The sequence below is a fragment of the Sus scrofa genome, chromosome 7, assembly GCF_000003025.6.
Source record: "Sus scrofa isolate TJ Tabasco breed Duroc chromosome 7, Sscrofa11.1, whole genome shotgun sequence".
Taxonomy (NCBI): Eukaryota; Metazoa; Chordata; class Mammalia; order Artiodactyla; family Suidae; genus Sus; species Sus scrofa.
The window spans coordinates 92,696,999-92,841,177 of NC_010449.5; the positions used below are offsets into that span (position 1 = coordinate 92,696,999).

Below are 144,179 nucleotides of genomic sequence, written 5' to 3' on the forward strand. Positions count from 1 at the left end.
GCCTTCTTCACCACTTTACATCTGCAGAGAAAAGATTCCAGTTTCACTGAAGAATGTCCTTGATGAAGCAGTAAGTGTTATTAATCTAACTGAATCTCTCTGAGTACATGCCTTTTTACTATTCTCTGTGACAAAATGGGAAGTACACAGAAGCACTTCTACTGCCTTCCAAGCACAATGATTGTCTCGGAAAAGTACTGTGTAATTGAGTTGCGAGTTAGGTTAACTACATTTTTCTTTTTCGTTCTTTCTTTGTTTTTTCGTTTGTTTGTTTTTTTAGGGCCGCACCTGTGGCATATGGAGGCTCCTAGGTTAGGGATCCAATTGGAGCTGTAGCCACCGGCCTACACCACAGCCACAGCAACTTGGATCTGAGCCGCATCTACTCTACAGCTCACCGCAGCACCGGATCCCCGACCCACTGAGCATGGCTAGGGATTGAACCCGCATCCTCATGGATAGTAGTGGGATTCATTTCCACTGCACCACAACGGGAACGCCAAGAAATTGAATTTATGGTTTATAACCTTCCTACAAAATTGTAAGACTTGGGAGTTCTCTGATGGCCTAGTGGGTTGAGGCTCCTGCGTTCTCACTGCTGTGGCTCTGGTTGCTGCTGTGCAGCGTAGGTTCAATCCCTGGCCCAGGAATTCCCACACACTGCCTGTGTGGCAAAAAAGAAAAAAAAAAAATACAAAAAAACCCAAGAGAGAACCTGAAATAAATGTTTCAACTCTCATTAAAAAAAAAAAAAGTGTAAGACTTGTATATTGAAAACCTCAAAATACCATTGAAAGAAGTTAAAGAGACCTGAATAAATGGAAAGGTATCCCATGTTCATTGATTAGAAGTTATTATTGTGAATATAGCAATACTCCTCAAATATACAATTCCTATTAAAAATTCCATTGGCCTTGTTTGCAGAAATGAACAAACTGACTCTAAAATTTATATAGAAGAACAATAAACCCAGAATAGCCAAAGCAATTTTGAAAAGGAAGAATGAAGTTGGAAGACTAACGCTTTATGATTTTGAAACATATTATAATGCTTCCATAGCAAATCAATGTGGTACTGACAAAGGATAGACATATAGATCAATGAGAGTTCCCTGGTGGCTCAGCTGGTTAAGGATCCAGCATTGTTGTTACCGTGGCCCTGGTTACTGCGGTGGCACAGGTTGGATCCCTGACTCAGGAATTTTTTCATGCTGCAGGCATAGCCAAAAAAAAAAAAAAAAAAAAAGACACATAATCAATGGAACAGAGAATCCAGAAATAAGCTCATACATGTATGGACAGTTGATTGTCTATAATGTTGTCAAACCACTCAATGGGGGAAAGAACAGTCTTTAGAACAAATGATGCTGGGACAACTGGATTCCACATGTGAAAGAATAAAGTTGGGGGAGATCCTGTTGTGGCTCAGTGGAATCGAACCTGACTAGCATCCATGAGGATGCAGGTTTGATCCCTAGCCTCCCTCAGTGGGTAAGGATCCAGTGTTGCCGTGAGCTGTGGTGTGGGTCACAGACGCAGCTCAGATCCTGCACTGCTGTGGCTGTGTAGGCCAGCAGCTGTAACTCCAATTCGACCCCTACCCTGGGAACTTCCATATGCTGCGGGTGCAGCCCTTTAAAAAAAGCAAAAAGCAAAAAAAAAAAAGAATAAAGTTGGATCCCTACCTCACACTATATTAATAAATTGACTCAAAATGAATTAAATATCTAAATATAGGATAAACCCATAAAACTCTTGGATATAAATATTTGTGACCTTGAATTATATAACGGTCTCTCTTTCTCTCTTTTTTTTAGGGCTGCACTCACAGCATATGGAAGTTCCCAGGCTAGGGGTCGAATTGGAGCCATAGCTCCTGGCTTATACCACAGCCATAGCAACGCAGGATCTAGCCACATCTTCGAACTACACCACAGCTCATGGCAACACTGGATTCTTAACCCACTGAGCAAGGCCAGGGATCAAACCCGCATCCTCATGGATACTAGGAGGATTTGCTACTGCTGAGCCATGACAGGAACTCCTATAACACTTTTTTTTTTTTTTTTTTGTCTTTTTGCCATTTCTAGGGCCACTCCCTCGGCATATGGAGGTTCCCAGGCTAGGGTTCGAATCAGAGCTGTAACTGCCAGCCTACGCCACGGCCACAGCAACTCTGGATCCGAGCTGTGTCTGCGACCTACACCACAGCTCACGGTAACGCCAGATCCCTAACCCGTTGCACAGTGCCAGGGGTTGAGCCCACAACCTCATGGTTCCTAGTTGGATTCGTTAACGACTGAGCCATGACAGGAACTCCCAACACTTTATTTATTTTTTTTTTTAGAAAGAAAGAAAATGGTGAATGAAGAGTATTGATAAGAATATGAAAAATTCAGAATCTTCATACATTGGTGGTGGGAATGCAAAATGGTCCATGTGGCCACTTTGGAAAACAGTCTGGCAACTCCTCGATAAGTTAAACATAGATTTACCGTATGAGGAGTTCCCGTCATGATTCAATGGTTAATGAACCTGACTAGTATCCATGACGACTCAGTTCCATCCCTGGCCTCGCTCAGTGGGTTAAGGATCTGGCATTGCCGTGAGCTGTGGTGTAGGTCGCAGATGCGGCCCAGATCCCTTGTTGCTGTGGCTGTGGTGTAGGCTGGCAGCTACAGCTCCAATTCAACCCCTAGCCTGGAAACCTCCATATGCTGCAGATGTGGGCCCTAAAAAGACAAAAGACAAAAAAAAAAATTTACCATATGATGTAGCAATTCCACAAGAGAATTGTAAACATATGTTCATACAAAACTTGTACATGAATTTCATAGTGGAATTATTTGTAGTAGCCAAAAAGTGGAAATAATTAAAGTTTCCATCAACTGGTGAATGGATAAACAAAATGTGGTATATCCATACCATGTAATATTCCTCTGCAATAAAAATGTATGAAGTACTGATACATTATATACCCAGATGAAGATGGAAAACACTATGCTAAGTGAAAGAAACCAGACATAAAATACCACATATCATAGTGTTCAGTTAATATGAAATGTTCAAAATAGGCTGATCCATACAAATAAAATGTCTATTAGTGGTTAACAGGGGATGGAGGAAAGAGGGAATTGAGAGGTGTGTTTTTTTTAGTGTGATGGAAATATTTTGGAGTTAGTGGTGAGAATGATTGACAAGACTGTGAGTATAGTAAAAACCCAATGAATTATACACTTTAAAATGGTTTAAATGGTGAATTTTATGTTATGTGGAATTTATCTCAATGTGAACTTTTTATTTTAAAAATTAAAAAAGTTATTTTGGCCACAGCATGCAGTGGCTTGATGTGGGATCTCAGTTCCTAGACCAGAGATTGAACCCAGGCCACAGTGGTGAAAGCACTGAGTCCTAACCACTAGATCACACCGGGGAACACCCAAACATTTTTTAAAAGTAAATCAATTAAAAAAAAAATCTTCCCATAAAGAAAATTCCAGTCCAGATGGCTTCAGTAGTAAGTCCTACCTAACGTTTAAGGAAGAAATAGGATCAATTCTACACAAACTCTCAGAAAAAGGAGGGAAAAAAGGACATTTCCCTGCTCATATTTTGAGGCTAGCACTACCCTGATACCCAAATCAGAAAAAAGATTTGATTGTAAGATTGCAAGAAAAGAACTGAATCCCTAATGAGCATAGACCCTTAACAAAATTTTAGCAAATCAAATCTAGCAATAGATAGAAAGGGAAATGAGACTTGACCAAATCAGGTTTATCCCAGGAATAAAAGGTTTGTTTACCACTTGAAAAGTAATCAATGTAATCCACCAGACTAGCACAATTGAAAAAAAAACTATATGATCATCTCATTAGACAAAATTCAAAAGTCACTTGGTAAACAAGAAATAGACCGGAACTTTCTGAACTTGATAAGGAATATCTATGAATAATCCGTAGCGAACATAATACAAAGACTGAATGCTCTCCTGCAAAGGTTGGGTGGGCAAAAATGACCACCTCATCACTTCTTTTCTACATTTACTGGAGGTCCTAGACAGTGCAATAAGAAAAGTAAAGCACAGAAAAGCTATCCAGACTGAAAAGGAAATTATCTTTATTCAAAGACAAAACGATTGTCTATTTTGGAAGTCATAAAGTACCCACAAAAAGCTATCAAAACTAATAAATAGGAGTTCCCTGTGGTGCTGTGGGTTAAGATCCTGTGTTGTCAACCCAGTGGCTTGGGTTCAGTCTCTGACCTGGGAACTTCCACATGCTGCAGGCATGGTGAAAAAAACAAGAATAAATAAATTTGGTAAGATCACATGATTAAAAAGTCAATATACAAAATCAAATATATTTCTATATATTAGCAATAATGTTAGAAATAAAAGTATAAAAGTATCACTAATAATAACACAAAAACTTAATTTTGGATAAATTTAGCAAAATATGTGAGAATTTTATACAGGAAACTATAAAATATTCCTACAAAAATTTTAAGAAGACCTAACTAAATGAACATTAAATGGATAGATATACAATGTTTATGGATTGAAAGACTCAATATTGTTGAGATATCAATTCTCCTCAAATTAAGCTATTTTTCAGAGTTCCCATCATGGCTCAGCAGAAATAAATCTGACTAGCATCCATGAGGATGTAGGTTCCATCCCTGGCCTTGCTCAGGGGATTAAGGATCCAGCATTGCAGTGGCTGTGGCATAAACCAGCAGTGACAGCTCCAATTCGACCCTAGCCTGGGAACCTCCATATGCCTCGGGTGTGGTCCTAAAAAGACAAAAAAAAAAAAAAAAAAAAAAAAAATTAAGCTATTTTTCCAAAGCAAATTGTTCAAAGCAATACCAATAAGATGCCAGTTGGCTTTTTTTTTTTTTCTTTCACAGAAATCAACATCCGACTCTAAAATTTGTGTAGAAATTTACAAACTACTATATAGAAATAGATAAAGGAGATCCTTCTGTATAGCACAGGGAACTATCTATATTCAATATCCTGTTATAAACCATATGAAAAAGAAAAAAGAAATATATAAGAATATATATATTTTTTTCATATTCTTTTATCACCTTGCTCTACACCAGAAACACAACATTGTAAACCAACTATACTTCAATAAAAAAACTTTTTTTTTTTTTTTTGTCTTTTTGATATTTCTTTGGGCCACTCCCGCGGCATATGGAGGTTCCCAGGCTAGGGGTCGAATCAGAGCTGTAGCCACTGGCCTACGCCAGAGCCACAGCAACGTGGGATCTGAGCCGCGTCTGCAACCTACACCACAGCTCACGGCAATGCCGGATCGTTAACCCACTGAGCAAGGGCAGGGATCGAACCTGCAACCTCATGGTTCCTAGTCGGATTTGTTAACCACTGCGCCACGACGGGAATTCCAATAAAAAAACTTTTAAATAAGAATAAAATATAAGAGGTATGTGGAAATAAAAAGTACCTAGAATAAGCAAAACAATTTTACAAAAGAAGAACAAGGTTGGAAGATTTAACCTTACCTAATTTTAGGACTTATTACAAAGCTACATAATCAAGACAATGCGGTATTGCCATAAAGGTAGACAATATAGATCAAAGGAACATTAAAGAGTCCAGAAATAGATCAATACAGACACAGTCAGTCAACTTTTTTACAAAAGTGCCAAGGTTATTTTATGGAGAAACAAAAATTATGTTTCTCCATAAAGCATGGAGCTGGAACAACTTGATATCTACATGAAAACAACTTTCAACCCTTATCTTACACTCTATACAAATTTAACTCAAAATGAATCCTACAAATACAATTGATCTCTGTATATTGAGTTTGTATCATGTCATCTTACAAAACTCACTTGTTAGTTTTGGCTAAAGAGATGGGCGTCAGGATGGGAGAAAGTGGAGTCGGGGGGTCATATGTGAGGCTGGCTAATTTAGATCCGGAGGTCAGGGAAGACATCCTGGGAGATATGACATGGAAGAACTGAAAGAGGTGAAAGCATGGAGCTCTCTGAGAGGAAGTCAGTGTCTCCCAGGGCTTCTCAGAATTTGCACTCACAACAATGTTGGCAGCAGAAGCAGGGGTCTGAGCCCAGGTCCACCCTGAGGAAACAGCCTGAAAGAAGAGGCTTTTTGGGGTGGCTGCAATGCAGGCTGCAACTATGGGCACCAAGGCTGATTCAGGTAGCAGGATGACTGCCTGGGAAGCAGGTGCCTATTATCTGGATGCAGTGATGCATGGCAAGTCATTTGTCACTTTCCTAGGGTGGTAGTGACACCAGCACCCTAATAGGGAGCCCAGTAGCCTCCCTAGTGTCTACTGGGACACAGCTTGTGTCACATACATGATTCTTTACATATTTATTCACTTGTCATCTGTGTCATGAAAACATGATCCCCACAAGGATAGGGACCCTCAAAGAACAAGCAGGTGACCCAGTTTCCATGTGATGAGCAATCTGGTAAGGCTTCCATATGCCTCCAACCCTGTGAGTAACCTGGGATTTCTGGACATGAAGTCAAAGTGGAGGGCTGGATGGCCAAGCATGGAGGTGATTCAGGCTCTGGGAAAATACTTGAGCCAGGAGTGATTCATAATTCCCCTCTCACGCAGACTAAATGCACATCCTTTATTTCATTTAATTCTCACAAATAACCTATAAGACAGATTATACCTTCACCATTCCCAGATGAGACGCCCCAGCTCTGCATTTAGGTAACTTGCTCAAGGTCACGTAGCTGATGAATGAATAGCAAGGCTGCTTCTCTCCAGGGCCCAGGGTTTGTCTTTCTACGCTGCTGCATATGCTCTGTGATGCAGGAGGAGGAGCTTTAGAATGGGGTTTGAGGGGAGTTCCCATTGTGGCTCAGCAGGTTACGAACCTGACTAGAATCCATGAGGATGCAGGTTCGATCCCTGGACTCACTCAGTGGGTTAAGGATCTGACACTGCTGTGAGTTGTGGTGTAGGCTGCAGACGTGGCTCAGATCTGGCATTGCTGTGGCCATGACACAGGCCAGCAGCCACAGCTCTGATTCAACCCCTAGCCTGGAAACTTCCATATGCAGAATGTGTGGCCTTAAAAAAGAAAAAAAAAAGAAAAAAAAAAAAAAAAGAATGGGATTTGAAGCCAGGGATGGTTGTTATAGCGATGGGGTGGGATGGTGAAGGTGAGTTCCACTGGGTGTCCTGAGTGGCTGCTGGCACCTGTTAGATATCAGGGGAGGAGACTCAAATCATATCCTGCTTCACTTAAGAAGTCCTCTTGCCTAGAAACCCGAGGATCACACAGATCCTCAGATCTGGCCAAAGATCCCAGGCTCAAAAGCAAATTCTTGCAGATGGAGGGAGAATCCTGTGACAAGGGGGACCATTACCCAAGGGCCTAGCTTGGAGTACCTGTTAATTCACAAGGGTAACAGCACACCCAGTGAGTCATCAGATATAAAGCACCTGGTACTCTGCCTACCACATAGTAGGGGTTCAATCTCTGGTTTCTATTATTACGATAACGCGGAAATTAAATTGGAAGCTAAATTTCCTTCTGGGCTAAGAGTTGAAGAGCTCTCCAGGGCCAGGGCTGTGGGAACGAGATGAAATTTGTTCCTAATGGGGGTTCTGTGGAAGCTCAGCAAGTAGTTCTATCAAATTAGCAGGCCCAACGGACACAAGGGAACAGATTTCTTCCTGAGCCTGGGCCCTGCCCTCCCTTGTCCCTTGGAAATCAGATTATGAGGAGGGCAGGGCCAGAAAGGAAACTGAGCTAACACAATTACCAGCCCTGGCTTGTCCATCTCAGCCTGGGAACAGGGCAGGGAGGAGGGGAAGGCACAGGGGAGTCAGAGCCTCTTGTAGGAAGTTAGGAATCTGCGGAGAAAGTGAACAGGATGAGCACCCCCTGCTCTGGGGCCCCTTTTCCACCATCCCTTCCTGGGATTGGTTGTCTCATCCCCATGCTGTGCCCCCAGAGCACCAATAACAGCAGCCTCTGTCGAACCTTGGAGATGAGTGCTGATTCCTTTCACAGCTATGGCTCCATCCAGCCTTGGCTTGAGTCACCCTCATGATGGGGGCTGGTTACCCATCAAGGTCTTCTATTCCATTAGGGATTCAAACACAGCCAACCGAAGGCAAAACCACTGATATCCGGTCTTAGATTTGCCACAAATGATGCATAGAACCTTGAGTGGTCCCAGTTTCCTCACCTGTAAGTGAGATTTGTGGCTCTGGAGTAGGCAGTGTGTTCCTGCTCTCGGGATCCTCCCACAATCTCCCGCTGTGAGGTGAGATGTGACTTTCCAGGTGGACTCTGATTCATCAAAGCCCATCAGCCCATCGGGGTCTCAGGAGTCAGCCTGGGCGTTGCCCTGGCTGTGGTGGTCCAGGCACAAGCATCTCTTCAGACTTTCCCTCAGCGACTGCAAGAAGCTGCTCTTGCTTTATCTCAGGGTGGTGCTCTGAGAGATGATGATGGTCACCTCACTGCCATGGAAGAAGCCAGCCTGAGGCAACACAGACACACATGGAGGGCGGAGCTGAGAGAACCACGGAGACAGAGCCCTGATTGACCTCAGGGCCACTCTATCCCAGAAGTTTTCAGTTATGTGGGGAGCCAATAAGCCACCATTGTTGTCCCAAGCAGCTTGAGCTGCGTTTTCTGTCACTTGCCACCACCTGTCTCCCAGTGGGCAGGGACTTCTTTCAGGCTTCAGAGTGTTGGGATTCCTGATAGGAAATCACCTTCTCTGCATGTCCACCCAGTGGCTGTGGTTTTGCCACAAGAATACCCACTGTTTCCACAGGAAGGGAGACTGGGAATCTGGGAAAGATTCTCTCCTCTCGCACCACCTAGTTCAGGAGGCTAAGGGGATAGGAAGTTTTCTTGGCCACACAGCAGAGCCTGTCCATAGAAAATGATGCAGAAGACCAGAAGGAGGAAGAGAGGAATCCCAAAGACACAACTCAGCTCCTTACTGAGCCACTGCATTTCCTTTTTCTGGTGCTGCCAGTTTGAGTTTCTGTCACTTGGACCCAAAGATACCTGACCCTCCCAAACCATTCCACACATCTCAGTTTCCCGGCACCTGACACTGTCTGGCACATACCAGACTCTCACTAAGATCATGACTTTACTTCCCATGATCTGGAGGCGTCTACCAACTTTGCCAGATTCAAGACTGTATACATGATTGTTTTTTTGGAGGAGCAGATTAGATTTTGGGAAGGCAGCTTCAGTGAACATCTCCCAAGTACCACGTATGTGTTAGATCCAGTGCTAGATGTTTCCATGTACATTGCTTCCTTTATTATCCCAAGTTGCTCTAGTTAATTTTATGCCTATTTCTCAGGGAGAGAAATGGAGGCCCAGAGAAGATAAGTAGCATTTTAAAGTCACCCAGCTAATATTGACAAAGCCAGGAAGGAAAGATATGTCTTCTTGGAGTTACACTGTTGACTGATAATAAATTTAAGGTTAGTTAATAGAACACGAAAGGCCCTGAATGTCCTTTCCAATGTCCATTGTGAGAAAACCACCCACCACAGGCTGGCAGCGAGCTCTTCAGGCAGTTGAGGAAGTGGTCTGCATGGAGCTAGTCAGTCTTGCCCTTAGGTCAGCTTTGAGTCAGTTCCAGGGAGCCTTTGGCTAGCGCTAGGTTTTTGAGACAGAAGGGCCAGAAGCCAATGTGCACATTTGAGGGCAAAGGCCCGTGGACAGGGTTAAGGTAGGTGAACCTCATCCAGTTCCCTATGAAACCAGAAGCACAAAGAGGAAGGACCCCTGGCAACCACTTGAGCATTACCCCCTCCTCTGGTTTTTCTTTTTATTTATTTATTTATTTATTTATCTATCTTTTGCCCTTCTCTTGAGCCGCTCCCACGACATATGGAGGTTCCCAGGCTAGGGGTCGAATCAGAGCTGTAGCCACCGGCCTACGCCACAGCCACAGCAATGCAGGATCTGAGCCGCGTCTGTGACCCACACCACAGCTCACAGCAACGCTGGATCCCTAACCCACTGAGCAAGGCCAGGGATTGAACCCACAACCCCATGGCTCCCAATCGGATTCGCCAACCACTGTGCCATGACAGGAACTCCCGGTTTTTCTTTTTAAATGTCTTTATTGAGATATAACTCACATATAAAACTCACCCATTTAGGAGTTCCCATTGTGGCTCAGCAGGTTAAAGACTCGACATTACCTCTGTGAGGACACAGGTTTGATCCCTGGCCTCCCTCAGTGGGCTAAGGATCTGGCGTTGCTGTGGCTGTGGTGTAGGACTCAGCTGGCGGCTCTGATTCAACCTCTGGCTTGGGAATTCCATAAAAAAAAACAAACAAAAAACCCCCAAAATAACCCTTACCCATTTAAAGTGTACAACAATCATTTTCAATATACAGGCTGAGTTGTATAACCATCAATACAATTTAAGCCTAAAACATTTTCATCACCCCAGAAAGAAACCTTATACCCATTAGCAGTCACTCCCCATTTTCCCTCAATTCCTCCTGCCACCCCCCCAACCCCAGTGCCAGGCAACCATTTTATTTTTTTTCTTTTTGGGGCCACACCTGCAGCATATGTAACATATGCAAGTTCACAGGCTAGGAGTTGAATCGGAGCTTCAGTTGCCAGCCTACACCACAGCCACAGACATGCCAGCATCTGTGACCTACACTGCAGCTTAACCCACTGACAAGGCCAGGAACTGAACCCACATCCTCCCAGACACTATGTCGGTTCTTAACCCACTGAGCCATAAAGAGAACTCCCACTAGATTTGTGTATTCTGAAAAAATAAACTAAAAATGGACTGAAGACCTACATGTAAGACCAGATACTATAAAATTCTTAGAGGAAGACATAGGCAGAACTCTCTGTGACAGAAATCGCAGCTATATCTTTGGGGATCCATCTCCTAGAGCAATGAAAATAAAAACAAAAAATAAACAAATGGGACCAAATTAAACGCTCTTGCACAGCAAAGGAAACCATGAAGAAAACGAAAACATTTGTGAATTCTGGACATTTCATAAAAATGGAATCACCCAATAAGAATGATAATCTTTTGGGGCTGGCTTCTTTAACTCGGCATAATGCTTTCAAAGGTCATTCATGTTGTAGCATGAATCAGTACTTCTTTCCTGTTTAAGACCAAATAATACCCCATCATAGGACTGTGCCACATTTTATCACATTTCATCAGTTCATGGACATTTGGGATGTTTCCACTTCCTGGGTATTAGGAATCATTCTGCTCTGAATATTCATGTACCAATTTTTGTGTCCTGGTTTATTTAGGTATTCATCTCTTTTCACTCTTATGTTTCTTCTCACATAGGTAATGGGTCCAGTTTATGTAATGTGTATCTTTCATTTATATGTGTATGATACAAGTGTATTCCTTTGTGTGGATGCTTTTTTTTTTTTGGTCTTTTTGCCATTTCTTGGGCCGCTCCCTCGGCGTATGGAGGTTCCCAGGCTAAGGGTCAAATCGGAGCTGTAGCCACCGGCCTACACCAGAGCCACAACAACGCGGGATCCGAGCCGCGTCTGCAACCTACACCACAGCTCACGGCAACGCCGGACCCTTAACCCACTGAGCAAGGGCAGGGACCGAACCCTCAACCTCATGGTTCCTAGTCGGAATTGTTAACCACTGCGCCACGACAGGAACTCCTGGATGCATTTTTAATTTAAACACATGACAATATTATGTTACAGTCCTTATCCTGTACTTGCTTTACTCGGTGCTGTGGTTCTAGGATCCATCTATGTTGCCATTAATAGTACATGTTTTTAGTGCATTAACAGTGCATGTCCATGATTTTCTTTTCTGTGGAAAGGGTCATTTGTGCCATATATTAGATTCCAGATATAAATGATATCATATGGTACATGTCTTTCTCTTTCTTTTTCTTTTTTTTTCCTTTTGTCTTTTTGCTATTTCTTGGGCCACCCCTGCGGCATATGGAGGTTCCCAGGCGAGGGGTCTAATAGGAGCTGTAGCTGCCAGCCTCCACAACAGCCACAGCAACGCAGAATCCGAGCAGTGTCTGCAACCTACACCACAGCTCACGGCAATGCCGGATCCTTAACCCACTGAGCAAGGGCAGGGACCGAACCCGCAATCTCATGGTTCCTAGTCGGATTTGTTAACCACTGCGCCACGACGGGAACTCCTCTCTTTCTGACTTACTTCACTTAGTATGAGAGTCTCTAGTTCCATCCGTGTTGCCGCAAATGGCATTAATTTGTTAATGGAGCATGATAATGTGAGAAAAAAGAAATGTATACATCTATGTGTAACTGGGTCCCCGGCTGTACAGTAGAAAATTGACAGAACACTGTAAACCAGCTATAATGGGAAAAAAAAATAAAATTCATTACAAACGAAAAACAAAAAGTACATCTGGTAACTTATACCATCTGCTACGGGCACTCAGGGGTGGGCTGCCACCACATTTTGTACCTCCATTTTCACAGGGATTTTATTGCCCTCTTTCCTGGCACCACACACAAACCCACAGTGGATATCTGGTACATGTCCCCTTCAGGACCTGGGTGAGCATGTCTGGAACATATGTCCAAGCAAGGACTGTTGGGACAAAGAATATGTGTGTACTTACTTTGAGTAGTGCAGGACTCTGAGAGGTGGCCTCTGCTGGAGGGCAGTGAGACTGGGGCAGCAAGGAGGAGTCGGCAGGCATTGTTCTTGTCATCCATTTTCCCCACACAGAAATAATAGCTAAAACAGACAGTCGCCATTCGATTTGCGAAGCCTCAGGACACAAGTGCTGAGGTGCACCCTGTCTACCGAAGGATAGAGAGAGACATATCTTTTTGTTTCTTGTCTCACATCACTTTGCTAAGTTTCTAGGACACTGACTTCATTTAAAGATTCTTTTGTCTTTTTTTTTTTTTTTCTTTTAGGGCTGCACCTGCAGCATAAAGAGGTTCCCAGGCTAGGGGTCTAATTGGAGCTGTTGTTGCTGGCCTACACCAGAGCCACAGCAACGCCAGGTCCAAGCTGTGTCTGTGACCTACACCACAGTTCACGGTAACGCCAGATCCTTAACCCACTGAACGAGGCCAGGGATGGAACCCGCAATCTCATGGTTCCTGGTCGGATTCATTTCCTCTGCGCCACTATGGGAACTCCCTCATTTAAACATTCTGGTCTCATAAAGTGAGGTCGTTCTGTATCCCTTGTGGATAAAAAAATCTCAAGGGAAATCTGCTGCTCCAAAAATTTTCTTTTGTGCTTGAGTTGCACAGATCTTTGACCCTATAATGACCATCTTCATGTTTTGTAATCGGGAGGGAGGTGTTGGCAGGGAACTGGCTTCTAAAACCCTCCCCAGCAGTAGGAGCACCGAGGAAGTAGGAAGAGAAGGGAAGGAATCAACTGACCAGGCTGGGATTCTCCTTCTGATTTCTGGCGACTTCCTAAAGAGAGGGAAGGATTAAAAACCCTATGGGTAGTGGAACCTGTGAAATTTCTTCCCTGGGGGAACTTCCTACATTTGGGATCAGCCATCCAGGCAAAGTTTGGGGTTAATACATCACTGTAGGGTCTCCTAGGGGGAGGGGTTTCTTTTTAAGGGAGTCACTCTAAAAAGGGAGTTTCTTTTTAAGGGAGCTTGTGCTACAATCCTACACCCCAGGGTGCCTCTTTTCACACAGAAGGGCATTATCTGAATTCTTTTGCAAAGAATCCATTTATATGTAATGAGAATCCCTTTGTCCTCATTTTGGTTTCCTAAGTTTGGGTTTCTCATAACTGGCTTTTCTTAAAGTGAAAGCCATACTTCTACAGGACAGACCAAAGCTCCGTTGGACAATCGCAGGAAGTCACTGGGAGGGCTGGTTGGGCACTGGGGAGGGGTCACAGTGGCTGTGGGGGTTTAGTGCTCCCTCTGCCTGTGGCCACTTCTTTCCCCTCACTGTCTTCTGGTTTTCAAATCCCAGCTCTGTGGAGCAGCTTCTGGGGCTGGCTTCATTTGGAAGTATTTAGACAAAGAGAGAACCCAGCATTTCTTAATGCTGAGCTTCACTTCCATGTTGCTTTCTCAGAAGTACTGAGAGGGACTAGATTAAGAAGAGGAGATGGCATCTTTGGAGAAGTCACCAGGACTTCCTACTCCCATTTGTCCTCAATGACTTTTCACTTAGTATCGGTATCATGGATGTGGGGCCAAAGGTCAGCAGGTCTTTGGAACTGAAGACAGGATTATGACGATAATAGCAGCTCTCTATCCAGTGTCTACATCATGATGGATGTTGTGCCAGGTGATATATATGTGTGTGTGTATACATATATATATATATATATATATATGATTTTATATCATATACATATGATTTTTTCCCCACTAATCTAGACAATAACATTGCAAGTAAGGTTCATCTCAACTTTGTGCACGAAAAAATCTAGGTTCAGAAGCTTTAAGTGACCTGGCCCATGCCACAAAGCAGAGTTTACCCAAGATTCTCTGGCTTTACAGGTCACATTCTTTTTTTTTTTTTTTTTTTTTTTTTTTTTTATGCCATTTCTTGGGCCGCTCCCGTGGCATATGGAGGTTCCCAGGCTGCGGGTTGAATTGGAGCTGTAGCCACTGGCCTAGGCCACAGCAACACGGGATTCGAGCCGCGTCTGCAACCTACACCACAGCTCACGGCAATGCCGGATCCTTACCCCACTGAGCAAGGGCATGGACCGAACCCCCAACCTCATGGTTCCTAGTCGGATTCGTTAACCACTGCGCCACGACGGGAACTCCTACAGGCCACATTCTTCCTGCTACCCCAGGCTACACTGGACCTCCACTCTCCACCACATTAAAACTCTGACTCACTCTTTTGCTATTCTAAGGTGACTGAGCTCTGACTCAGAGCATGGGGGAAGGAGGTTTCTAGGCTCCGGGAAGGGGCGCAGGGCTCAGGAGACAGCTGAGACTGGAACATGATTGTTAGTTCCCTCTCTGCTGGGACTGAGGGAAGCAGTAGCAGGAGAGAAATGTCCAGAAGTGGGCAGAAAGGGGCAAAGGAGGATCTGGTCTCAAGAAGGCAAGGAAGGTGCAGAAGTTGCATTCTTCCCAGCCAAGAAGCTTCTCAATCTCATCCTCTGATCTCACCACACTGCCCCTCACAGAGCAGGACCCATAATGTGTCCATAGCGGAGGACTGAAGAGCAGAAGCAGCCTGGGACACTGGGCAGCTGAACCTCTCCTAAGCTTGAAGTCACTCTGAGGACTGAGAAGAAAATCCCTGTGGCTGTGGGCTCAGCAGGTGTCATGGACATGTGCTGACTTTGCAATGTTTTCTCTCCACGCCTGCCTCTGCAACGACCTCAAATCAGAAGAGGGAAAAGGAAGAGGACTGGGGAGGGGATGCTCTGGGGAGGGAGCCCACAGCACACTTGGTGTGGGGACGAGGAGAGAATGAAGGAGGGGAGCCCTGGGGCTCACATACCTCCTTTTCTGGACTGGGAGCTCCACTAGATGCAGCTGGTAGAAGACCACGGTGTGCAGCTGAGCAGGCCATTCCTCCACCCTGCTGGGAGGTCCCGGTCATGTCCACAGCATGAATGGCAGGCCCTGGGATTATGCGCTCCACCGGCTGCAGAGCAGAAGAGTGTTTCTGCCCTCTGTGCCTGCAGATCATCTTAAAGAGGCTTCCCCTTATTCTAGATTTTAACAATGGGAACCCTGGGGCTTGAGCACCATCCGGGAGTTGAAGAGACCGTCATTAGCCCTAAGGTCAAGTGTTACTGGCAAAGCCCTGCCCAGAGATCTCCTTCCGGACTGTCAAGGCCTTATCCCTGGCCCCACAGGCACGCAGGGCTGAAATGACAGAGCCCTTGATCATTCCCCGCATCAGCAATTGTAAGAGCTAGTCCCAATTAAAAGAGAAAGTCTAAGTAATCTTGGACCAAAATGAGTCAGTCCTCTTGAATGAAGACAGAGCTTTGCCTCTCAGATCTGCTGCTCCAACAGTTCTTGTCCATCGCCTACATTTGACTTTCCAAAAGAGAACCCGGACTCGTGCTCCTCATTGGTCCTCTGCCTTTTCAGGTTCCTATACCTCCTCCTGGTTCCCCATCGGTCCTTTTGTCCAGGGTACCACCATTAGGATCAACCCAGCCTACCTCCTCTCCCCTCCCTTCTGAGTGGAATCCAAGAACTTGCTTTTTCCAGAATACTTCACTTCACACATTTTAACCTGAAGGATGAAGAGGTAAAAACAGTGTAGATGTTTAGTGGGCAGAGGGTCCAAACTCCCACCCCTCAGGGATACCTCAAGTATACCACTGTCTTAGGGGAGAAGTGAGGTTGCTGACTGGATCCCAAATTAGGGGAGGAGAGAGAGGAAGTCAGGGGGTCAGATGTAGCTGCTGACTGAACTCAACTGGCCTTACAAGGAAGACCCAGAGTGCCCTGATTCAGCAGGAGCCCAAGGCTAGGACATCCTCACTGCAGGAGGACAAGCTGGGGGAGTTGTCAGATTTGCATGCTGGCCTGAGCAGAAGAGCGAACTTGGCTTTGTGTCAATTCTTGCCCCCAGTCAGCCAGACCTGGAATGAGGCAGAGTTTCTGCCAGCTTTTTCAGCTGTGGGGGATGACCAGCCTTCACTAGCGAGCCTAAACTAGGTGGCACCTGCCCATGGAATTCCAACCCAGGCAGGTGCTTGAGGAACAAAATGCTAGGGTTTCCTTTGAGCAGACCGAACAGACAAGTAGAGCACAGGGCTCTGAACTGAACTTTTTGGTTTACAACTGAGTAGATTCCACTTAAAATTTGCCCCTTCTTTTTCTGGTCCTTGGGTGTTTACAATTTGCAAGGTCTTTTCCCATTTTTTCTTTTTTTTTTTTTTTTTTAGTCACTTCTCCCATTCTTGAGCCCTGGCACATACCTCAAGCCTAATGACCTCAGCTCCCACCCTCTGGTCCCTTTGATCTCTTCTGGTCTCCAAGAGAGATTTGGATTCATCCAAGAGATTTGTTGACATGTCTGGGTGCTGAAATATCAGGACGGCATGACATTCAGCAACCTGGGAGTGATCAGAGTTGCTGAGAGGGGCAGGGACAAGCCACATTAGTTGGAGTGCAAGGGCTCTGGTGTGGATTTTCTGGGGTGACTGAGGATGGTCCAAGCTCACTTGACTCCGGTTTTCCTTTGCACAAGGCTCTTGCTTCCTCCTTACCCCATTTCCGATGCCTTGCTACTGCTGCATATTGTAATCAGAGCCCCCGATAGAGGCACAGTGGTTGAGGGTGGGGAGATCAAGGTAAGCACTTTCCCGCGACCAAAGAACCACCTCTAGAAACAGCAAGATATGAGGAGAGTACCAGCTTCAGAAGCCAGGCAAAGTCACTAACTGGCCTTGGGCTCTGCATCTCAAAAATGAGAGGGCTGGACCGGATGTAGCTAACCACCCCCACCTCCTTCAGGATCAGGTCAAAAATGCTAATTGAGGCCTGAATTCTTCCATGCCCTCCCAGTCTTCCCTACCCTTGGTCTAGCTTCTCATCTGGCAGATGTGTTTTATTTGAAAAGCTTTTTCCCCAGGGTATAATTCCACTGCCTCTTTTCCATCAGCAGTTCAAACCTCTCATCTCTCATATTTCTCTGCCTGCCCTCTCCAAGTGCCACACATATGATCCTACATCTCTATCCCAGATCTGTCCCAAGGGTTTAGTGGGCCAGGACTGAACTCTGACCCTTGTTCCCCTTGGCCTAGTCAGACTTCTGTTGGTTTTTTTATGGTTTAGCTTCTTCTTGAATTAGATGTTACAAAATATTTAACACACATAACACATGTGAAACAATCCCTGTATGGAAAACTTTTCTTTGGCACAAACACAGAACATTTCCATGGCTTGCCCTGATTTTCTAGGGCTGGCCCAGGGCCACATGGGGGAATTTTAGCTCTGAAGGCCAGAGTGAAGTTCGCTGTCCCAGCTCCTGAGGTCTGGGTCATCTCCCGTACACCATATTAAGGCTGTAGTTTAATGCAATCTGCCAGTCCCCCTACCCCCTGCAGACTTGCTGTTGGAAGCAAGGATCCGTGAGGCCTGTCAGCCAAGCCTGGCTTTTTTGGAACTCTCAGATAGAGCCTTTAGACAGTTTGTTCCCCAAGTTGGAGGTCGTGTCCGAGGCCCCAAACTTAGCTTCAGACAGAACCACTCTAATGGGGATAATTTACACTTTCCTGTGGTTTCAGATTAAGGTTTGCTAATAAACAGTAAATTCTTTCCCTGAAGGAGAATGTACTTTCTATATTCCTTGGCAGGCCCAATTCATAAAAGCTGTCTTTGTGGTGTGCACGTTGCTATCAACAAGCGATGAGAGCAGAAAAGAGACGCTATGCTAATGAGAGCAAACACTTTAGTGCTTTCTATACATCAGACTCTGCTCTAAACCACACACATACATATGCACACACACATGTGCGAGCATCTGATCCTCTAACAATGTGCTGAGACAGGCATTCTTTCCCCATTTTACAAATTAGGAACTTGAGGCTCTGAGCAGTTGTACATTTGACAAAGGTCTTGGCTCACCGACTGGTTCTGGTGGGCACTACAGGGATGTCTCAGGAATGACAGCTCATCTGGATGGGATGCAGACAGTCCATGGAGTGGAAAGAATGAGATTTTTAGAGTTGGGAGGGACCTCCATTGCACAGTTCCCAAGAGTCTGATCTGCCCAAGGTTCATGTGGCTACTCCATTGAAGAACCAGTACAGAATCCACTTCTTTTGCTAGTTCAATGCCATTTCCATCCCACTCACAGGTCTCTCTTAGGAGGAAGAGAAAAGAACACAAGTTAGCCTTTAGCAATTTAAGGTGGGGGCTTGGAGAGACTAGAGATACAAAGAAATAAGCTGAAAAAGGTGGTGGGGGAGGCCCCAAATGGTGTCACTAACCAGGTTAGAAATAGTCCAACAGGGAGATGTTTGTTACCCTCTGAAAGCCTGTCAGTCACCAGCAACCACACGCTCACCTGTTTCAGGTACGTGGTTAAGTTTGCTGGTGTTCAAGTCAGCATATGGGATTATTTCACAGAATTTATGCATTCCAGGAAAGGGAATTTTTTTCTCCCAAACCAATTCTGCATTTTTATTGACTTCCATTATAAATTTGGGATTTTACTTGGAGATTTTAAAGAATCTTGATGACCCAGTGTTTTAGAGGCCAATCCATGGCATATTAAATGGCTCTGGAAAGTGGCTTGAACCCACGTGACATTTCTTCTATGGCTGAGTCTTCCTAATCCTCTTCCCCCCAGTTTCCCTAGGCCACAGGAGAGTCTCTCACACTAAGGGTCTAGGTTGGCACTCAGATACCTTAGCATTTTATTGCCTTTCTCCAGCCTTGGTGGGAGTACTAGCGAAGTCAGAGAGACTGGAAAGCTAGCATTCTGTATTTCTGCTGGAATATTCCATTAGCTCATGGCGTTGGCCTCCAGAAAGGAGTCATTTCCCAACTTTAGTAATTGGAAATACTAGATAACTCCATTTCCTTACAATGTGACTGTCTTATAGATAAGACCCTTCTGCACAGTGCAAGCAGAGTGAGCAGAATTGAGCAACTCCTCCTGCTTGGCCCTGGCCCTGTCAGTGCCGGCCCCAGTGAAGCTTAAGCCTCCGCTCTGAGAAGCATCTTAACCACCCTTGTATTAACAGTGAAACACAATTAGGGTGCAGATGGCTTAGATTTTCTTTTCATATACATTTTTCTTCTGTTGCATGTGGGAAGCACTGTTCTTTGAAGAAATTCAAAATTACTTCCAAGCCACTTAAATTAATGTTATTTTTACTCCCGTATGAGTGTTCAAGGACAAATGAGCACTTAGACTGAAATATCCCACCTGAGAGAACCACACAGCTTGTCCAAAGCCCTTATTCTGCTGCTGTGGGCAAGTCTGGACTCACGGAGCCTGACTTGACTTCAGCATTTCAACCCTGGCACATTGCCTTGCTTCGGTCATAGAGGAAGGAAAGCCCACCTTTTGAAGCACAGATTTTCCTCACAAGAGTCTTGGTTGGCAAGAATTAAGTGAAGGCGGCAGCTTCACAGGCAGGACATATAAACTTTTTTTTTTTTTTTTTTTTTTTTCCTTAAAAAGTTTACAGTGCATGCTTGAGACAGAGAAGAAAAGGCAATTTGATATTTCAAAAACATAATTCCTTGGGGCTATCCGTAATGTCAGTTAACTGCATCACTCCCTCAGTTCCAACTATGAAGAGTCGATTCTAAGATCTCACTATCCTGAGTCTAAGTCCAGTAAAGGAGACCAAGCAGACACCTCCTTCTCCCCAAAGTTTTGTGATCCCAATATGACCTTTGTCCCAATACCTAGAAGTGACGAAGACCATTGGCATGAATGTGGTGTGCCAGTTTTTCTTCTAGTCTTCAGTGTGGCTTGGAAGCAAGTTTCCAATTAGGCAAGAATTAAAACAGGAAAGAAATGAAGGAGGACGGGGTGTCTAAGCAACCGAGTCTTCCCTGGAAGAGAAGAGGAAGCCGTGAGAAGTGAATAATAGGTTTATTTGCATATACACAAGAGAAGAGCTAGCATTGCTGGGAGAGAGGCAGGGCTTGTGAGGAGGTAAGGCTTCAGCAGAGGAAGGCACCTTGACAAACAAGGGACTCCGGGCTTAAGAAATCAAGCACAGTTGCAACTGTCTTTGCCCCAAGCCCACCAGTCATTTAACTCGTTTACCTGTTGTCCTAGAGACACGGGAATCACTTACAAAAACCAGGTGGAAAATCAAGTGGAGGGAAAAAGGTTTTATATGTCTGGACCAGCCACTTAAAATTGTATGTACAGGATGCAGAAAAAAAAAAACATAAGAGGCACTTCCGCATAGTGATTAACCTAAACAGTGCCATCTGCCCTGTTAATAAAAATAACCTATCATGGAGGAATCTGGGAATGTGCCTCCAAAGTTGGGGCCTCAACTCTACATATTTGGGCAAAGGGACCCTGGAAGTGGTGGTTCTTGCTAGGTCTCCAGGACCATGATCACAGACAGAAGATTTCAAGAAATGAAAGTGGAATGGCTACAGAGACAAGCATTTCTGAGCCTGCCTCTGTGAGTATGCTGCAGGGCCTGTCTCCTGGAAGCTGAACCTGGGGTGTCTCCTAAGGATGGAAGGCATCCTTGCTGCAAACATCTTTCTTGGATACTCAGGTTGAGCCAGAATGAACTTCAACTTCTCTTTTGGGGTCCCAAATGAGAGTAAGGCTTTTACCATGAAAAGACCAAGTTCTGCATTTGGGAACAGTAATCACCAAGGGAAATTTATTTCTTTTTTCTCCAGGAAGGTATGTGGATTGTCCTTAGAGAAGTCAGAAGAGGCTAGCTACTGATTAGATTAAATAATATAAAACAAAAAGATTGGGTATGCTGACTAGGAAGGGGAAGAGAAACACACACTGAGTGATTATATCTTTTTTTTTTTTTGTATATAAAGGATTAAAAAAATTCCAATTTAATAAATTTTGGAAAAGCAAATGTAAAATGACTTGGGCTTACAAAACCAGACTTTACAATAATCTGTGTATAGCCAAAGACAAATCATAGAACCGTTTTGATTACAAATCAAAGTAATTCTAATGGTTACAGAATCACTTTCCCACTCCCCAGTGAGATTACAGTTGTTAAATTGTAAGCATCCCCAGTGCTACTCACACTCCTTCATCTCCTTCTCCTAAGACAATGTTTTCTTACACCCGAATCACATCACACATACCAGGCACATCTTTTCTTTCACAAAGCTTCGCAAGACAATTTCTTCTTTTGGCTTAGATCAACAACCTTCCTTTTATAAATAACCCCCTTTCTCCTGGTGACTAAATTCATCCAAGTATTCATCCTGTACAGGCTGTCTCCCCTAGGTCCCAGTTCCGGTAGGACAGGTCCTCCCCTAAAAAGAATGCTGGGTCATGGAGGCCACACCAGTCACACACTAAGCCTCTCTAGGCCAGTGCCGCTGGGCTCCTAGTTGCCTAGCACCTTTGTGCCCAAGAAAAGTTGTAGTGTTCTCTCTTTCTCATTTGTTCCCAGTATTCTCCTGCCTTTTCATGACATCCATGCCAACCAGATATCTGTCTTCCCTAGGTCCTCCTGTCTTGTACAAGATCCTTCACTAATAACCGAGTGACTGTAACCACCACAGCTACACTGGAAAGTTCCTGGTCTTTTCTCCTCTCAGTATTTATCTACCTTAACACAACAGTCTCTTCGAGGAGCCAGGACTCCTCTCTCCATGTACTCCCTGCCTCCTAACAGACCTACTCATTAAGAATCTGTGACTTCGAGATGAGATGCCTACTGCTCGGCGAGAGCCAGTCAGAACACCACTGTGGATTGCAAGCCTCAGGGGAGATGCCAGTCCCACCAATTCTGACCAATCGCTTTGGGTTGAATTAAATGAATGTAGTACCACACTCCGCTCTTTCCTACAAGTCTTCATTAACACACCTACACCATTCACTTTAGTAGTCCGAGCACAAAGCTCTGGAGAGCTGTCTTTCCCCTTTCAATATGCCTAGACGGCACCGGATGGGGCCAAGGAAGCGCCTGCTGGCCTTCTGAGCGCTTCTTAGGAACTAGCACCTAACTTGTTAAAGTGTTACCCACAACTAGTTACAGTTTACGGCCTCCCTACAGTATGTGCTGCACCATCGCTCAATTTGCAATCAGTGAAATCTATCAGGGATCTATATTCTCTTGAATCTGATCTTAAGTGCTAACCTCTCAGTAGCATTAAAAATGCTCCACTTTTAGTATGTCTACATCAAATGCTCCATGAAGAAGTGCTACTGAGAAAACATGGGTGATTTCTTTAGAAAAGGAACCACACTTTCCTTCCCAGCACAGCCAGTGGGCTGAAGGCCTGTTTCCATTCCCCTCTCCATTCTTTTGGCATAAATCCACTACTCACTGGCAGCACAACCTGATTCAGTACACTCATCCTTAAGACCAGAACACCTATGGCATGTAAACAAGGTGAGATGGCAAAAAATACAGATCCACAGATCCATTTTGATGGCAAATGGAAAGAAAAGTCTGAGACGGTGAGCTCACGCGTGCCAGTGCACACACACAAGAACAAGTCAAACATCTCAACAAGGATTTACTTTTACAGAATCTGCACAGATACACTATGCTCAAGTCTTACTAGAAAGGAGTCACTTGGATTTTTTTTTTCCCTTTCTTAACACAGCACGGCCAACGGCCAGCTAGACATCAGACCCATTGTTGAACAGAAGGGAGCAGCATCAGACACAAAATTTCAGGCCCTGGTTTTTATGTGCCTTTAATACTATTTTTCCTTTCCTCTGTGTTCACTAAACAGGATTTAAAAATTTATGTAAAGCTACTTTTCATAGCTTTTTGTTTTCCCTTTGTATTTATCATGTTTTTAATTTCTTCTCTGAGGAGGAATTCTCCGAATCTGTATCTTCTAATTCAATTCGGTGCCTTTTGAGGCCACTATGGCCATGAACAGCCCTGCTGCTGTCTGTGTCTGGGGGGTCAGTGGGGTCCTCTCTCGTGGCAGCACTGGGGGTCTCACAGGCTATTTCGGACCCACAACAATCTTTGTGTAGGAGTATCCCTGTCAGGGACAAATTATCATGGTCAGTGTCCGAACAGCCTGGGGAAGAGCAGGCCACCGCCTCCAGCTCCCCGAAGTTCTGCCCATTGCTGTGGGGGTGAGGGGGACGGGGGTGTAAGCGTCCATTGTTGTGGTTGGCACAGATGGTTTCAAGGCTCCTCTCCTCACTGTCATCAGACTGGGTCCTGAGACAGTTGCCAGACCCGCTGTTGAGAGTGGAGCCTGATGCCTTGGGGACAGGAGGGGAGGCTGGCTCCTCGGCCCGGCTGCTCAGGGCCTTGCTTAGAGCCTTTCCATTGAGCTTCTTGGTTTCAAAAGAGTGTTCTACAGAGCCACCATTGTTAGTGTCCTGAGAGGTGTCTTCTGGTGTTTCTGCCCAAGGGTGGCTGCTGTGCTCATGGCCTGGGCCATTGCTGGGATTTATAGCAGAAGTCCCTTCTTTAAAAGTGTCCTTGCTGCGGCCTTCGGGGGGTAGGTCCTGGTTCCTCTGGGCCATGGCCGTGTTTAGACAGGCTTCCTTACTGGAGGAAGGGGCTGGGTTGTCCTTGTGGCTGGTTCCCGCTCTCCCTTCATCTGCCTCCCCAGACACGAGCGAGCTCTCTCCATCTTTGTTATTTGAGTAGGAGATATAGGAGTAGCGGAGCCACTTGTAAGCTTTATAAATCTTTCGCTCAACGGACTCTATGTCGGAAGTTGGTGATGCCCGGCTTGGCTGAATCTCCAGAGTGGATGTGCTCCGCTCAGGGGAGGAGGCAGGGGAGGAAGAGAGGTCATCGACTTTGATCTGGGGATAATCATAGTTGTCTTCTCCAATATAGGTGTCAGGGGGCTTGGCTGGGGCGCTGGGCCTCTCTTCTCGGGGTGTCTTCTGCCGGCGCCGCATGGCGTTCCGCTGTCTAGTGGACGCTCGCCGTTCATTCAGTTCCTCCTCGTCCTCAGAGCTGCTGGAGCTGCTGGAGCTGCTGGACTCGTCTTCAGGGCTGGGAGACCGTGGCCGGGGGAAGAGATCTGTGTCCAGTTCAACCTCACAGGCGTTTTCTTCAGAATCAGACTCGTTGGAAAGGGCCAGGAGGCGTTTGTCCTGATAGCGCCGCAGGGCAGATAGGCGCTGCTGGCGAGAGGTGGCATCCTCGCACGTGGGTGGTGGTGGAGTTGATGCCACTGTGCTTGTGGCAGTGACCCGCAGAGGCCCCAGGTGGAAGGCGCTATCAGCAGACTCATCCACTGTGGGCGGAGGAGAGCGGGGCAGTGAGGCCGAGGACTCCGAGTCAGTGTATCCTGAGCGCTCGCTGACCCCTGCGTGCAGCTGGAGGATCGTGCTCTCGCTAAGATCACTGTCAGAGTCAGAGCTCCAGCCCTCAATCTCCCGACGCACGAGTGAGTCAAAGAATGCCATCATCCGGGGGTCTTCCTGCACAGATTGGTTGGCGTAGTCATGGGAAAGGCCACTCCCACTGTTCAGCACAAGGCTGATGTACTCTTCGTGGGTATAGAGACAGCGAGAATCATCCTCAATCCGACCGTCCAGATCCCCAGTACATCCTGGCTGCTTGTACGGACTCCAGATCTGCACAGAAGGCAAAAACAAAACCAATGAGAGCTGATTGGAACATATTCTAAAGCTGGTGGCCATAAAAAACACTAAGGCAGAGCTTCCCCAGACCCTCCCTGTCACTCAGGTAAGACCTGCTAACCAAGTTTTAAAATTCGTTCTTTATGAGACTGGATTATGTGGGCCACATATGAAAACGAAGGCTTTCAGTTGGATGTGGGACAAAGCATGGCCTAGGACAAAGCGTTAGCCTAGTGTCAGGGGACCTAAGACCTGTCTCTAGGCCCAGGATAAGCCCACACCATCTCCCTCCTCTTTAGCTTCCCCTATTAGTAGCTTGGAAATGACGACAATCCCCTTCATACTCTCAGACGATAGATGATGACTTAAAGATTGGCCAATGTCTTAGAAACTCTCAGAAGACTGAAGAGGTACTACTTTTCCAATAGTCAGTCTCCTGTGACAGTTAATATTTCAGCCTATAATGCCACTTCTCCCTAACTGCAACATTTCTATTTTTAACTAATGGGAATTGCTTACTGGAGCTTGATAAGAATAGCCAACTGCCTACACTGCAGTTCCCTCTTGGACATGCAGGCATCAGTTACCCAGGAAACTGGGTTCTCTTAACCAGGGTGCTGCTGGCTTGCTCCCCAATGTTACGGTTAGCTGCAGGAATAGGTAGGACACATCCCCCAAGACCAGAGATCCATCTCTTAACACCTCTCCACTCCACAGTCAGAGATATAGGCTCATGGCCAAAAGGTGGCAGAATTAGGATTCAAATTCAGGTCTGTCTAAATGCAAAAGCCCACCTTTACAAGTTGAATAAGTTATGTAAAAATCAAGTTCAGGGTAATTAAGCTGTCACTGCAAATGAGAACAATTAACTTCACCTGACTGTGAGACTGGTCCAAAGCAGCACAGAGAAGCTCAGTTACATCAGCTGGTAGCTAGGCAACTCAGATGAAATTCCAGGTGATTTTCCTCTCTTGACAGGCTGGTGTCTATCTTTAGATGGCACCCAACCCAGAAAACAGTGGCTCTCATTCCCTATCCTCTATTAAGACAATGACTTTATTTCCCCATAGCTATCTAAGGACAAACTAGCCTTTTTTTTTTTTTTTTTTTTGGCTGAGCCCACAGCATGTGAAGTTCCTGGGCCAGGGATTAAAACCGACCCACAGGAGTTCCCGTCGTGGCGCAGTGGTTAACGAATCCGCCTAGGAACCATGAGGTTGCGGGTTCGGTCTCTGCCCTTGCTCAGTGGGTTAACGATCCGGCGTTGCCATGAGCTGTGGTGTAGGTTGCAGACGCGGCTCGGATCCCGAGTTGCTGTGACTCTGGCGTAGGCCAGTGGCTACAGCTCCCACTGGACCCCTAGCCTGGGAACCTCCACATGCTGTGGGAGCGGCCCAAGAAATAGCAAAAAAAAAAAAAAAAAAAAAAAAAAAAAAAAAAAACAAACCCGACCCACAGAAGTGACAATACTAAATCCTTAACTGCTAGGCCACCAGAGAACTCCCAAGTTAGCCTTCTTCTGAGCACTTTCCTGAGGCCTGCTCTCTCTAGATCTTACTTGGATCCCCTGGGAGTCTCTCTTTGGAGGATCCCCAGTTCAAGAGGGCTTGGAGAAACCTAGGCTACCTCTCTTTACCAATTCCCAACTCAAATTCAGTCTTTTAACTTTGTTTCCTGCCCACAACTCCTCAGGTGTTCTCCCATCTCCAGTTTCATAACCTCACCCAGGGGAGTTTTAAGGCAGTGGTTCTCAAACTTTGGTGTGCATGTGAATTACCTGAAGAGTAATTACAGTGCTGACTCCTGAGCATCACCCTTAGAGATTCTGATTCAGGAAGGGACCGGGGCTCTGCATTCTAATAAGCACTCAAGGGGTGAGAAAGTAGGGGGACCAACTTGTAAGAAACACTGGAATACAGTTAGCATAAAATAAGTAGCAGAAAATAAAAGATTTGTTTGAAGAGGTTCTCAAATTCTTGGTGAGACTCAGTGTTCAGGAAACATTTAGACCTGACCTTCAGCAACAGGCTTAACATATAAGTGACTATCTCTGCAAACATTTGTCTCTGTTTATTTCTAAACATTTGTTGGCTTAGGAAAAAAATGAGGGGCTCAGAAGGCAAAGCCCCTTAGGATGTTTTCAGGTCTTAGTCTAAATTCTGGGTCAAATCTCTCACTTCCTCAGTCTAAAAACGTAAAATGTCACTAACCACATTGTATAATATGAAGATAAATCTATATGTACTTCCCAGAAACTCAGAATTCAACAGAATTACAAAATATTAATGGTGAGATGCTGGTCCAACTATCCAAAAAGCATAGGTTCTAATCTAATACCCAGCCCCCTATATCTTCACTTCAGGAATGAAAATCATAATACGGAAAGTCAGCTTTTATATGGGCTCTGGAATGTATTAAGCTGAGGTAGACTCTCATTCCTGAAGCTTAGAGTAATGGAACAAAATGCTGGATCCAGAGGCAGGAGGCTTGAGTGTGGGTTCCCACACAGTTCTAGTTCGCTGGGTGAAGCTCGGCGTCCTCATCTAAACAGTGAATTAGATGGGTCTCATCCAACCCTAAGATTCAGAGCTAAATAAAACCCCAATGCCAGACATCCAATCTTTAGTCCTCAAGAGACTCAGAGCACAGAGCTGCGGGAGCAGGCAGAACAGTAGGAACCCGAGCCCCACCACTCCACATGGCCCTGGGCAAATGACTTCACCCTTGAAACCTTTCTCGTCTGCAGAAACGAGAATGATGAAATGATAAACTCATACCAAACCACCAATAAATGTGATGCTGTCCTTTTCATTTGGCAACTGAATACCTCAGCCAGGAGGTTTTAGATCCATTCTCAAAGAGATTTTGAACACCAGAGACACTGACCATCCTGATGATGTTAGTTCTCACTCTTAAAATATCAATTTCAAACATCTGTAAATTAATTTTTTTTTTTTTTTTACACTGAAAGCCAACAACTCAGAAGTGACGCAATGAAAACACAACTTCCTGTTGCAAGTTAAATGTGGCTAGATAATCCTCTTCTTGGGGCAAGGTTCATGAGGAAAGGAGGAGGGATAAGTAGCTTTCTCACCAAGCCCAATGAAAAGATTAGCTCAAAAGGCTTCTAAAGGAGTTCCCGTCATGGCTCAGTGGTTCACGAACCCTACTAGCATCCGAGGTTGTGGGTTCCATCCCTGGCCTTGCTCAGTGGGTTAAGGATCTGGCATTGCCATGAGCTGTGGCTCTGGCATAGGCCAGCACCTACAGCTCTGATTGGACCCCAGCCTGGGAACCTCCATATGCTGCCAGGGCAGCCCTAAAAAGACAAAACAACAATAACAAAAAAAAAAAGGCTTCTAAGGAAAAGGACACTGTTCAATTCTTATTCAGACATCATCGAAATGGAAAGCAATTTAAGTAACAAGTGTTCTGATCTACACAGGTGACCATGACACGCTTGATGTTGCATCTCTAAGCCCTTTTCTCTCTCTGTGCTATTACACTAAATTTAGACATTTTCCCATCTACCAAGGAAAAAACCCCACACAAAAAGGGACTTACATTGTTATTGAGGGGTGCTAGACACTCTCTAACCTGGCTTACCTTCTCACTCAGCCTTATTCTTAGCCCTCTCTTTATGCTCTTCATTTTGGCTATACATGGTCATTTTCTAAATAGGTCCAAAGGCTGCTGCTTCTGATCATTTACTCAAAAGCACAATGCCTGGAACACAGTAGGTGATCAACAAATATTTACTGATTCAGTGAAATAATATCCATTCTCTCACCTTACAATGGTTCCTATCTTTTTTTTTGCTTTTTAGGGCCACAGCAACCTACAGCTCATGGCAACACCGGATCCTTAATGCACTGAATGAGGCCAGGGATCGAACCTGCGTCCTCATGGATACTAGTTGGGTTCATTACCACTGAACCATGATGGGAACTCTATGGTCTTCCTATCTTATGCCTCTCTCTTCTTTTATAGCCTTTTTCCTTCAAAATCTCGTTCAAGTTTTATGCCAAGATTACCCCAGACTGGGGGGGGAAGAATCTCTCCTCTTCACACAGCAGTGTTTCTATCTCTTGTACACCTACTGCATTTTTTTATTACCTTTATTTCTTGTCTCTCCTACTGGGTCATCAATTCCTATGGGGACTTGCATTACCTTTCTTTGTGTTCCTCACAGGGCCTAGAACAAATTGCACACAGTAGGCACAGATCACAAATATAGGGTTAATAAACGAATCTTTATCTTTGAGGGGAAAATGCCAACATTTGCTTCACCTTCTTCTCTCATGTTTAACTATAAAGCGAACCCCATTTTTTGCTAACTGTGGGCATTTAAGGGGATAGAAGACCTGTGATGGGTAAGAAGAGGCTGAGGATAACAACAGAGACTCTTCTCCTCCAGGCAGAAAGGACAAGTCAGGGAGAAGGTGGAGTCAGTGGAGAGAAAAGTGGAGAGAGAAAAGCAGGCTGGACTAGAATGTGGTAGACTACAACATAATACTCTTTAAGCCACTGATCCTCTCAGAAACAACAAAGTGCCATTAATTAAAATAGTCACAAATTGTCAGGCACAGGTAAATCATAAGCTGCTCCTAGACATCAAAAACATCGCTGGCATCCTCACATGGCGGACGGAAGAGACTCAAAGAGCTGCACTAATAGCACCGACCTAAGGCTTCATGTGGCTGGATGTGGCTCCTGGAGGTGCAGGGTTCAGACCCCACTGGAATCCACAGTTCAGTCTGGATAACCTCACAGAGAGAATATTTCATTCTCCTTCTCCTCTGAGAACCTGGCTAGTTTCCAACCTATGACCTTCCAGGTGCAGACTCCAGTAGACTAAACAGTAACTGGGGAGAGAGCACAGGAGCATCCCAGAGTGCACAGCCAAGCAGGACTCTCCCTTCTAAAGAAGGTGCTCAAGCAGAGCTTTCTGAGAAAGAGGATGATGTCGACAGGCCCAGAGAAGATATGCTACTGTGCCAACACAAGCGCCACATAAAGGAGAAGGGAAGGGCCAAGGCAACGACCGGCCAAGCAAAGGACTACTGAAATGATCGAATCCAGCATCAGGGGCATCAGGCACTAGCGTGGCAAGTGCAGCAGTACGCTGGGAAGAACAAAGAACAGGCTCTATCTTGGCTTTACCACTAAATTAGCAGTGTAATTAACCCCAGGCAGTAAGTTTATAATTTAAGCCCCATCATCTGTAAGCAGAAAAGTCAGTAAAATGATCTAAAAGTCCTGTTCTTGCCCTGTGGGTACACAAGTGTGCGCAGTCATGAAAGTCAGCCCTGATCCCCATGCTCGACAAAACCCAAAGAAAATTGGAGTGAGGACAAATACAAATATTGACCCACACTCCAACATGACATGACATGTCTGATAGCCTCCTCTGCCTCAGATACAACCTGGTTTAACTCTGGATATATACATACACATATAAAGAACAAAAGACAAGGAAAAGTATCAATTCATTGAAAATAAAATTTTACTTTTCCCCTGAAAACTCCCTCAGGTTTTCAATGTCACTTTGGGGGAAAAAAACGAGACTTTCAATTTTTGCTGGGGGTGGCAACGAAGCACGGGGGTAGGGGTGGGGGTGGGGATGGACTATCTGGCCTTACTTAAAAATCAAGTTATCACAGGGTCCTCAGGAATTTAACATTTGCTCCGAACCCTCATTTTCTCAGATGTGGAAAAGGCTTTCTGGTGACTGGAATGGGAGTGATCAGCACTGGGCCATCCTTGGACACATCTATGGACACAGGCCAGGCTGGGTCTCTCAGTCGCAAGCTCTAAAAATATTCCTTGGCAGGGTTAAGTTCATTCAGTCAATATGCAATTGATGCAAGCATTCAGCCTCAATCTCAACCACATGCAGCAGTTTTTGAGAGGTCCTGAGACAAGTTAGCTATGGTTCTGGCAGTCAGCTATATCTGTGCCATATGAGGACAGCAATGAATGCAAAGTACACACTGAGTAACTTAAGGGATGGTGGTTTCTTAGCCTCCAGATGGGGTTTGGAAAGTAGAACTCATCATTCTCCAGATCAAAGGCCACTGGAAACATAGCAACATACAGATAGTGCCTAGTTTCTAAGACTAGAAAATTTTTTTTTTTTTTTTTTTTTTGCTTTTTAGGGCAGCACCCACAGCACATGGAGGTTCCCAGGCTAGGGGTTGAATCAGAGCTGCAGCTGCCAGCCTACACCACAGCCATAGCAACACAGGATCCAGCTGTATCTTTCACCTGCAGCAGAGCTCATGGCAACGCCGGATCCTTAACCCACTGAGTGAGGCCAGGGATAAAACCCGAATTCTCATGGATACTAGTTGGGTTTGTTACTGCTGAGCCACAACAGCAACTCCCTAGTGACTATTTTGATACAATTTTAATATGTTGAGATATGAGGTCCTACATAGGTTGCTTTAGTTTCTTCCATTTATAATTGCAATAATTTCTCTAAAAGGACAAAAGAAGAAGGTGCCTCACCTTGATAATCTTTTCTACGCCAGAAGAGCAGATCATGTAGGTGTGGGGGTTAAATCGGACCTGGTTGACAATTGACCGATGTCCTTTCAGCACCATGAAGGCTCCATTGACCACCCTACCAATGCCACCTGGGAAGACAGAAGGAAACAAAAAGCAAAATGAAATGGATGAAAGCAATTATGTTCCAGTAATGGCAAACAACCAGTTCTTAACCAGAGCTGAGAGTTCTTTATTAACTGTACCACCAGCAGAATGCTTAATCGTATAGATAAAGTTGCTATGGAAAGAAAGAAGATGAAATATCTCTCAGCATATGTGCTCTTACCAAGAGCCTTTATTTAGCCTTTAAGCATTGCCCACGCCCACCCACTGCAATTCCACTGTCAATGAAGCCACAACCGCTTAAACATTTCTCAGATTTTTGATCCCCAAGATAGAATCCAAGTGCTACCTTAGAAAAGGACAGTTGTGAGCAAAATGAGACTGAACTGCTTGGGTTTTTTTTTTTACTTTTATTAGGGCCGCACCTGCGGCATATGGAAGTGGCCAGGGGTCAAATCAGAGCTGCAGCTGCCGGCCTACACCACAGCCACAGCAATGTGATATCCGAGCCGCGTCTGCAGCCTACACCACAGCTCACGGCAATGCCGGATAGACTGAATTGCCTGGGAACAGTTAGGCAGCTGAGCCAGGGACATGCAAAACCAGAAACATATAATTACTTAAATGCACAAAAAAAATCTCTGATTCAGTTGCCCTCAATTTCTATGATGAAAACATCAAACAAAACAAACATACAAAAACCATTGGGGAAATAATAGAGAAAATCCTTTCTTCACCGATAGCAGAGACAACTAAGGAAAAAGAAAGGGTCACTTTAATAGTAAGCAGAGCCCAAGTACTGAGAATTAGAGATTGTGGGCCTTAAAGACACCATGTATAGAGGCCACTGCTAGAAAGCTGTATCTTAACAACCACCCTGTAGGCTTTCTTCTTCAATGACTGAGAAAAACGCCAGAGGTCTAGAGCTTTTATCACAAATGAAAGTGTCATCAACTTGGGGTAATCTCAAAGGTTCAGCTTCACTAGTAAGGGCACAGTTCTGAATAAGGTCATTTCTGAGCAGCCACCAATAGCTCAGTAAGAACAGACGAACCTGCACCCCTGGCCAATTGGCAAATGTGATACATTCAGACACAAGCAAATGAGTATTCATTTATTTAAGCAATGAGCGTCTTCTTAGACTCTACCAGGAGCACGACACCATTAGGGCACAAAGTACCATCAGGCACCATCTCAGCTCTACATGCCTCCATCCTAAGTCCTTTGCACCAACATTCATCCTAAACAGTTCTCATCTCAGTATCTGGAGGGAAAATGGCTAGAACATTATCCCCTCTCCCTAAATAATCTGGTTCTGCAGTAGATCGCTTCTACTTTTGGCCTCCTGACACAACTCCTCTTTCATCTCTTTTGCCTCATGAAAGACATCTCTCTTTATTGCCACGTACATATCTTTTTTAAGACAGCAAGAGGCTTCAGACTGTACTGATTTGCTCCCTGGTGGTGCCAACTTGGCTAGCACCAGCTGTTTACCTGGTGAGTGACAAGAATGTCCTTTGCCTAAATTTCTCCCCATATTTGATATTGTTAATATTTGAATTATCCAGGAATGGATAACACATTTACAGCTATTCATATTTCAGTCCAACATCATCACATTTGCTAATAAACCATAAAGGAGAAGAGAGCAGCTAGGACAAAGATGTGTTTTCATGGAGACAAAGGATCAGGAAAGGCTAAGCACCCAGGCAGCCTGAGGGCACTAGGTTCCTAGGGTGGAGGGAGAGGAGGGAAGGTAATTTGCACCTAGTCAAAATGAACTTGAGAGGGATCCTTGGGAATCTAAAACAGCTGTCTCAATACAGTGACCGCACCAACTCAAAGAGTTCCTCTGGATCGGGTTGATTCAACAGGGAGCAGTCCTGTTCATGTTCTGAATGCTAGCTGCCAACATCCTACTCCTATCTATACCCCCACTGGGGTTGTCATTAGCAAAAAACTTAGGGTTTAGGAGTTCCCGTCGTGGCGCAGTGGTTAACAAATCCGACTAGGAACCATGAGGTTGCAGGTTCGGTCCCTGCCCTTGCTCAGTGGGTTAACGATCCGGCGTTGCCGTGAGCTGTGGTGTAGGTTGCAGACGCGGCTCGGGTCCCGCGTTGCTGTGGCTCTGGCGTAGGCCGGTGGCTACAGCTCTGATTCAACCCCTAGCCTGGGAACCTCCATATGCCGCGGGAGCGGCCCAAGAAATAGCAACAACAACAACAACAACAACAACAAAAAGACAAAAGACAAAAAAAACACAAAAACTTAGGGTTTAACCTAGTACCAATCTCTTGCTTAATCCTTCTGCCTCTAAGAAAAGAAATTTAAGTGACTTCTTCCAAATAGCTAGTATTTGGCAGAGCCAGAATTTGAATCAGTCTTTTTGATTATAATCCTTTCTATCATGTCATGGCCTTTAAGAAAGGGTGAGGTTTGAATAGGGATGGAATCAGGTCACAACTGATTTTTCTTTTTAAGTCCTTTATTTATTAATTTAATTAATTAATTAATCTGTCTTTTTGCCTTTTCTGGTTCCCAGGCTAGGGGTCTAATCGGAGCTATAGCTGCCGGCCTATGTCAGAGCCACAGAAATGTGGGATCCGAGCCATGTCTGCAACCTACACCACAGCTCACAGCAACACCAGATCCTTAACCCACTGAGAGAGACCAGGGATCGAACCCACAACCTCATGGTTCCTAGTTGGATTCATTAACCACTGAGCCACGACGGGAACTCCTAAGTGCTCAATTTAAAAGGAGGGAAGGAGAAGACTATGCAAATGGTATCCTGAGTGCAGGCTCTGTAATATCAGCCCAGGACATCGCCTCAAGTTGCCAATACCGAACAGTTTGTGAAGGTAGAAAAAGACCTCTTGTATACCTAGAACCCAGGGGGTAATGCCTGAACTAAAGCAGGTATCCCTTGTTGAATGGACAGTGTTTCAGGAGAGGGCAATTCTAGAATAAGCACCACCAAGGAGGATAGATAGAAAGTCTCACATCTTGAAGAATCAGCTACCATAGAACTAAAGTCTATCAACCCACTAGGGGCCTAGTGAGGATCAAATCTGTCAATGATTACTTGGAATACAATTATAATAATTTTCAGATCTAAGGAATAATTAAAGGGTATCAATGCTTTAAAATTCAGACCATGTACAAACTGTTTCTACTGCTCTTAAATGCACTGTGACCTCATTTGGTTTCTCTTCTTGGCAGCAAATTTTTTTTTTTTTTTTTTTTTTTTTTTGCCACGACCACAGCATGTAGAAGCTCCCAGACCGGAATTGAACCTGCGGCATAGCAGCTACCCAAGCCACTTCAGTGACGATGTCAGACCCTTAACCCTCGGGGCCACAAGAGAACTCCTTGGCAGTAATTTTAATACGAGATAATCTCTCCTTCCTATCCAAATGTGTATCCAGGAAATCTGAAAAAGTGGAAGTCAATAGAACCAAGAGACTAAAGGTGAACACAGGTATGGGAAGAATTATTACTGCCATCCGTATAAGGCAGCCAAGGCTGCATACACAGAATCATAGCAATGAACAGGCTTCATAGAGGCTCTTTATAGTCCCTCTCCTGGTTTCTCAGTTTTAATTGACTGAATACAGCTCTCCATACAGTTTACAATGATTTTTACAGAATACATTTTAATCAGTCTTGGAGATCTGCATAAATCAGATTTCTCTAGTCTGAAATGGCCAATGTCAAGATGCCAATACCAGTAAGAACTTGGGGGTCTCCTCTTCTCCATTATCTAACTGAAACCTGTCCATCAATGGCAGAAGCAAATTGGAAGAAGTTAGGCAAGGAATATTTTTTTTCTTTTTCTTTTTTTTTGCCACCAGCCTATAGCTACACCAGATCTGAACTAGGTCCCCGGCTCATGGCAACGCTGGATCCCCGACTCACTGAGCGAGGCCAGGGATCAAACCTGTATCCTCATGGATACCAGTCAGATTCTTTTCCACTGCACCACCATGGAACTCCTTTTTTTTTTTTTTTTTTTTTGCTTTTGGCTGCACCTGCAGCATATGGAGGCTCCCAGGCTAGGGGTTCAATCGGAGCTACAGCTGCTGGCCTACACCACAGCCACAGCAACGCAGGATCTGAGAGCCGCGTCCAAGACCACATCACAGCTTGACGGCAACGCCAGATCCTTAACCCACTTATCGAGGCCAGGGATTGAACCCGCAACGTCATGGTTCCTAGTCGGATTCGTTTCCTCTGTGCCACGACGGGAACTCCAGGAACATTTTTTCCCAAGAACTGTATAACTTACAGAGTCTCCCTTGAGGGTCGTCCTTCATCCATGGGTGAGAGGCCTAGTGAGGATCAACCTCACCCATGGTTACTGAACTGAGTCACAACCTAATCACTAATAAAGGTACCAATGAATAAAACAGCACATACCCAGGAAAAAGGATCTTACCTATCCTTGAGCTGTCATTTGTTTATACAGTTCTGTACAAACCAATGGTCATTTCTCTGAATCATCTGCTCCGGCCAGCTCAGCCAAACATGTTTACATCACTTTGTAGGTTTTTTTTTTTATAGTTGAGGTCAAAATTCCCATATCCGCATCTTTCCTTTGATTCAGAAGGGATGCTAGGGAAGTAGGGATGTATATCTTACTTATCCTACTGTAAGAGCTCAGAAAAGAAAATGAGTGCATCATCTCCTAAGATTCCAGCATCAGTGACTCACTCACTGTCTTGGTATCCCAGGATCCCAGAAAACACAAGGGAATCAGAGAAGACATCTTGCTCAGAACCCTGATAAAGACCTTTGTAAAATGCCACAGCCAAATGTTTCCCCAGAGAAGACAAGGGGCTAAGCCTACAGGCCCTCATTTTCCTCTTTTCTTATCTATGCTCCTCTTTTCATAACATTTAGCCAGAGATTTATCCCCTCAAGCCTTTCAAGAGGGTCAGGACACCACTCCCATGTCTTACCAACTGCAGTTACTTCTGTTTCTTGTCAATTTCATTCACTCTAACAAAGTCCTACAAGAATGACTATGCTTTCAACTCAAAAGCTAAAAGCAACCTGGTCAGGATTTCTAGATGTCTTGGTCTAATAGCAACTTATCAATCATGCTGGAAAGTGGTCCTTAAAGGCACTTGGGACTACAGAACAGGACACTTAAATATTTTGTTCTAAAATAAACCCCAAATCAACCTGGATAAAAGTGGAAGTATAATTTTCTTGTCAGAGTCTGAATTTCCACCCCATCCTAGTGACCTGTTCATTAATGGGTAGGAGTTCTCAAACACCTGTTTGCAAACAGGAAGGAAAAACCTAGAGCACTGCTTAGGGGTTCCCATCTCAGATAACACTGAGATTAAGGAGGGGGAAGTGTGAAAGCAGTAGTGAGGAAACAGCAACAGGGACTAGATGACTGGAAGGGGCTGCTACAAGATAAGAAATTAAGACAAAAGGAGATATATTTGTGTTTCAAAGAAACATAGCACTGGCCCTCATGAAGAAGGTAAATATCCTAATCTTCCCAGATTTATACGTTGACACATCCAAGATAAAAAGAAAGGAGTTAGGCATAAAAATAGGCATAAAAAGACTTAACAAGTGATTGTTAAATTGAAATTAGTGGAGAACACTGTATGAGTGTGAGTGTTTTTTTTTTTTTTTTTGGTTTTGTTTTGTTTTTTTATTATTTTATTTTATTTTTCTTGTCTTTTTTTTTTTTTTAAACACCTCAATACTCAGGTAAAAAATGGTATAGGAAATGCTTTTAGCATTTCATGGGAGAGCTTCACCTGGCAGTTCTAGATTGGGGAAATAAACAAAATCCTGCATAACACACTGATAGGGCAAGATGGTAAGTTGCAAAGATATATAAAGGAGCAGTACTACTTTGTAGGGAGAGAAGCTGAAAAATCAGGTAACAGATGCAATGGACATCAAACTCTGTGATTGTCTATTCCTTCCTTAAGCAATAAGATCTGAGTTTGGAAAAATCCAATGGTTAATTCAGTCCTCATCCTACTCATCTTATTTGACTTATTAGCAAGATTCAACAGAGTTGCCTCCCCTTTGACACACTCTTTTCGCTGCCTTCCTAGGATCATCTTTTTTTTTTTTTTTTTGGTCTGTCTTTTTGCTATTTCTTGGGCCGCTCCCACGGCATATGGAGGTTCCCAGGCTAGGGGTCAAATCGGAGCTGTAGCGCCAGCCTACGCCAGAGCCACAGCAAGGTGGGATCCGAGCCGTGTCTGCAACCTACACCACAGCTCACGGCAACGCGGATCGTAACCCACTGAGCAAGGCCAGGGATTGAACCCGCAACCTCATGGTTCCTAGTCTGATTCGCTAACCACTGCGCCATGACAGGAACTCCCTAGGATCATCTTCTTTTGGTTTTCCTGCTACCTCACTGGTCAATCCTTCTTGATTTCATTTTTGGCTCTTTTCCCTGGCTTCTTAACAGGAGGATGTCTCAGTCTTTGGTCTCCTTCTCTTGACTGGCTAAGCTCATTTACTCACTGGTGATCTCAATCAATGGTGAGCTCATCCAGTCTTGTGGCTTTACATACTTCCTACAGGACACCAAAACTCAGAAAGTCCAGACCTCTGTACCTCTATATCCATCCAAATTATTCAACACTCTTTCTTGATGTTTAAGAGATATCTCAAACTCTGCCTGCTCTCCCTCCCCCCAGTCTCATCTAGCATGAAATTCTGATGGCTTTACTTTCAAAATAGATCTAGACTCCAATTCCTATTATTTGGTTCAAGCTACCATCACCACTCACTTACATTATGAGAGATTCCTACTAGTTCTCATTTCTACCCTTGGCAACCCCACTCCTACCATCTACCCTCAACTTAGTAGTCAGGGTGATGTTGTTAAAGTTAGATCAGGAGTTCCTGCTGTGGATCAGTGGGTTATGAACCCGGCTAGTATCCATGAGGATGCAGGTTCAATCCCTGGCCTCGCTCAGTGGGTTAAGGATCTGGTGTTGCCGTGAGCTGCAGTGTAGGTCGCAGATGTGGCTTGGATCCTGCGTTGCTATGGCTGTGGTGTAGCCTGTAGCTTGACCCCTAGCCTGGGAACTTTCATGTGCCATACATGCAGTGCTAAAAGAAAAAAAAAAAAAAAAAAAAAAAAAAGGCAGATCAAGTCCTCTGCTCCAAACTCCCTAACAGCTTCTACTTCGCTCACGGAAAGGGCCTGCATGATTGCACACCCTGATACCCCACTTACCTCTGTGACTAACCCCTACTGTTCTATTCTCCCTGCTCTCACTCTGCTTCAGCACATTGATTTCCTTGCTGTTTCTCAAACACTCCAGGCACATTCTCACTTCAAATCCTTCACTGTGGCTCTACTTGAAATGCTCTTACCCTAGATTTCCATAAGGCTTCCTCACCACTTTGAGGTTTTGTTCAAATGTGACCTTCCCAATGAGGACTACACTGAATATTCCATCTAAAATTACATTTCCTTGACCCCTCCCCATTTCACTTCCTATCTGCCTTATTCTGCTCTACTTTTTTTACAAAGCACTTTAACCTTTTAAACATACTGTGTAATTTATTGTATCTATTGTTCATCGTCTATTTTCCCCACTAGAATGCAAGCCCAGGGATGGCGGGGCTCTTTTGCTCTTCTGCTGTATCCTAAGCTTCTAGAAGAGTGCCTAGCGTGTGGTAGGTTTTCAACAAATATTTGATAAATGAATGAAAAGGGACAAGCGTATTAGACTGTGGAATATAAGCATGCATGGAAAAACCCAATCTCCTTTAGGGGGCTTCATCATCCAACGTGGATCCAAGTATCTCTCTCCATCTTCCCACCATCAATTTTGGATGTTTCTTTTATAACGCTTTGACTACAGTAAGAGCAGAGAAATAAAGGGGCTAAGATCCTACCAATCCTTCAAGGTCCTCTGAAATGCAATTCTGTAAAAAACGGACCCCCCAAATCTCTTCAAGCCCTCCTTAATAATCTTTTTAATAGGCAGTGGGACACTGGGACACCCCCCCACCCCCCCCCCCCCCCGTTTTTGTTTGTTTTCCTTTTTTGGCTGCCCCAGGGCATATGGAGTTCCTGAGCTAGGGATCAGATCCAAGCTACAGCTACTGCAATACCAGATCCTTAACCCACTGTGCCAGGCCAGGGATCAAACCCACATCCTAGTGCTCCTAAGATGCCATTGATCCTGTGGCATGACAGCAGGAACTCCAGAAACCCATTTTTAAATTTAGTGTGCACACAAATAGCCTTTTCTCATCCCTCTTAGATTGGAAGTTCCTAGAGGGCAAGAAAGTATTTATCTTTCAATCACCCATAAGATGGGCATAACGTCTTATCTAAGGATACTCAACTAAGTGAACACATTAAAGTAAATCTCATTATTTTCTCTGGAACAAGGCTTGAGGGAGAAAGCTACTATCTACCAAAATGAGGTTTGGTAAGTACCTGTTCAGACAATTAGCTATTTCATTTCTGAGACAGTGGTAGAATTAAGAGGTACTGTGAGGGGCAAAGGACTAGTTCTTTCCCTCCATAGATATAAAAAAGTTGTCCAAACAACCTCTTAGTAATCCCAAAAGGCCCAAGTAAACAATATTTCCAGGGCTCCAAGTTTCAAACCATAAAGAAAAATACAGTTAGGGTACTGACAATACAGAGAGAGCAGTGGCTACCTCCTGGGGATCATGTAATCATTTAAGAGTTAAGAAAAGCCAGATGGGGACAGCCAGTGCTGTCAGTAAAGCTCAAAGAGCTCCAGACAGCAACACTTAATTGCACAAAAAAGACAATTATCCTCAGTTCTTCTTTCATCATCTGTACTTCATATGTGTCTGCAACCAACTACTTGTGACCAATTAAAAACAGTTGTTCTTCCAGTTACATGGGAGGAAAAAGCAGATGCTCAGGCCTAACTCACTGAGAATAAATGAATGTCTAGAAAATGGAGGAGAAACAGAGAGCGCACACATATGCAGGCCCACGGAAGTGCATTCGCAGCTGTTTCCAGCCTACTTCGTGAGCCCACTGGCAGTGGGGGTGGCTGCAGTGACTTGGCAGTGAAGCTGCATGTTTTTCCCCTCCATTCAGGGAAAAATTTGTCATGTAACTTCCCCGCTCTTAAACTACTGATTAGTCAAGGCAGCCTTCATGCAAGAAAAACTCAACTGACCATTCAGGAGGGCACCAGATGAGGACCATGTCCTGTCTCTAAGGAGTTTTTCAGACGAAAGTTACACGGGAGAAAGCTTTTTTATTTTTTGTCTTTTTTTTAGGGCCACACCGTGGCATAAAAAAGGAGGTTCCCGGGCTAGGGGTCAAATCAGAGCTACAGCTGCCAGCCTTAGCACAGCCATAGCAACTGGGATCCGAGCTGCATTTGTGACCCACACCACAGCTCATGGCAACACTGGATCCTTAACCCACTAAGTGAGGCCAGGGATCAAACCTGCATCCTCATGGATACTAGTCAGACTCGTTACTCTTGAGCCACAACGGGAACTCCAAGAAAACTTTTTTAATGAGTTACAGCAACATTTAGTAGCTACTGAGTACCCTTGCAATATCCCTAAGAAGGTAGATATTGTTTCACTGTTGGTGTTGCTTGTATTGTTAATATTATTATTTTACAGATGAAGAAATGAAAGTCTGGCAAGGTTAAACAATTTTTCCAGAGCCTCCAACCAGAAGACAAATGCATCAGGAATGCATCAGGCCTACTAATTCTATTATATTATACTTCTTTCCATAAAACTAAGGTGTTAGTGTAGAGAGCAACCTCAGAGAAAACAACTGTCAGTGAAAACCCTAACACCTTCCCCAAGAATTAGGGAAAAGGGAAGGAGAAAGCACTATGAATATTTTCAGGAGACATTCATCTCTGCCACCTGTTGTCAAATCCATTACTCTTATTACCCGAGTTACTAGGAAGCAAACGCTTTGGAAATTACAAATCTATGAGCATTGATCTTACAGATAGCAATGTCTTACATTTGACAGCACATAGTTTTTAGAAAGCATCCAAGACTGTTAAATCATTCCATGATATGAGGTGGTAGGGCAGGGGATGGGAGTGGCAATTCTATAGAAGAAACTGAGGCTCAGACAACTGATGTTACATAACCTGCCTAGAATCACTCAATCAGTTAGTTACTGGCATCACAGGACTTGAATACAGGTATGATTTTAAGCCTGATGCTCTTCCAATATACCACAGTGGCTCCATATATAACTGCCAATCTGTTTATTTTATCTTCAGAATTATCACATAAAAACAGATGCTCTTCCTACATACTTCAGAGGTGTAAAACATATTCTGATGGGCTTTTTCTTTGGTGTAGCAAAATTCCCAGTTCTATTTCTTCCTCTGATTTTTAAAGAGGCTTTTAGAAATGAGTTGTTACTGGACATTAACTAAGAAGTTGAGCCTAATCTTCCAGATAGCAAAATTTACTGTGGATATTAGGTCTTACATTTAGAAATGATTTCCTCCGCCCACTAGGAAGCCATATGAGAATTACTTAATTAGCATACTGGCTAATTCTGTACTGTTTATATAATAAATAAATTTCTTCCCTTTGGAATTCGTGTAGCAAAAAACTTTCCGCAGTGATGGTCTATCTTTCTGAACAGGAGAGTAGAGAAGAAACAGATGCCCTTGCTTTTGGCTCACACTCAGGACTGTTCTCCATTTAGTTTTCTCAGCATTTGGCATGCACTGAGAAGCACACAACAGGCATTCAATAAATGCTGATTGCTTGTCATCTGATTATGCCATTAAGGCATGTAATAGCAAGCTAGCTTCCCCATATTAGCCAGCCTCAGTATCTTAATTTCAACTGGGATGAACAGACAGTAAGCTCAGCCTTATTTCAGATTTAAGTCAGAGGCAGAGGATTAGTAGGAATTTCCAGATAGACTTTTTGTCATCTAAGCATTCAAAGCTAGAACCCAAAAAGGCATCTAGCCCTTTTTTTGGGGGGAGGGGTGCAACTTCTATTTATTTAGTTATTTTTTTATGATTATCTTTTATTTTTTATTTATTTTTGTCTTTTAGGGCCACTCCTGTAGCATACGGAGGTTCCCAGGCTAGGAGTCCAACTGGAGCTACAGCTGCCGGCCTATGCCCCAGATACAGCAACGCCAGATTTGAGCCGTGTCTGCAACCTACACCACAGCTCATGGCAATGTTGGATCCTTACCCACTGATCGAGGCCAGGGATCAAACCCTTGTCCTATGGATACTAGTCGGGTTTGTTAACCACTGAGCCACGATGGGAACTCTGCATCTAGCCCTTCTTACGTTATTGTTTAACTTGCTGAACCTTACTAAATATTTTAAAAATATTTATTGCCAACATCTAAAAATAGAGAGATTACATATAAAAATTAGAGGTGCTATAGACACAGAGAATAGATTTGGGTTGCCAAGGGGGAGGGGGAAGGAATGGGATGGATTGGGAGTTTGGGGTTAGTAGATGCAAATTGTTATATTTAGAATGGATAAGCAATGCGGCATAGCTCAGGGAACTATATCCAATAACTTGTGATAGAACATGATTGAATATGAGAAAAAGAATGTAGGGAGTTCCTGACTAGCATCCATGTGGATGCAAGTTCAACTTCTGGCCTTGCTCAGTGAGTTAAGGATCTGGTGTTGGCACGAGCTGTGATTGTAGGTAGCAGACTCAGCTTGGATCCGGCATTGCTGTGGCTGTGGCAATTTGACCCCAGCTCAGGAACTTCCATATGCTGCAGGTGTGGCCCTAAAAAGAAAAAAAAAATGTATATATATATATATGTATAACTGGGTCACTTTGCTGTACAGCAGAAATTGTCAAAACACTGTATATCATCTATTATTAAAAAAAAACCAAAAAAAAAAAAAATAGAGGGGCTAAATATCTCTGACGGACAGACAGGGCTGAAAAGAGGATGAGCTGAAAGGCTGTATAAAGAGCAATGCACCATCACACTCTTCCCCAAAGCACGCATGGCCAGGAAACCGCCCCATCCCCACACAAACAGAGGCCTGGGGGTGCCAACTGGAGTTAAATTTTTCTTTACTGTGACCAGAAGGCTCTAAGTGTCAAATTTTTTGTCTTGGATTTGAGTTACTGTTACAATTATTACTGGAACACAATTAATCAAAACAAATATACTTTTGGGGAGGGAGATAAATTAGGAGTTTGGGATTAACATATACACACTACTACATATAAAGAAGGACCTACTGTGTAACATAGGGAACTATACTCAATATCTTGTAATAACCTGTAATGGAAAAAATCTGAAAAAGAATATATACACACACACAGAGATTTATAACTGAATCACTTTTCTATACACTTGAAACTAACACATTGCAAATTATACTTCAATATTAAAAAACATACTTTTAATGTTTTATAAAAACCAATTACTATAAAAAGAAGCAATTTATTATAAGTGCCTAAGAAGAAAAGGGAGAAAATAAGGGGGGGTTAGGTTATAGCCATTATGATTAAAGGATATTTCTGTTTGGGGCACCGTGGAGGTGTTTTTAATACCTTAAGAGCAATGCACCATGCCAAGGTTCAAACGGTTAGAAATTTGTGGGTTATTTTTGATTTTCTGGTGTTTTTTGTTTGTTTGTTTTTTGTAAAGTGGGAGAAGGACAAAGGGAAAGGGGGAGGTGGGAAAGGAGAACGAGTAACTTCTTAGGAATATGTCAAAGAATACATATGGAATTTGAGAATCTGGAAAGGGATTCCTTTCAACCAGTTGTGTCTATACAATCCTTGGAAAGTCCAGGCACCAATTTCCCGGGTTTTGCTTTTTTTTTTTTTTTTTTTTTTTGTCTTTTGTCTTTTTTTAGGGCTGAACCCACGGCACATGGAGGTTCCCAGGCTAAGGGTCTGATAGGGGCTGTTGCTGCCAGCCTACGCCACTGCCACAGCAACGCCAGATCCGAGCCACGTCTGTGACCTACACCACAGCTCACGGCAACGCTTGATCCTTAACACACTGAGCGAGGCCAGGGATCGAACCTACAACCTCATGGTGATTTGTTTCCACTGAGCCACGACGGGAACTCCCAATTTCCCAATTTTAATACTGGAATCCCAAATCAACTACTAGGGTCCCTGCCAAACCAGAGATTGCATAACCATCTGCTTATAAAGTAGCCCAACAAAGTCCTACACCCTCAAGCCAGTACAGAAACGAGCAGAGGAGTGAAAAAAAATATCCAATACTACTGCTAATTCTTTCCCCTTCTCTCTTTAGGCAATCATGAAAAAGATTCCAGAGAACAGTCCTGGGGAAGAGAGATAATCCATTTTCTATTTTAAAAGTCACACTGATTAAAAGCTTTTTAATGTAAAATACACTATTAAGCCCAAATATTATTTCTCAGCTAATCAATCTAGGATCTATGGGTACGGGAGACTTAAGACAGAACTGTCTCTCGTGCTAGAACGTGACTTTTTGTTCAGATAGACTGCGGCTGTCCTGTCTGGTTGTGCTTCAAAGATAAGATGCTTCACTCATGTTTTCCAAATCCCAGAAGGGGAAAAAAGCCTTTTGCAACTTGTTTAGTAACCAGACCACAACAACAGAATAGTTTCCAAAAGTAAGCCTTACATTTTGAAAGGCAGATATTTGGTAACAATATTGTTAAGTCATCAATAGGCAAGCCAGCAGCTTCTCTAAACTCTGAGCACTAGGTACCCTTTGTGTAATATCACTGACACAGTCCTCTATTACTTTCCTCATGGCCATTTTCCAGTTTGATGCCATGTATCACCTGGAGCAGATGGCTGTATTGAGCTGTCCTAAGAATAAAAAATAGACATTTTTCTACCAGTAGGAAGCAACTAATGTAATACTCATCTGAGCATGTGAGGACACTACTATCAAGAATGAAGAATGATACATGCTGTTTGAAAGCTCAAGTGGCCTAGATCCAAATATATGGAAAGCTGAAGACTTTTTTTTTCCAGAGTACATCTAGGAAAGTGCAGAAATATTTCTTCCTAATTTCTCTGACTCCCTGGGGCCACCCAAACCACAGGGAGTAAATCTGACCATCAAAAAAAAAAAAAAAAAAAAAAAAAAAAGTTTCCCCTTAATTAACACCACCAGAGAGAGCCAAGGAAAGGCAGAAGCCCTACCAACTGTTTTTAGAGTATCAGGCAGGAATGTGCACGTGGATAGTAAAGGTAAAGCATATAAAAGGCAAGGTAAAAAATATTCCAAGTGTGAAGTAGGAGAGAGGAAGATGGACATAAAGAAGACCTATGAAGCCTATAGAAAAGTTCTTAGACGGAAAAAAACCTGAGTACCATTATGTCAGATAAGATTATGCATGAAGGTTATAGTTAAATCTGGCTAATTTTTACTTTAAAATTTTCTTTGGTCATTTTCCCAATAAACTTTTTATATTAAAAGAGAAATATTTCGCTCTATTGCTACAGATCTGTCCTTTCACAGCATGCCAAAGGTTATTAGCAAAGCCAACATTAGCAGCAGGTTCACATAGAGATGTACTCACCTGCTTCTGGATCTGCAGGAATTCTCCACATGTACAGGTTGAAGTCATCAGAGCCTGAAAGGATGTACTGTTGAGACCAAAAAAAAAAAAAAATCTATTTATTACTTATGTACTGATTGATTACATATCTATATCTCTCCACCTATTTATCTATACAGAGAAAGTTTTATTTTGTTTTGTTTTCTTTTCTGGCTGCTCTGCAGCATATGGAGTTCCTGGGCCAGGAACCTATGCCACAGCTTCGGCAACATGGGATCCTCAACCCACTGCACTGGGCCAGGGATGGAACCTGCATCCCAGCGCTCCAGTGATGACACCTATCCTGTTGTGCCAGAGCAGGAACTCAGGGAAAGATTTCTTTAAAAAAAAAAAAAAAAAGATGAATGAACATATATCCATAAGGTACCACATAGCAAATACTCTCTTAAAAGTATCTGTAAATCAGCAGTTCCCTGGTGGCCTAGCGGGTTAAAGATTGACCTAGTGTTGTCACTCCTATGGCGTGGGTTTGATCCCTGGCCCAGGAACCTCCTCCACATGCTGCACGTGTCCCCCCCCCCCAAAAAAAAAGTATTTGCAAAGCAAAAGCCTCTTTGACTAAAACTCAACAAACAATTTGATGGTAATTGGCAAATGATACAAATGGCCAACGACATGAAAAGATGCTTAACATCACATTAGGAAACATTAGGGAAATGAAAATGAAAACCATAATGAGATACCACTTCACACCCATTAGGATAGCAATTCCCAAAAGCAAAGAAACAGAAGACAAGTGTTTGGACTTCTCGATATGGCTCAGTGGAGACAAACACGACTAGTATCCATGAGGATGAGGGTTTGATCCCTGGCCTCACTCATTGGGTTAAGGATCTGGCATTGCCACGAGCTGCGGTGTAGGTTGCAGACGTGGTTCAGATCTCACACTGATGTGACTGTGGTGTAGGCCAGCAGCTGTAGCTTCGATTTGGCCCTTAGCCTGGGAACTTCCATATGCCTTGCGTGTGGTCCTAAAAAGATCAACAACAACAACAACAAAAAGATATTTTGGAGTTACCTTGTCTTAAAGTGTTAAAAACAAACAAACAAAAAAAGTGTTGATGAGAATGTGGAGAAACTACTGGCACTCTCGTGCATTGCCAGTGGAACTACATAATGGCACAGCCACTGGGGAACACGGTAAAAAGTTAAACAACCACACAACCCAGAATGACCACACAACCCAGAAATTCCACTCCTAGGTATGTATAAAAGAATTGAAAGCATGGACTTGAGATATCTACACACCAATGTTTATAGATGAATGCTCACCATAGCCAGAAAGTGGAAACGACCTGAATATCCATAAAAAGATGAATGGATAAACAAAATGTGATATATCCATACAATGGAATATCATTCAGCTTTTAAAAAGGAAGTTCTAATACATGCTACAACATGGATGAATCTTGAAGACATGCTAAGTGAAACAAGCCAGGTACAAAAAGAAAATATTGTGTGATTCGACATACATGGGGAACGAAGAGTGGTCAAATTCATGGAGACAGAATGCAGAATGGTAGGTGCCAAACACTTAAGGAAGGGAGAAATGGGGAGCCACTGTTTAACAGACAGAGTTTCAGTTTGGGAAGATGAAAAAGTTCTGGAAATGGACAGTTGTGATGGTTACACAACATTTTAAATGTACTTAATGCCACGAAATTGTACACTTAAAAATGGTTATAATGGTAGTTCCCTTGTGGTCAGTGGGTTAAGAATCTGGTGTTGTCACTGCAGTGGCTTGGGTTCAATCCCTGGCCCAGAAACTTCTACATGCTGTGGGCATGGCAGGAAAAAAAAAAAAAAAAGGTACGTTTTATGTTATATATATTTTACTACAATTTTCGGGGGGGGGGCACACCCAAGACACAAGGAAGTTCATGGGCCAGGGACTGAACCTGCACCACAGCTGCAGCCTGAACCACAGCTCAGCAACATTGGGTCCTTAACGCATTGGGCCACAAGGATACTTCCACCACAATTAAAAAAAAAATGTTTAATGTGGGGGGAAAAAATTCAGGAGCTTCCCAGAGATCTTTTACTCAAGCCCGAGCATCCTGAACTCCCCTGCTGCCATCTGACGTCTTAGAGCAGAAAGCCACTGCCAACCCAGCCATGAGTTAGTGCCAAAGCCATAAGCAATCCCCCTTTAGGTGGTAGCTTCAAACTGCTTCAAAAAGATAAGACACCAAACCAAATCTATTCTAATTAGGACTCATAAAAACATTGTCGAACATTGTCTAACAGCAACCAGTGAGCAATTCTGAGAGATTGTTTATTTCCAAAGATTTAACAAAAGTACTCTAAGTTTAGGTCAGCATTTCTTCCAGCCTTTTGGCCCAATCTGCTTATTTCCCTTGAAAAATAAAGGCCTGCAGTTTTCTACAGAAAATTTCTAACTTGAAAATGACACTGCAAACAATTCCAAAAAGTGTTAAGTCCAACATATACATAATCTCATGCCTAGTGTAAATATTTTACTAAATACTCTATAATCATTACAAATCAATTTACCAGGTTTTTTTGGCTGTGCCCACGGCATGCAGAAGTTCCCAAGCGACCCAAGCCACTATAGTAACAGTGCTGGATTCTTAACCCACCGCACCACAAGAGAACTCCATTTACCAGTCTTTAAAATGACTGTAGGAACATGTTCAAAGATGAAGAAAATGCTATTCACAGGGACTGGAAGATTTGGCCCAGGGCCTAGTGGACAAGTAGTGATAGAGTGTCCTCATCTGTTGGCTCTTGCTATGCTATGGTCTGAATGTTTGTGGATCCCCCCCCCACCCCCCCCACCCCCAACTAATTCCCATGTTCAAATCCAAATGCCCAGTGTGATGCTATTAGGTGGTGGGACCTTTGGGAGGTGACTGGGTCTTCCTAATGGTGCAGCCCTCATAAATGGGTCAGCACTCTTATAAAAGATCAGACTCTTATAAAAGAGCTCCCTAGCTCGCCTCTACCATATAGGGAAAACCGTGAGAATTCAGCAGTCTGCAACTGGGAAAAGGGCCTTCACTGGAACCCAACCAGTGCAGTCTTGATCTTGGACTTCCAGCCTCCAGAACTGTGAGAAAGAAATTACTGCTGCTTATAAACCACCTATCTGTGGTATTTTGTTATGGCAGCCAGAACAGACTAAAACACCCTCTGAGGCACATTTAATTCTAAGATTCTATGATTACTCTGTGAAAGAATGGTGGAGGCCACCAGATCAGAGCTGAAAGTCCCTAAGCTGCTGGCCCATGGTTACTTGACAAGTCACTACATAAGTATGCTCAAAACAAGGAAACTGAAAAGACTAATCATGTTACACTTCAATTAAAAAGTTTCCTCAACAATAAAAAAACAAAGAAAAAATGGGCAAAGTACTTGAACAGACATTCTTCAAAGAGGAAATACATAATGGCTAGATACAAATAATCAATAAGCACATGAAAAGATGTTCAACATCACTAATCATTAGAGAAATACATATTAAAACCATAATGAGATGCTACCTCCAAGTCATTTGGATGGCCACTATCAAAAAAATCAGAGACTAGTGCCTCGAAAGATTAAAAATAAAATCATTATATGATTCACCAATTTCACCTCTGGGTATATATCTGAAAGAACCGAATGCAAGGTCTCTAAGAGATATTTATAAAACAATGTTCATAGCAGCATCATTCACAACAGCCAAAGAGGGAAGCAACCCAAGTGTCCATCAGTAGACGAATGTATAAACAAAATGCAGTGTATACACACAATGGAATGTTATTCAGATTTAAAAAGGAAGGAAATTCTGACACAAGCTACAACATGGATGACTCTTGAACACTATGCAAAGTAAAAGAAGCAAATTATAAACAGACAAATACTGTATGATTCCACTTAGGCAGTTCCTAGAGTTAAGTGGGTAGTCAAATTTACAAGGACAGAAAGTAGAACGGTGGTTGCCAAGAGCTAGGGGCAGGGAAGGGAGGGGAGTCAGTGTTTAATGGGTACAAGAGTTTCAGTTTTGCAAGACGAAAAACTTTTGAGATAGATGGTAGTGATGGTTACACAACAATGTCAATGTGCTTAATATTATAATACTAGCAGTTCCCACTATGGCTCAGTAGATTACGAACCTGACTAGTATCCATGAGGATGTGGGTTCGATCCCTGAGTTCACTCAGTAGGTTAAGGATCCGGCATCACTGGGAGCTGTAGAGGTCACAGATGTGGCCCAGATCCCACATTGCTGCTGCTGTGGCTGTGGTGTAGGCTGGCAGCTGCAGCTCCAATTCGTGCCCTAGCCTGGGAACTTCCATATGCCACAGGTGTGACCCTGAAAAGCAAAAAAACAAAAATAAACAAACAAACAAAAAACTATACACTTAAAGAAAAAGATGAATTCTCATTCTCTGGTTTAGAATCCGTCCAGTAACTCCCCATAATTTTAGGATACTATCTTGGTTAAAGTTAGGGAGCTGGAATTTAGGAATCCAAAGACTTTTCTCTCACAGCCAGTTTGGCAAAACTAGCTACTAGTTGGGGGGGGGAATTCATTAATCACACGCAAACCAAGTACTTGTGTGCCAGACACTCTGGTGCCTACAAAGATAAACAAGGTAATAAGCTAGGTCCCCAAGGAACTTAGATCAAGTAGAAAGTATACATGTAGGCACACAACCACCATGCCATTAAGCAAAGATCACCAAGTACCATTATGAGAAACAAGGTGGTTGGTGATTCACAAAAGTCAAGGCAAGACAGATCTGAGCCCTGAGTCACCCCCAGATAAAGATGAGGCAGAAAAGGCAAAAGAGCAAAGAGAAAGCTATAGACCTTCTGTAGTCTACTGTTTTAACAGAAACAGGAAGCATGGGTAACTCACTCCTTGATACGCAGCTCACGTCCCTCAGGCCTTACTGCTTAATATACCTGACCTCCAACTGCCAGTATCTTTATGTCTTTGCCTAAGGGTTTCTCCAAAGCCCGGGAGGCTGCAAGCTACTCTAGGAAACAACATTCCTAGGGAGCAAGCTCAAGCAATGACTCAAGGGAGTTGGCACATCAATATCCCAGCTGCCTTGTCCCACTGAAGTGTGTGTTCCATACCCTTTCCCCTCAGGATCAAACCCCGATTGCCCACAGCTGTAGTAGCTTGCTAAATCCTTCCTTTCCCCATCTCACTTTTCTACTCCTTTGATATTTCCTAATAAGCTACATGAACCCAAATTAAGACAATGGGGGAGGGGAGACAGAATACAAAAGAACTGGGCACTAATAATTTATATATAAAATATACTTATCACTCAATATCTCGTCATTTCATGCTCTACATTTAAAATGAGACACTATTAAATTTTCTTTTTTTTTAGTGGTCGCACCTGCAGCATATGGAAGTTCTTGGGTCAGGGGCTAAATCTGAGCCGCAGCTGTGGCAACACTGGATCCTTAATGCACTGCACCAGGCTGGGGAACAAAAACATGCCCCACAGACACCCAAGCCGCTATTGTTGGATTCTTAACCTATTGCACCAGCAGCAGGAATTCCTATTAAAATTTTTTTAGGGAATTCCCGTCATGGTGCAGCAGAAACGAATCCAACTAGGAACCATGAGGTTTCGGGTTCTATGGCCTTGCTCAGTGAGTTAAGGATCTGGCGTTGCTGTGAGCTGCGGTATAGGTCGCAGACACGGCTTGGATCTGGCATTGTTGTGGCTGTGGTGTAGGCTGGCAGCTACACCTCCAATTGGACCCCTAGCCTGGGAACCTCCATATGCCGTGGGTGCAGCCCTAAAAAGACATAAGACAAAGAAAAAAAAATTTTTTAATAAAAAATAAGAGAGGCTATAAAACAATAAAATTCCTGTTACCCTTTCCCCACCTTATACCTTCCCCCAACTAAACGAACAATGTTTAAAAAGAGCTGAAGCTGGGCTTATCAGAGGTTTTACTCTTTCACTGTGAAGGATTAGAGTTTTCCTATTTGTTCAACTATTCATGAGGGAAAGCCATGAAAAGGTAAAAGGGAACTCCCAGAGAGAACGCTGACTCAGAAGACTGCCTTAGAAGGAAAAAAACTCCAACAGAGTTAAGGCCTCTTGGATTTAATATGACAGCTCCAGAAATACGTAGAAAATGAATACAATGTACAGGCTTCCTTTCAGGGATAAGGTCAACTTCTGACCCTTTCTTCCTCTTGGAACCACCACGAGGGAACAGCTCAGGATGATTTCCAAGGAGGGGGTCTGGACCCACTGCCGTCTAGTCAGATGGTTTAAGTGTTCACACACACTGGAATCACAAAACTGCCCTGAGGAATTCATTTACGGCATTTCATGATTGTCTGCTGGGACTTTTCCAACATTAAAAGTTGGCTGCCTAGGATACTGCTGACTGTAGGAGAGTGAAATAAAAATGAGTTCATCCATTTATTCATTAAACAAACATTTGCTGAATGTCTACTATGTGTTGGGCATTGTCCTAGGGAAAGGAGCATAGCATTGATCAAAAAGACCATGTCCCTACCCTCATGTGACTTACCATTAGGAAAAGGATTTTATCCATATATAATGTGAGCAAAGAACGGGCTAGGAGAAGAATGTTTGAGAGAGTCCATAATCTAGGCAATAGAAGCCCCACTTCCTCTGTCAACCCATTAACCTTTAGAGAAAACAGTGACTGGGGTACTAATACTCTGGCAAACTGCTCTAATGTCCAGTGGCCCCTCCAAAAACTTCAGCCCCTTTCTTTACCTCTTAGCATTCTTAAATTGAGCATGTTCTCAAGAAAGACTTTTTTGCATGTGCAAAGGCATCTTGCTAGCTGAGCACCCCATGATAATGCCACGCCTCTAAATATAAAGACCATCTTTGTAGAGTGACCTAAGTCACAAGAAATTTTTAATAACTTGACGGTTCAAAGAAGGATCCAAATGTGACCTGCCACAGCAAAAGTGCATACTAAATCGAAGGTTACTGGGGAAAAAAATTATTAGCTACCTTCAAGCAAAGCAATGGTTTCTCCTTTCCTATTTATTTAAAACTAGACGGTTAAACAAACCAAAAAAGGGACAAATTTGGAATACAGATAACTCCCTACTAATTATATTCTAAAGCCTCAATGGGTTTAGAAATATGAATATAAACCAAAAGAATACCCCTTTCCTACCCACTCAAAATCCACATTAAAACGAGGACAAAGCTCTAGAAGGCAAGAGGAACAGGTCACCCGATATACCCCCAGAATATGTCTTAGGTTCTTTGTTAACAGAGAATCTCTCTCTCTCTTTTTATTTTTTATTTTTTTGGCTTTTCAGGGCCACACCCGCAGCACACGGAGATTCCTAGGCTAGGGGTCTAATTGGAGCTACAGCTGCTGGCCTACACCACAGCCACAGCAATGCCAGATTGGAGCCACATCTGCGACCTAAACCACATCTCACAGCAATGCCGGATCCTTAACCCACTGAGTGAGGCCAGGGATTGAACCCACAACCTCATGATTTCTAGTTGGATTTGTTTCTGCTGCTCCATGACAGGAACTCCCAGAGAATCTCTTTCTGCTCAATCTCTCTGCCCCTACTTCTGTAAGTACATGTATGAGTATGTGTAAGTGTAAAGTGAGTGTTTGCATATCTGATATTCCCAATATCCGTTGACTGAGAAAGAGACATATCACTTAGTTACTGTTCACTGAGTGCTGATCAATTTACACAGTTTCTTCTAAGGTTCCTTCCATAGTAATTGATTAATTATTCTCCAATAAATGGCATGCCTGTCTAATTAACTGTATTGACTAGGACAGCAAAACCAGATGGCTTTCTAGCCTTGATCAGCAACAGCAGAGAACTGCTATTTAACATTTAAATCAAACACAGCTCTTATTTCTCCTTGACTTTTGATAGAAGGGAAAAAAATGTGATTGAACAATTTTGTGATGTGCTCACTGCAAGACTATTCTCAGAAAAAGATTTGCCAATGGTATATAAAATAACTTTGATCATATCATTTATAACCAGTGCCTGCCACAAATACTATCCAAAGCAAACAGGAAATTTTTACTTTGGAAATGGCCAAAGCCATAGGTTTATTTATTTAATTTGTGGTAGGAGAAAAGAGAATTTCATTGGCGTCCAATAAAAGCATATGCATACCCATAAGATTAACACTATTTTACGGAGTTTCTATCATGGCTCAGTGGTTAACGAATCCGACTAGGAACGATGAGGTTGCAGGTTCGATCCCTGGCCTTGCTCAGTGGGCTAAGGATCCGGCGTTGCTGTGAGCTGTGGTGTAGGTTGCAGACAGGGCTCAGATCTGGCGTTGCTGTGGCTCTGGTGTAGGCCGGCGGCTACAGGTCCAATTAGATCCCTTGCCTGGGAACCTCCATATGCCTTGGGGGTGGCCTTAGAAAAGGCAAAAAGACCAAAAAAAAAAAAAAAAAAAGAACAACACACTATTTTACATGTGAAGTTACATGATTTTTGCTTCTTTGAATCATTTGCCATTTCAGTTTCGCTAGGTTCCTGGAATTCTTTGGTTTATTAAAATAACTACCCTTTATAAGTTCTGAGTAGGAAAAAATCTATTAATAAAGAAACATTCCAAAGAAAAGAAAAGAGACTGAAAAAAAAGAAGAACGTTCCATAAAGACACCCAATAATTGTCAAATAATCATTAGGGAAGAAAAATATTTTAAATGCTCTAAATCTCCAACAGCTGCTTGTAACAAAGCAGTCTGGATTACTTAAAGATCAATCTTTGGCAAAATTCTTTTGGAAGTCTAGGTAAGATGAGTGGTCATCAACAAATGGCCTTCAGCAGCCAGTATCTCCTCTACGGGCCTTAGTTTTTGTATGTGGGACTAGGAAGTGGAAAGATGGCATCACTCATTTCAGTCTGCAAATGAGTATTTATATTCTTCATTCAAGCAAAGGTCTCCAATCTTTCACAGAAGGGAATATTACTTCCCTTTACTCTCTCTCTTTTCTTTTTTTGTGGCTATGCCCCCAGTGTGTGGAAGTTCCTGTGCCATGGATCAAACTTGCACCACAGCACAATCTGATCCACTGCACTGTCAATGCCAGGTCCTGAACTTACTGCACCACATGGGAACTCCTCCTCTTCTCTCTTTTTTTAAAGACACCTCCCCAGAAAGAGGTACAGCTACTTAAAGTAAATTCTATAAGGAGAATGGGGCAGGTAGGGTAGGTTATACTGTTCCCATCATTAGTATCTACCATTTCCTAGGGCAGCCCAGCCTCCCAGTCAGGAATTATACATTAAAGGAGAACTGCCACACCATGTCACCAGATCACATCAATTCCATCTGCTCCTAAACCAGCCATTATCTAGCAGGTCTGCATATACTCCAAAACCTCTTAAGCTTTCTAAGTTCTTTATCAGTAAATGAACCAGAATATGGTTTAATCCATGAGTAAAATCTTAACACAGGATTGCTAATACCTGAAACTCCTAGTTTTTAGGAATTCCACAAATGCCTTAATATTACATGCAAAACTATGTACATATGTACATTTTTCTTAAATGAATATTCAAAGATTTTATACTTTCAAAGAGGTTCAGGATTCAAAGAGTTACAAATAAACAAGTTATCTTCATGCTACCTTCGCTTTATAAAAGTCTACTAAAATATTCACCTAAAAAATACATACAACAAGGAATTCCTCTGCCACAGCATTCTGTGTTCCGCTCTCCCTCACTAGCCCGTGGAAAAGACTATCATCACTTTATCTCTATAACACAAGTGGCAGCACACCTACAGGAAAAGGTAGGTACAATCATAGACAAGGGAGTAAGTCTAGTTCTGGTTCTGCTACTGATTAGATCTGCTGTTTCAAACTACTCTAGACCTTAGTTTCACATGGGGATGAAACCTGTCCAACTACACCCAAAGGTTGCTAGGAAGATTAATATGATATGAAACTGCTTTAAAAGCTAAAGGGCTAAATATACATGATATAAAAGACAGACAAGGAGAAGAAGAAAAAGTTAGCCTAAAGACACAGAGCAAGTCAAAGGATGGAACCCAAGAGTTGAATCTCCCTCTATTAAAAGTAGGCCTTTACTTAAGCTGAAGGGGAACATATGGCACGCTAGGCTCCCAAGAGTTTAATCAGGGCTGCATGGAGTTTTTGCTTTTTTTTTTTTTTTTTAAAGCAAAGTTATAACTTTCTAGGGTGCCTCACTGGCCTGGAGCACACTTCCCAGCAAATTCCTGCACCTCTGTTATATTCGTATAATGTCAACACAGAAAGGTTGAGTGGTGATGTAATGTCTGAGGCCAGGCCATGTATTCAAGCCATTCTGTTGCATTCCCAGGGAAGAAGTCAGCTCTTTTCTCCACGGGATGAGATACTATGACTTAATGATCATGACGTTAGGGGCCTTGCCATCTATCAAGTTCAAAAGAAAGGCATGTATAAGTGACCCCAATGTTCAGACACTCCAGGGATCAATCCTTTCAAGAAAACTTTATTATACTTTCTCCTTCCTTCCCCACCCCAGTTTCAGCAAGATACAGGGATTACTAAGCCAGGTATTAGATGAGACTAAAGCAAGAGAAGATTTAAAAATTACCACCTGACCATTTCCAGGCCATACACATACCCATTAGCCTGAAAGACTTACTTCCCAGAAGCCTGAGCTGCTGCTCTGCTGGACTCTCACAATCTAGGGCAAGAGCCATTTAAGGAATTGTGAAAGAAAGGGAACAAAAGCCGGGTGCTGTCTTACAAATGTGTGCCAGAAAAGCTAGCAGGTGGAAAACTGGCCTTCCCTTTTAACCCTGTGAAGAGATTGGCTCACTGAGTAGAGAGCTGAGTATGAAGCTTGGGAGATAGAATGCATCCAGTCAGGCTTCAGGGAGAAAACGAAAAGCAAACAAAAAATCCAAATATGGGAGTTCCCGTCATGGCGCAATAAGCAAACCATGTATTTTTAGCCAAAAGTAGGGAAGACAAGAGACTATACAGGGCTTTGAATGAAAATCTCAAAGAGGGTCTGCCTGGCAGTCATATGAATGTGTCTACCACAGCATCAGGCACACTGTAGATGCTCAGTAATTATCTGCTTTCTTATTTTATAAGACTGGGGGCAGGGATGGAGGGTAAGAGCAGGAACTCAGGAAAGGTTCAGTAGAAAACAGGAAAAAAGAACAGGTCTCCATTCACCTATGAGTTGGTGAAAGACCAAGAAATTAAACATGACAAAAAAACATCCTGATGAAGCACAGAGGTTTGAATCTGGTGGTGCTAGAACAGAATAGGTGTTGTGGTACATAGGTTTCTTTGATCCATACTATGAAGTATGAATTTGCTGTAATATTTAAAATCAGGAAACTTCACATTAAAAAAAAAATCTTTATCTCTGGCTTCCCTTGAAAAAACCCAAAGGCCTTCTTGGCAACAGTGGGCTGAAGCTGAGTCAAAGCTTTACTTTATGGCATTGATTTGGATTTAGAATGGGGTGGCCGCTCCAGCTGGCCACAGGCCCCACTACTCCCTACTTTTTACTTCTAGCACAAAACACCCATTTCTCTGCTTGCCTTGCTTCTGTTGGCATTAGGTTGTGACCTCTTGTAGAATTAAAGGAGTCTCTACTGAAAGCTCAAAACTCTGTATTATAGTCCCACTCAGCTACAAATCTGTATTTGTCTTAACTGTGTACCTAACCTCTCTAAGCCTGTTTTCTCATCTGTAAAAGGAAGGACTGCACAAAAGAATCTCTAATAACTCTATAGTTAGAATTGATTTTCAATAGTGGCAGTGAGCATGGGGAAGTCACGAAGTAGGTTCAGCTGGTTTTATACTTTATCCCAAGCCCAAGTTCTTGAAATTGTAGTTGTATTTGGGGAGCTAATGAATTACCTAGTGAACCTAGGATAATCTGATAAGAAGTATAGGCTCTCTGGCATAATATCTGGTTTGATTTATGTGGACTGAGTAATCTTACTGAAATTACAAGCCAGAAGACCGTCTCAGATAGGTAAGTCACTTACTGCCTTTCTTGACCGTGTTCATTCCTATTATGGAAATTCTCAGATTCTTCTCTACAAAGGTTACTTACCCAGCCTATGACTAAATGAAGAGTTCCAGAGCACAGAGCCCCAAGCTGTGGGCATTCTCAAAGTATACAAGAATAAGCTCAAATATAAAGACCAATATAAGGAAAGGGTAGGCTTTGGAATTTGAAAGCAGATAGAAAGATCCTGTCTGAACCAGTCAAAGAATATACACATCAGTTCAGTTTTGTAGATCATACTGTAATCGTAGCAGCTGCTACTTTAGCCCTGAGTGTGGAAAGTCAGAGTTCATAAATCACCTGGGAGACATGTTCAGGAATGAGACAGTAAGTTTGGCCTCCTGTGTCACACTTAAAAAGGATAAGCTCAGTAGATTAGTTTCACTGAAAACCCATTATTTAATTCATCCTCCTAAAGCTCCCGAGAGTTGAGCAGGAAAAATGGTACTTAACACTCCTGACTTACAGTTAGACATGCCTTGGGCCTGGAAAGCTAAAAACCACAGTGACCAAAATACTCAAGATTCACTTCAACAAATATTTATCATCCTCTCAGTGTGCCAGGTGTTGGAGACAAAACAACAATGAATTAGCTACATTTCTTAGTCCCCAAGGAGTGAAGATAACAGCTAAGCATAAATCCTTATAGTTCCTTTTCCCTAGGTTATATACTTCTGATAATCTCTAAGGGGAATATAAACAGACTTTAAGGACTTTAACTCTGCAACAGATTTTCCAAGTTAGACTCAATGACTTTGCATCCTCCTCTCTCCATGGTAAACCACTCACCCCAAACAAAAAGCAGTCTAGTTTGGGAATTCCCATCATGGCCTGGTGGTTAACGAATCCAACTAGGAACTATGAGGTTGCGGGTTCGATCCCTGGCTTTGCTCAGTGGGTTAAGGATCTGACATTGCCATGAGCTGTGGTGTAGGTTGCAGACGCAGCTCGGATCCGGCGTTGCTGTGGCTCTGGCGTAGGCCGGCGGCTACAGCTCTGATTGGACCCCTAGGCTAGGAACCTCCACATGCTGCGGGAGGGGCCCTAGAAAAGGCAAAAAGACCAAAAAAAAAAAAAAGCAGTCTAGTTTGTCAGAGGGGGTATGTTACCCATAAATTCTTCCCACAGGACAAGAGTCATAAACAACAGTCAAATCTGAACAGAGAAAATCAAAAGCCCTTCAATGTCTCTATCATTGTATACAGCCTAAAGGCAGAAACCACCACATGATATCAATGTACACAACCAGGACCACCACAAAACACTTTGTGTGGCTCCGCCTATGGCAATACCTGTACCTATCCCCATGTAGGTGGGTGACTGTAACCTAGGTCAAAAGTTCTCAACCAGGGGCAATTCCCTGCCAGGGGACCTTTGGCAGTGTCTGGAGACACTCTTGGCTGTTTGGGGGATGACTGAGGGAGATAATACAGGCCTCTAGTGGGGAGAGGCCAGGGATGCTACTAACCCTCCTAGAGCACACAGGACAAGCCCACACAACAAAGGAATATCTGACCAAGATGTCGACAGTGTCAAGGTTGAAAATCATGGTCTGGGTCCTTTTACATACTGGACTTTGTTCTAGGTCTTTTAAAAGTCCCATGCAGACAGGCTCTCGCTGCTAGTAAAAAAGAAAACATAACATATATTCTCCTTCACTTCTTTCTCCTTTTCCTCAGGTCCTGTGTTTCTGGTAATAAAACCTAATAAACTATTACATTTAGTGCCAAATCTTTATTGTTCAAGGAAATAAAAATCACACACATAACAGGTTGACGGAAGATGGAAAATCAATAAAAACAAGGAAGATAGGTAAGAGAGAAAGGGAGGGGCTTGGTTATCATTTCCACAGCTAAATGAAACTAAATCAACCATTCTACAGAACAGAAAATTATCTCTTCTATTGTGAGTCAGATCATCCCTAGAAACTGCTTCTTTCCAAGCAAGAAACAAATCACCTATAAAAACTAAGTTATTCAATCACTGTGGCCTCTCCAAGGAGTTATCACTTATATAACTGAGGCCACCTAGTGGTGTTAAGTGTAGATCTCAACTAAGTAGGCCCTAGGCCTCTGAATTGAACATAAATTCTCAATTTGGATATGTATTCTCTATTTTCAAAAGGAGAAATCCCCAGCCTGGACAGCTTAAAAGATATTCTCAGCTTTTTTTCTTTTTGTCTTTTTAGAGCTGCACCCATGGCATATGGAAGTTCCCAGGCTAGGGGTCAAATCAGAGCTGTAGCCGCCAGCCGCATCTGCAACCTACACCACAGCTGATGGCAACACCAGATCTTTAACCCACTGAGCGAGGCCAGGGATTGAACCTTCGTCCTCATGGATGCTAGTCATATTCGTTTCTGCTGAGCCACAGTGGGAACTCCCTTTTTTTGCTTTTTAGGGCTACATCCGCAGCATATGGAGGTTTCCAGGCTAGGAGTCCAATCTGAGCTACAGCTGCCAGCCTATACCACAGCCACAGCAATGCCAGATTCGAGCCGCGTCTGCTATCTACACCACAGCTCACGGCAGTGCCATATCCTTAACCCACTGAGCAAAGCTGGGGATCGAATCCGCAACCTCATGGTTCCTAGTCAGTGTTTCCCCTGCACCACAATGGGAACTCCCATTCTCAGCTTTTTTTTTTTTTTTTTGTCTTTTTTGTCTTTTTGTTGTTGTTGTTGTTATTGTTGCTATTTCTTGGGCCGCTCCCGCGGCATATGGAGGTTCCCAGGCTAGGGGTTGAATCGGAGCTGTAGCCACCGGCCTACGCCAGAGCCACAGCAACGCGGGATCGTTAACCCACTGAGCAAGGGCAGGGACCGAACCCGCAACCTCATGGTTCCCAGTTGGATTCACCAACCACTGCGCCACGACGGGAACTCCTTTTCTCAGCTTTTTTAAGGTGAAACTCAAATTAAGTATTTATTGTGCTCCTACTACATATGCTAATCTTTAAGCTATGATGTTGGAGAGCCTCTAGCAACCTCAGCTAGGGAGAAAAATCCTAGCTACTGCCTTCAAAAAGCAGGGTCTTCATAGGTTCTCAAATAACTGTTTCTTTTATGCCTCTTGACCACAAATAACTTCAAAGAAATAGAATACAGCATGTGAGAATTATAGGTCAAAATTTGACACAGTTGATGGATTCAAAGAGAACACTAAGAGTTAGCAAGAGACTAAAGTTTCTCCTTTCCCAATTCAGATGTGAAACAGCAATATGATTGGTTATGGCTGAGAAGAAAAAAAAAATCTATTAGTTTATTTGATCAATCTTTTTTATATTTGTCTTTACTCAGCTTGATTACTGAGACCAATCCAACTGGTCCACTCACCGACACCCACTTCAGAACTTCTATACCCAAGACAGAAGGTGCAAGAATGCCAAATATGTTTTTAAACTGGCAGCTTAGGTCAACATCAGTATCTCAATTCCCAGTAAGACTGTGGAAAGGCTGGTAATGCACAGCTTGGGTTCTCCTTCTCAGTTTTGATGCTGGCAATAAAAAGGAAAAGAGTCAGCATCTGGCTTCCTCTCAAACAAAGTTGCTCAGCCCATTTGATCCAAGAAAAAGATGCCATCCAAAGGGGCTACTCAGGATATGTCTTTTGGATGGTACTTGGGATGTTTCATTCATCATTGTGTTTTATTGATTAAAAAAACTCTCTTTCTCTGGCAGGCTAAGTTACCATGGACTTCCTCCTTCTTTTGAAATGAAATATAATCTTAGAATCTTGAAATCTGATTCACAAACTTGGCAGAGCTAGGTTGCTCAGAACCATATTGTGGTTTATGGTGTGTGCTTCATATTATTCAAAATCAGCTCTGATGAAAAAACTATTAAGCCAGAACATCTCCAGACACTTACTGTTTCCCCTCAATTGTTTTTACCTGAGTGGATAAAGAGAAGTAAAGACCAGTACAGAAAGAACAATCTGAGAGGAAAGCAGGAGTCTGGAATGCAGGAGGCAGAAGGCACTTACCTGGTCACGATCTCCTGCAAAACAGCAGCTTTTCATGGTACAAGAGTTGAAGTAACCCTGATTGTCAAACTGGAAGACAGGCAGGCGGGAGTGGATGTCATAGAGCACAGGGGGCAGGCGACGCCTCAGGGCCAGGAGCTGGGTCCCATTGCTGTTGAATCGCACACTCATGGCACTTTGGAGGGATAGGTTGCCACCGTAGCGCAGGAGAGAACTGGAAGGCAGGAAGCACAGGAATCAAGCATGAGGCAGGCTGGACAAGAGTCTGCAAGTCAAACCATTGCATTTCATACCCAGGACCTCTATCAGACTTGCATGTCCGAATTTTGGCATGAAGGCATTTCTATGCACTGAGCTAGAAGGTAATAAAGAGGAAAGAGATGACGCCATGATTATGTTAAAAATTATTTAAACTGGAAGTTCTTGTCTTCCATCTCCAAACACTGTTACCAGTACATTTATAGGAAAAGAATAATACAAGCATCTTGAAAGAGACATATAAAAATGGTCAGCTCTTTCATTTACCTGAGCTGCATAATCAAACAGATACTCATCAAGACCCTGTAAAGTCAGTGGTATCCACTCTAACTGGCTAATCATGATGATATGTAAGGAATATATTTATTCTTTAAATTAGAAATACAAGAACTATCAGCAAGAAAGACAGATACTTTAGTTTATTATGGATTTTTAAAAATAATAACCACTTTATTGCTTAAGCATTTATTTTTGAATTTTCAATCTGTTCACAGAGAATTTTTATATTCCATATGGCATGACTCAAGAATAAATATTAAAGAAAAAATTTAAATTAAATACAGAGCAAGCAGTTACAACAATTAGAAAAGCAATTTGACTTGTTTTCCTTTACAACGCCAAACAAATTTATATTTAGCTTTAAAATATACTTTGGCTAACATATATAATTCCATTTATCCAGCTTCACTAGGGAGTGGTATGTTCTGGTTTACCCAATATTCTTCTGTAGTTCATAACATTTCTAAAAAGTCACACAGTGGAGTTCCCATCATGCTCAGCGGTTACCAAATAGAACTAGCATCCATGAGGACACAGGTTTGATCCCTGGCCTCGCTCAGTGGGTTAAGGATCTGGCATTGTCATGAGCTGTGGTGTAGGTCGCAGAAGCGGCTTGGATCCCAAGTTGCAGTGGCCCTGGAGTAGGCCAGCGGCTAGAGCTCCAATTGGAGCTCTAGCCTGGGAAGCTCCATATGCCACGGCCCTAAAAAGACAAAAAGACCAAAAAAAAAAAAAAAAAAAAAAAAAAAAGTCACACAGTATGGTTCCAAATAACTTATTTTGATGACTCAGAAGATACTTCAATTTTACAATTAACTAGAATGGCTGTGAACATTAAAAATTATACAGTACTAAAAAAAATTATACAGTACTAGGTTAACAAAAGGTGTGTGTCTTATCTTTGTCATAGTCAGTCTCCTTGATTACATGGACACTGTTTTATAATGGAGGGATGACTGTTTACTGTCCATGTCATAACTAACTTTTCTTTCTTTAATTCTTAGAGCACTGAATTACTGGTAGGAAGAAAGTGAGATTAAGCAGCACTGGAGATGCTACAGAAATGAGGGCCACATCAGAGCTACTAACTCACTCTGCCACATAAGTCACTGGGGTCATGGAAAGAGACTCTAGTAGTTTAAGAAAAAAAAAAGTTTCCAAATTTAGAGAATCAGAGCTGGAAAGGGCCTCAAGACAACTAAGTTAGAGTCTGGCAGATTTCAAACATTTTTAAGGAAGAAGTTTTAATAGCATTTACCAAGTGAAATAGTTGTATGCTATGAGAAGAGATTGAATATTGAATGAAAATAATACATTTTCTTTGGTTTCTTTTCTGGCAAGAGAGTGATGAAGAAGATTAAAGGGGCAAGAAAAGATATACCTTGAAAGCACAACTAAACTGAACTAAATAAAACTAAAAAACAAACCTACAAACAAGCAAAAAAGAAAAAAAAAGATTTATAAATGTGAAAAAAAGTGAATTAAAAGTAATTTGCAATTGGAGTTCTCGTCGTGGCTCAATGGTTAACGAATCCAACTAGGAACCATGAGGTTACGGGTTCGATCCCTGGCCTTGCTCAGTGGGTTAAGGATCCGGTGTTGCCATGAGCTGTGGTGTAGGTTGCAGACGCGGCTCGGATCCTGTGTTGCTGTGGCTCTGGCGTAGGCCGGTGGCTACAGTTCCGATTCAACCCCTCGCCTGGGAACCTCCATATGCCGCAGGTGTGGCCCTAGAAAAAAACACAAAAGACCAAAAAAAAAAAAAAGTAATTTGCAATTATACTGGTGTCTACAGGATTTATAGAAATTATTCCTGTTACTAGTTTTAGCATATTTGACCATTTGACATAATTGAATCCACAATTTCAGGGTTTTTTCAATATGCTGTTGTGGCTTGGTTAAGAACCAGACATAGTGTCCATGAGGATGTGAGTTTAACCCCTGGCCTCGCTCAGTAGGTTAAGAATCCCGCATTGCTGCAGCTGCAATGTAGGTCGCAGATGCAACTCGGATCCAGTGTTTTTGTAGCTGTGGTATAGGTTCACATCTGCAGCTCAGATTCAATCCCTAGTCTGCAAACTTCCATATGCTGCAGGTGCGCCATAAAAATAAATAAATAAATAAATAAAATTGGGAGTTCCCATTATGGCTCATCAGTAACGAATCCGACTAGTATCCATGAGGATGCAGGTTCGATCCTTGGCCTCACTCAGTGAGTTAAAGATATCCAGCGTTGCCGTGAGCTGAGGTATAGGTCGTAGACATGGCTAGGATCCTACATTGCTGTGGCTGTGGTGTAGGCTGGCAGCTCCAGCTCTGATTTGACCCCCTAGCCTGGGAACTTCTATATGCCACTGGTGTGGCCCTAAAAAGACCAAAAAAAAAAAAAAAAAAGTCATCTTTTCTCTGAAACTCAGATATTAATTCTGATTCTGAAGACTTTAATAATGTATTTTTATAAAATTAAATTCATTTTATAATTATTTTACATTATACAGATATACTGAAATGGAGGAGTTCCCGTTGTGGCGCAGTGGTTAACTAATCCGACTAGGAACCATGAGGTTGCAGGTTCTCTTCCTGGCCTTGTTCAGTGGGTTAAGAATCCGGCGTTACTGTGAGCTGTGGTGTGGGTGGCAGATGCTGCTCGGATCCCACGTTGCTGTGGCTCTAGCGTAGGCCGGTGGCTATAGCTCTGATTCGACCCCTAGCCTGGGAACCTCCATATGCCACAGGAGTGGGTCAAGAAAAGGCAAAAAGACCAAAAAAAAAAAAAAAAAAAAAAAAAAAGATATGCTGAAATGGCATGTGGTATAAACCTTTTCAACTGGCAAAATGTTATACAAAATAAAGAGATTATTACTATTTTTTTTTTTTTTTTTTTTTTTTTAAAGAAAGAAAGGCCATATTCCATGGGAACAGAGAGCTCCTGGACTACAGCACAAAAGAAGCTGCCAACCTGGCCTGGTCAAAAGAGTCTGCACCACCACTAGCCAGGCACTCCTGTGTGCCTCCAAAGCAGTTTTCTTACCAGAGAGAAGAAAGCTCTAGTACCGCAGCTATATATGGAAACAGCCTTGGACTGTTTAATCCTTATGACTGGAATATAAGGAAAGAGAAAAGTGACCTAGAAAATGGTCCCTAGAACTCCAAATATCAAGGAGAAGCCTGGTACCTCTGCAGGCCCCAAGTAATAATCCCTGCAGAGCAATGTCCTAAACACTCCCTCACATACAGAGAATGAATGATGGGGCTGTCAGAGGTCAGGCACTTCCCTGACAGGGTGTCCTAGTTGCACAGACATGTGGTGTTATCTAAACACTGAGCTCAAAAACAATGAGAGTCTTTCAATTCAAGATCAGCATGGAGTGTGCAAACAAACCAGCATCTGTAGGACTGAAAAGGAGGTGGGGGTGGAAACAAGACTCAACAAAAAGAAACTTGGCCAGCCCCACCAGCCACAGCAGCAGGGGTTTGCATCAGCTCAGGCATCCCTGACAGGAAAGCTCAGGCCCCTGGCAAACGCCCTTTCCATCTGTTAAAAGGAACTTCCTCTGCAGATTCTGGTCAGGCCTGCAGGAGGCTGGCATCCGAGTCCATCCCATTCCCACCCAAGCTTCTAACTATGTCTGCAATCTGGCAACTCTACAGGGTGTTTATGAGCTCCAGGAGAGTCACTAACTTTTCTCTTGCCCATGCTTCCGGGCAGGGATCACCTATCTCTCACACAGAGACATAGGTAGGTACATAGGAATCTTGCTCCTAGAGTATTTAAGGTACAGCTACTAAAACTGTAGCAGCAGCTATTAAAACTGAAAAATTCACGTTTGGGTGCCAAAATCCTTTCAGAGGGATAGAGTGAACCTGAAATTCAGAGAGTGAGTTAACTAATTTCTCAGCAGGGTTCTGCAGCTGGTTCCTCCTATGAGGAGATAAGAATGATTTAGTTGGAGTTCCCGTCATGGCTCAGTGGTTAACTAATCCGACCAGGAACCCTGAGGTTGCAGGATCGATCCCTGGCCTCGGCTCAGTGGGTTAAGGATCCAGCATTGCCGTGAGCTATGGTGTAGGTCACAGAGGAGGCTCGGATCTGGCGTTGCCATGGCTGTGGTGTAGGCCGGCGGCGGCTACAGCTCTGATTAGACCCCTAGCCTGGGAACCTCCATATGCCAGGAGTGCGGCCCTAGAAAAGACAAAAAAAAAAAAAAAAAAGGAGGAATGATCTATTTTATCAGGAAGAGAAGGCTTAGAAGGGGGACAAAAATTGGGGTAAATAAAAAAAGGATCAGAGTTCCACTCTACCAATAATGCCTGAAATGTCTTTTTTCTTGTCTTTAACATATTCCCTGAAGGAGAAGTTTCTTATTTCCTCTTGAAGAACTAACGATACCTGTACACAGGAATGCCTGAACCTTGACTTGCTTTCCTGGATTCTGATCTTAATAGTGGAGGTGCCACCATCTCCATTCCTCTAGAGAAATGGCCACCGTAATGTAACACACTCAAATGAGATGAACAAGTTTCTTTAAAGGACTAGCAACAAGGCAAAGCAAATGCAAATCAAAATATCCCTACAAGAAAAATAAAAGAAATAACTCTATTCCCAACCCACCTTCAACCAATGATTTGTCACAAAATGCAACAAGAATGGGGTAGGAGATGACCCAAGGGCCAGTGTGCAAAAGAGAACCTCAAAACATCAGGAAAATATTCCTCACTAGTGTGTTCCCCTGGTTTTTTTGGCCCCTCAAAAATACTCAACTGGACTTCTTTATCGGCCTGGCAAAATAAAAAGAACACACACAAAAAAATCTCTGGTCAAGGCCAAAGTCTTGGAACAGAAGAGAAACAACCTGAGACTGTTTCCAGAAAAAGTGACAGCGAGTACCATGTCCAATACAAGACAGAGCATTGATAAGTGTTCTAAGATCTGGCTCCATGAACTTAGATTTCTATAAATCCATGATTAAGTAATTCATGATGGTGCCAACAAGATTTTCCAAAGCCCACTGGCATGAATTTCCTCAGAGTTTCTATGTTAAAGTTAGGATTCCTAACCTATGGGAGCAGCCCTAAAAAACATAAAAAATAAAAAATAAAGTGATCAAAGTTCAAAAGGTCACAGCCTACATTGTTCTGTTCAAGTGTTTTCAAGATCTTGGTGATCCCATAACTTTTTTCTTTTCGTCTTTTTAGGGCTGAACCTGTGGCATATGGAGGTTCCCAGGCTAGGGGTCCAAATGGAGCCTTAGCCACCAGCCTACACCACAATCACAGTAACATGGGATCTGAGCCGTGTCTATAACCTACACCACAGCTCACGGCAATGCTGGATCCTTAACCCACTGAGCAAGGCCAGGGATCGAACCTGCATCCTCATGGATACTAGACAGACTCATTAACGACTGAGCCACGATGGGAACTCCTCTTTTTTTTTTTAACTGAAGCATAGTTTACAATGTTGTGTTAGTTTCTGGTGTGCAGCAAAATGATCCAATTATGTACACACACATACACGCACACATATATTCTTTTTCATATTCTTCCCCATGATGTTTTATTACAGGATATTGAATAGAGTTCCCTATGATATACAGTAAGACCTTGTTGTTCGTCTGTTTTATATACAGCAGTTTGTATCTGTTAACCCCAAACTCCTAACTTATCCCTCCTCTACTCTCTTTCCCCTTTGGTAACCATAAGCTTACCTCCTATGGCTGTGAGTATGTTCCTGTTTTGTTAATAAGTTCCATTTGTGTTGTATTTTAGAATCCATGTATAAGTGATATCATGTATTTGTCTTCTCTTTCTGACTTACTTCGCTTAGTATGATAATCTCTAGTTGCACCCATGTTGCTGCAAATGACATTATTTCATTCTTTTTTACAGCTGAGTAGTATTCCACTGTGTGTGTGTGTGTGTGTGTGTGTGTGTGTGTGTGTGTGTGTGTGTGTGTGTGTGCCACATCTTCCTTAATCGTTTCTTTTAGGTGAGTTCCAAGTGGAAGAACTTTGTCTTTCTCTTCTGTTTTTTCTAATACAGTTCTCAGTTCTAAGACTGAAACTTCTCTAGAGAACTATTAGACAACAAGCCTGAGAAAGACAAACTGTCATTTATGACTGAACAAACTCATATTTCTCTCAGAATATAATCCAACTGCCAAGCCTCTCTGGCTTGAAATATAGATACAGATTCAGTGTCCACAGTAAAATTTCTTTTCCTTTCTGAATACCGAGAATCTTTTTTTCTTTTTAGGGCTGCACCTGTGGCATATGCAAGTTCCTGGGCTAGGGATCAAATAGGGAGCTGTGCTGCTGGCCTACACCACAGCCACAGCAATGCGGGATCCAAGCAGCATCTTCAATCTACTCTGCAGCTTTCAGCAATGACAGATTCTTAACCCACTGAGCAATGCCACAGCTCATGGCAACACTGGATCCCTGACCCACTGAGCAAGGCCAGGGGTCAAACCTAAATCTCATGGATACTAGTCAGATTCTTAACCCACTGAGCCGCAATGAGAACTACCCCCCTCACACACACATTTTTTTTAACATCTAAAAATTTGTTTGACTGAGATTGGCAGAAGGGCTGGACTAAATTTCTGATAAAAAGACTTTTAGGTAATCAAATGGCATATCTAGTCCCTCCATGAAGCAAATAGAGATGGTAGACATTGTAGTGCTTTTAAGCATGTTCCAGAACAAGGACATGCCCAGAAAAGAAGTAATTTAGAGCCCAAGTTTTTGCGTTTGGTTCAGAGGATCCCAAAAGCCACATATAACCAATGAAGATCTCAAAATGAATTGAGATAACATATTTATTCTAGTATATACTCATGCCTTTTCTATAGAATTAGTGACTTAGCATTTATTCATCTCAGTTCACCAGATAACCTGGCTTATTCAAAACCCCCTTCACTCCAAGCTGTGGAAAATAGAGAGGGGTTTCATAGCCATTTAATCTTCATCTTAAACTATTCTTGGCCCTACCTTCTGATAGATGTTACACAGTATCAGCCCTGACACCACAGTGTATAAAACTGGAGAGGGAGAGTTTAATGAATAGCAGTTGGCAGGAGGAAGAAAAAGGAAAGGGGAAGGCAGGAGATTGAGAAGGCAGTTGCTACAACAGTAACAGTGCAGAAGGAGTGGGTAGGGATACAGGCAGGTAAACAGGCAGCTCCTGATGGCAGAAGAAGAAACTGGGTGGACGTGCTTACTGTTAGGGTACAAGGCCACAAAGCTGGAGGAATGTTAAAGGGGAAGGAGGTAAAGTCCAGAAAAAAAAAATCCTAAACAGAAGAGGATCTGAAAACAAAAATTACAATTTTGTACCTTCTGCAAGAACACTTATGCCAACAGTTGAAAACAAGAGAAGGGATGAAAGTAAAGGGGAGAGAAGGCCAAAGTGCTGACTGATGAGACTTGATTACAGGAAGATAGCCGGTTTCATACAGGAGCCACTTACCAAGAATGTATCCAAAAACCAGTTACCTCTAGTTGGCAATATTATAAATGTTTTAGGATAATGGCTTTCAAACTTTTTTGTAATAGTAACCCTTTGTAATAAGTACTTTTTGGGGGCCACACCCATGGCATGTGGAAAATCCCAGGCCAGGGATCAAACTCGCACCACAGCTGTGACAATGCCAATCCTTAACCACTGAGCCACCGTGGAACTCATGTAATAAGTACATTTTATACTGCATTCTAGTACACTAATATTTACTCGGCAAAAATTCATTAAACGTGGAGTTCCTGCTGTGGCTCAGCAGTAATGAACCTGTCTAGTATCCATGAGGATGAAGGTTCAATCCCTGGCCTCCCTCAGTGGGTCAAGGATTTGGGCATTGCCATGAGCTGTGGTGAAGGCTACAGAGGAGGCTGGGATCTGGTGTTGCTGTGGCTGTGGTGTAGGCTGGCAGCTGTAGCTCTGATTCGATCCCTAGCCTGGGAACTTTCAAATGCCATAGGGGTGGCAATAAGAAGACAGGCGGGGGGCGGGGGGGGGGGAACCTTCGCTAAACAACTTAGTGCCCACTATGTGCAATGCAAACTTTCCATTTTTTTTATCTAATCAATACTTGTGACCATTTAAATTAATTTCATGGCCCAGTAGATTACTGAAAGAGCTTCCTACCTTATCTCCTTATTTCCATTCTTGGCCCATGTTTCAGTTAATCCTGAACAAAACAGCCAGAAGTGCCAAACTATGAGTCAGATCACATCATTCCTTCGCTGAAAATCATCCAGTGTTTTCCCATTTCAATCAGATTAAAACTCAAATTCCTGATAATGCCAACAAGGCCCTGGTTAACACTCCCCACCACCATCCCTTACGTCTTTGACTCAACCGCCTAGCACTCGTCTTCCCTTACTCTACCTCAGCCACACAGCCAGGCCTCCTCATGTCCTTAGAACATGCCACTCACACTTCCACTTCAGGGCATTTGCACTTGCACATCCTCCCCAGATATGAGCATGGTTCATTTACTTACCTCTTTATTCAGGTATCTTCAATTAGCCTCTCCTGATACCCTATGCAAAAACACAACTTCCCCAACTCTCCATCTCCCTTGCCTGCTTATTTTTCTCTACTACATGAATCACCATCTAACATACCATATATTTTTACCTATTTGTTTTGTTTCTTATTTGTCCTTTCCCACTAGACTATTACCTTTATATCTTTTTTTGTGTATACCAAGTACTTAAACAGCGCCAGACACATCATAGGCATTCAATAAATAGCTGCTGCATGATCTAATGGATCATGAGTAGCAATCTGAAAAACCCTGAGAACATTAAAACAAAACAAAACAAAACAAAACAACAGACTCCACCAAGGTTCACCTGACATTTGTCTGCCCAGGAAACCTCATCTTGAGAGGCAAGAGCAGAGCAGCATAAAATAAGAAAAACAGGGAGGTTTGGAGATCATCTGAGTCAAAGTTTTCTTTCGGAGGCAAAGCCCTGTGGCCCAGAAAGTAAAATGATTTGCCAGTGACAACGCAGGACTCCCCCTCTTCACTAATACCACCACACATCTTTCATATGGTTGAATTTGAGATGAATTTATCTATCTGCAAATAGGCAGCCAACTAGATGGAAGAGTTTAACAGGTAAATGGCTATCTTAATTATACCTTGTACTTTAAAGCAAGTTTCTGATATGTATAGAATAAAATTTCAAAAGGAAAATTAATAGTTTAATTTAGGAAGTCAGTAACAAGCTAAAAACAAAATTCACCCATCACATTTCAGAAGGTGGACAGTGAATTCTACAGGCTTTGAACACATGCCCTATCCAATTATAATCTAAAAAATTATAGCTCTGGGAACTGTATGATGGAGCATGATGGAGGATAACGTGAGAAAAAGAACGTATATATGTATGTGTGATAGGGTCACTTTGCTGTACAGTAGAATATTGACAGAACACTGCAAACCAGCTATAATGAAAAAAATTAAAATCAATAAAAAAAATTTAGACTGATGGATATACTGAAACCAACAAGAAGATATATTAATTAGACTACAGGATTTAGGTAATTTTTTTATACCTTTCATTTTATTTTCCAAATTTTTCTACAATGAACTTCTGTAATCAGAAGAAAACACATTATCTTAAAATGTCACATTCCTTCTCAAACACACATTCCTTCTCCTCAAATACATTCCTTCTTTAATTGAGACCACAGAAGATAGCTCTGAGAAAAGTATGAGAGTGGGAAATTTAAAGACCTTCTTTCTTCTTCTTTTTTTTTTTTTTTTTTTTGGTCTTTTTAGGGCCACAACCATGGCATATGGAGGTTCTCAGGCTAGGGGTCAAAATCAGAGCTGCAGTGCAGGTCTACACCATAGCCATGGCAACACTGGATCTGAACTGCATCTGCAATCTATGCCGCACCTTGCGGCAAAGCCAGATCCTTAACCCACTGAGTGAAGCCAGGGATAGAACATGCATCCTCACAGACGCTAAGTTGGGTTCTTAACTTGCTGAGCCATAACAGGAACTCCCATAGGTTAATTATTGAAGCTGTGTGCTAGGTATAATGGAGTTTATTTTACTATTCTACTTATTTATATGTATGTGAATTGTTTTTAATATAGAAATTTTTTTAAAAGAAAAAAGTTCAGATTTGATTTTAAAATGAGAAAGCTTACTTGATATAGGGACTTCTGAATAATATCACCACCTCCTGAATAACAAGAGTTGGGGAGTATTAAAGGGAAATATAAACTGGGACATGCCTCCAGAACTCCCACCCATTCACCAGATATTCCCCAAATGCTCTGATCTGAAGCTGTCTCTTGCTATAAAAAGGCATATTTGTGCTTGTTGAGAAGGAATGGACACAGGGAATCTCTGGCCTAAAGCCCAAAGACCCTGGGTCCAAATGAACACAGCAGCAAATTCAACACAAACTTCTGAGTAATCACAATTTCCACCTTTCAGGATAAGCTGCAAAATCACCAAGGGTGTCTGTTGAAAAATGGCAGATTCACAGGCCTGCCTCAGACCAACAATTCAACCCCCAGGTCTGTGCTCCAGGAAGCAGCACTTTAACAACTTCCCTAGGTGATTCTGATGCCCTCTAAAGTCTGAAAATCACTGGGTTAAGATAGAGGCCCTGGTGTCTTCCAGTGGACAAAGCTAATTCTAGAGCTCCACCTTGTGGCCTAAAAGCTAGAGAGCAACTTTGCCAGAAGTTGACAAGCATCCAAAGCCCAGCAAGAACTCTTGCAACCTCCTCTAAGGGTTTATTCCTTACAGATGACTTTTGTTTGTTTGTGTGTTTATTTTTTTAGGGCCACAGCCATGGCATATGCAAGTTACTAGGCTGGGTCAAATGAGAGCTGCAGCTGCCGACCTACACCACAGCCACAGCAACACCACATCCAAGCCACATCTGCAACCTGCGCTGTACCTTGGGGCAATGCTGGATCCTTAACACACTGAGTGAGGCCAGGGATAGAACCCACAACTTCATGGGCACTATGTTGGGTTCTTAATCTGCTGAGCCACAACAGGAACTCCACAGATGACATTTTGATCCATGTCATTACACTCTGGGAGTTCATACATCCAGAAAACATGATACAAGCTTTGAAAATACATACTATTTGGGGATGGGTGCAACACTGTACATTCATTCAGTATTTACTGAGTGTCCATAACATTCTAAGCATTATGCTAGGCAATTGAGATTAAAGATGAATGAAACTTGCCCGTCCTTAAGACACCACAGAAAAACAGGGTAAGTAATAGTACAGATTAGGACAAGAGCTTCCTTTCTGAGGAGGAATTCCTGGGCACTGGAAGGAAATAAAAGACATAATGTTGGTCTATCTGGAGATAAAATACAGTCACATTAAAGATAATCAGTGATGGTATAAGCAGTGACAGACATGTAACATGAATGCCACAAGGCATAATGACTTTATAGAGGCTGAAAGTTTCGTTCATTCAACACATACTCTGTGCCAAAAGTCATCCAGGTGCTGGCAACACAGTGAGTATATAGGAGTTTCCATCATGGCTCAGCGGTAACAAATCTGACTAGTATCCATAAGGATGCAGGTTCGATTCCTGGCCTCACTCAGTGGGTCGGGATCCGGTGTTGCTGTGAGTTGTGGTGTAGGTCGAAGATGCGGCTCAGATCCCGTGTTGCTGTGGCTGTGGCATAGGCCAGCAGCTGCAGCTCCAATTCGAACCCTACCCTGGGAACTTCCAAATGCTGCACCTGTGGCCCTAAAAAGACCAAAAAAAAAAAAAAAAAAAAAAAAAAAAAAAAAAAGAGTATACAACAGGTGATCTAGTTAGGACATTTGTCTTGATGGGCTTCCATTTGATCTTGAAGAGTAACTAGGATGTGAATAGGAAAGGAAAAAGGAGAAATTCTCCTCCATGTGTGTTTGTACATAGAGGGGGAGTTAAAAGGCGAGAAGGGACACTGCCACCACAGAAGGGGTTGACTGCTTACTTAACAAGTTTTTATTTCATCCAGTAAATAAGGTCAGTGTTCATTCCAAAAAACGATTTTCTTGGAACATGCCACACTATCAGTTCTGGATATATGGCCATAAACAAAGATAAGAAAAAAGCAGATTAAGAAGCCAAGGTTAAGAAGCCAGTGTAGTCAACCACTTTATGGAAGAGTGACACGGATCTGAAACAGAGCAGGGACTTGGACTTTAAGAACTGAAAACGATGACCAGGCACTAACACAAAGCAAGGCTAGTTATGGCAGAGGGAGGGAGAGACAGAAAACCCAAAAGGGACTCTGAAATTTCAGCCAGGATGATTACAAGAGTGATGGTGAGATTAATAAAAACAAAAGAACTTAAGAAAGGATACAGGTGTAGGGAAAAAACAAGCTTTTACTTCAGGTTTCAGTAGATGGAACATTTGCCTGAGTATTGTGTATGTATATACAGATAGGAAAGATGGGTGAGCAGGAGAATAGAGAAAGAAAGCAGAGCACAAGTGCCTTTTCCAGCCTTTGAAGTTGACCTCCTGGGCTCTATTCTCCCATAATAGTATGAGCAACTCTCAAATGCAATGTGGCAGAGGTTGCCTGTATTCAAATTAAGAGTAACGCTTTATTTGGTCTCTACAGAAGCAGGATTGGCACAGGCCCAGAGAACAGACATTTAGGCCCCAAAGCCAGGTAAGTTACTAAGATAATTTCTTTCTGATAGTAGAAATTAGCACTCATTGCCCATTCTCAGATGTGTCATTTATACAACATGCAAAATCACCAACTTACAAGGTAGGTTTTATAGGAATTCCTGGCTTGCCCCAGTTTTATTGTTGAGTGAGAAAGAACATTCTCTTTATTATCCTTGTCAAAGCAAGACATTGTTATCTGTCACAGAACTAACAGCTCCTGACAAAAACTGACAGAAACTAAAGATATGAGAAGGGAGAGAGGTGGTAAGTGAGCAGACAGTTAAAACAAGCAATGCAAACGGTGAGACAAGATGAGTTACAGCTGAGGAAACCACTTCTTCTGAACACTTTGGATGCTCAAGGAGCTTAGGTCTGAAAACTGTTCAGAAGCCACTGCAATAGTCCAAGCAAGACATCATAACTGGGATGCTGGCAGTGATAAAGGACAGGATGATTGTGAAAAGATACCAGCAGAAACAGTGTAAATGAAATAAATGAAACCTCACCCAAACATGCAAATATATACTTGTATATATGACATTTTCTCTTATCCAGTCACCTGTACTCAAGTTCCCCACCCTATGGCCCTCTCATCATCACTTGTATCCCCAAAGCAGACTTTCAAACTCCAGTGACTACATGGCCAGGGAAGTAGTATTAAAGAGGAAAGCACACTTGGATTAAAACATTAAGCAGAAGTGGAACCCCTAACACATCTTAAAGGTTTAAAGAGGAACCCGACTCAACTTTGGCAGACTGTTGAGATATGAGAATAAAGGTCCAATGGTGTCAGATTTTTTTTTTTTTTTGCTTTTTAGGTCCACACCTGAGGCATATGGAAGTTCCCAGGCTAGGGGTCAAATCAGAGCCACAGTTGCCAGCCTACACCACAGCCACAGCAACATCAGACCCCTGACCCACTAAGAGAGGCCTGGGATCAAACCTGCATCTTCACGAATACTAGTTGGATTCATTTCCATTGTGCCACAATGGGAACTCCTGATCTTTTTCAAGAGAATTATAAATTGTGGAGTTGCCGTTGTGGCGCAGTGGCTAACAAATCCGACTAGAAACCATGGGATTGAGGGTTCGATCCCTGGCCTTGCTCAGTGGGTCGAGGATCCGGAGTTGCTGTGGCTGTGGTGTAGGCCAGTGGCTACAGCTCCGATAAGACCCCTAGCCTGGGAACCTCCATATGCCACGGGAGCGGCCCTAGCAAAGGCAGAAGACCCCAAAAAAAAAAAAAAAAAAAAAAAAAAGAGAGATGTTATAAATTGTAATTTTTCTGTGTAACTTTCCAAACACTATTACTTCATGTAAGCCAAGCAAAATATCTCCATGGGTTATCTCCATGAATTTGGCCTCTGGGGCAACTAGTTTACAATCTCTGTTCTAAAGCTTTATAAAAGAAAAATAAGTAGCATGTCAAGTTTTCCAGGTCAGGAGAGCAAGAAACTTGGAAAGTCAGTATGTAGACTGGGTCTGAGCCAGAAGACAGTGAAAAGGGAGGCAGAAAGTCTAAAGGACTCAGACTTCAGAGTTGGATAGATCTTTATTAGAAAAATTTCAGAGGAATTCTAACAGTATTATTCCAAGGAGGCATAGATGAAAGAAAACTAATGTAGACGGGGCTCCTAGTTGATTTAAAAGAGGAGAGGATATAATATACATACATGATTGTTACTTCATTTTTCTGTACCTTGATTTCCTTATTAAAACAAGAATAATAGAATCTACTTCATAAGGTGATCATAAGCATTAAATAAGGAATTATTCATGTAACTGTCATTATCTCTAGCAAGTAATGCTCAATAAATGTCATCTATTATTTATTATTATGCAGCACTGAGAGGCAGTCACATGCTCAAGATCACATAGCTATTAAGGTGTACTGCCTGGCTTTGTACACAGGATGGAGCTTCAGATTTGACTCTCTAAACCATCAAGCTCTTCTGCCTCCCTTTTCACTGTCTTCTGGCTGGAGCTTCAGATTTGACTTTCTAAACCATCAAGCTCTTCTGCCTCCCTTTCCTTCACTGGGCTAGCTTCTTAATTTGTACAATGAGGAAGTCAGATCAGATGATAACTAAAGGCCCTTCTAGAATTGGTATTTTACTCTACCTTCCAGCCAGCCTTCTAATCAGCTTCCTTCAGGGCAGTAGTGGGACAAAAGCGATCCTATTCACACTCTTGCGGGCTATCTAGCAAACATGGAGAGCGCAAGCTTAGGCTCTGAGTAGGGCAGAGAAGCCATTCCAGTATGGAGTCATCTATCAGGTAAGCTAGGAATGAAAAGCTAGCCAATGTGAGGCCCCCTTATTGTTCCACAGAGATTATATTTGTTTCCAGGAGGCCAGTGGGCCACAATTCACATAAGTGCCCAAGTTATTATAAGTTGGAAGTCACTTACAAGCTTCCTGAGGAACCGCAAGAGGCTCTAAATCTATCTTTGTAACATCAAATGACTCGTCCTCTTGGGGTTCCAGGGTCTCTATGAGAACCTGATAAAAGCGCTCTGTCCCTAGGAAAAAATGCCACGTGTGCTCACTCAGATAAGCAAGCACATGATTTTACCTGCCATTATGAGAGGTGTACAAATTCTCTAAAATCTTTCCCTAGACTTTAAGTATCCCTGAAATAGATCTATCTTGTTCCAGGCTTGTTGTCCCAGGGGATTCAGAATTGTCCCAAGATCTGGGTTGGGGTTTCTAGGCAGCTGTGTTCAAGACACAAAATCATCTATTGAAACTCAGCCTAATTAATCCTGCATGGAAAAAACAAAGGGCCATCTCTTCATCCCCCACACCAACTTGTACTGAGAGAATTCAAACAGAAAAGACAGTTTCTTCTCCAAACAACAGTGGATGTGAAGCACAGGACTCTAAGCATATTTCATACCCCTTTCCTGCCTCATATCCATTAAACCTTAGAAAAGGTGAAAGAAACAGGTAAAAATGTCCTGATTTCCACAGCCCTCTGCTCCTCCTTTTATTCCAAGGAAGGAGTCAGTTGAGATTATCAATTACCTTTATTAGATGTTTTCTCCCATGTGGGCTTTGAAAACTATAGGTTACCAAAGAAACCACATAACCTCACCCATAAATGAGAAGTAATCAAAGCAAGAAGACAATACTTCTCCCCCATAAGATTGCAACAGCTTAAGTCAGTTGATGACGATCTGGAGACACATGTAGCCTGGTGGAGTTGGTAAGTTTGTAAATCAGTGCAGCCTTCAGGGGTGTGGGAAAAGTTGACAACTTTTTACAAAAAATATAAAAACATACACTCTTTGATACATCAGTTCCTTAGATATTTTTGCAAAGGTAGGCCAAGACAGATGTGCAACCAGGTTCAATGCAGCATACTTTATAAATGGCCCAAACAGGAAACTCTAAGTCTGGTTGTCTGGCAGATCACATGAATAGAATTCCATGTAGTCATTAACAGAATGTGTTAGATCTCTAAGTGCTAATATGAAAAAAAGCTCCAGGACATATTACTAATTGAAAAAAGCTGAAAACAGTGGTATTATTACGTGGTTCCTTTAGTCTAAATCTCTTTAAGGATATATACTCTCTATGCTCATTATACATATTAAATGATGTTTTGGACAGATAAATAAGAAACTGTTCACTGCAGTTACCTTCAGAGAGAGTGACTAAAGACCATGAAAGAGAAGAGCCTTACTGATATAAAACATTAAAAAAATACACAAGTAGCAGAGATAACCTTGAGATAGGATTTTGTGTGTGTGTCTTTTTAGGACCACACCCAAGGCATATGGACGTTCCCAGGCTAGGGGTTGAGTCAGAGCTGTAGCTGCCTGCCTACACCATAGCCACAAGCAACACCAGATCCGAGCCGTGTCTGCAACCTACACCACAGCTTACAGCAATGCCGGGTCCTTAACCCACTGAGCGAGGCCAGGGATTGAACCCACAACCTCATGGTTCATAGTCGGATTCATTAACCACTGAGCCATGACAGGAACTCCCCCTTTTCATTCTTCTAATTATACTTTTCTAGCTATAGATAGATCCTAATCTATAAAGCAATAAATGGAATAAAAGCACAGAACATGGGAAAAAAAGGACCCAATAAAAAATATGTATATATATGTATGTGTGTGTGTGTGTGTGTGTGTGTGTGTACACACATATATATAAAGCAACAACCTCACTTAGAATTTTTTAAAAAGAAAGAAGCAGAGTTCCCTTGTGGTGCAGCAGGTTAAGGATCTGGAATTGTCACTGTAGTGGCTCAGGTCGCTGCTGTGGCATGGGTTTGATCCCTGGCCCAGGAAATCCCACATGCCATGGGTGTGGGCAAAAAAAAAAAAAAAAAAAAGAAGAAGAAGAAAGAAAGAAGCCATATTTAGTGGGAGGCAAATAGAAAGAGGAGGAGGGTCCAAATATAATGCACAGCAGGAAGCTGGTGGAGGAAAATTGAGAGGAGAATTAACATTCAATCCCCTCTTCTCTCAAGACACTGCTGACATCATGAACTATTCAAGCTTTCCACTGGGCTCAGGCCCCTCTCCAGTTGCCAGCTATTCATTACAATTATCAGTATGGGAGGTAACAGGTTGGGAGAAAGCTGATGTTGTTGGTCCAAATTCTGCCCTTATGATATGGACAAGGCAGAATGGTTTTTTCCTAAAGAGCTCAGAGTAGTGGAGAATGCTATAGCTGAACACAGGTACTGTCTTCCTGGCAAAGAACAAGCCTCCCTAAGCACACAGTGCAAAGGCACAACAGGGGTCCAGCCTCTACACACATTTCAGCCACATGGAAAAGGAAGAGCCAGGTGCACATGCAGCAGAGAGCAGGAAAAGTCTCTGCTGCCCTATGGAGCCTCAGGGAGCCCTGCTCAACACCAGGGACTTCCTTCTGGGTTAGAGAGATCTGCCAGAGTTCCAACCCCATCAGACTGCCCGATGGAGAAATTTAGCTAGTACTAAAAATCACCAAGGAAGATAATCCTCTTTACTTAATTGCCTCTTTCATCTGAGGCCCATGAAATAAATCATAGCCTCCCTTACTTTCCAAGGTACTCTTCTGCAGTAGTGCCTTAAGGTGGCAAGTTAGCTCCATGTGGAATTTTCAGAATGGCTAGTAATGCATACAAATCTTTTATAAAGCAAGGTTTGGTTTTATGTACGGGCACCATAAAAGGTCATCTCTCCCTCATGGGATTTAAGGAACATAAGACCCCTATTTGTCCCATCTACAAAACTCCCCCATTAGTGGTTTGTATCAACAACTTAGAATTGTCCTAAGTGTACTCTTAATAATGCAAACAGAAGGGGAACAAATTAGGTCCCTAACACTTCAGTGCAGTGGCTTTTAACTACTGTTGTAGTCACTGGTCCTTTTGAGAAAGTGAAGAAAGCCCATCTCAGAAGAACACACTTATTTGGGGACTTCACAGTTCTCCTGAAATTCATATCCCTTTCACCCTGGGTTAAGAATCCTCAGTTCAGTGGCAATAAGTTTAACAAATCACTACCATTCCCTCTACAACACCTCCCATGCATCTGGGGAACCCTGGACATAAAGACAGAAGAAGGCAGTATTAAAAAGAAACTCTCATTATTGCAAAATTTGCCTAGAATTGATCTGTCTAGAGTCCAGATTACAATTTATGACTCCTCTTTAGCAAGGAGGGTCTGGGGTTCCCCTGGCTTTAGATACAACAGGGTATCTTACATGTCCCATTGAGATCAATTGCCAAATGTGTTCTTACAACCCTTGCTGGCTGATCTCATTACCTGAGAGTTGAGGAAACCAAAAGTTTTAACACCTTCTGAATAAAGGGAGCTCACCTCTGAGGTTTTCGAATATCCCAGAGTCCCACTCCTTCCTTTGAATTGGCTGTGGCCAATAACCTGGGCTCCACAGGGTTAAACATGACACTGTGGAAGGCTGATGGATAGTTGGCCAGGCAGAAGGGCTCTGTGAAGAGAGAAATTCTGATCAGTCCACTTCAGGCGCTTCTGGGCCAGTAGCAGGTAGACACACAGGAATGTGAACGCAAGGAAGAGCACAGCCTTTAACAATCACTGCAACAGCCTGGAACCCAACCTAATACCTCATCCCAGTAGCCACGCTCACTCACAAGGTCCCCCCAGGTCCTGGCATATACCTGCACACAGTGTGAAAGTAGCAACTTAAAACAACATATACACAGATGTTAAGCTATAATACTTGGAAATACACACAGCATCCAGAGATCCTATGACAAAGCAGAAATGGTCACTGTAAGCAGGAAAGAAAGCTGTTTACAGTAAATAAAACTGAATTCTGCATGAGCTGAAAAAATTCACAACCAATTACTAGTAGGATTATAACACCTTAATCCAAATTTATGAACTTCAGAAATTTTAAAACTATACAAAGGAGTTCCTGTTGTGGCTCAGCAGAAATGAACCCAACAGGTATCCATGGTCTGCTCACCGTATTAAGGATCCAGCATTGCTGTGGCTGTGGCATACACTGGCAGCTGTAGCTCCAATTCAGCCCCTAGCCTGAGAACTTCCATAAGTGGCAGTTGAAGCCCTAAAAATTAATTAATTAATTAATTAACAACTACACAAAGATTTAATGAAGACAAAACAATAGTTAGGAATTTTTCCTTCTGGTCTTATTGCTCCCTAAATTGAAAAGAAAATGGCCTCAGTCTAGAATTCTAAGATTTAATTTCTAATGTTGGAATATTTTTTTAAAAAGGCATCTCGTATGTGAACTATTATTGCATCCAGGCAGCTCCTAATCAACTTCACCTAGAAACCCTGTGGCCTCTTGTATATATTAGTGGGCTCCAGGTGAGGAAGGAACTTCACTGCCTAGGAGGACATACTCCTATGGAAGTGGTTTAGGAGCAAAGACAAAAAGCTCTCCCAGAAGTTCCCGTCGTGGCGCAGCAGAAACTAATCCAACTAGGAACCATGAGGTTATGGGTTCGATTCCTGGCCTCACTCAGTGGGTTAAGGATCCGGCATTGCCGTGAGCTGTGGTGGTGTAGGTCGCAGACACGGCTCGGATCCCGAGTTGCTGTGGTTGTGGTGTAGGCTGGCGGCTACAGCTCCAATTAGACCCCTAGCCTGGGAACCTCCATATGCCATGAGTGCGGCCCTAAAAAGGACAAAAGGCCAAAACAAAAAAAGAAAAGAAAGCACTCTCTAGCCTACAATTTTTGTATGCAATATTTCATATGTCTCTAGGCACAGGGAGTGCTCAGTCACCTCATCCAGCAGGTAGTTCAGACAAAGGAGAATTTCACCTACCAAGCCCACTGTGACTCAACCATAGCTGCTGCTTTTGGCTACCTCATCTGCCTGACCCTGGCGGCAAGTTTCTCTTATAGAATCAACCTCAGCAATGAGCACAACCCAGCATATTAAGTTCTCGGAATACAGAATAATAAAAAAAACCCAGAAGGAGTTCTCTTTGTGGCTCAGCAGTTAACAAACCTGACTAGGATCCATGAGGATGTGGATTTGATCCCTGGCCTCTCTCAGTGGTTTAAGGATCCAGTATTGCCATGAGCTGTGGTGTAGGCTGCGGATGTGGCTCAGGTCCCATATTGCTGTGGCTGTGGTATATGTCAGCAGCTGCAGCTCCAATTCAACCCCTAGCCTGGGAACTTCCATATGCCTGCCGCAGGTGTGGCCCTAAAAAGCAGGAACAAAACAAACAAAAAAATTCCACAAAAACCCCAAGTCAGCCACGCAAGGCAGGCAGGATAGAAACTCTATGTACTTTGTAATGTATACATGTAAGGATAACTTGATCCCCTTGCTGTACAGTGGGGAAAAAAAAAAATAACAATAATTAAAAAAAAAAAAGAAAGAAACTCTATGTACAAAGGTATGGTCATGACAAAGCTGCATCAGTAGTGGAGCTGGGGGTGGCACTGAGGGTATGCTGCAGAAAAGAGCCTTTGAAAACAGAGCGCCAGAGAAATCTCTCTACAGGAAATGAGCTGAAATGATGCATTTCCTGAAGAACTTCAGAGAAATTCAACAAGACAAATTCTTCATTTTACATGCCAGAGACCCAAAGAACACATCTGGAAGAGGAACTCAGCCAGACAATCCCCCTTTAAACAAAGTGTCTCTGCTATCACTTTTAAGTTCCTATATATGGTTACGGTGAGGTATTATGGTTCTGAAACCAGGCTACAAGAAGTACATAAGATTTCATTCCCAATGTTGAATACTTAAAAAAAAAAATTCCCTGCAAATAACCAGAATATGTGCAGTTAGCACCATGCACAGAGCTGGCGCTTGGTGGCTGGCCCTCCACAAATGAGGCACTGGACGCTGTGCTCCTTGGGGCTACTACACAACAAGATACTGTGGTATTTACTACAGGTGCAACATCTGTGGAAACTCACAGGTGACTGGAGATGGACTGGCAGAGGTGCCTCACTGCCGACCACTTAGGGGTAGGATGGGACTTCTAGAGATGCACATTTATATCTCTGTGTGAGTTTCCTCTCCTGCAGAGCACTTCAGTCCAGATAACTCAAGTCATAAATTGGATCTGCAAAGAACCTGACATCAAACTCTTCAACACAACCCAATCAACTTTTGCATAGTAACCTACCTCCATGGGGAGATTCCCGGATGTCCCAGATGAGAACCCGGCCATCATCTGAGGAGCTGGCAAAAATGTTGTCATTCACTGGGCTCACCGACAAGCCATATACTGCATCTTCGTGCGCAAACACATCTAAGGTCTCACTGCTGAGGGACAGAGAGCAGAGAGAGGCACACACATACACACAAATATAGTGCACAGTCCCAGCCCTCTAGTTCCCAGAATGGAGTTCTCTTTCATTTCCAGGAGAATGTCGCCCTAGTAAAACCCAAAGGATATTACATCTACTAAAAAGTAGGTAATTCAACTTCCAAGTTTTAAAAAAAGCATCATTATTAAAGAGACAAGATTTTACAAATTTGCTTTTTGCACTAAATAGGCATATTTAAAAGTGATTCAGGGAGTTCTCTTGTGGTACAGTGAGTTAAGGATCCAGCGTTGTCACTGTAGTGGCCCAGGTTGCTGCTGTGGTGTGGATTTGATTCCTGGTCTGGGAACTTCCACATGCCATGGGTGCAGCTGAAAAAAGAAAAGTGATTCGACGCATATGAATGTCATGTTTTCACTTAATACAGAATATATCTGCTTGTGTACGATCTTGGGAGTAGTGCTGGATTTCCAAAAAAAGCAAGGGAAAGCTTTAAAGCAGCCCTGATCCCAGCAGGAGTAGACGACGGATTTCCCGGCAGTCTGGCATAGTGAGTAAAAGCATGGCTCTAAAGCCACGCTGCCTAAGTTCAGATCCTAACACCACTCGATCTTAAGCTACCTAACATCTCTAGGCCTCAGTTTCCTAACTGAGATCATAAGAGCATTGCCTCATGAAATTATTGTGAGGGTAAATCAATTAATACCTACAAAACATTTAAAATGATGCCTGGCACATAAATATTAACTACTACTATTATTATTAAGTAGTAATAAGTAAGATTCCTTTCCATCCAATCCCTCCTTTTAAATTTTCAACTGAAAACTATAATTTTATATCACCTTTGCAAACTTTTTAATCAAAATTTTAATTCAAAACTATTATAGAAACCTTTTTCAGCAGAAGACAGCTTGGTTTCATGTTATTTTCTTCAAAAAACAAAAACTATTTTGGTTTAAAGAGCTATCTGCCTTTCTTCATATGAAAAATGGAGTTAATCACCTTCACATACCAACAATCTATTTACCTTTCAACATCATGGAGGATAACTTGCTCATCATTTCCTGTAAGGGAAAAAGCAGACATTTGATAATTCCTGCAAAGTGGTCCTATCCATATTACAATTCAGTATTTTATTAAAGATTTCAGGGAAAAAAAATGAACAAAATCAATGTTTAAAAAACCCAAAAAGCGGGAGTTCCCATCATGGCGCAATGGTTAATGAATCCAACTAGGAACCAGGAGGTTGTGGGTTCGATACCTGGCCTTGCTCAGTGGGTTAAGGATCCGGCGTTGCTGTGAGCTGTCGTGTAGGTGGCAGACACGGCTTGGATCCCGCATTGCTGTGGCTGTGGAGTAGGCCGGGGGCTATAGCTCTGATTAGACCCCTAGCCTGGGAACTTCCATATGCCTCAGGAGCGGCCCAAGAAATGGTAAAAAGACCAAAAAAAACAAAAACAAAAAAAAAACCCCAAAAAGCAAAGTCAATGTTAATACAAATTAGGAATGCTCATTAGGAAAAAACATTTATAAAAATAATTTAAGGAGTTCCTGTCACAGCTCAGCAGTAATGAATCTGAGTAATATCCATGAGGATGCGGGCTAGATCCCTGGCCTTGCTCAGTGGGTTAAGAATCCGGCATTGCCATGAGTTGAGGTGTAGGTCACAAATGTGGCTCAGATCTGTCATTGCTGTGGTTGTAGTGCAGGCCAGCAGCTGCAGCTCCGACTTGACCCCTAGCCTGGGAGTGTCCATATGCTGCAGGTGCAGCCCTTGAAAAAAAAAAAAGATAATATGAGAAAAAGAACATATATATGTGTGTGTGTGTGTGTGTGTGTGTGTGTGTGTGTATACATATATGTAAAACTGGGTCACTCTGCTGGGTCACGGCAGAAATTTACAGAACATTGTAAATCAACTATGTAATTTTTTTTGAATGCTTTTAACAAGTGCTTAAAAAAAACCCTGTGGCTATTAAGGAAAGGAGTAAACAATCATGACAAATTAATTCATTCATCCAAGCCACCTTTTTTTCTTTTAACTGAAATACTTCTTAACTGTGAGACCTGAAATAACATCTGTAATTTTTCTTTCTTTCTTTTTTTTGCTTTTTAGGGCCGCACCCATGGCATATGGAAGTTTCCAGGCTAGGGGCTGAATCAGAGCTGTGGCTGCTGGCCTACTCCACAGCCAGGGCAACACGGGATCCAAGCTGTGTCTGCAACCTACATCACAAGTCACGGCAATGTTGGATCCTTGACCCACTAAGCAAGGCCAGGGAGCAAACCTGCAACCTCATGGCTACTAGTCAGATTTGTTTCCGCTGTGCCACAATGGGAACTCCATCTATAACTTTTCTATGCCTCAGTAAAATAGGAATAATAACAGTATTTACTTCACAGAGTTATTATAAAGATAAGAGTGCATTTGTAAAAGCATTCAGTATTGGATTAAGTTCCCAACAAAGGTTTGCTACTATTCACATCCTCATCATCTTTTATAGCATTAAAATTTAATAACTGTGTTACATCAAATAATGGTAAAGTTTTTATCCATGACTTTTTTCTCCTGTATTTCTCTCTATTCCATCAAGGAATCTAAAAATACTACATTCACAATATTATTAATCCTATCTTCAGATGTTTATAGCCAAAAAATAAAAATCCAAAAATGAAGACAGTAAAAAAATTTCCCACTGTATGCTAAAAGCATAAGCAGTAGAGATGCAGCCAAGTCATCTTAAAGCCCTGGCTATAACTCTACTGTGGGTTCATGCCAAGTAAATCAAACCCATACTAATGCCTTCTAGGTACCATGCACAGTGTGAGGTGCTGAGGATATGAGAAGAATAAGATTCTGCCCAGCCCTTGAGGAACTCACAGTCCACCTGCACAAATAACTAATAGTGACAAAATGGGTTATCCTGCTGTAGCAATATGCTCTACCACGGGGACACAGATGAAGGAGTAACCGTGTCCTTCGTGAGCAGGGTGGAATTACATGGCACAAAGGGGGAAGGAAACGCAAATAACTCAAAACTCTTACTGATGGAAGACTTGGGGGAATTGGTGGGACTGGACAATTAATCATGGCCCACGGAGGAACAGAATTCGCCAAAGGCACAGGGCATTTAATATGGCAGGTGATTTAGTTAATCTGAGAACAAGATGCAGGGGAGGAAGATGAGGCCAGCCAGGTAGATTAGGGTTAGACTGTATCCTGTGGACACTGTAGGGTCAAAGGTCCACATGGTCAAAACTTTCTTTTAAAAGAAAACTTGTATAAGCAATGAATAAGGAGAGTTAGAAACTGGTAGCAAAAATCACAGAAGGACACTGCAATAGTCCAGGCCAAAGATGAGGATCTGAATCAGGGCAGTGGGTATAGAAAGAGAGCAAAAACTAAAGGATGGATATGAGGCTTTCGAAACAGATCTGATAGTCTAGTTGGTGATTTTTAAGATGTGAAAATGAAAGAAAGGCAGGTCTGAAGATGACTTTGAGATTTCTATTAGGCTGAACCATATGACATCGTCATTTCCATAATTAAAAATGCTTCAATGTCAGCAGTTTCTTAAAAGTTAAATTTAACAACTTAAATAATTAAGTGAATGTTAATAATAACTGAAAAAGGGAATCCATGGAACAAGAAATATTTGTGCAGGGGAGAATCTTAGTTTTACACCTACTGCATTTAAATCACTTTTGGAACACAAAGGTATTTGGTAGGGAATTCTGCAGTGCAGCAGAGAGGTCAGGACTAGAAACATAGTGGTCAGAAAGGAGTGTAATTGATAGATGCCATCATCAAGAGGCTGGCCTGAGCATGAGCCATTCCAATTGTTTGTTAGCACAATGGTTTTTCAAACAGAAGCTGTCCATAGGTCATAACACCAAGTTGAGTCACAACCTTTAAACTCTTTAAAAACAAACTAGAATAGAATCTATCTAAAAAAAAATAAAATAAAATAACACCAGAGTGTATACATACTAAGAGTGTATACATACATACTGAGGTTAAATACTGTTTCTAATCTGTTTCTATATACCAGACTGCAATGTGAAAAGTTTTCTACCAAGAAAAAACAAGCGAGAAGGACAGACACTAGTCTAATACACATGCCTAAACTGCTGTAATGCTTGTTAGCTGTAGGAAACCAGTAATTCCATGACTCAATGAGATAAAGTAAAGAAAATTAAGGACTTATTTTATCATTCCTTTATCTGAAACTCCAGCCACAGTCAATTTCCCAAGGGGAAATCTCTCATCTTCTCACCTCCAGAGAATACTTTGGTGTTCCCACTGTTGAAAGCCAGGCAAAAAATGTTGGAATGATGCTCTCCTTTCAGCTGTATGGGCTTAACTCTGGAGTGGATAGCTTGTTCCATGTGCCATAGTAGAACCCGGCGATCATCTCCTCCTTGAAGGGGAGTAAGAATCTAGGGTTAAAACAACTGACATTTCAAGGCTGACATTTGGTTTTGCCAGCCTCGAATCCCATACTCTCCAAAACTGCATCTCTCCAACTCCAAGGGATTCTGATGGAGCACACATAAACCCAGGACTCTACCCCCTGAACCATCAGTAAACACAAGGCCTCTAAGCCATTCACTTTTCCCCAGGGACTGCATCTTGAACACACACACAGGAATGCAAACGGATACTGAAACCCTCAAAGCCATCCAGTTCCTGAATTTACAGAGACCTAGTTGTTTAAAATATTTCTTCACCTGCTATCTAAAATCCTTCCACTCATGTCTGTCCTCTACCTTTTTTTTTTTTTTTTTTTTTTTTTTTTTGGTCTAATAGAACCTGAGTTGGTTTCTAATGTTTGCAAACAAAGAACCCTAAAGAAATCCGTCACGGCTCAGTGGTTAGCGAATCCAACTAGGAACCATTAGGTTTCGGGTTCGATCCATGGCCTTGCTCAGTGGGTTAAGGATCTGGTGTTGCCGTGAGCTGTGGTGTAGGCCACAGATGCGGCTCAGACCCCGTGTTGCTGTGGCTGTGGTGTAGGCAGGCAGCTACAGCTCCGATTCAACCCCTAGCCTGGAAACCTCCATATGCCAAGGGAGCGGCCCAAGAAATGGCAAAAAAAGACAAAAAAAAAAAAAAAAAAGAAAGAAAGAAAGAAAGAAATATGCTAGTATTCATAGTATAACAGTTTCCAAAGTACTCTCCTTGATGCGATCTCATTGACTAGACAAATGACAACTGAGGAACTGCCTGTCACAGTAGCAGAATCAAGACAGAACTTGGCTCTTACGAAGTTCAGTCCAGATCTTTCTTCTGCTAAAGTGTCCATAGTCTGACCTGAATGAGCAATATACCACATGAGCCAGCTCCTAGAAAATGAGAAGATATATGTTCTCCACATTCTTTATATCTGCAGATGCCTCAAACACATCTGTTAAGATGAACAATGGAATGTTAACAGTGGTTTACTTCTTCCAGAGAATAGAATTAAAAGAGAGGTAGAGGACAGATTAGAGTTTTTACTCTTATTTTATAGATTTGGCACTGCTTGACCCTTATAAGAAGCCTATTTTACATTCTTAATAAAAATTTAACTTACGGGAGTTCCCGTCGTGGCGCAGTGGTTAACGAATCCGACTAGGAACCATGAGGTTGCGGGTTCGGTCCCTGCCCTTGCTCAGTGGGTTAACGATCTGGCGTTGCCATGAGCTGTGGTGTAGGTTGCAGACGCAGCTCGGATCGCGCGTTGCTGTGGCTCTGGCGTAGGCCGGCGGCTACAGCTCCGATTGGACCCCTAGCCTGGGAACCTCCATATGCCGCAGAAACGGCCCAAAGAAATAGCAAAAAAAAAAAAAAAAAAAAAATTTAACTTACAACAGGAGCAAACAAGGGCAGCAAAGCATAGTAAGCTCTATACCTCTGCCTCCCCTCCTCTATCCAATGTAATAACCATAAACTGTATCACATCCATACAAGGGTGTACACGCAGCCATTAAATCAGTAGATCTAGCAAACTATTACACTGATAGTGGATAAGCAATGAGGTCCTACTGTATAGTACAGGGAATGGTATCTAGTCTCTTGGGATAGACTATGATGGAAGATAATGTAAGAAGGGGAAAGGGGGTGGGTGTGTGTGTGTGTGTAGCTGAGTTACTCTGCTGTATAGCAGAAAATGGTACAACACTGAAAATCAAATATACTACTTCAATAAAACTTGAAAAAATGAAAAAAATAATCCACAGGTCTATAAAAATTCAGAAATATTTCCGAAGGTCTTTGTTAAGGGGAAAATGAGGTGTAAAACAGTATCACATCAATAACCACTTATGTAAAACAATATTTTTAAAAAGCTCCATGACAGCAGGAACCTTGTCAGTTTTGTTCACTGCAGAATTCCCAGCACCTAAATGAATGCCCCAAAAAGTAGGCACTGAAGGAACATGCTTATGCTTCCATATCTATGTTTGTGTTTGTGTATCTAGATGGACATTAAAGAAGTTTTTTTTAGTTGACACCACCTCTAGGTTAGGATTGGTTGGAGACTTTTCGTTGTGGTAAAGTATATATAACAGAAAATGTATCATTTAAAACATTTATCAGTGTACAATTCAGTGGGATTAAGTATATTTGCAGTGTTGTGCAACTGTCATCATTTTCCATCTCTAGAACTTTTATGTCATCTAAAACTGAAACTCCATCCTCAATAAACATTAACTCTCCCAGCCCTCAGTAACTACCACTCTACTTTCTGCCTCTATCAATTTTTTCCTTTCTTTTTATGGCCACACCTGTGACATATGGAAGTTCTCAGGCCAGGAGTCCCAATTGAAGCAGCAGCTGGAGCCTAGGCCACAGCCATAGCCACAGCCACAGCCACACTGGATCCAAGTTGCATCTGAGCCCTATGCTGCAGGTTAGAGCAACACTGGATCCTTAACCCACTCAGCCAGACCAGGGATCAAAACCACATCCTCACAGAGACAGTACTGGGTCCTTAACCCACTGACCCACAATGGGAATTCCTCTGTCTCTATGAATTTGATTATCCTAGGTATTCCCATATAAGTGGAATCATAATATTTGTCTTTTAATGCTTGGCTTATTCACTTAGCATAATGTCTTCAAGCTTCACCCATATTGCATCATGTATCAGAATTTCATTATTTTTCAAGACAATAATATTCCATTACACACACACCACACTTTTTAATCCATTTATCCATCTGTGGACATTAAAATTGTTTCCACCTTTTGGCTATTGTGACTAATGCTGCTAAGAGCATGGATTTACAATTATCTGTTCAAGTCTCTACTTTCAATTCTTTCCAATTCTTACTACTGGAAAACTTTTACATTTTAATTTTTACCTTACAGCTTCCTTTACTACTTGACATTTTGCCATAAACATATTTCTTCTTATAGTTAAAAAAAAAAAGTAAAAGCTATAAGAGCCAAGTCATACTTATTCTCCCTCCCCTAGAAAGGAGTTGCCTTTGTTCCCTGAATTCCTTTGTTCCTTGAGATCCTTCTTCCTTCCACTGCCAGTCAAAATCAAGTTCTGCGTCTTCTTTCAAAGTATTTCATTGTCTACCAGACTGGTCCATTAAGTATGGCCCACAGTGTCATGTGTTTATGATCTGCCTATGTCAACTGTAAATTCTCTGGCTTAGGATGGTTATTTAAATTGTCTTATAAAACAATATGGAGATTCCTCAGAAAACTAAAAATAGAATTACCATTTGATCCAGCAATCCCACTCCTGGGCATCTATCCAGAGAAAACCATGACCCAAAAAGATGCATGTACTCCAATGTTCATTGCAGCACTATATACAATAGCCAAGACATGGAAACAACCTAAATGCCCATAGACAGGGGAGTGGATAAAGAAGATGTGGTACATATACACAATGGAATATGACTCAGCCATTAAAAGGAAAGAAATAACAGCAACATGGACCTAAAAATTATCATGCTAAGTGAAGTCAGTCAGACAATGACACACCAACATCAAATGCTATCACTGACATATGGAATCTAAAAAAAGGACACAATGAACTTCTTTGCAGAACAAATACTGACTCACAGAGTGAAAAACTTATTTCCAAATGAGACAGGTTGGGGGATGGTAGGATGCACTGAACATCTGGGATAGAAATGCTATAAAATTTGGTTGTGATGATCATTGTACAACTATAAGCTAAGGTCACAAGAATAAAGGTGTGAGTTTTTGTCATTTTATTTTAATGAAATATGGCATAAAGGAGTTTCCCTATTAATAGATTTACACAGATCATGGCCACTTTAGTTTTCCATATTCTCCACTCTTATTGTTTTGCCCCAACACCAAGGCCCCAGGTCAGGGACTTAGCAATGCTTTTGTTACTATGTATCTTATATTAGAGAAATATTTCTCTGTACCCCTATCTCTATCAAAAGTGGAAAACTGAAAGATAAAGAGGCCCACATGTCTCTTCTACTTACTCATGTTTCTAATCTAATCTCCCTGAGCCTAACTTTCACCAAATACAAAATGGGGATCATAATAGCTCTACTCATGGGTTTTATAGATTATAAAGCCCAAGTTCAAAAGAGTTAAGTAACCTGCAAAGGTCACAAAAGTAAGTAAAATGGTTACTTACTGTGGAGCCAAGATTCAAAAGGAAGCAGTTAAGATTCCATAGCCTCCACCCTCTTAACCACCACTCTAGACTGCTTGCCTTATAAAACAAAAAATGAACCATAATTGACAAAGCAAATTCAGCTGATGGACAACTGAAGGGATTCTACGTCTTGGTAGCACAACTCAAAAACATGTAGGTAAGGAGTTCCCATCATGGCCGAGCAGAAAAGAATCTGACTGGGGGCCATGAGGTTGCAGGTTCAATCCCTGGCCTCGCCCAGTGGATTAAGGATATGGCGTTGCTGTGAGCTGTGGTGTAGGTCGCAGACATGGCTCGGATCCTGATTAGACTCCTACCCTGGGAACCTCCATTGCCTTGCTGCAGCCCTAAAAAGACAAAAACAAACAAAAAAAAACAAGTATGTAGCTAAGAATAAAACAAAGGACCACAGGAATGAAAACAGAAGCCAACTTAATTGAGTAGAGGGAGCGAGGCAGAGACCAAGAAAGGACAAGTTATAAACATTCTACCAATGTACCAAATTGATAATGGCTTATCATTATTATGAAGAATATACCAAGAATTCCTACAAATCAATTTTGGTTTTTGGGGTTTTTTTTTGGGGGGGGGATTTCATTTATTTAATTTTTTTATTACTCAATGAATTTATTACATTTATAGCTGTACAATGACAATCACAATCCAATTTTATAGGATTTCCATCCCACAACCCCAGCGCATCCCTCTACCCCCCGAACTGTCTCCTTTGGAAACTATAAGTTTTTCAAAGTCTGTGAGTCAGTATCTGTTCTGCAAGTAAGTTCATTCTGTCCTTTTTTCAGATGTCAGTTAAAGCATTTGATGTTGGTGTCTCATTGTATGACTGACTTCACTTAGCATGATAATTTCTAGGTCCATCCCTACAAATCAATTTTGAAAACCACTAGGAAAAGAGGCAAATATGACAACTCTCAGAAGAGGAAAATCAAATAGGAGCAGATATTATAGAGGATCTCAACCTCTGTAGTAATCAGGGAAATATGAATTATAATTTAGATACCTTCTTACAAAATGGTACAAAGAATGTACAAGAATGTTCATCGTCTCATTGTTCATAAAAGCAAAAAACAAGAACATAATAAATAAATAAATAATAAATAAAAATAAAAGCCTAGTTTCCTCATGAATGATTAGTTAGCTTCAACCCAACTGATAATCCCAACAGAATACAGCTACTTTAATGCTGATCATCTTGGGTTCATTTAATTCTGTACTGAACTCACCAATTCATCCTAAAATGTACTATAATCATTATGTAGCAGTAGCTTTGCAGTTACAGAAGGACCATATTTTAAATACTGCTCATTCTGGAGTTCCCTGGTGGCTTAATGGTTAAGGATTCAGTGTTGTTGTCACCTGCTGTGGCCTGGGTTTGATTCCTGACCAAGGGTGTGGCCAAAAAAATAAATACTACTCTTTCTGAATGGGTTGTGAGCTATAAGCAGAAAGACTGCAAGCCCTCACACCATACTCTAATGAAACTAATTGTTTAATGTTCTTAAAATAAGCAAAGCCCAGGAAAATTAAGGCACAGAAGGAAAGAATTTGCTTTGGACTTCCTAAAGTCAGCCAAGCACAGGACAGAACTGAAACTGCACTCTGAAACTCGGGATCAAATGCTCCTGCAGCACAACACTGTTTAAAGAACAAAAGACATTTAAATGTCCATCAAATGAAGGCTGGCTAAAATTAGTGCTCAGTGAAATAAGCCAAACACAAAAGGATAAAAACTGTATGATTCCACTTAAATGAAGCATCTAGAGGAGTCAAATTAATAGTGACACAAACTAGAATGGTGGTGGCCAGGGGCTGAGGGAGGAGCAATGGGGAGCGATTGTTTAGTGGGTATGGAGTTTCAGTTTTGCAAAATGAAAAAGTTCTGGAGATGGTGATGGCTGCTGCACAACAACCTGAATGTACTAATGCTACTGAACAGTACGTTTAAAAATGATTAAAATGGTAAATTTTGTGTTGTACTATGCATTACGCAGGCAAAAAAAGCACAAGGCAGCTCTGTCTATACTGACATGGGGTAATCACATATACAAAGTGTTGGTGACTGTATTAACTATTCAAAACATTATTTTCTTTTAAAAAACAACACAATGAGATCTGATTGAGGGTTTAGGCTTTTATCTTAGTAGGTGGCAAAGGTGGTAGGAAGTGCAAGCTCTAGGGTCTGGATTCAAATTCTGGTTTCACTATCATGGGTCCTTGGAAAGTTCTTTCACTTCTCTAGTTTCAAATTCATGACTGTACAATGAACAAAATGCCAACTATTTCCCAGGGTTGTTGTGAGGGTGAGATAATATATATAAAAGCACTTATTTAGCCCAGTGTGTCATTTATTAGGTATATACACTCCTCAAAACATCCTAGTTTCTCTTAAGTACTATCCATTAATTTGTTCTAATATTCCAAACTCTTATTTTAGGCGGTGTCAGAGTATGAATAGCATGACATATTTTAATAAAACAAAAATGCACATGAATTTGTACATGGAAGGGCAGATGCAAAATCGTTAACAGAGGTTACCTCTTGGGGATGGCAATTTTACTTACTGCCCTTTTATACTGCTAGAGTTTTATTTTTTTAACCTGCAAAGATAAAGGAAATCATTCAGCCTAGCTCTCTTCTCAACCTGTTTATTCCTTTCTCTTCCATGTGTGTAGTAATCACCATTCTGTGGGGGCAAACCTCCTTCTGTGTCAACTTCATCTCTCCTGAGCTCTAAGAGGAAGCATGGAGGTATAGAGGCAGATTCACACGAATGAATGAGAAATAAGCCTTTTTTGCCCTTTTCCCAAAGTTGAAAATAATTAATGCTTGTATCAAAGTTCATTCATATGCATCTTCACTTGAGAGGTAAGGACTGTATATCCTTTTTTCCAGATGAGGCTCAAAGAGACAAAATGTCACATTAATAATCCAAGACGCTAGGCCTGGAGCCTAAAACCATGTCGTATCCCCTTCTACCAAAGTGCAAGAGGCAAGAACACTACTTACAATTCCAAGCTAGACTGTTTCACAGCTTTATGCAGCAAAGGAGAGCACCATCCATTTAGAACTTTTCATCTTTCCAAGCTGAAAGTCCATATCCATTCAATAACAACTGTTCGTTCCTACCTTCCACCACCCCTGGCGACCACCACTCTACCTCTAGAGACACCACTTCTGGCTTTATGAATCTGACTACTCTAGGTACCTCATATGAATGGACTCATACAATATTTGTCCTTTTATGACTAGCTTATTTCATTTAGCATAAATGTCTTCAAGGTTTATCCATGTTGTAGCATGTACCAGAATTTCATTGTTTTTTATTCTTTTGGATGTATATTCCACAGTGCATTTGTTTATCCATTCACAGACACTTAGGTTGTGCATAATATTTGGCTAATGCCATTATGAGCTTGGTTATACAGATATCTGTTCAAGTCCCTGTTTTCAATAATCTTGCGTATACACCCCAAAATGAAATTCCTGTATATGTCAATGTTTAATTTTCTGAGGAACTGCCACCCCGCTTTCTACAATAGCCGTACCATTTTACATTCCTACCAACAATGCACAAGAGTTCCAATTTTCCACATCCTCATCAACACTTGTAATTTTCTGGTTTTGATTTTTTGATAATAGCTATCCTATGGGTGTGAAATATGTTGGCCATTCAGCCCTTCAAATAATAGCCTAAAACAACTCTCAAGTCCTTACCAAATATCTTGAAATGCATCATTCTACAAGCAGTCTGTTATGTTTCTTCATGTATTATTTTATACTTAACCTACTCTGAAATTCAGTTACCAGTCTTCTGCTCACTCATTCCACCCAAAGAACTGCCTGCAGTTTATTTCCACTGGTTTGGCATTTCACTACTTGAAGGAACTAATGTCATATATAAACTTGGGATAGTCACATACATTCTCTCCTCAAATCACTTACAGAACATTAAGAGCACTAAAATCTATTTCACCAAGCAAGCCACTCCAATTAAACCAACTTTAGAGACAGATGTAGCACAAGGGAGCATAGCATTCAAAACCACAGTTTTAGGGAGTTCCCACTGTGGTGCAACAGAAAGGAATCCAACTAGTATCAATGAGGATGCAGGTTCGATCCCTGACCTTGCTCATTGGGTCAGGAATCTGACGTTGCCATGAGCTGCGGTATAGGTTGCAGACACAGCTCCAATCCTGAGTTGCTAGGCTGTGACGCAGGTCAGTGGCTATAGTTCCAACTGGACCCCTAGCCTGGGAACTTCCACATGCTGTGGGCGCAGCCCTAAAAAAGCAAAACACTAAAATAAAATAAAAACAAAACCACAGGTTTAGGATACAGTTGTATAGGTTTTCAACTGTCCAAGTTGCTACCACTTACTAGACGTATACCTTTAGACAGGTTAGTTGACCTCTCTAAACTGTATCCTCTCACCTGCAAAACTGAGAAAATAACTCTACCTGTTTTTATACTGTTATGTTATGATTAATGAGACAGATCTGTATAAAGGGCTCGGCCCACTGCCTGATATACAACTCAGCTAGATAAATGTTAGCTAATTATGCTCTTTGAACTTTCAACAACAACCGCTGACATCAGATAAATTAACTTTGGGTCAGGGACTATCCTAAGGGTTTTACATGTAATGGTTCTTCTAATCCTTTTAACAACCCTATGAAGCAGATATTGCTATCCTTACTATCCAGATGAAAATAAGGAAAAGCTAAATATTCTGAAAGTACACGGCTACCAAGAATGGGAGTTGGGATCTGAATCCAAGTAATCTGTCTCCAGAGACTGTGCTCCTCACCACACAATCCAGCCTCCCAGGTACAAAGCAGATGAGTGAAATCTGACAGATTAAACAGCAGACTGGAGATCATACAACCCTTTTTTGGCTGCATCCACGGCATACAGAGCGAACCTTCAGCCACGGCAGTGACCCATGCCAAAGCAGCGACAATGCCAGATCCTTAATTGGCTGAGCCATCAGGGAACTCCTATACAATCCTTTTTAAAGGAAAGCCACTACTCAAGTCTAGCCAGTTACTGCCATTTAGAGGAGTACAGGCTTACATTTGTCTGATCTCCCAATTTCTCAAACCTGATTTTGGCAGGCTCAATGCAGGCTTCAGTGCAAGCTGCATTTAGCCCATGGCTAAGTTAAAACTGAGTGATCTGCTCAAGGTCACAAAACTGGGGTCCAGTGGCACTTCCTAAATCAGGAAGAAAAAAAATCAAATGGCAAGTGTGGGCAGCAGGTATGGAGAGGTATTACAATACAGATTTTGTTCTTCACTACAGAAGTAGCCCCAGGAGGGGTAATTCTGCTAATACCCTGCCCTTACCTAGTACCCTGCTCCTGAAAATTGATTGCTCTCATCTACCTATTATCTCATTTTTCCACATATGCAATTAGGTAAGTAGGGAAGAAACATTACTCCCATTTTAAAGATGTGAAAAGTGAGGCACTGGTTTGCCTCAATGATGGAAGCCTCGACTCCCAGCTTGAAGCACTCTACCTTAAATGGAAAGCTGAAATTAAAGTAGCAGCAACACCCTAAAAAGACATCCAGGACCCTGGGAAATGAAATGGTTTCTCTAAAATCAGATGACTAGTAGCAGTGGGGTTTAACAGAGGTAGGGTTTTTAAATCCTAAGCCAGCACACCAATCCCTAGACAACGTCTGTAATTCCTGAACAGAAACAGAGAAAGGAAACCACAAATATCTTACACCAGAATCACAGAACAGAGTTGGAAGAGACCTAACAGATCATCTCCAACATCCCCATTCTGCCAGTGAAGAAACTAAGGCACAAAGAGGTAGACTCACCTATCCAAGAATACACCACCAGTTAGTTGCAAAGTGGTATTCAAAGTCAAGATGTGTGATTCCAAAGTCCCTGTTGTTCCTAAAGTGTGGTAAGCAGAGGCCACTGAATGATCTCACCCAGTAGAGAAATAATTTTAAAAATTACATATTTTAATGTGTATTAGGAAAAAAAAAAAACACCTGGCACATTAAACCCATGATTTCATAGACATTCTAATTAATATAAAGTTTCCTTTCAAATAGTTTTTTTAAGGAGTCAATTTAAAAAAATATATCAGGGAGTTCCCCTTGTGGCTCAAAGGGTTAAGAACCCAACTAGTATCCATGAGGATGCAAGTTCAATCCTTGGCCTCACTCAGTGGGTTAAGGATCTGGTGTTGCCACAAGTTATGGCACAGGTCACAGATGCAGCTGGGATCCTGCATTGTCATGGCTGTGATGCAGGCCGGCCAGTTGCAGCTCTGATTTGACCCCTAGCCTGGGAACTTCCAGATGCTGCAGGTGTAGCCCTAAAAAAGAAAGAAAGTTAAATAATAGCACAAGTGATACCCCTTAAATGTGACAAGGGTCAAATGAAACTTCTGAAATTTAGAGACTAGTTTACCAGGCACCTCTAATATCTACCTCCTTAAGAGGGTGCCTCTAAATATGAGCATGTGATCTGACACACACTCAAACACAGGTTTACTAGGAGCTCCCATCGTGCATGGCTCAGTGGTAAACGAACCCAACTAGCATCCATGAGGACGCCAGTTGGATCCCTGTCCTTGCTCAGTGGGTTAAGGATCTGGCATTTCCATGAGCTGTAGTGCAGGTGGCAGATTTGGCTTGGATCCCGCGTTGCGTTGCTGTGGCTGTGGTATAGGCCGGCAGCTGTAGCTCCAACTGGACCTCTAGCCTGGGAACTTCCATATGCCGCGGGTGCGGCCCTAAAACAACCAAAAAAATAAAAACAAAAACAACACAGGGTTAACCAGGAGAATGTGGCCATTTTAACAAAGCTGCAACCTAATCAGCTGCACTCAAATTAGCCTAAAGACAGATTACCAATATTTAAGATAAAAATATTCAGCTGGAGTTCCCGTCGTGGCTCGGTGGTTAATGAATCCGACTAGGAACCATGAGGTTGCAGGTTCGATCCCTGGCCTCGCTCAGTGGGTTAAGGATCTGCCATTGCCGTGAGCTGTGGTACAGGTTGCAGATGCAGCTCGGATCTGGCATTGCTGTGGCTGTGGCGTAGGCTGGCGGCTACAGCTCCGATTCAATCCCTAGCCTGGGAACCTCCATATGCCACAGGAACGGCCCTAGAAAAGGTAAAAAGACAAAAAAGAAAAAAAAATATTCAGCAGCCTCATCAATAATTAAGTTACATGAGAACTTTGGCAAATATAAAAATTTTTAAATAATACCATCTTCACACACTGACTGAATTGGCAAAGATTAAATGATGCCCAACAATAGCCATGATGCAGTCTCATAATACATTGTTACAAGTATAAATAAGTTAGCTCAACCATTTAGAGGGGAAAAAATATACATGTATAAAATGCATTTTATAAATATAAAAAAACTTTGATCAAGAATCCCATTTCTAAGATTGTATTCTAAGCGAAAACACAAGTTTTCATAAAGGTTTAGCTATAAGAATTGTGATAAAAGCAAAAAATAAGTAGAATTAAGCAGGAAATGGTTAAATTCTGATGTAGGCCCTGACAGGATACAATGCTGCCATAATATACCACACTTTAGAACAGTAAAGTATGTTCTAAAAGTAGTTCTCAAAGTATGTTCCATGAATCCCAGGAGGCCTGCTAAGTCAAAATTATTTTCACAACATCACTAAAATGCTATTTGCCTTTTCATTGTGTTGACATTGTATTGATGGCGCAAAAGCAATGGTGTGTAAACCTGCTGGTGCCTTAGCACTAATCAAGGGTAGTGACTGTCCTTAACTGCTACACACTGGTTGTAAAAAATAAATGCCAGCTTCACTTAGAAATGTCCCTGATGAAGCAGTAAAAATAATTTTATCGAATTTCAACTAGAGTACACATCTTAATACTCCGCGTGATGAAGTACACATAAAGCACTTCCGCTACACACCAAAGAACAATGGTTATTTTGTGAAAAAGCACACGTGAGATAGTTTGTACTGTGAGCTGAACTGGCTCCTTTTGTCATGGAAACAACTGACACTTTACTTGAAACTTACACAGACTATGGTTATTCAGACTTGAGTACTTGGCAGATATTTTCTCAAAAATGAACATGAGCCTGTCACTTCAAGGAGAACAACTAGCAGTATTCATATCTAATGATAAAATTCAAGCTTTCAAATGAAAATAAGAATTTTGGAAAACTTGGAATTTCCACTGTGGTACAGCAGAAACGAATCTGACTAGTAACCATGAGGTTGAGGGTTCAACTCCTGGTCTCGCTCAGTGGGTTAAGGATTCAGTGTTGCTGTTAGCTATAGTGTAGGTCACAGACATGGCTCGGATCTCGAGTTGCTGTGGCTGTGGCAGAGGCCGGCAGCTGTAGCTCTGATTAGACCCCTAGCCTAGGAACCTCCATATGCTATGGGTGCAGTCCTAAAAAGCAAAAAAAAAAAAAAGAAAAGAAAAGAATTTTTGAAAACTTATATTCACCCACAGTGACTTTAATCACTTCCCAAAACTTTAAAGACTTTTCTGATGAGACAGATGGTGGTGATATTAACATGATTTCTTAAAATACATTACATAATGAAATGGGTCAAGATTTAGAAAATCTCTATAACTCAGTTAACCAGTATCTTCCAACAATCAAAGCACGATATTATAAAACAGTATGTGGATTATGTGTTGCCACATAAAGAATGTCTACGTTAATGCTTGTAAGCCGAGAAGTCTTTCAAAGAAAACACACAATAAAGGTTAAGAAATAATGTTAAAACGAGAAAAAAAAAAAAAAAAAAGAAACAATGCATGGGCTCTTCTAATCCTCTTAACAATCCTATGAAGTAGGTATTTGCTATCCTTATTATCCAGATGAAACTGCAGAAAAGCCATATAAGCTGAAGGTACACAACCACCAAGAATGGGAGTTGGGATCTGAATCCAGGTAATCTGTCTCCAGAGACTATGCTCCTCACCACACATCCAGCCTCTTAGGTCCGACGGGGCCAGGCAACAAAGTGAATGAACAAAACCTGCCAGATTAAAAGGCAGACAGGAGAAAAGAAAGAAAGGAAGGAAGAAAGAAATTGAGAACGAGGAAAGTGGTATAGTAAGATTGACAGGCATCTGGATTTGCAAAAAAGGAAGGATAGGTAGGCTAGGAATTAAATCTGGAGAATCCACCAGAGTGACAGTAGGCCTCTACTCTGGAAAATTTCTAATACTAATCTGAAAAATGAGGCACCACCAACTTAATCAAAACATTTATGTTCAGAGACAATAAAACTGCAAATAGAACAAGTGGTGAAGAAAACCACTTTATTTAAGTCCTTCATCAATGCAGAACCTCATGACTTTCCCTACTGAGGGACCAGGTCAGAGGACCCAGATTTTAATCTTGCTTGTACTACTTTCTAGTTGTGAGCGACTGAGCTAATCACTTTACCTCTTTGCTCCTTTATATCTTTATGTGTAAAATTAAAGGCTTCAATTAGATGAACATTAGTCCTTTCCAGAAATAAAACTGTATGAATCCAGTATGAACATCAGGAGCCTAGGATCACAAGAAAGGTAAAATCAGGACTCTAATCCAGATCTTTTAAACTTCTTTAATGTTGACATTCCATAATATGAAAGACTTTCCAGAGCCAACTGTCCAAATACTTGAAAAACTGTAATTCCTAAAAACCCTTCTCACCCAACCTCTACACTTGAGGGGGCCAACTTTTATTCCAAATGGTGTTAGACAGATACTCCACAAAACTAAGACTTAAGCATGATTTTAATATCAATATCATACAACTTTTGGTTAAAAATACTTCAGGAAAAAACACCTTTCCTCAAAATCAATTCTACAAAAGGTACCAATCCAAAGGAAGACAAAAAGAAAGAAAGAGGAAAGAAGGAAGAAAGAAAGAAAGAGAAAAAAGAATGTGCAACAAATGAACAGTAGAACAAGAACTATTAGAGAAGGTATACAGAAAAGGAAGGGCTAACAGCCTCTAGATCTACGATTTTCTTAATGGTTTGTAGCCTTTTTTTTCTAATAAGAGGACAAGGAGGGGACAACCAACAACTCTACCTCTCAGATTCAACTCAGTATCTTGAAAGTAGCAGCTGAAAGGGAAGAATGAAGGCCTGGAGGCTTTTCCAGAAGAGGCATTCAGTGGTGAATGGGAGAGGCTAAGAAGCTAGTGCTTTAGTTTTACCTAAGTACAAGGATGATCTTGAGTAAGCGGCAAAATGACTTATCTAAACTAGGACTTTTTTTGGAGTCCCCGTCGTGGCTCTGTGGTTAACAAATCCGACTAGGAACCATGAGGTTGCGGGTTTGATCCCTGGCCTTGCTCAGTGGGTTAAGGATCCGGCGTTGCCGTGAGCTATGGTGCAGGTCTGTCGCAGACGTGGCTCGGATCTGGCCACGTGGCTACAGCTCTGATTAGACCCCTAGCCTGGGAACCTCCGTATGTCTTGGGTGTGGCCCTAGAAAAGACAATAAAAATAAAAATAAATAAACTAGGACTTTTTTTTTTAACAGTTTTATTTTTTATTTTATTTTTTTGTCTTTTTGCTATTTCTTGGACCACTCCCGAGGCATATAGAGGTTCCCAGGCTAGGGGTCAAATCGGAGCTGTAGCTGCCAGCCTACGCCACAGCCACAGCAACGTGGGATCTGAGCTGTGTCTGCGACCTACACCACAGCTCATGGCAACGCCGGATCGTTAACCCACTGAGCAAGGGCAGGGGCCGAACCCGCAACCTCATGGTTCCTAGCAGGATTTGTTAACCACTGCGCCACGACGGGAACTCCTAAACTAGGACTTTTTTAAGAATGAAAGGAGCACTAATCATTGTACCAGGACAATGAGGAAATCAGATGGTCCCAAGTAAACCAGGATATATGGTCACCTTAGGTATAAAGGATCCCCACAAAGGCAAAAGAAACTATAGTTACCTGATCAACTATATATGTAATCTTACTCACCTTATCAACTGCAGCAGCTCTGGCAAAGGCAAAAGATGGAAATCGGCCTTTCTTCCAACATCATCTCTGCTATTTGGATCTATTATTAATCTGTCAGTTACCTCAAACGCCATTTTCTCATTGAGTCCTACATGCCCCAGCCCTCTGGAATGTAATTCCCTTAAGACTGGCCCTAATTGGAAAACGGTACTCAAAGCAAGCAGATCTGATCTCAATGCACATCAACTCTGTATCCTAAGAGGTACATGATAGAATCTCAGGTTTCCCCACTACGAAGTGCAAGAAGCAAGCAAGGTGGAAGTGTGAACATGAAGGCATGGGAAAATAAGAACTACGATTGTCAAGGCTCTCCCTAAATCCCTAGGAAAACTGATGTGAAGGGCATGTGGGATCCAAGACCAGAACCTGAAGAGCAACCCTCTGTGTTCAGTCAGTCAGTGAGTAACAGAAGAAAATACCTTCTTTTTCACAGAAATGGAGTAAAGTTGCTGGTACAGAAGTAAACTTAACTTGCAAGAACACTAGGCTTTAGGTTAGTGTTTAAAGTGCTTCCAAATGATTGACAGTGCTCTCTAGGCAGATCCCTCCCTCAGGTTACATTGTTTAAATCTTCTTCAAAAAGCACTTTACTCTGAAGGGCATTATTTATCTATGCCCTAGGCATAGATATTTTCTGCCCATGTATAATTATAAGGAAAGATACCTATTTCTGTTGGTTGGAATTCGGCCAAACATAATCAACATGCTTTCAGCAAAAATCAAACTCAAATCACAGGTTCAGTAAATACATATATATTGTTAGAACTTTTAGTTGAGCTAATGGAGAAGAGGAACCAACGTGATAACCAGAGTCCGTACACCTACTCCTAATTAGACTGAAGTAGCTGCGGTTAACCCAGTGTGAAGTTAGTCACGTGGTTTACTTAAGGGGGCAGAGAACGTGCAGTGTTAAGGAAGGAGACTTCAAATGGAGGCCAAGACCAAAATCCAAGTGAAGTCATTTTTAGTCCAGAGTGAGAGCTGCTTGAGGGGTGAGCCCTGCAGCTGTGACCAGAACTGTGCTTATTGGCTCCAAGCCCATGATCCATCTCCTCAGCCCCACCCCCTTCCTCTGTTTCCAAATAAAGGGGAAAAAGCATTAGCAAGTCAGAGAGGTGAGAGATAGGGAGATGAGAATGTAGGGAAAAGGTCAAATCGTTTCAAAACGTGCATAACATTCTAAAAATTTCAGAGGGGTTGGCAGCACGTCTCAGAACTTATGCAGACTCGGGCTGGAAATCTAGCTCCACCACAAACTATTTGCTTTCATGAGTTACTTTACTTCTCTAAACCTCAGTTTCCTCATATGTATGTATAATCTTAAGAGTACTATCCCTACCTTAGGAAAGATTTTTAAGTATTAGATTTGATCGTATATGTAAATGTGACTGACATGAAACATCCCCCAAGTATCTGATAAATGAACAACATGCTCAAATAGTAACCTTTTTTTTTGGTTAAATATTTATTTATTTATTTATTTTAATTTTTTGTCTTTTTGCTATTTCTTTTGGGCCGATCCCGCGGCATATGGAGGTTCCCAGGCTAGGGGTCCAATCGGAGCTGTAGCCACTGGCCTACGCCAGAGCCACAGCAACGCGGGATCCGAGCCGCATCTGCAACCTACATCACAGCTCACGGCAATACCGGATCCTTAACCCACTGAGCAAGGGCAGGGACCGACCCGCAACCTCATGGTTCCTAGTCGGATTCGTTAACCACTGCGCCGCCACAACGGGAACTCCTTGGTTAAATATTTATTTTTAAAAACTGCAGTATCTCAAAGACAGGTAGGGGGGAGTTTCGGTTGTGGCTCAAGTGGTAACAAACCTGACTAGTATCCATGAGGATAGGGGTTCAATCCCTGGCCTTGCTCAGTGTGTTAAAGGATCCAGTGTTGCTGTGAGCTGTGGTGTAGGTCACAGACTTGCTTGGATCTGGAATTGCTGCGGCTGTGGCATGGGTTGGCAGCTGCAGCTCTGATTCGACTCCAAGTCTGGGAATTTCCCACGTGCTGCCGGTACGGCCCTTTTAGGTCTTTTTAAGACAAAAAACAAACAAACAAACAAAAAAAAAACCTTTCAAAATCAGAGGTATTCCTACTTAATTTGGTAGGCACTACGAAACAGTGTAGATTTTTGAGGGGTCAGCAGGGGATATGAGATAATGAGTTAAGTTTTAGGAAGCTTATATTATGTTGACAGTAGTGACTAGTAAGTTTTAAAGCTGAAAAGAACAAAAGCATAGAAGCAGCTATTGGAACCAAATGTTCTACCAAGACCAAGGTAACAGACAAGGTAGAATTTTTTTTTCATTCCTAGATTCTATTTCACTTCCTTTTAGCCAAAACCAATGAATTCCAATATCTATTTTTTCCACTAATGCCCTACCTGTTCTCATTACAGAACCCCTAACAGTCATTTATCAATGTCCTTTCTTGACTCTTTAGCACTTAGTTATGACAATTAATATGAAACCTTTAAATCCCCTTGTCTTTCTAGATTATAGATAGCACTGGCTATTTTCTAAGTGACAAATACGACATAAAGTATTTAGCAGAGAGGCTGGCACACATTACATGCTAAATAAGTATAAAAAAATGAATAACTAAATATAAGATACCTGTGTGGAACAGGTTATTTACAGCAAAACAAAGAAATACAATATATCATCCAAAATGAGCAACTAGAGTTGGACATGTGCTCAGAAATTGCTAACACTCAGCTTTCAATTTATTTATTTATTTTATTTATTTATTTATTTATTTTTGGTCTTTTTTGCCATTTCTTGGGCCGATCCCGAGGCATATGGATGTTCCCAGGCTAGGGGTCGAATCGGAGCTGTAGCTGCCAGCCTACGCCAGAGCCACAGCAACGCAGGATCTGAGCCGCGTCTGCGACCTACACCACAGCTCACGGCAACGCCGGATCGTTAACCCACTGAGCAAGGACAGGGACTGAACCCGCAACCTTATGGTTCCAAGTCGGATTCATTAACCACTGCGCCACGACGGGAACTCCCAGCTTTCAAATTTTTAGATGAGCTCCAGAAAAGGTGGCCTGCCCCTAAGAAAAGGGACAGAAAAATATAAAAATGCAACTTAGAAGCAGCACTTGCCTTGGAGCAATGGGCCCTACTCAAGAGTCTTCACTGCCAAAGACTAACCAGGCAGCTATGGGCAAGTCACCTTTCTACTTCTCTACTCCCTTTTCCATAAAATGAAGTTCTTTCCATCGCTTTGATTTTATGAGAAAACAGGAAGAAATAAAAAAGGTTACCTACTGCATTATTTCCCAAGTTTCAGTCAATCATGATGACCTTTTGATTTGTGCCATATCCACACAACACATTCTTTTACTTTAAATTGACTTTTTAAAATTTAACCTCACCTGGGAGTTCCCATTGTGGCTCAGTGGGTTACAAACCCGACTAATATCTATGAGGATGTGGGTTGATCCCTGGTCTCACTCAGTGGGTTAAGGATCCGGCATTGCCACAAGCTATGGTGTAGGTTGCAGACGAGGCTCAGATCTGGCATTGCTGTGGCTGTGGCACAGGCTAGCAGCCACAACTCCAATTTGACCCCTAGCCTGGGAACTTCCATATGCCACTGGTACAGCCCTAAAAAGACAAAAAGAAAAAAAAATTAACCTCACCTTGAGCAATAAATCCATGAAAGATATTTTATTTTATATTTATATTTTCTACCATGTGTAAAATCAATGTGCTATTAAAAATGTAAATATTCACTTCAAGATCACCTAAAACCAGCCTATATACCCACACTTTATATCAGCTTATATACCCAACAGTAACCTAACCTTATTACTTAAAAATTTTAAAGAACAGAGAATAGAAATATAATTTCACATTGACACAGTAATCTAAGGGTTAATCCTAACAGATCAATATTCAGTTTTTTAATTATAAGAAAAAATGCTATTAATATAATGTGGGGCACTAAAAATTGAAAACAAAAATTTTAAAACAAAATCAGTTCCTTTTAACCTACATAATCTTCATTTGAATAAGGATTTTAGTTCCTTCAACCTTATAAGTCTTTAAAATTCAGACTACAAAAATGAGAAAAGCACCTTACTTCTTTCTTGAAACCATGTAAGAGAAAAGGAAAGATCAAAATGAGACTTAAAAAAATGAGAAAAGCAATTACTTCTTTCTTGAAACCATGTAAGAGAAAAGGAAAGATGAAAATAAGCACTCTTTGTTTATTAGCAATGAAAGTACTCTTCACCTTGCTCAAAGCACAAGAAAATAAATGCATCCACTTCCTAACTCAGAATTCAGAAAGCAGTATCCATTTGCCTCATTTTACTGGTCAGTAAAGTTTCCCTGATCTATATGATTCCAACTGTACCTGACAACCAAATCTATCAATAATCAGTGAATGAGCACATACCTGTACCTGGCCTGACACCTCCTTTCAGTGTGCCAGGATACATAACTGAAGGCTACTGCTCTTCTTTAGAACTCTTAATAATCAAAAACACATTGACCTGAGTCAAATCAGTGGTTATCCTTTGAACAATACTGAACACATAGACTTTTTGATATGCTTATAATGTCCAGTGAGACTAGTGGTCATTACTTAAACCTCACTAGGTTATTTAAAGCAGAAGTGACAAACCCAGGTATAATTCTAAATTTGCCAATCTTTGACAGACATCAATTAGCTGACTGAAGAACAAGTAGGAAAAAAAAAATGTGTATCTATAAAACATCCATGTTATAATCTTATCCTTATGACATGTTCCCTATAATTTATCATAGCAATGTCCTCGAAAGCTATTATCTATGAGCCTCTTTCTTTCCCACTAAAGCTCATAGACAAGGGGATTTTTGTTGTATTAAAGACCACAATCTAGAGAAAAATCAAATATCTATTAAAGTGTCATTAAGCAGAAGAAAAAGTTAAAAAGGGTCATGCACTGTTACAACTGAGAAGTAAATGTTGCCAAAATGCAAGCTTCTTAAGAGGCTGATTTCTATCTGATTCATCATCTCTGTTCTTCCCACAGCTCCTGTCTTATAAACAGTATGCACTCAAAAACTATTCATTGAACTAACAGACCAAAGAATAAAATTTAACGCCTTCACAGGAATGAATTATCAGTAAAAAGAAAAAGCCCAGAAGAAAAAGCAAGAACTGATTTCCTAATCTCCATGTCAAAATGTACTTATTACAAAAGTTTTTTAAAATCAGAAATCTGCCCTGGCACAACACTGTGAATCAACTATACTTTAATAAAAAAAGAAAAAGAAATCTGCCCTGCCATTGGCCCTATTTCTCTTGATAAATTAACCCCCAGACCAAGGAATTCATTCTAATTAAACATATGAGAAGTTTTAATAAAATGAGACTTTAACTGGCTAAAGCCACAAACTTTACCTGTAGATAATACACTCTCACACAAAGTTATCTACAAAAAAATTGATTCCATAAAATGAAATATAACTCATAACTGGGCAACAGGAAATGATCATTAATTAATGCGTTCCAATTAAGCATACAGTTATTATCAAAGCTATTACTTGAAGCTTAAAATTATGCTTTGATGACAATATGGAATTTAGATTATTCACAAAGTATTTATAACAATTCCTCTCCCTGAGATCATTCTCAATTTTTCACACTGCACTGTGCCATGTGCAATAAATGTTAGATGTTGAGTGTCAATCTCCTAACATCTTTTTGTGAGGTTCAAGTTAAACAACAGTAATAACAGTTAAGACACTAGCAGCAACCAATACTACAATGGCAATGATCTAGGCCCTCGTGCAAAGAACATTATAATTGTTATTTCATTCAATGCTCTACAACCCTGTGAGGTATTACTGTCTTTATTATATGGATGAGGAAACAGAAAGGATAAGTGACTTGTCAAAGGTAACCTAGTTAGCGAGGTGATGTTCACCCCAGGCACTCTATAGACTCCAGAGTTCATGCTCTTATCTCCATCAACTGTGGTTGCTTATAATGATCAATAAAGTCAGAGACCCATATGAAACAGAAATAGGACTAAATAGTTAGCCCAATTATAAATATTATGACCAAATAATTAAATACCTCTCCCCATTCACAACTTCTACTTAATTAGTAGCACTTTGAAATAGTATAGTTGCTGATGCTATTTGAAAAGCTTCTGAAGGTGCTTTTTCTACATTTAGTCACACACATTAAAAAAAGAGATCAGGGAGTTCCCGTCATGGTGCAGTGGTTAACGAATCCGACTAGGAACCATGAGGTTGCAGGTTCGGTCCCTGCCCTTGTTCAGTGGGTTAACGATCTGGTGTTACTGTGAGCTGTGGTATAGGTTGCAGACTCAGCTCGGATCCCGCGTTGCTGTGGCTCTGGCGTAGGCAGCTACAGCTCTGATTAGACCCCTAGCCTGGGAACCTCCATATGCCTCGGGAGTGGCTCAAGAAATGGCAAAAAGACAAAAAAAGAAAAAGAAAAAGAGAGATCATAACCTCTCTTTGTAATTCAAAACTTCATACCTACGGATTATTAATCTGCTTAGCTCTACAAGTTCCAGTGCTTTAAATATCAATTCAGGGTAAACAATATTACAGCAACTCTGATCCCAGAGAGCTGAATACTTCTGTTTACTGCTAGATTCTGTTTACACAAACCATTTACAAGATACCAGAAAGCAGAGAGTTATCATCCAAATGAGGTATATACAGAGCTACATTCTGATTGGTCTCTCAATCAAATCAGAAGATGTTCATCTTCTTCCCCAGAAAAAAAAATAAAAAGACTTTTAAACAAACATACAAAAGACCCCATAAAGCAAAAGGAGAAATCTAAGGGGCACCTTAAAGAATTAGATGCAACCAAAGACTTAAAAGGTAAACCCAGGCAGGCTAACCCTTTATATATGTGTCCTAGCATAACCTCCTTGATGTTGTTAGGAACTCTGGTAAGTAGCACTTCAACACACAATGTTGTTCATTATCTCTCAAAGAACTAACACCCATAAATATTCCAAGATGAGACTGCAAGCATCTAGCATAAGCTATCCTTTACAGAAAGTAATGTTCATTCAAACCCTATAGTCCACAAAGTAACTTCAGATGCAACATATCACTGAATACCACCTCTGTGTTGGGTAGTAAGGGCAACTTGTGATCCCAGTTTACGGCTGAGGCGTGAAGTTTTAACTGAAGTTATAGAAAAACTTGTGGCTGGTAGAGCCTCCAATATATCGTGTGACACCCAATGCCAATTTCCACACCATATTGTGCCTCCTCATTCCTCATCAAAAAGTCACAAAACTCTCCTGTCTGCCCCACTGCACATGTTCATTACCAGCACTGTAAGAACGAGTGTCAGCTAATAATGACACCATGAGTTAGAAGTACAAAGGGGAAAGAAAACAAACTCAGCATTTTTTTCTGAGTGGCCTGGCACTCTGTTCAGCACCCAATCTAAACTTTGCCTAATGTGGCTCTCACAACAGCCCTACAAGTGGGTGCTGCTTTCCCATTGCTTACATCAGGAAAGAGAGGCTTAGCAACTTGACTAAGGTCACGCATTAAATGATACAGCGGTGATTTCAACTATGTGTATGCTATATATACCACACTGCCTTACATCATATCACAATAGTGCCCTTTTCTAATCAACAGTAAAGAAAGGAGTTCCCATCGTAGCGCAGTGGTTAACGAATCCGACTAGGAACCATGAGGTTGTGGGTTCGGTCCCTGCCCTTGCTCAGTGAGTTAACAATCCAGCATTGCCGTGAGCTGCGGTGTAGGTTGCAGACGCGGATCGGATCCTGCGTTGCTGTGGCTCTGGCGTAGGCCGGGGGCTACAGCTCCGATTCGACCCCTAGCCTGGGAACCTCCATATGCCGCGGGAGCGGCCCAAAGAAATAGCAAAAAGGAAAAAAAAATAAAAACAGTAAAGAAAAATACTTTTTGGGTTAAAATATTTCTATGTTTCAAAATGTCAAAAATCCATCCTCCCCCTATGGCTGTCAAAGTCTCACTTCCCAGCAGGGCACCTTTTCTCCTTCCCGGTTTTCTCTGGCTTACTCTTGATATCTGCTAGCCTCACTGTACCCTAGAAAAGGCGATAGTTGTTAGAACAAAAAAGCAATGACGTATCCTTAACAAAAACAGCATTCCCTAAGGCCGGGGAGTCATGTAAACATTTGTGCTCTCCATCTAAGTGAATTCTATCAAATAGTGTATATCAGTTAGAAGAAATATGAGCCTGCTTGGAGTTCCTGCCATGGCTCAGTGGTTAACGAATCCGACTAGGAACCATGAGGTTGTGGGTTTGATCCCTGGCCTTGCTCATTGGGTTAAGGATCCGGTGTTGCCGTGAGCTGTGGTGTAGGTCACAGATGTGGCTCGGATCTGGCGTTGCTGTGGCTCTGGTGTAGGCCGGAGGCTACAGCTCTAATTAGACCCCTAGCCTGAGAACCTCCATGTGCTGCAGGAGCGGCCCTAGAAAAGACGGGAAAAAAAAAAAAAAAAAGACATATGAGCCTGCTTACACAATTAGAAAATGGAAACAGTGAACAAACTATCAACAATCTTTCATTTAAAAAAAATTATTTTTCTTCCAGTTTTACTGAGATATAATTGGTACAGCACTGTATACGTTTAAGGTGTACAGAATAATGACTTGGCTTACATACATGATGAATGATAATCACAGTAAGTTTAGCAAAAATCTATCATCTCATATAGACACAAAACTAAAGAAATAGAAAAATTTTTTTTCTTGTGATGAGAACTCTAAAGATTTGCTCTCTTAATTTTCATATATAACATATGGCAGTGTTAATTATATTTATCCTGTTGTACATTACACATCACATCCCTAGTACTTGTTTATCTTATAATTGGAAGTTTGTGCCTTTTGACTGTCTTCATCCAAATTCCCACCCCCCTTGGGTAACCACAAATCTGATCTCTTTTTCTATGTAACAATCTATCATTTTAATTACCACTTTCAAGGGCTTTAACCAATCCAGACAAGATACAAGAACTACAACAAAATGCTTAAGAGTAATCTCATTACCATCCCAGAGGCTGGCATCCCACCAAATTATGGTGAAACATTAGGTACAGACAGCAAGTATGTCTCCCATGTGCTCCTCCCCTCAGGTATTAACTGCTAAAAAAGGACAAGACAGATAAAATGTAAACATGACACCTTAAATAGCTTTAATTTTGGGAAGGATTCCCCAGAACAAAATTTAATTAGCTTTAACAAGTGAAAGTAGATATATGATTCCCAGAGGGGCTTCCTTATCTGAAGCAAACAGGAGAACTTTCTGTTAGTATTAAGTTGTACTCAGAATAGATTGTGACTAGCAAGCAGTAAGGCTTTTAACCAAAACTCTGTGTTCAGGGAACAAGGAAAACTAACATTATCTGAGCTAAACTAGAGAGCCAGGTGGAAAAGCCTCCCGGAAGGACTAGGACCAAGTACAGCAGTAGATAAAAAGGAAACAGGAAGAACTGAGCTAGAGGGAAGTGTGAGGGAAAGGCAGAGGAGTAAGGTGCAAAGAAGGCTGGAACCCAGAAAGCACTGTGGAGATGGGCAACTCAGGCCTAGAAAAATAGAAATAATGTCTAGAACCAGGTTTGCCAGAGCCTGCCCCTTGGAAAGGCCCCTGCTCTTCCACAAACTAAAATTAAGATAAAGGAAATGAAGTGGCCAAGTCTAGAGAAAATAGGGTTCATTTCAGACACAGGGGAAGGTACTGCACAAGGATAACTGGTAGAGGATGAGAGGCAACTCTTTAGCGCTTTTTAAAAAAGTGTTAACTTTAAATGGATGAATTGTATGGCATGTGAATTACATCTTAATAAATCTGTTATTGCTAAAAAGCATGTTAAATTGAACAACGTATGACTGCATTTATGATCAATCAACATGATTAGTTCAGTCTATAAGAGCAGCCCCCAATTCCCTCACCCAGGAGGGTGAGTTTACTTGTGTCTGGAAACATCTCTGATGGAACATATCCCGTCTGGAAAGGAGACAGGAGTATGATGAATACAGAAGCAGCAGCAAGGGAAAAATTTTGAGAGCTCTTTTAAAAGCTCTTTCCCCTTTTTTGCCCCTGGAATTTTTGGCCTTGTGGGGGAAGGAAGCTTTTGTTTGGGGAATGCCTTTAAGTGGAATATCAGGTTTCTTTGGCAGATGATCCTGGGCCAAAATCTACCTAGTCAAAGAGAAAACGATCTGGGGTGGAAAAGTCAAGTTAGTCCTGGAGAAACCCCAGGAGGTTTATCGTGAAACGTTCACACAAGTCTTATCTCTGCTACCCCCCAAATTGGCCCGCATGCCCCGTGTCACTTCCTAGTGCAACTCGTCAAGAAGACGGATGCTTTGCCATGATCCCAGAAGTTTCTGGCGAGCTGCCCACTGACGTAAATTAGAAAACCATTCTGGGACTAGCCTGGGTGAAGCGAAGCGCCACGTCCAGTGCTAGGCTCTCGTTTCCTCCCTCTCGATGTAGGAAAAGGGACGGAGTAGGGAGGGCAGAAAGCGAGCGCGAACGCCAGCTCAGCCGTCTTCGCCCTCCGCCCCTGAGCCGGCTTTCGGGGGGGCCGCCCCCGGCTCCAGCGTACCCCATCCCCATTCGCCCGCCCTGGGCCCACGACCCCTGGGAGGAGCGCGGCAGCAGCGAGCGCCCCCACGGGCGGCAGGCGCACCTCCCCCGGGGCAGCTGTCGCCGCCACCCGCTCGGCCCCGGCCTCCCCGGGAGCAATAGGCTATCGATTCAGCTGCCTGTCGCTAGGCGCCCCGGGAGAGCGAGGCCTACACCGCTCGGCCGGAGCCCCGGCCTCGATTTCGCCACTTTCCCCACACCGGAGGGGGAGCCCGGGGGCAACCAAGGCCAGCTAGGCGGGAGGGAGGAGGTGCGGAGACCACCTGCAACGGCAGGCGCGGGAAAGGGGGTGCAGGAGCCGGGCTCCCGCCAACAAGTCTCCCGGGGTCTCCCACCCCCCACCCCTGGCTCACAAGTTGCGCATTTAAGTTCAGACCAGTGGCCCCTTGGCCTCCAGAGCCCTCGGCACTCCCGAATCATAAGAAAAACACGACACGGAAGAGGCCACCCCAGACCCCGAGGAGATGGAGCCGGGCCCCTGAGGGGCCCGTCACCTCCCCTCCACTCACCCCTCCAGCGGCCGGCCCTGTCACCGCCCGGACCCAAGGCCCCTTGCCCGGACGCCGGCGACAGAGGCTCGAGCTTCCCCCCCCCCGCCGCCTCCGGCGCCTCGGCCTCCTCCCCTCTAAATCGTCCAAATGCCCCCCGCACCTTTTAAAGTACACGGAGGAAGAGTTTCCCATCAAACTTTGTCAAGCAGTAACCTCGCCCCCCTCCCCGACCCACACTTTCAGGGCAGTCACCAGGAGAGAGCACTTTACACTTGGGATAAGGCGAATTAAGGACCTGTCAACCATTTTAGGTCTTTTATTTTATAGAAGACATCCTCTCCTTCCCCTCCCTCCCTCTCTCCCCGTGCCAAGGTTTAATCTGACACCCAACCTTCCCACCGCCGAAAAGGGGGGGGGTTGAGGAGGGAGGGGGTGGGGACGGAGGGCAGGAGGAGGGTAGCGAGGGAGAGCGGAAAAGGGAGGTTGGAAGGGGGCCGCAGGGAGGGGAAGGGGGTTGATTTACCTGAGACCAGCCACTGGCCTCCATTGTTGGAGAATTCAATGGCATTGACACAGCCGAAGTGGCCGAGGAGGTCCTTCTTGTAGAGGTTTCTGCAGCCTCGCAGGCGTCTCCTCTGAAAGTCCTGAGTGAGCAGGGGGTCCCCATGCAAGCCCCGCTGGGACAAGAAGCCCACCACTGACCTCATGCTGCCCCCCAGGCCAGCTCTCCTCTTCATGCTGGAACCGCCGCCGCCGCCGCTCGCGCCGCCGCCCCTCCCTCGGCCTCACGCGCGGCCGCCGCTCTCCCCCCACCCGGCCCTCCCCCCGCGCTGCGATCCGGATGGTTCTTTAACCAGCCATAGCAGACGGAGCGAGGTGTGCAGACACTCGGTGGCGTTCGCGGCTTCCTGACGGTCCCCTCCCTCCCCTTCCCCCTCCTAGGCTCCTCCTTCTCCTTCTCCGCCCCCTCCAGCAGCTGATCCTCAGCTGCGGCCGCGCTTCCGCGATGCGCGCGGCCCTTCCGCCGGCCGCGGGGGCCGGGAGAATGCGGGTGGCAGCGGCCCCTCCCCCGCCGCGGGCTCCAGGCGGGAAGGACGCGGGCTGCTGGCCTCGAGGCGGCGGGCGGCGGCTCGGCTGTCCCCGCGCCGCAGCTCCTCCCGGCGCGAGGACCCGAGTCGCGCAGGGCGGAGGCCCGGCTGCACCCCCTGAGCGTTGCACTCTGTGAAGTTGGAGGCGCGCAACAATCAAAGTGGCCACGGGGCTGCGGGCTCGCCTTACTCCCCAGGCGGCCGGCGGTCCGTCGCCTCCCGGAGGCCCAGCGTCGGGGCGAGTGCGGCTCCCCGCGCTTTTTTTCGGTCCGGAAAATGCAGCCCGAGGTGGCAGAGAGGTGGAGGGAGGACTGCGGGCACAGGCTCCGATCGTCCTCCCTCAGTTCACCTCTTCCTGGGGCCGCCCGAGCCCTGCCCACGGGAAGGGAACCAGGAGTTAGGACTGGACTCTTGGGGTAAGGTTGCTTGGGGTTCCCCAAAGAAATTTTTAACACTACCCCTCCCCCTATTCAGTTCTCTAATAATTTTCCCTTCCTCCAGCCATTCAGTGAAAAAGGCTAAACCGGGTTCCCTCTGGTAGATGATAAAGTGGTATCAGAGAAAGAGAGGGGGCGGGGAAGGAATTCTTAAGAACTGAGAAGAAAATTGCCCAAAACCGAGTTGAGAAGGCTCACCTGCAAGACATAAGACACATTATTCAAAAATAGCAATTTATGTTATTTAATTGGATGCGGTGAGCTCCCCTTCAAGGTCTTGAGTGTAGAGCTCAGAAGCTGAACAGCTGTTAACCAGCAGCTGCATTCCAGGCCCGAAGTAGCTGCACGTCAATAGGCCAGGAGCCTCCGCGTTCCCCCCCTAGTGAGGAGATTGGGTGTTAAGTGCTTTGGAATTCTACTAGGTACAGTAAAAAATCCCCTTGTCAGTGTATTTTTCCCAGAAGCTATCCTCTGTCATTAAACGGTAATAGACTACTAGAATAGGCGGTTGTCAGTTTTGCCCTTTCAATTTAGCAGGAATTGCATCCTCTGTCAGAGAGAGCACATGAACAGTCAGGTATACGCACCGTGAAAGAGGGGCCATGAAGAGGACCCCCATCAAGCAAAATGAGCTACTTCTACTTTTTGTACAAGGACAATGATAAGATGAATCATACTCATAACAAAAATGCAAGTAAAATGTTTGATTTAAAAATCAACATTATAACAAATGTTGCCAAACATCACAGAAATTCCCTAAATTCCAGAAAGTGTGGTTTTAATGGAATATTTCCCTAAACAGGAAAATATGTAATACTTTCCCTTAAAAATTTTAATTTTCAGGATGCTTCGTAGTGTTTATTCATTATAACAGCACCATAAAGATCAGTAGTGGTATACCAGCCAAATTATAATCAATGTCTTTTCATCCTAGCAACCAATGTCTCTTCTTCACAGCAATGTCATAATGTCATGGTCTGTATGTAATTAAACATATCATTATATAGGTATGTTCCGCCATTCTGCTGTTAAGCTCTCTGAGAGCAGGGACCATGCCTGTTCTGCTCATGGATTTATATCCAGAGCTAGCACATACTGAAACTGAGTAGCCACTTAAATATTGCAGAGACAGGGGAGGGTGTTTGTTTTTTAGGGCCATATGGGGCAGCATGTGAAAGTTCCCAGGCTAGGGGTTGAATCGGAATATCCACTGGCCTACGCCACAGCCACAGCAGCACGGGATCCGAGCCTCCTCTGTGACCTACACCATAGCTCTCAGCAACACCAGATCCTGAACCCACTGAGCTGAGCGGGGCCAGGGATCAAACCTTCATCCTCTTGGATGCTAGTAAGATTCGTTTCTGCTGAGCCACAACGGGCACTCCCCTAAATATTTGTTGACTACATAAATGAAATCAGGTAGAGAGGAAGAATTTGGAGGGGAAGGAATAACTTCAGTTTCAAATGTTGAGTTTGAGGTGTCTGTACTTCATTCCAGGGGAGAGGACTTTAAAGCCAGTTTCCCATCTCTCTGTTCCTTTGCTTGACCTAATCAATCCACACATTCAAAAACAAGGAGCCCTCTGGCTCCTTCTGATCCAAAGAGCCTCATTTATACCTACTTTATTTTGCCGGGGTGAGGGAGATGTTTACAGTAAGGATGTGGTTGAAGTGGCCTTTACTGTGGCCATATGTGACACCCTCCTCACTCAAGCACATCTCTTCTCTACAATTTTAAATATGACTTGCTTTTTCCCAATTCCTGGAATAAGTGTCCCATTTACCTCAGCCTAAAAATAGAGTAGGATCTGGTAAGAAGCCAGCCCAATTCTAAGACCTTGCTGGAAACGTCCTTAACTATTCAGTGACCAGCCAGGACAAAACCGTAGGGACTGCTCTGTCAGGTACTATACTACTGCTAGTTTCGGCAGCTTTTTGTAAGGAGCGTGCATAAAATCTCTCCGATTTCTATAATTTGAATTTCCAGGTAAGGTGAAGGATGCGCGGTTCTATATGAATTTCAGATGAACAAAGAATAATTATTTTAGCATAATTATGTCCCATACTTGTAATATTTGGGGTATACTTATCCTGACATTATTATTCATTGTTTAGCTGAAATTCAGATTTATTCGGGCACCATGTATTTTTATTTGCTAAATCTGGCAACCATACCTGATATATTTTTGCTGTGATTATGAATTTAACATGGTCCTTTGTGTCATTTATTGCAAACTAATGATATTGTGCATAACTAGATAACACAAACCATTTAATCAGCTCCAAAGACCATAAGAGCTTGGCTTTTTTAATATAAGCATTTATAGTAAAAAGGCCAGTGTAATTAACTTAAAAGTAGCAAATGAAATTTGACTCAGTAATTTATCTGTACATAGAATGTGTGGAAAAAGAGGGAGAAAAGTGAAAAATTCATATTTTTTCTAATTAGGCCCAGAAACTTATGTATATTAACATTTGTACTTAGAAAGCCTTGAAACACTATTTTGAAAATTCATTCTGGAACTAACTGCTATGGCACAGTGGGCTAAGAATCCAACTGGAGCAGTTCAGGCTGCTGCAGAGGCTTGGATTCACTTCCTGGCCTGAGAATTTCCATATACTGTGGGTGCAGCCATTAAAAAAAAGAAGAGGACGGAGTTCCCGTTGTGGCTTAGTGGTTAACAATACGACTAGGAACCATGAGGTTTCGGGTTCCATGCCTCGATCACTGGGTTAAGGATCCGGCATTGCCGTGAGCTGCGGTGTAGGTAGAAGAAAGCGGCTCAGATTTGGCATTGCTGTGGCTGTGGTGTAGGCTGGCGGCTACAGCTCTGATTAGACCCCTAGCCTGGGAGCCTCCATATGCCGTGCATGTGGCCCTAGAAAAGACAAAAAGACCAAAAAAAAAAAAAAAAGAAGAAGAAGAAGACGTGGCCCAACAGAAACAAATCTGACTAGGAACCGTGAGGTTACGGGTTCAATCCCTGGCCTTGCTCAGTTAAGGAGCCGGCGTTGCCATAAGCTGTGGTGTAGGTCAAAGATACGGCTCAGATCTGATGTAGCTGTGGCTACGGTATAGGCCAGCAGCTATAGGTCCTGTTCTACCCCTAGCCTGGGAACCTCCATGTGCCTCGGGTGCAGCCCTAAAAAGCAAAAACAAAGCAAAAGAAGAAGAAGAAAGACATTTGTTCTTTGATTTTTATTTTGTTTGGCCCTGATAAAGAATCTTTAAAAACTGACTAGATGCTAAGGAACTGCTCAAATATTAGAAACCGTTTGTTTAAAAAAAAACTGAGAAAGAAGTTCCCGTTGTGGCTCAGTGTTTAACGAATCCGACTAGGAACCATGAGGTTGCAGGTTCAATCCCTGGCTTCACTCAGTGGGTTAAAGATCCGGCATTGCCGTAAGCTGTGGTGTAGGTGGAAGACGTGGCTCAGATCCCGCGTCGTTGTGGCTCTGGCCAGCGGCTACAGCTCTGATTCGACCCCTAGCCTGGGAACCTCCATATGCCATGCATGTGGCCATAGAAAAGGCAAAAAGACCAAAAAAAAAAAAAAGATATATCCCATTGTTGTAGCATGTATCAGTACTTCATTCTTTTTTTAGACCAAACTATATTCTGTTATATTTATAATACCGCATTTTGATTATCCCTTCATTAGTTGATAGGCATTTGGGCTATTTCCACTTTTTGAGTATTATGAATCCTACTTTTAACATCTGTGTATGAGTTTTTGTGTGGTCATGTGTTTTCATTTGATAACCTATGATTAACTTTGCAAGGAACTTCCAAACTACTTTCCAAAACAGCTGACAATTTTATATTCCCACCAACAGTGTATGAAGGTTCCAGTTTTTCCATATCCTTGTCCATCCCTGTTATTGTCCATCTTTTTATTATAGTCATACAAGTGCGTGAAATGGCTTCTCATCGCAATTCCGTGATGACCTTTGATGTTTGAGCATCTTTTCATGTGCTTATTGGCCATTTATAATCTTCTTTGGAGAAATCTATTCAGATCCTTTGCCTATTTTTACTTTTTTGTTTTTGTTTTTGTCTTTTTAGGACCAGCGCCCACCGCATATGGAGGCTCCCAGGCTAGGGGTTGAATCAGAGCTGTACCTGCCAGCCTACACCACAGCAATGCCGAGCCGCATTTGCGACTTACACAACAGCTCATGGCAATGCCAGATTCTTTTTTTTTTTTTTTTTTTTTTTTGTCTTTTTGCCATTTCTTGGGCCGCTCTCGCGGCATATGGAGGTTCCCAGGCTAGGGGTCTAATCGGAGCTGTAGCCACTGGCCTACGCCAGAGCCACAGCAACGTGAGATCCGAGCTGCGTCTGCGACCTACACCACAGCTCACGGCAACGCAGGATCTTTAACCCACTGAGCAAGGGCAGGGATCAAACCCGCAACCTCATGGTTCCTAGTCGGATTCGTTAACCACTGCGCCACCACGGGAACTCCCCAATGCCAGATTCTTAATCCACTGAGCGAGGCCAGGGATCAGACCTTCATCCTCATGGATGCTAGTCAGATTCGTTTTCTCTGAGCCATGACGGGAACTCCTTTTGCCCATTTTAAAATTGTTTATCGTTTTATTGCTGGCTTGTAAGAGTTCTTTACATATTTTAGATACAAGTGCCTAATCAGATATATAAATTGCAAATGTTTTTCCTATTCCGTGAGTTGTCTTTTCATTTTCTTTTTTCTTTTTTTTTTTTTTTTTTTGTCTTTTTTTTGTCTTTTTGTTGTTGTTGTTGTTGTTGCTATTTCTTGGGCCGCTCCCAGCATATGGAGGTTCCCAGGCTAGGGGTTGAATCGGAGCTGTAGCCACCGGCCTACGCCAGAGCCACAGCAACGCGGGATCTGAGCCGCGTCTGCAACCTACACCACAGCTCACAGCAACGCCGGATCGTTAACCCACTGAGCAAGGGCAGGGACCGAACCCGCAACCTCATGGTTCCTAGTCGGATTCATTAACCACTGCGCCATGACGGGAACTCCCATTTTCTTGATTTTATCCTTTGAATCACAAAAGTTTTAAAATTTTGTTGAGGTCTAAATATGTTTTTTCCTTTGTTACTTGTGCTTTTGGTATCATATCTGAGAAACACTGCCTAATCCAAAGTTACAAAGATTTACTCCTATATTTCTTCTAAGAGTTGTATGGTATTAACTCTTACATTTAGGTCTGTCATCCATTTTGAGTTAATTTTTGTATAAAGTGTGAGCTAAGGGTCCAACTTTATTCTTTTTGCATATAGACATCTAATCATCCTAGCACCATTTTTTTAAAAAGACTGTTCTTTCCTCCATTGAATTGCCAGTGTATAGAAATACAATAGATTTTTGTGTATTGACCTTCTATACTGCAAATTTGCTTGAGCTGGGTATTGGCTTTAATAGTTTTTGGTAGGTTTCTTAAAATTTCTATGTATAAGATCATGTCACAGGCTAATAGACTTAGTTTTTCTTCTTCCTTTTCAATCTGGATCCCTTTTATTTCTTTTTCTTACCTAATTGCCTTGGCTAGACCTTCTAGTACAGTGTTGAACAGAAGTAGTAAAAGCAGGAGTTCCTGTCGTGGCTCAGCAGTTAACGAACCCAACTAGGATCCATGAGGATTTGGGTTTGATCCCTGGCCTTGATCAGTGGGTTAAGGATCCGGCGTTGCCGAGCCATGTGGTGTAGGTCACAAATGCAGCTTGGATCTGTGCTGTGGCTGTGGTGTAGGCCAGCAACTGTAGCTCCAATTGGACCCCTAGCCTGGGGTGTGGCCCTAAAAAGGAAAAAAAGGAAAAAAAAGGAAAAAAGGAAGTAGTAAAAGCAAAAGAAAGAAAGGTAGATAGAAATGGTAAAAGCAAACATCTTGTCTTGTTCCTGCTATTAGTCACCATTAAATGTTATGTTAGCCATGGATTTTATGTGATTCCCTTATCAGATTGCAAAAGTTCCTTGTTATTCCTAGTTGTAGAATTTTTTTTTTTAATGTTGAAAGTGTGTTGGATTTTGTCAAATGCTTTCTTTGCATATTGAGATGACCATGTATTTTTTGTTCTTTATTTATATGATTTTCATATGTTAAATTAATCTTACATTCCTGAGATAAATTCTACTTGGTCCTGGTTTTTAATCCTTTTATATGTTGCTGGATTTGCTTTGCTAGTATTTTATTGAGGTTTTTGGTTTTGCTTTGTCTTCTTTTTACTGTATTCATAGAGATGTTGGTTTTAGTTTTCTTTTCTTGTGTCGTCTTTGTCTGGTTTTGGTGTCAGGGTAATCATTGGCCTTATAAAATGAGATGCAAGTCCATTGGATATTTTTTGGAAGAGTTTGTGAAGGATTAGTATTAATTCTTTTTTAAACAATTAGTAGGATTCACTAGGGAAGTCATCTGGCCTGAATTCTTTGTGGGACAGTTTTGATTACTGATTTGACCCCTTGTTATAGGTCTGTTTAGATTTTCTATTTCTTCTTGATTCAGTTTTGGTAGTTTGGGTGTATCTAGGAATTCATGTAGGTTATCTAATTCTTCTGGCATGTTAATAGCAATCCCTTTTAATTCTTTTTATTTCTGTAAGGTTGGTATAATATCACCTCTTTATTCCCGATTTTAGTAATTTGAGTCTTCTCTCTCTTTTTCTTGGTCAGTCCAGCTACAGTTTTGTCAATTTTATTGCTATTTTCAAAGAACCAAATCTGGGTTTTTTTATTCTTTCTATTTTTCTTTCTTTTTTTTTTTTTGCTTCTCCTTTTTTATTTACTTCTGCTTTAGTCCTTGTTATTTCCTTCCTTCTTCTTGCTTTAGGTTTAGTTTTCTTTTTCTAATTTCTTAAATTGGAAAGTTTGGTTACTAACTTGAGAACTTTTTTTTGCCTTTTTTTTTTAGGGTCACGCCTCAGCATATGGAGGTTCCCAGGCTAAGGGTCAAATCGGAGCTACAGCTGCCAGCCACACCACAGCCATAGCAATGCCAGATCTGAGGCGAGTCTGCAACCTACACCACAGCTCACGGCAACACCGGATCCTTAACCCACTGATCGAGGCCAGGGGTCCAACCGGCAACCTCATGGTTCCTAGTCAGATTCGTTTCCACTGTGCCACGAATGGAACTCTGAGACTTTTCTTTTTAATATAGATATTTACAGTGGTTAATTTCTCTCTAGCACTGTTTCAGCTGCATCCTATAAAAAAGTTTTGTATGTTGTGTGTTGTCATTTATGTCAAGGTGTTTTCTAATTTCCCTTGTGCTTTCTTCCATGGCTCATTAGTTATTTGAGTGGATTGTTTAATTTCCACATATTGTGAACTTCCTAAATTTCATTCTGTTATTGATTTCTAATACATGTTTTAAAAGGGTCATTTTTCACAGGTCTTGAAGTGAGTTCCCTGCCTATGAAGTAATTGAATTTAGTAATTAAAGTCAGAATATCATTTGTTACTAGAATTTTCAAATCACGTGTTCAACTTATTTTCTAGACATTTGATTCAAGTTTGCCATGCATAATTCTTCATGATGAATGAAGAAATCCAGTTTGAAGTAAGCTTTATGGAGTGAAAGTGGACAGAAATTCTCAATGGCATGGATTATTCACTTGATATTTACTCGGTGATGCTTTGAGTATTAGTTCTATGCTCACCATCTGGGTTTTGTGTGTTTGACATTTTCTTGACAAAAGCATCATGAGCCAGCTGTTTTTACTTATTTTTAATTTCAGGCTTTCACATGAATAACCCCTAGTGAGTGGATGAAAAACTGTTAAAATAGTCGTTTATTACACTGGGTATATAGTCACATAGACAAAATTTATTTTCCAGAGATGATTCTATAGATATAAAATGTTTATTCAATATCTTCAGCCTGCTAAACACCACTTGGAAAATAAAATTGGACAATTCCCCTTCCCCAAAGTAAAATATGCCCAAGGAGAAGCAAGAGGATTCTTTTGTATGTGCTCTTCAATGAGCCCCTCCTCCAACAATTTGAGGTGGCATTAGTTTTCCTTTCCTAAGATTCCTGTCATGCTTATACTAGCGTCACAGTTTACCATTAAATGTTTAACATTTCTATATCCCTCTGTAGTTTTTGTTTGTTTGTCTTTGTCTTTTTGCCTTTTCTAGGGCCGATCCCTAGGCATATGGAGGTTCCCAGGCTAGGGGTCTAATCAAAGCTACAGCTGCCAGCCTATACCAGGGCCACAGCAACGCAGGATCCAAGCCGAGTCTGTAACCTACATCACAGCTCATGGCAATGTGGGATCTTTAACCCACTGAGCAAGACCAGGGATCGAACCCGCAACCTCATGGTTCCCAGTCAGATTCGTTAACCACTGAACCACGACGGGAACTCCTCCCACTGTAGTTTTTAAAAGGCTTTTCATACTTTCTTTTTTAGCTTTGTAATTAATGATCCTGTGTGAAGGACACCAATTATCATTCATTCACTCAGGAAATGACTTTTGAGCATTTGCCAGTGCCCTAGGAAAACAAGAAGAATATAATAGTGAGCGAAAAAGGAAGACCCTGACCAATGTTCATAGTACTTACAGGACAGAGACAGACTTTAATCAAGTAATCATTCAGTAAATGTAGTATTACAACAATATTAACAATTACCGACATTTATCGAGCATTTATTATGTGGCCGGCACTGTTCCAAGTCTTTTAGAGATATTAACTCATTTTATGTTCTCAATCACGCTATGAAGAGAGCATTATTATTCCGTGTTGTGCATGAGGAAAATTACAGTTGTGGTACAAGAAAGGGTGTGATAACTCAATTTTCACATATAACAAATTCTTTTTTATTTTTATTTTTTTGCTTTGTAGGGCCTCACCCACAGCACATGGAGGTTCCCAGGCTAGGGGTCAAATCACAGCCGCAGCAGCCTGGGATCCAAGCCGCATCTGAGACTCACACCACAGTTCACAGCAACGCCAGATCCTTAACCCACCGAGCAAGGCCAGAGATAGAACTCGCATCCTCATGGATGAGTCGTGTTCGTTAACCTCTGAGCCACAGAGGGAACTCCCCACATATAACAAATTCTTATTGGTAGAATCCTTAGATCAGTGACTAAGTTGTAGTAAATGTGTCTGAGGATTAGCTATGATAATGCTGATGATGGTTGAGAAAATAAAATGGGAGCATCCTTGGAGTTCCCATCATGGCTCAGCAGTAACGAACCTGACTAGTGTTCATAAGGTTGGGGGTTCGATCCCTGGCCTCACTCAGTGGATTAAGGATACGTTGTTGCCGTGAGCTGTGGTGTAGGTCACAGACACAGCTTGGATCTTGTGTTGCTGTGGTATAAGCCAGCAGCTACAGCTCTGATTTGACCCCAAGCCTGGGAACTTACATATGTCATGCGCGTGGCCCTAAAAAGACTGAAATAAAGTGGGAGAATCCCATTAGAGATATTAAGGGGAGCTGGGATCTGAAGGAAAGGCAGGGTGGATGAGGACACCTCATTGGTTGGGTGGTTGGGTGGCAGTGTTCCAAGAAAAAGTAACAGCACAAGGGCAGAGGGTGGTGCAGAGGTGGGGGTGCGGGAAGACCTGGAAGGCGGCCACTGTGGCTGAAGCACAGATGAGATGGGGAACATGATATTGAATGAGGGTGCAGCTGGGAAGCTGCTCGATTCTGCAGGGGCCTGGCCATGTTGAAGATTTTAGTCTTTATCTAAAAAATCACTGGGGTGTTTTTATCGGGCTTCTATGATCAGATATGCATTTTATAAGATTATTTTGGCTACTACAAGAAGAAAGGATTGGAAGGGGCTAAAATGGACTAGAGTAGATGAGTAGGAAGTTTTACCTAGTACAGGGAGAGCCAATGGGAGCTTAGACAAGTCTAGTGAAAGTGGAATTGGAGAGAAGTAAACGGATTTGATGGAAAAAGATAGAATTGGTGATGGGTAGAGGGAGTAGGGGCTGAGGGACAAGACATCAGGGAAATGCCTAGATTTTTGTATAAGTATTCACTGAAATAAAACCCCCGGAAAAGGCTAAGTTTTGAGGGAGATAACCATGAGTTCAGATACACGTTTACATTGAGTTTGAGATGCCTCTGAGACTTCCGAGAATTAACAAGTGGCCTGAGCTCAGATGCATGGTAAACTCTGGGGTCATTGATATGGAGGTGATGGCCTAAACAAGAATATTCAGGAGAAGCATTGAGTGGAAAGAAAAGAGAAGAAGACCTGGAACTGAGCTTTTGAGAGATGCTTGGGGTTAATGCTTGGATAGAGAAAGATATACTTACAAGGAGTCAGAGGGGTGGTCAGAAATATGAGAAAAACCTGGGGAGGATTATCATGGGAGCCGAGACAAGAGCATTCCAAGAAGGTCAGTTGTGTTAATTGTTGGCAAGTGAGTAGGTTGAGTGAAAAATGGGTTTGTTGACACTAAGGCTTTATCTGTGAGACGGGATGATCTCAACCAGAAGTCCCTCGGGGGTATGATAGTGCTGGGCCCCGGGGGAGAATTGGCTGAACAGTGAGTGGAAGAAAAGGAAACAGAGCTAAGTGGGCAAACAGCTAAAAAGAAACCTAGGATCCAGGAAGGGTTTTGTTTTGTTTTCTTTAAAAGAAAAAAAAAAAATAGGTTGAAGTAATTCTGTGGTGCAGCAGGTTAAGGATCTAGTGTTGTCGCTGCAGCAGCTTGGGTTGCTGCCATGGCATGGGTTTGATCCCTGGCCTGGAACTTCCACATGCTGTAGGCATGGCTATAAAAAGGAAAAAAAGGGGGGAAGATTGAGAATGATTAAAAACCATTGAGAAGGATCCTATTCAGAGGGGAAAAATTGAAAAAGATGTATAGATACAACCAGACTGTGGAGTCTACCAGGAAGAGTTCTGAGAGGGCAGAGTGGAGGGGACTCCAAGCATAGGAAAGGAGTTGGCCCTGCTTAGGAGGAAAAACAGCTCCTCCATTAAAACAGGAGGGAGAGAAGACGGGACGGGTACAGTTATATGTTTAGTAGTAAGAAGGTGGGGAGTGCCCATGTGATAGTTTCTGTTTTTTTCTTTTTTCTTTCTTTCTTTCTTTCTTTTTTTTTTTTTTTTTTTGTCCTTTTGCCTTTTCTAGGGCCGATCCCAAGGCATATGGAGGTTCCCAGGCTAGGAACTGAATCAGAGCTGTAGCCACTGGCCTACACCAGAGCCACAGCAACCACAGGATCCGAGCTGCGTCTGCAACCTACACCACAGTTCATGGCAATGCTGGATCATTAACCCACTGAGCAAGGCCAGGGATCGAACCCGCAACCTCATGGTTCCTAGTTGGATTCGTTAACCACTGCGCCACAGCGGGAACTCCAGTTTCTGGTTATTTTCTATGAATGGATAGCTTGGATGATATCGAAGGCTCATTTGGAGAGTCTCCAGAACAGATCTGCCAGATTATAAGGCTTTGTAGAGCAGTGGACAGACTGCCCATAACCAGGGCTATAGAGAAAGCAGAAAATTAAGTTCATTCGGGTTTGGAGATTTCTCCAGATGGATGAAATGGGGGGAAAAAAGAGGAGTTCCCACGGTGGCAAAGTGGATTAAGAATCCGACTTCAGCAGCTCGGGTTGCTGAGGAGGCCTGGGGTTCACTCCCCAGCTCAGTGAAGTGGGTTAAAAGATCTGGCATGGCCACAGCTGTAGCTTGGGTCCCAGCTGTGGCTGGGATTCAGTCCCTGGCCCAGAAACTTCCATATGCCATGGGTGCGGCCATTAAAAAAAAATAGAGATTAACAGTAAGAGGAATAATGGAGGTTAGGGTCTTGATAAAATAGTGAAATTATTATAAACCATGGAATCAAAGCTAGATCATAAGAAAAATAAGGAATTAAAAGAAAGCTGGTGGGAATTCCCATGGTGGCTCAGTGGTAACGAACCTGACTAATATCCATAAGGACTTGGGTTCAATCCCTGGCTTTGCTCAGTGGGTTAAGGATCCAGTGTTGCCATGAGCTGTGGTATAGGTTGCAGACATGGCTCAGATCTCTTGTTGCTATCGTGTAGGCCAGCAGCTGTAGCTCCAATTCAGCCCTTAGCTTGGGAACCTGGCCTTTCTCAGTGGGTTAAAGATTTAGTGTTGCTGCAAGTTGCAGCTCTGACTCAGCCCCTAGCCTGGGAACTTCCATATGCTGCAGGTGTATCCCTAAAAGGCACAAATAAATAAGTAAGAGTTTGTGGGAAAGAAATTTATAGATCATTGTTCAAATACAGGGTTTCTCAACTTGAGCACGATTGGCATTTGGGGCTGGAAAATTCTTCTTGTGGGGGCTGTCTTGGGCATTGTAAGACATTTGACAGCATCCCTGGCTTCAACTCACCAGATGCCAATAGCACCCCCCCCAGTTGTGACAATCAAAAAACTTCTCCAAACACTGCCAAATGTCCCCTGAGAGTAGGGTTGCAGATTTAGCAAAACAAAGAAGCAAAAATAAAAACAATAGGACATGCTTGGTTTTTTTTTTTTTTTTTAATCCTATTCTTAGAGTTCTCACTGTGGTGCATCTCTGGAGTGCTGGGACACAGGTTTGATCCATGGCCTGTCCACAGTGGGTTAAGAATCTATTGTTGCCACAGCTGCAGCATAGGCCACAATAGTGGCTGATAGCTGATCCCTGGCCCGGGAACTCCATATGCTAAGGAGCAGCCAAAAAAGAAAAGAAAAAAGAAAACCTATTCTTTATCTGAAAATCAAAAATTTACTGGCTTCTAGTGTTTTATCTGATAACCGTAGGTGAAGGCAACCCCCTCCCCCACTGAGAACCACAGTGCTAATGTATAATTATGTCTATATTACTCCCTACATCTTTGCCTTTCTCTAAGCCTCACCCTACTTTTCAAACTCTTCCATTGTGCCCTCTGGAACTAATTATCTACAACCTGCAAAAACCCTGTATTGTCAAACTATCTCATCAAGTTCTTATCTTTATTAAAATCTGAATCTCCCTTAAGGATGCTGTTTTCCTGCCGCCTCACCCAAATAGTGCTATTTATACTCTCAGGTTCCACCTACCTCTGGCATGAGAGGTATAAGCAAAATAAGCAAAAAAATATATAAATGATGTTTCCAATAGAAAAGTACATTCTTTTGAGCAGCCCTTTCCAGGTTATCTGAGTCTAGCCTTTCATTGCTTTTGAGGTATTTTACAAATATGTAAACTGTATTTAACTGATAGCAAGGCAAACTAAATTCTGTCCAGTGCAAGTTTAGCCGACTTGCCTCTGCCACATCTTGAAGACAGTTTTGCCTATATTTTCAAGTTCGTTTCAATTTTCCTGACCTATAAGTGTGAATTCACCTTTGGACATCCTAGTGGTTCTCTTGTTAATAACGATTAAAGTCTTTAACATATTTCATTTTATATCTGGATGAGAGTCATGATTTCACCTTTTTTATTTATTAAATTTTCCTTTTAATGTATTTAAAGCTTGTTATTCTTTTGCTTCTCATTGCTATTTCCTGGCTATTATTCTTTTACTTTTACTTAAAAAGAAAGAGGAGTTCCTGTCGTGGTGCAGTGGAAACGAATCCAACCAGGAACCATGAGGTTGAGGGTTCCATCCCTAGCCTCGAACATTGGGTCAGGGGTCTGGTGGTGCCGTGAGCTGTGGTGTAGGTTGCAGATGCGGCTCGGATCTGGCGTTACTGTGGCTTTCGGTTGGGCTGGTGGCTACAGCTCGGATTAGACCCCTAGCCTGGGAACCTCCATATGCCGCAAGTTCGGCCCTAAAATAAATAAATACATACATACATACATAAAATAAAGACAAAAAATAAAAAAGAAGGGCAAGCTACTTTGAGGTCCGTGCCACCTGCATATACAACTTTCCCCTCTTCTCATTGCTTTCGTTTACTTCTCTCACTGTAACTCCCACTTCGGTCAAGCTAAGACTTTAGCCCATTCTTCTTTGCACAAGACCTGCCATCATCCTGAGTGACTTCCACAGTCAAAAAGATGGTCTATGCGCTGGTGTCCTGGCCACTCATTTCTTTGATCTCCTCAACATCTTTTTCTATAACTCCACCTGAACCACCCACATCTGTCCATCTGTAACTGTGCCAGTTTCAGAATCTCTCATTCAAGCATTTTCTTTAACCACAACCTCCTCTGTTTCCAAATTGTTAACTACTCCTACAAATTTGACCTCATCTGGACCCTCATTCATTGACCCTCATCAGCTTTCTTTTATTATTATTTTTTCTTCTAAGGCTGCGCCTGCAACATATGGACGTTCCCAGGCTAGGGGTTGAATAGAACTTGCAGCTGCTGGCCTTCGTCACCCAGGCATAGAAACACCAAATCCAAGCTGCGTCTGAGAACTACACTTCAGCTCGCAGTAACACCAGATGCTTTAACACACTGAGCAAGGCCAGGGATCAAACCTGCATCCTCATGGGTACTAGTCAGATTCTGAACCCACTGAGACACAACAGGATCTCCACAAACTCTACTTTAAACATTTTTTAACATGCACCCCTATCATTTATATATTATGTACATGAAATACTGTCGTAATATATTATGAACTTTTTTTTTTTTTGCTTTTTAGGGCCACACCTGAGGCATATGTAGGTTCCCAGGCTAGGGGTTGAATCAGAGCTACAGCTGCCAGCCTACACCACAATCACAGCAACGCGGGATCCCAGTCACGTCTGCAACCTACACCACAGCTCATGGCAATGCCAGATCCTTAACCCACTGAGCAAGGCCAAGGATGGAACCCACATCCTCGTGGATCCTAATCGGGTTTGCTAACCACTGAGCCACAAAGGGAACTCCCATATTATGAACATTTTTAAAACACAAGAAATGTTTAAAAACTTAAAAATTAAAGGATGAGGAGTTCCTGTCATGGCGCAGTGGTTAACGAATCCGACTAGGAACCATGAGGTTGCGGGTTCGGTCCCTGCCCTTGCTCAGTGGGTTAACGATCCGGCGTTGCCGTGAGCTGTGGTGTAGGTTGCAGACGCAGCTCGGATCCCGCGTTGCTGTGGCTCTGGCGTAGGCCGGTGGCTACAGTTCCGATTCAACCCCTAGCCTGGGAACCTCCATATGCCGCGGGAGCGGCCCAAGAAATAGCAACAACAACAACAACAACAGCAAAAAAGACAAAAAAACAAAAAAAAAAAAAAAAAAAAAAGGATGAGATGAAGCTGAAGTAAATACACCATTTTATTTTATTTTATTTTATTTTCTCATTTTACTTTTTTCATTTTTTTATTACTCAAATGAATTTATCACATCTGTAGTTGTATAATGATTATAACAATCTGATTTTACAGGATTTCCATCCCATTTTAAAATATAAAATTTTATTATCTATATAAAGGCCCTTTTGCTCCCATGAAATTTTTTTTTTGTAAGCAAGGCCAATCTGATTGACTTTGCTTTCTATTTGAAATGGTGGTGTAACACACTATGATATTACGATTTCAAAAGTTTTTCAGTACAACATCTTTATTACTTGGTGTTAATGAAGCCCACAAAAATGTAAGGATCCAAATGCAAAAATAATTGGCTTGTGAGTTCCCATCCATGGCTCAGGGGAAACAAATCTGACTAGTATCCATAAGGACGCAGGTTCGATCCCTAGCCTCGCCCTTTGGGTTAAGGATCTGGCGTTGCCGTGAGCTGTGGTGTAGGTCGAAGATGCAGCTTGGATCTGACCTTGTGGCTGTGGTGTAGGCCGGCAGCTATAGCTCCGATTCGACCCCTAGCCTGGAAACTTCGTATGCCATGGGTGTGGCCCTAAAAAAAAAAAAAAAGAAAAAATAGTTGGCTTGGCTTACTCAAACATGAAACTAATTTTCCATTCCCATTGGATTTTATTATAATTTAGCTAGCTAATTTTTGTCTTTCATTATATCAATGAGTTGCATTTGCAAATTAATCTGATGTTATATTTTTAGCAAATATATTTAAAATTCACTGAATCTCTTTTATTTGAAAGATTCTTAAACACAGTAGAAAACTATTTCTAAGCTTTTATGTGTACAAATATGAACATTTTATAAGTGGCATACTTTTGTTTTTCAAACAAACAAAAAACCCCACCAAAATGGAAACACTTCTAAATATTGTTTTTCAAAATATTTGTTTATGGTAGCTTTCAAAAAGCAGTTGTTTGTCGCTCATTACACTATCAACTTTATCTTGAAGGAAGAGAGTTTAAAATATTGTTTTTTATTTTCTATAAAGTTGCATACAACTGATGGCTACCTTATCGTCAAAAAAGCCAGCAAATTCAAATGCTTATCTTTTTGTAAAAGAAAAGTATAAGTCAGACACAGAGAACAGACTTGTGGTTCCCAAGGCAGGCAGGGGAGGAAGGGGCGAGGGATGGAATAGGAATTTGGGATCAAGAGATACAAACTAGTATATACAGAATGGATAAACAACAAGATCCTACTGTATAGCATAGGGAAGTATATTCAGTATCCTGTGATAAACCATAATGGAAAAGAATGTGAAAAAGGATATATATATATACATATATATGTGTGTGTATATATATGTATATATATATATACATAAAATGGAATCTCTTCGCTGTACAGCAGAAATTAACACACTATAAATCAACTATAGTTCAATAAAATTAAAAAATTGTCATTTAAAAAGACAAAAAGTGTAAGTTATTTAGAAGTTCTGACAACACTTTTAATAGTCTGATAAGAAACACGTAGCAAATCTCTGAGTGAAGTCAGATATCTTTGTCATCAACCCCCCCCCATTATCAGAGACCACTGCATTGTAAAGATTCTGTACATAAAAGTCTTGATTCTTCAAAAATGAACATACTCCCGCCATCACTCAAGCACAGAACATGTAATATGGGTGAGCACTAGCAATGCATCTGCACTGGGTGTTCCTGTGTCTCCCTGAAGATAACAAAATGACTCATAACCAGCTGGCATCCAGACCAAATAAGGATGCCAGTGTCCATTTGTATATCAAACAGTAGCAAGGCTGAATTTATTTATTTTTTTTTAGATTTAAAAAGTATAAATAGAAATCTAACATTTTCTTTCTTTCTTTTTTTTTTTTTTGTCTTTTCTAGGGCTGCACCCGAGGCATATGGAGGTTCCCAGGCTAGGGGACTAATCAGAGCTGTAGCCTCTGGCCTACACCACAGCCACAGCAACAAGGGATTTGAGCTGCGTCTGTGACCTACACCATGGTTCTCGGCAACACCAGATCCTTAACTCACTGAGCAAGGTCAGGGATCGTACCTGCAACCTCATGGTGCCTAGTCAGATTCGTTCACCACCGAGCCACGACGGGAACTCCAGAGACCTGACATTTTCTGAACATCCCAGTGAACACCACGCGTGCCCTGGATGTGCCCATCCTACTCCACCATGGGGACGTTACTTTAGAGGACGAGGTAGCTCAGGATCATCTCTGCTCCATTGCTGCAGAACATGAGGCCTAAACAGGTGCAGACTGAAGTCAAAGAGACCTGGGTTAGAGCTTCCTAAAATGGTTCCATTGTTCCTCAGATGTACAGTCTTGTGCAAATTACATAATCTCTGTGTTTCTGCTTCTGTATTTGTAAAACAGAATAATATTGTAAAGGGAAGCTAATAATAGGACGGATGTGCAGATTAAATAAAATAATCTTGTTAATATAACCATACCACCTTTCCTAAATCCTCACAACTTGAGCAGCTCCCTAAGCCCTTTACCCTGTGGCTTGGCCTTGCCATCTGCTTCACCAGGATCATGGAAGTCATCGGTTGAGAACTCCCACAATTTCACATCCCCCCACGGCTAAACTCTTCTTATCCAAGCACATTGCTTTCACTGTGCTCTAGAACGTCTCATGTTAATCTCATCATGTATCTTGTTCCATCAATTACTCTCTCTTTCTCCTATATATTAGCCCAGCCAATTCCTTGGGTGGAGATGCTGGCAGAAGCACCAGATGAACAGGGAAGACAAATCAATACCCATAATATGTCTATTCTAGTGAGGACAGATTGGTGTTACGTAACAGGTCCAGTGTAATCAACTTGCTACCAATCGGTTGACTGTTCACCCATACACACCCCCGGAATGTTATATTGAAGGTCCAGTCTAAGTCTTTCTCGTAAGTGCGTCAGGCTTACTGAGGAGATTATTTAGCCAAGTCAGACTTATTGAGGGGAAGTTGATGTTGCTGAGTCCATGCAACATGACCGCATTTCACTTGATCTCCTTGAACACTGTGTATCTGAAGAAACAAGTGAAAGGACCTTCATGCTGAGCGTCATCTTGTCCACCTGACTGAAAGCCTCCTCTGCAGTGGATGCCCTTTTGTGAGTATTAAAAAAAATTTTTAGGAGTTCCCGTCATGGCGAAGTGGTTAACAAATCCGACTAGGAACCATGAGGTTGCGGGTTCGGTCCCTGGCCTTGCTCAGTGGGTTGGGGATCCAGCATTGCGGCGAGCTGTGGTGTGGGTTGCAGACGCGGCTTGGATCCCGCGTTGCTGTGGCTCTGGTGCAGGCCAGTGGCTACAGCTCCAATTGGACCCCTAGCCTGGGAACCTCCATATGCCGCAGGAGCAGCCCTAGAAAAGGCAAAAAGACAAAAAAAAAAAAATTTTTTTTAAATTATAGTTGATTTACATTGTTCTGTCAATTTCTGCTGTACTGTAAAGTGACCCAGTCATAATTTAAACACACTCTCTCATATTATCTTTCATCATACTCCATCACAACTGATTGGACATAGTTCCCTGTGCTATAGAGCAGGACCTCATTGCCTATCCTTTTTTTTTTTTTTTAACGTATATGTACATTTTTTTCTCACATTATCCTCCATCATGTTCCATCGCAAGTGATTAGATATAGTTCCCTGAGCTATAGAGTAGGATCTCGTTGCTTATCCAATCCAAATGCAATAGTTTGCATCTATTAACCCAAACTCCCAGTCCATCCCACTCCCTCCCCCTCCCCTTTGGCAACCACAAATCTGTTCTCCACGTCCATGAATCTGCTTCTTTTTTGTGTTCATTCAAGCCATATATTAGATTCCAGATATAAGCGATACCATATGGTATTTGTATTTCTCTTTCTGACTTACTTCACTTGTATGAGAATCTCTAGTTCCATCCATGTTGCTGCAAATGGCCTTATTTTGTTCTTTTTTATGGCTGAGTAGTATTCCACTGTTAATATGTGCCACATTTACTTAATCAATTCATATGTTGTTAGACATTTAGGTTGTTTCCATGTCTCGACTATTGTGAAGAGTGCTGCAATGAACATAGGGGTGCATGCATCTTTTTCAATGGAGATTTTGTCTGGATATAGCCCAAGGGTGGTATTGCTGGATCACATGGTAGTTCTATATTTAGTTTTCTGAGGAATGAGTAACCTCCATCCTATTTTCCATAGTGGTTGTACGAATTTGCATTCCCACCAGCATTTGTTATTTGCAGTGCTATTAATGATAACAATTCTGACCAATATGAGGTGGTATCTCATGGTAGTTTTGGTTTGCATTTATCTAAGAATTAGTAATGTTGAGCATTTTTTCATGTGTCGGCTGACCATTTATATGTTTTCTTTGAAGAAATCTATTTAGGTCTTCTGCCCATTTTTCAATTGTTTTTTGGTTTTTTGGTTTGTTTTTGCTGTTGAGTTGTATGAGTGGTTTATATATTTTGGAGATTAAGCCCTTGTCAGCTGCATCATTTGCAACCATTTTCTCCCATTCCATAAGTTGCCTTTTTGTTTTGTTTCATTTTTTATGGTTTCCTTTGCTGTGCCAAAGCTTGCACGTTTGATTAGGTCCCATTTGTTTATTTTTGTTTTTATTTCTATTGACTTGGGTGACTGACTTAAGAAATCTTTTTTTTTTAATAATTTTTTTTTTTATTTTGGCTTTTTAGGCTCACACCTACAGCATATGGAAGTTCCCAGGCTAGGGGTCTAACAGGAACTACAGCTGCCAGCCTACCCCACAGCCAGAGTAACGCAGGATCCGAGCCACGTCTGCAACTTACACCACAGCTCACAGCAATGCCATATCCTTAACCCACTGAGTGAGACCAAGGATTGAACCCTCATCCTCGAGGATCCTAGTCCGGTTCATTAACTTCTGAGCCATGAAGGGAACTCCATAAATCATCTGTATAGTTGATGTCAGAGAATGTTTTGCTTATGTTCTCTTCTGGGAGTTTTATGGTGTCTTGTCTTATGTTTAAGCCATTAAGCCATTTTGAGTTTATTTTTGCACATGGTATAAGGGTGTGTTCTAGTTTCACTGATTTACATGTAGCTGTCTGTGAGCATTTTTATGAAACCCAGATATGGAAACCCTGTCCATTTGAGAGGTCTAGTCACATACCTCTTCTCCATACTATCTTTCTACTTATTTTCCAAATCCACTGTTTTTTTCAATTCCCTAAGCATAGAATGAAGCTATTAGTAACTGCCCATTTAGTCAGTAAGATGTACTCTAGCCATTTTTCAATCTAGATAAAGTGGACCACCAAGTATATTTCTTAAAGATCTGCCACTGGGAGGATTTTATTTCCTGTTGTCTTTTAAGGACACTCTTATTGTGGGCTGTAATGCTACAGCAGTGTCTTCTCTTTGGTATATTATTTGTAAATCAGGAATGATACAGAGTAAATTACATTGATAAATTTTCAAATATTAAACCAACTTTCAATTCCTGAGATAATTTTTGTCTTTCTTTTTTTCTTTCAAAAAAAATGTTTCATTATAGTTGATTTACAATGTCCTTTCAATTGCTGCTGTACAGCAAAGTGACCCAGTTACACATATACATACATTCTTTTTCTCACATTTTCCTCCATCATGTTCCATCACAAGTGATTGGATATAGTTCCCTGTGCTATAGAGCAGGATCTCATTGCTTATCCACTCTAAATGCAATAGTTTGCATCTACTAACCCGGAACTCCCAGTCCATCCCACTCCCACCTTCCCTTTGGCAACCACAAGTCTGTTCTCCATATCCATGAGTTTGCTTTTTTTCCTGTAGATAGATCCATTTGTGCCATATATTAGATTCCAGATAAGTGATATGGTATATGACATATGATATATGGTATTTGCATCTACTAACCCTGAACTGACTTAACTTCACTTTCTGACTTAACTTCACTTAATACGAGTCTCTAATTCCATCCATGTTGCTGCAAATGCCATTATTTTGTTCCTTCTTATGGCTGAGAAGTATTGTGTATATGTGCCAGATCTTCTTAATCCATTCATTTGTCATCAGACATTTAGGTCCTTTCCATGTCTTGGCTATTGCGCCTTTTTTTCTTGACCAATCTGGCTAGAGGCTTACAGAGTCTATTGATCAGTTTTTAAAGATAGCTTTTGTTTGCATTGATTATTGCTGTTTTTGCCCATTTTCTATATATATTTTTTTTTGTCTTTTTTTTTTTGTTGTTGTTGTTGTTGTTGTTGTTGCTATTTCTTGGGCCGCTCCCGCGGCATATGGAGGTTCCCAGGCCAGGGGTTGAATCGGAGCTGTAGCCACCGGCCTACGCCAGAACCACAGCAACGCGGGATCCGAGCTGCGTCTGCAACCTACACCACAGCTCACGGCAACGCCGGATCGTTAACCCACTGAGCAAGGGCAGGGATCGAACCCGCAACCTCATGGTTCCTAGTCGGATTCGTTAACCACTGCGCCACGACGGGAACTCCCCATTTTCTATATTTTTAATTTCTACTCTTATTTTGATTATTTCCTTTTATTTTCCTTGGACTTAATTTATTCTTGTTTTTCAAATTCCTCATGGTAGAAACTAAGTTTGTTGATTTTAGCTCTTTCTTCTTTTTGAATATAACTATTTAAAACCAAGAGTTCCCGTTGTGGCTCAGTGGGTTAAGAGCCAAACATAGTCTCCATGAGGATGCGAGTTCAATCCCTAGACTCTCTCAGTAGGTTAAGGATCCAGCATTGCTGCAAGCTTCAGCGTAGGTCACAGACTTGGCTTGGATCCCACATTGCTGTGGCTGTGGCATAGGCCAGCAACTGCAGCTACTATTCAACCCCTAGCCCAGAAACTTCCATATGCCACAGATGCAGCCATTAAAAAAAAAAAAAAATTAAAACCATAAATTTCCCTCTAAGAACTGTTTCATCTGTACACCACAAATATCAAATATTTTATTTTCATAATTGCCTAATTTATCTTGAGTTTTTGACTTGCGGATTATTTAGAAGTGTGTAGAGTGATTTCCACATATTTTGAGTTCTCTTAGAATACTATTATTTATACATAATTTAGTTCTATTTTTAGAGAAATACTCCAAAAATTTTTTTCTTTCTTTTTAGGGCATATGGAGATTCCCAGGCTAGGGATCTAATCAGAACTACAGCTGCCAACCTACACTACAGCCACAGCCACAGCAAAGCAGGATCTGAGCCTCGTCTGTGACCTACACCACAGCTCAGGGCAACACCAGATCTTAACCCACTGAGCAAGGCCAGGGATTGAACTTGCAACCTCATGATTCCTAGTCAGATTCGTTTCCACTGTGCCACGATGGGAACTCCGAAATTTTCAAGTTTTAAAATTTGTTTTATGGGAGTTCCCGTCATGGTACAGTGGAAAGGAATCTGACTGCGAACCATGAGGTTGCAGGTTTGATCCCTGGCCTCGCTCAGTGGGTTAAGGATCTGGTGTTTGAGTGAGCTGTGGTGTAGTCAAAGACGTGGCTCGGATCCTGAGTTGCTGTGGCTGTGGTGTAGGTTGGCAGCTGTAGCTCTGATTAGACCCCTGGCCTGGGAACCTCCATATGCCACAAGTGCGGCCCTATAAAGACAAAAAGAGAAAAAAAATTAGAATTTGTTTTATGGCTTAATATATAGTCGATCCTGGTAAACATATGATTTATACTTGTAAAGAGTGTGTATTTTGCAACTGTTAGGTATAAAGTTCTATAAATATCAATTATGACAAAGTAGTTGATAGTGTTGTCCAGTTCTTATATGTCTTTGATGATTTTCTGCCTAGTTGGACTATCAGTTGCCTAGAGAGGTATGTTAAAAATCTTCAGTATGACCATGGAATTATCCATTTCCCTTTTAATTCTGTTAATTTTTGCACCATGTATTTGGCAGCTCTGTTGTTAGGCATATACACATTTATGATTGATATGTCTTGTGATATATTGACACTTTTATTATTACAAAATGTCTCCTTTTATCTCCTATGGTACTTATTATCTTAAAATCTGTTTATTTTATTTAATTAATTTATTTTTTGCTTTTTAGGGCCACACCCACAGCATATGGAGGTTCCCAGGCTAGGGATTGAATCAGAGCTATAGCGGCCAGCCTATGCCACAGCCTCATTAATGCCAGATCTGAGCTGCATCTGCAACCTACACCACAGCTCAGGGCAATGCTGGATCCTTAACCCACTGAGTGAGGCCCGGGATCAAACCCGCATCCTCATGAGTAGTAGTTGGATTGGTTTCCACTGCGCCACAATGGGAAATCCCCATTTTTGCTTTAAACAGTCATATGATTTTCATTTTGTTTTTTAATAATGAGAAGAAAAAAAAATCTCTTGTCTATTGACCCAGATATTTACCATTTCTGACGCTCCTCATTCCCTCCTGAAGATCTGATCTTCTACCAGGTATCATTTCTTTCTAATCTAAAGAATTTCCTTTAGGAGTTCCCGTCGTGGCTCAGTGGTTAACGAATCCAACTAGGAACCATGAGGTTGTGGGTTCGATCCCTGGCCTTGCTCAGTGGGTTGGGGATCCGGTGTTGCTGTGAGCTGTGGTGTAGGTTGCAGATGCGGCTCGGATCTGGTGTTGCTGTGGCTCTGGCGTAGGCTGGTGGCTACAGCTCCGATTTGACCCCTAGCCTGGTAATCTCCATACGCTGCGAGTGTGGACCTAGAAAAGGCAAAAACAAACAAACAAACAAACAAAAAACAGATTTATGTTCTTTAAACCATTCAGACTAAGGTATTTTGTATGGCAGCCCTAGTTTATTTAGGCAAGTAAGTACTGTCGACATGACTTATTGCCTTGATAACCTGGCCAAGGTAGTATTTGTCAAGTTTCGACATTATAAAGTGACTCTTTTTTTTCCATTCGTTCCATGCTACACTCTGGAAGGAAGTCCACACATTGTCTCCTCTCATGTTGTCTTTGACCTCTGCAACTCCGAGACCCCATCATTGCCACTGAAAGCAGGGAGCTGGACTTGCCTTCATGACTTAGTGGTTAACGAACCCGACTAGTATCCATGAGGATGTGGGTTCAATCCCTGGCCTTGCTCAGTGGCTTAAGGATCCAGCGTTGCCATGAGCTGCGGTGTAGGTCGCAGACACAGCCCAGATCCCACACTGCTGTGGCTGTGGTATAGGCTGGCAGCTGTAGCTTTGATTCGATTCCTAGCTTGGGAACTTCCATATGTCACAGGTGGGTCCTAGAAAGAAAGAGAAAGAAAGAAAGAGAGAGAGAGAAAGAAAGAGAGAGAGAGAGAGAGAGAGACAGACAGACAGACAGACAGACAGACAGAAAGAAAGAAAGAAAGAAAGAAAGAAAGAAAGAAAGAAATCAGGGAGCCCATCTCAACTACAATTCTCCCTTCGTCAATCTGGTCTATAGAAAACAGCCACCGAATAGTTTACAAGGATACTGCTTCCCGTCCGCTAATGTATTACTCAGTATCTTAAAGAAGGGAGTGTTGGGCGTTCCCGCTGTGGCTCGGTGGTTGATGAATCCGACTAGGAACCACAAGGTTTAGGGTTCGATCCCTGGCCTTGCTCAGTGTGTTGAGGATCCGGCGTTGCCGTGGGCTGTGGTGTGGGTTGCAGGTGTGGCTCGGATCCCGCATTGCTGTGGCTCCGGCGTAGGCTGACGGCTATAGCTCTGATTGGACCCCTAGCCTGGGAACCTCCATATGCTGCTGCAGGAGCAGCCCTAGAAAAGGCAAAAAAAAAAAAAAAAAAGAAGAAGAAGAAGAAGGGAGCGTTGGGAGTTTCTGTTGTGGCTCATCGGTAAGGAACCCAGCTAGGATCCATGAAGATGTGGGTTTGATCCCTGGCCTTGCTCGGTGGGCTAAGCATCCAGACAAGGCTTGGCTCCTACATTGCTGTGGCTATAATGTAGGCCAGCAGCTACAGCTCAAATTAGACCCCTAGCCTGGGACCTTCCATATGCCATGGTGTGGCCCTAAAAAGAAAAAAAAAAAAAGACCAAAAAAAGAATAATATAAAAGGGAGTGTGCGCTGGGATTTCTTAGCTGAGATAGTGAGGGGGTGGCAGTTCCTACATGATAGATTGACTCCCACATTTCTATCTCCTTAAGCCTTTGGATTCCTTCTAACTTATGTCAGAAAGTTTTTGCATTTCAACTTTTTTGAATATAGGCCACTACTAAAATGAAGTTTCAGTTAGCTGTTAGAGCCACTTGCAGCTGCACAGCTAACACATTAACTCTAGAATTGTGATAAGAGTGCTCATGTCAACAATTCAACCAAATCTAGTGTTACCTTCTGACTCTTTGCCTATTCTTGGAAAGGAAGAAGCCATTCTTTCACATATTCAACAAGTTTCTGCAAATATAAATCAGCAAAGTACTGCAGTATTGGGCACTAGTCTTTTCTTCCGGTCAGACTAGAGACAGTGTTGAGAGCTGACCCACAACAGATGGACGTTGGCCCTCAACTGAGGATGATTTTTCCTCCCAAGGTACATTTGGAAATGTCTGGAAACATTTTTGGTTGTCCAAATGTGCTTCTGGATCTAGTGAGTAGAGGTGAGGAATGCTGCTAAATATCTTACAATGCGCAGGACATCTCGGAGTTCCCATCGTGGCTTAGTGGTTAACGAATCCAACTAGGAACCATGAGGTTGTGGGTTTGATCCCTGGCCTTGCTCAGTGGGTTAAGGATCCAGCGTTGCTGTGATCTGTGGTGTAGGTCGCAGACGCGGCTCGGATCCCACGTTGCTGTGGCTGTGACGTAGGATGGTGGCTACAGCTCTGATTGGACCCCTAGCCTGTGAACCTCCATATGCCGCGGGAGCCGCCCAAGAAATGGCAAAAAATGAAAAAAACAAAAAACAAAAAAACCCAAAGGGCATCTCCTCACAACAAAGAATTATCCACAGGGAGCTCCCACTGTGCCTCAGCAAGGTTAAGAACCCAACATAGTATCTGTGAAGATGCAGGTTCAATCCCTAGTACCACTCAATGGGTTAAGGATCCAGCATTGCTGCAAGCTACGGTGTAGGTCACAGATGTGGCTCAGATCCAGCATTGCTGTGGCTCCAACTCAAACCCCTAGCAGCTCTGATTCGACCCCTAGCTTAGGAATTTCCATATGCTGCATATGTAGCCATAAAAAGAAAAGAAAAGAAAAAAAAAAAAGAATTATCCACAGCCATTGAGATACTCTGATCTATAGGTAACACTGAATGGTTGAAGTGAAAATTGAGGAAAATAGACATCCTTTAGATGATATTACTAAAGGGCTTGTAAGCAAGTGTTGGAGGGCTGTTTCTACTGAGATTGGAGAGATTTGGGCGTTCTAAGAAGCTTAACTTTGTTGGAGTCAAGACTAAAGTCCCAATTCCAAGTTTCAATGTCATACCCTTCCCAATCAATGGCCCATCTTTCTCTCAGAGTTTTGGCAAGGCTGTGAAATCAACTTACATTGTAATTCTGAAATTTGCACAATTAAATTTTATGTTTGATTTAGTCTTCAGGTACAAAAAATAAGAGATTCTTTTAGGCTGCTGTAGAAGTTTTTGCTGTGCCTTGAACTGAATGTTTAATGGCTTGAACTTTCCATTTCTTTATTTAAGTAATTCAGTGTATGCAAATAAAGTCACTCCCAACTTACAGTTGTTATACTCACCATTACCATCAAATAGTCAAATATGGTTCCAAAGCACTTGCTTTCATGGGTATTTCCACACAAATGACTAAAGGTGATAAACATTATTATTATTATTATTTTTTAATGTTACTGCTATGCGTAGGTCTATCTTACATGTGTTTATTTTACATGGCAACACCAGATCGCTGACCCACTGAGCAAGGCCAAGGATCAAACCCACATCCTTGGGTTACTAGTCAGATTTGTTTGGGCTGCACCACAATGGGAACTCCCAAACTGATTATTTATGATGTCACTGCATCCCATTTCCCATTGATGAGTTGCTCAACATTGAGTTTAAATTTAAGGATATGACCAAATCAACCCCAAAACTTATATCTGAAAGTCTCTTTCTTAGAATCACGCCTAGGACCATTTTATGTATTTGACAGGAATCAATAAAGAAACAAATGGATGTTCCCGTGTGGTACAGTGGGTTCAGGATCTGGTGTTGCTGCAGCTCACGGGTTCCATCCCTGGCCCAGGAATTTCCATATGCTGCAGGTGTGGCCAAAAAAAACTGAAAATAAAAATAAAACAGAAACTCAAAAAAAGAAAAAAAGAAA

General features: G+C 42.3%; 1 protein-coding gene across 3 annotated transcripts; it reads right to left on the reverse strand.

Annotated features, from left to right (window-relative positions):
- Positions 20,546-116,299, reverse strand: DCAF5 (DDB1 and CUL4 associated factor 5). Of its 3 annotated transcripts, none has more exons than XM_021099398.1 (9): positions 115,719-116,299; positions 88,649-88,792; positions 85,399-85,435; positions 84,230-84,369; positions 81,445-81,574; positions 62,407-62,620; positions 46,362-46,428; positions 31,726-31,853; positions 20,546-25,209 (listed from the first exon to the last, which is right to left on the reverse strand). In XM_021099398.1, exons 1-9 carry the CDS (start codon positions 115,930-115,932, stop codon positions 23,440-23,442), a joined length of 2,844 nt encoding a protein of 947 aa, XP_020955057.1. In that variant the 5' UTR covers positions 115,933-116,299; the 3' UTR covers positions 20,546-23,439. The 3 variants fall into 3 exon arrangements, with proteins under 3 accessions (XP_020955057.1, XP_020955060.1, XP_020955058.1); XM_021099401.1 differs by lacking the exon at positions 115,719-116,299 and adding an exon at positions 115,214-115,323; XM_021099399.1 differs by having other exon boundaries at positions 20,547-25,209; positions 115,898-116,071.

Bases quoted from the DNA above. Each gene is read 5' to 3' on its own strand.
- DCAF5 (XM_021099398.1), bottom strand. From the start codon at position 115,932: ATGAAGAGGAGAGCTGGCCTGGGGGGCAGCATGAGGTCAGTGGTGGGC. The intron at 84,370-85,398 runs GTAAATAGATTG...TCTGTCCCTCAG, and splicing joins ATCCTCCATGATGTTGAAAG to CAGTGAGACCTTAGATGTGT. The intron at 81,575-84,229 runs GTAGGTTACTAT...CTCTCTTCACAG, and splicing joins CCGGGAATCTCCCCATGGAG to AGCCCTTCTGCCTGGCCAAC.